This window comes from Mustela nigripes, chromosome 16 (assembly GCF_022355385.1).
Source record: "Mustela nigripes isolate SB6536 chromosome 16, MUSNIG.SB6536, whole genome shotgun sequence".
NCBI lineage: Eukaryota > Metazoa > Chordata > Mammalia > Carnivora > Mustelidae > Mustela > Mustela nigripes.
In genome coordinates this window covers 42,214,878-42,331,112 of record NC_081572.1, presented here as the reverse complement: position 1 = coordinate 42,331,112, position 116,235 = coordinate 42,214,878, and the positions used below count along the sequence as shown (strand labels likewise).

Genomic DNA, 116,235 nt, shown 5'->3' with positions numbered 1-116,235 from the left:
GAATGGGAGAAGATATTTGCAAATGACATATCAGATAAAGGGCTAGCATCCAAAATCTATAAAGAGCTTAGCAAACTCAACACCCAAAGAACAAATAATCCAATCAAGAAATGGACAAAGACATGAACAGACATTTCTGCAAAGAAGACATCCAGATGGCCAACAGACACATGAAAAAATGCTCCACATCACTCGGCACCAGGGGAAATTCAAATCAAAACCACAGTGAGATACCACCTCACACCAGTCAGAATGGCTAAAATTAACAAGCCAAGAAATGACAGATGCTGGCGAGGATGCGGAGAGAGGGGAACCCTCCTACACTGTTGGTGGGAATGCAAGCTGGTGCAACCATTCTGGAAAACAGTGTGGAGGTTCCTCAAAAAACTGAAAATAGAGCTACCCTATGACCCAGCAATTGCACTACTAGGTATTTACCCTAAAGATACAAACGGTGGTGGTGCTCCGAAGGGTCACACGCACCCAAATGTTTATAGCAGCAATGTCCACAATAGCCAAACTATGGAAATAACCTGGATGTCCATCAACAGATGAATGGATAAAGAAGATGTGGTATATATACACAATGGAATACTATGCAGCCATCAAGAGAAATGAAATCTTGCCATTTGCGACAACGTGGATGGAACTAGAGGGTATCATGCTTAGCGAAATAAGTCAATCAGAGAAAGACAACTATCATATGATCTCCCTGATATGAGGAAGTGGATACGCAATGTGGGGGGGTTGGGGGGTAGGAAAAGAAAAAATGAAAGAAGGTGGGATTGAGAGGGAGACAAACCATAAAAGACTCAATCTCAAAAAACAGACTGAGGGTTGCTGGGGGGAGGGGGGACGGGAGAGGGTGGTGAGGATATGAACATTGGGGAGGGTATGTGCTATGATGAGTGCTGTGAAATGTGTAAACCTGGCGATTCACAGACTTGTACCCCTGGGGATAAAAATTCAGTTTATTAAAAAATATAAATAATAAAAAACTGGCTCTCTGGAAAGGTGTACACATATACATAAGTTTATTAAACTTTTTTTATTTACATAAGGAATGCACAAGTAGATAAAAGTATAATAATCTTTGATATAAATTCCATGGGGCCAATTGATTTCTATAAAATGTTTTCATTTTGAGGACCACTCATCATCAGTAACCAACCTTAGGTCACAGTCGATTACCTAGTATAGTTTTGACATGAACATTTGTAGGTTCTTTAAGATTTATTTTATTTTATTTCATTTTTTTGAGAGAGAGAGAGAGAATGATCAGGAGGGGCAGAGAATCTCAAACCCCAATGGGGCTCGATCCTGTGACCCTGAGATCATCATGATCTGAGCCGAAACCAAGAATCAGATGTTCAGCTGACTGTGCCACCCAGGCACCCCTAGTTTCTGTGTGTTTTTTTTTTTTTAAGGATTTAATTTTTAAGTCATCTCTATAACCAAGGTGGAGCTCAAACTCACAACCCCAAGCTCAAGAGTCACACACTCTACAAACTAAGCCAGCCAGGCACCCCTGGATAACCTAAGCGAAGGCACAGGGTGAAAGTGGAACACTGAAGATTCTTGTCTGAACTTCAGGCCTTAGTCAGTGACTGGCTGATTTCTTTGCTGAACTGCATCATAGTTTTTAAACACAGAAGACTATTTCCTCAGATTGTCCTGTGAGTCATAATATAACTGCTACAGACTTGACACATTATTAACATTTTCTCCATAAACATCTTAAGTTCCGACAGCCGCTAAGCAGGGAGCCTGATGTGGGGCTCGTTCCCAGGACCCCGAGATCATGATCTCAGCTGAAGGCAGACACTTAACCAGCTGAGCCACCCAGGCATCACAAGTTTATAGAATTTGACTTTTTGCAGTGGCCATGCTCAACAGCTCACCCTGGAGATTTGATAGTGGGCTCTTGTGAGCAGGAACAAGCGAGCTCCCGCGCCAGAGGCTAGGGGGAGGGCAGCACCCCTACCCTAAATGGGAAGCCGCTCACTGGGTCCCACCAGCTATGGTGCATGGTAGGAAGATCACCCAATTTTTCAAAGAAAGCCAGAAGTGTGGATTTGTATGGGATTCTCTCCACTTAAAAAAATTGGCAACAAATCAAGATATTTTTCAAAACACAGTGCGAGCCAAACGAAACACATTTATGCGCAGAATTCGGCCTGTGGGCTTCCGTTTGTGACCTGTGCATTCATAATGTGCCTCGTGGGCTGTCCTGTTGGGGACCCGTGAGCAGGGCCAGGAAGAGAGAGTCAGGTGAGTGCACAAAATTTAAAAGATGCCAAAAACACTCGATAATCCAGATAAAGAATATTTTACTGCAATATATTTAAAAATTAAAATTAATGCCAAAAAAAAAAAGCCCTACACTGAACAAAATGATAACATTTTCTATAAAAACAGGGTCCATAACAGTATCGTGCCCAGCCACATCGGAGCCTGAGACAAAAGGAAAAGTCTATAATATCGACTTGGGACTAGAGGAACTTAAGGAAACTTCCATCGGGGCCACTGCCCAGCCCTGTGTTCTAGGACATCGGGGAGGGAGCGGATACTCTGAGATTTGGAGCTGAAAATATCTCCAGGCCTTGGCTCTTCTTGCAGGTTTCTATGATTTGTGTGGCTTCGAGGAAGGCCCAGAGGAGTCTGCTCAGCTGCCTACCTCAACCCCAGAAGATCGACCCAGCAGTGGTGCCAGTTTGTAGAAGGCCGGTTGCTGCCCCAAACCTGAGGATTCATTACCCCTGACTCTGACTCTGACCTTGGTGGCTGGCTGGAGCACCTCCATTTCCTATGATACGGGGCCTTGGGTCTTCTCCCTGAAGATGCTGGTCACAGCATCTTGTGTATCCCTTTTGGAGTTTTCCCTTTTGGATCCTAGAATCTAAACATCAACTCCATTCTCAGCCTCCAAGCAAGAAAATGCTTGGTTAAGCTTAGACCAGTGGTTCTCAGTGGGGAGCAGTTTTGTTCCCCAGAGCAGTTTTGTCTCCTTTGGCGATGGAGACATTCTTGATTGTCATGACTCGGGGGTTGGACACCCCTGGTATCCACTGAACAGAGGCCAGAGAGGTTGCTAAACAGTCTACAATGCATAGGACAGTCCCCTACAGTGTAGAATTATCCTGTCCAGAATGTCAGGGCTGGAGCACCTAGGTAGCTCAGTGGGTTAAGCATCTGCCTTTGGCTCAGGTCATGATCCTCGGGTCCTCAGATCAAGCCCCGTGTCAGGCTCCCTGGTCGGTGGGTAGTCTGCTTCTCCCTCTACAATTCCCCCTGCTTGTGCTCTCTCTCTCTCTCTCAAATAAATAAGTAAAAAATTTTTTTAAAATGTCAGTGCCGAGGTTGAAAAACTGGCCTGCGCAGAGATCTCTGCTCCATTTTCAAAGTTCTCCTGGGAGGCTATGTTCTCACCCATTGCCTTAAACCCCTGACAACCAGAAACTTCTACCCTTATTCACTCATATTGTTATTTGAGAACTTTTCTCCCCTCTAGCTTTCAAGGGAGAGAGAAAGTAAGTTTCTCAGTCCCTACTCTCCTCTTGGGCTAGCTGGCATTTCCCCCTAATTATTTCCATGCCTCATCGATTTCTTTCTCCTTCACCCTTTCTCCTACCAGGGTTCAAATCAAAAGGGATGGGGCTCAGTTCTGGTTTCTTGGATTTGAGGGGTAGTTTCCCTCTTGCGGCCAACTCCTGGCTGTCTTGTCGAGAGAAGAAGAAAGTTTCCAGAGGCTTCCGTCTCCCAGGTGATTTGCCAGCTGCACGCCAGTACCTACTTGCTGGGGGATATTTGAATAGCTTCACTGGGAGTTTCCAGTATCTTTTTCCATTTATACTGAGCACCTACTAGGTGACAGGTACTAAATAAGGGTTGTTGTATTTTTTTAAAGAATTTATTTATTTGAGAGGGCACGAGCACATGTGAATGGGGGAGGGCAGAGGGAGAGGGAGAGACAATCTCAAGCAGATTCCCTGCTGAGCACAGAGCCTGATGTGGGGCTTAATTCCAGGACCCCAAGATCATGACCTGAGCCAAATCAAGAGCCCGCTGCTGAACCGACTGAACCACCCACACGCCCCACTAAGTAAGGGTTTTGGTGTTGTTTTTTTTTTTTTAACTCTCTTTGGTGATCTAAATTTTTTTTTAAAGATTTTATTTATTTATTTGACAGACAGACATCACAGGTACGCAGGCAGGCAGAGAGAGAGAGAGAGGAGGAAGCAGGCTCCCTGCCGAGCAGAGAGCCCGATCCGGGGCTTGATTACAGGACCTTGAGATCATGACCCAAGCCGAAGGCAGAGGCTTTAACCCACTGAGCCACCCAGGCGCCCCTGATCTAGATATTTTTGTATTAAAATATACAGTTTACCATTTTAACCATTTTATTTTATTTACACTGTTTAAAAAATTTATTCATTCATTTGAGAGAGAGAGAGAGAGAGAGAACAAGCCGTGGGGAGGGGGAGAGGGAGAGGGAGAAGCAGACTTCTTGCTGAGTAGGCAGGCTGTGGATCCTAGGACCCAGGGATCATGACCTAGGCTTATGGCAGGCACTTAACCTGACTAAGCCACCCAGGCAGCCCCATTTTAACCATTTTAAAGTGATATTGAGTATATATAATGTTGTGCAACAATGACCATTGTTCATTTCCAGGATTTTTTTTTCTGTTTTATAAGTAGGCTTTATGCCCAGGGTAGAGATCAGTGAAGGGCTTAAACTCACAACCCTGAGATGAGCTGAGATCAAGAGTCAGACGCTTAACTGACTGAGCCACTCAGGTACCCTAGTCTAGAACATTTTCCCCTTTTGTCCTTCCCCCAGCCTCTGGACCATTTAGAAATATAGCCATTGAGTGGGTAGACCAGAGGCACAAAACTGGAGTCAGAGAAACTTACTAGGACTCTAGCGATCCTGGGGAGAGAAGATAAATTCTGGACTAAAGCTATGCCAGGGACTGGTGCGAAGGGAGATATTAAGGGGGCAGCATTTTGGGGACTCAGTCAGCAGTTAGAAATGGATTAGAAGCAAAGGGGAGGAATTATGGGTAACAACCAGGAATACTGACTTGGGTTGTGGTGCTATTCACCAAGACAAGAAGAAGAGTAGGTTTGGGGGGCACATGGGTGGCTCAGCGGATTAAAGCCTCTGCCTTCGGCTCGGGTCATGATCCCAGGGTCCTGGGATTGAGCCCCGCATCGGGCATCTGCTCAGCAGGGAGCCTGCTTCCTCCTCTCTCTCTGCCTGCCTCTCTGCCTACTTGTGACCTCTGTCAAATAAATGAATAATAATCTTTATAAAATAAAATAAATAAATAATCTTTAAAAAAAAAAAAAGAAGAAGAGTAGGTTTGGGGGAAAGAATAAAATACCTAACATCCAGGGTGCCCAGCTGACTTATTCAGTAGAGCATGCGACTCTTGATCTCAGGGTTATAAGTTCAAGCCCTACATTGGGTGTAGAGATTTCTTGAAAGTAAAATCTTAAAAACATAACAACACAAACAAAAAAATCCACCTAATATTTGTGAAACAATTAGTATGCACCACTTTTCTTAGCCCTTTGCATATATTAACTCAAATAACCCATACAACTCTATGAGATAAATACCATTATCTCCATTACGCAGATGAGGAAACAGAAGCAGAGAGAGGTTGAGCAACTTGCCCAGTGTCACACAGCTCTGGGCATCTAAATCCAAGCCCATGTTGTGGCCACAATGCCACATCCTGGAGATGCTTGTGGCCATTCTAACGGACCACATCCTCCAGGATCAGCAAGAGGTTGAACTTATCTTGAGGAGCACTGATGTTTATATCTTGAAGAGTTGAGGAAAGGCACATTGACCCGCCAGGGAGATAAGAATCAAGAAAGCCTGGTTTTCTGAAAGTTAAGGACGGGGGTGGGGGGTGGGGGGGTCGGGGGGTGGCGGTATCTTGGGGAGCAGGGGGCAGTTCCAGTGGCAACTCTAGGAATCTGTTTAGGAGGAGATTAGGGAAGGTAATCAAGTCAGTGGTAAAGGCCGGAGTCCCATCTTGACCCTGGGTTTGCACTGTGTACATACCACTGATTTATTTAGATTATATCTGTATTTGGGAGGCGGAAAGAGGGTGCTGGTGGACATAGTGGGTGTGAATGCCCTCCCCCAAACTGTGCCTTGGAAATGTTTAAATTCCTAAGATCAGAAGCAACAAATATGTAAAGATGAGATTTTTGCATCCGTCCACGGGGCAAGACCAGGGGCTGTGAGACCTCTCTTCCAAATTCTGGCATGGTGACCACAAGTCGTATGTTACCCAGGAACCTGGAGGAAAAAAACCATCTAAGAACAGTCTGCTGTGGTATCTTGAGGGAAATGTGCCTGGGGCTGTGGAGGTCTGAAAAAAATGCCCAGGACAGTTGGAAGGTTCAAAAGCCCATTTAGCTGGGAACCTTTCAGCAGAAGCCAGATTGCAACATAAGCGTGCAGACTGTCCTGGTTAATGTGGGGTTGCATGGGGTTCCTTCGGAGCGTCGCTGCTTCCATCTTTGTCTCCTTCCTGTCCTTTTCTCTGCCAGCTCATCCTTCTTGTCCTTGCAGACAGTGAGGGGCAACGCCTGGGCATCAGGCACAAATGGAACCTGAGCTCTCTGCTGTGATCCAGAAATAGTCATGCAAATATCTGGCTGCTGGGGCTTTATATTTTCACCCTCTTCTTTCCGACTCCTACCCCCACCTGCATTCCTTCCTTAAGGCGAGTGATTATTATGTTCACAGGGACCCCGGCTGGGGCTCCTGAGGTGTGCTCACTTCCTAGAGAGACAACTTCCATTGGGAGAGAGGAATCTTCCCAAATGCCTTGCGACTGCAGCCCAGACCCATGACCTGAGATCACACAGGGTTATGCCCATCTACCGTGTGACGTTGTGCTACAGATCTTTATGGGCTGGCCTTCCTGGTGGGTTGTTTGGGTTTGATGTTCCATATTTGTTTCACATACAAATGTTTCATAGACAAACACAGACAAATGTTTCCCCAGCCCACTAGTATAGACTGCTGTCCAGGGCAAGGAGGAGATGGTCTATGTGGACTTCAAGTTCAAGGTAGGGGTGGGCTCCTTCCTCCTGAACCTGGTGGAGCTGCACCCTGTGGGCTCTTTCCCTTCTTTGTGGCCTGCAGCAGTCACTGCCACTTCTGAGGGGGGCCTGCCCACCCTCCCCTGCTCCACTCTGCTGAGGACAGGACTGGGCTTCTGGTTCCCTTCAGCTGGCTGGTGCCTGGATAGTGCAGGCCCTGGTGAGAGACAGCTAGCTCAAGGTAGCAACAGAGACTTGAGACCCTACTGTGCCACCTGGCAAACAATCCCGCCATTGACATCACTCTCCCGCTTGATCCTTGAAGGCAGGGAATGTGGAGGGGAGTGGGGAACTCTGCTTCCTCCCCAAAGCATTACCTCCATAGACACAGTACAATGAAGTGATCAAGAACAAGGCTTCTGGATGCAGACAGCCCGAGTTCAAATCCCAGCTCCGCCACTTACCAGCTGTGTAACTTTGGGTGAATTGCTCATCCTCACTGTGCCTCAGTTCCTTTACCTGCAAAGTGGAAATAATAATAGATCTTCCCTCTTGAGAACATTGTGAGGATGAGGTAAGTTTCTCCATGTATAGTGCTTACCAACAGTAGCTAGCGTATTAAACTTTAGCCATCGTATCGACCTTAGCAGTCTAGGTATTGCTTTGACCTTGGTGCATGGTCCACTCAGAACCGAATCAGTTGGCGGCTCCTCCCTCACCTGCTCCAATGGCTGTGGGTAGCTGTGTCCCCACAGAACCTCCTTTCCTGTCTCCCCTGTACCTGTCCCTACAGCATCCCTCTGGCACAGACTTGAACCCTCACTCCCTCTGGACTACTCCTGCTGAACATGCCAGGCATGCTCCTACCCACACTGCCCCCCACCTGCATTCCCACCCAGATGTGATTACCACTGGAAGCTCCTCAGCCTGGCATCAAGCATTGTCCGTGAGCCAGCCCAGACCTCCCTTTCCAACCTGGTCGTTCACTCCTTCCCATACCAGTCCCACCAGGACCTGCACCCCAGACCTTCACCAGATCCCTCCTACCCTTGGCTCGCGCCCCTCCTGGGGAGCTCTGCCCTGGTAGGCTTCAGAGCTGAACTAGCTAATCTTGCTGGACACTCGCACCACTCGTGGGCTACGTGACCTTGGACAAGCTGCTTAGCATTTCCAGGCTCAATTTCCTGCTGTATAGAAAGGAGCTCATCGTACCACTTCATAAGGTGAGGATTCAACAAGACAATGTAGGTAAAGTGGTGGGCACCCACTGTCCTTCAGCAGGCGGTAGATGATGTCATTATCATGATCACGGAATCAGGGACCCAAACCCTACCCTCTTTCTGCGAAGCCTTCCTTGACCCCACCTCTGGTCTTTTCTGTCTCTGTGCCTCCGTGAGGATTCCGTCTCATACTGAGTCATGCAATGTTTGGTGACTTCTCCTTTACTGCTGTCTTGAGCTGTAATTTATTTTATTTTATTTTATTTTTTTGACAGACAGAGATCCCAAGCAGCAGAGGGGCAGGCAGGGAGTGGGGAGGGGTTGGGTAGCGGAAGCAGGCTCCCTGCTGAGCAGAGAGCCCAATGTGGGGCTCCATTCCAGGACCCTGAGATCATGACCTGAGCCAAAGGCAGAGGCTTTAACCCACTGAGCCACTCAGGCACCCCTCGAGCTGTAATTTGGATCCATCCTCCCGCCATTTTGCGAGTGTTTCCAACTGGTCTTTGTACCTCAGTGACAGATGGGTGGCGAGAGTATGCTTGGAATCGGGGCTCCCTCATGTATACTGATTTAATTTAGTTTTGATATCTTCAGGGCAGAATTAGGAGTGGGTCCAGACAGGGCATGGCAGAAAACTGGACAGAGGGACATTCCTCCACCTCCTTCCACCACTTGGGCCAATCTCGACAATCCTTTATTTTTATTATTTTATTTATATATATATTATTTATTATTATTATTTATTTATAATATATTTATTATCGTTCCACCACTTGGGCCAATTTTGACAATCCTGGGTCTTGAGAAGAGTAGGGGCCAGCTGCCTTTTGTGTTACGCTCAGAAGCGTGGGTTCTGTTCTGTTGGTCAGGGATGGGCAAACTATGGGACTTGGGCCCCATCTGGCTGGCCATCTGTTTTTGGAAATTTTATTAGAACACAGCCACGCCTGTCTGTCTATGTACTGCCTATGGCTGTTTATGTGCTATGGTCTTCATAGCTGAGATGTACATAAAACCTAAAATATTTGCTATCAGGCCCTTTCCAGAAGAAGTTTGCTGACCCCTGTGCTAGGCCATCATTGGGAGCCTTTGAAGAATTCCAAGTCGGGATGTGACATGATTGCATTTGCCTTTGAGAAGGATCCTCTGGCAGCTGTCTGGAGGGCAGTTGGAACGAGGCAGGTGACCACGGAAGCAGGTAACCCTGACAATTGCTGTTGCAATTGTCCTGCCAACCAGTGACGAGGCCTGAACTAAGCCGGTGGGCAGTGGGGATGAACACGTGGTGCAGACTGGAGAGATGCTTGTGGAGTGGAGCCAGTAGGACTCTATGCCTGAGTGGACAGGGCTGAAGGGAGGAGGAGGAGGAGGAAGGAGAGCCGACTGCTGGCTTCACCCACTGAGGGTGAGGGTCATCCGCTCAAGGAAGAAGTCGGTGAGGAAGGATGTACATTGGGCTCTGGACATGAGTCATTTGGGATATTTGCAAGACAAGAGGAAAGCACCAGTTGTTATCCCTCTGGGAGTGTTTGTTGTGGTAAAATATGCATGAGATAGTCTTTATCTTTTTAACCATTTTCAAGTGTGCAATTCGGTGGCATGAAGTTTATTCATGATGTACAAATATCACCACTCTCCATTTCCAGAACTTTCTCATTCCCCACGGAAACCCTGTACCATTAAATAATGACTTCCTCAGCCCTGGGAACCTCTATTCTACTCTCTGTTTCTATGAATTTGCATAGTCATTGAACCTCACATAAGTGGAATCATACAATAGTCGGCCTTCTGTGCCTGACTTCTTCTTTTTTTTTTTTTTTTAAGATTTTTATTTATTTATTTGACAGAAAGATGACCAGTAGGCAGAGAGGCAGGCAGAGAGAGAGAGGAGGAAGCAGGCTCCCTGCTGAGCAGAGAGCCGGATGTGGGGCTCCATCCCAAGACCCTGAGATCAAGACCTGAGCTGAAGGCAGAGGGTTAACCCACTGAGCCACCCAGGCGCTCCCTGACTTCTTTCACTTACCATAATGTCCTCAAGGTTTAATCACAAATGGCTGAATAATATCCCATTGTATGTGAACGCTATATTTTGTTTATCCATTCATCTGGGGATGGATAGGTTTTTTTTTTTTTTATTCTTATGCTTCTAGTAAAGACAATCATATTTCTGATGTCTTAAAGTGGCATTTCAGAGACAATGGGACACTGTGTGTCTCCCGAGGCAAAACTACATACCACCTATGAAGCTACCAATTTATAGGAAATACAGAGACCAAAGCATCATATTAAACTATGCCATGGGGAGGCAATCAGCAAAGTCCAGACTGAGAAATATGTAGGATAAAAGACCTACTTTCTTCAACAAATAAATTGCAGAGGGAAAAAGAAAAAAAAAAAACATAAAGATTAAAAGATACTTAGATACTTAGGGCCCCTGGGTGGCTCAGTGTGTTAAAGCCTCTGCCTTTAGGTCAGGTCATGATCTCAGGGTCCTGGGATCGAGTCCCGCATCGGGCTCTCTGCTCAGCGGGGAGCCTGCTTCCTCCTCTCTCTCTGCCTGCCTCTGTGCCTACTTGTGATCTCTGTCAAATAAATAAATAAAAATCTTAAAAAAAAAAAAAGATACTTAGTACTGAAAAGTTTTATTAGCTAACTGCTCTGTGTAGATCTTGATTCAAGCGAGCAGTTTAAAAAAAATACGGAGACAATCAGGAATTTGAACATTGATTATTTGATGATATTAAGGAATGATTGTTTAAAATTACTAGCTGTGACAATGATGTTGTGGTTTTGTTTTTAAAAAATAATCTTATCTTGGGGGCGTGGGTGGCTCAGTCAGTTAAGAGCTGGCTCTTAATTTCTGTTCAGGTCATGATCTTAGGGTCATGAGATCCAGCCCTGAATCCAGCTTTGTGCCCCTCAGGGCATCTGCTCGAGATTCTCTCTCTCCCTCTGCCTCTTCCCTCCCCACCACACATGTGCACGTGCAGTCTTGCTCTCTCTATCTTAAATAAATAAATCTTAAAAAAATAATAATAAATTTTAAAAATCTTATCTTTTAGCGATAAACACTGAAATCATTTCAGATGAGATGATATGATATCTGGGAATTGTTTCAAAACCCTACTGGGTAGGAGGGGGCATAGTTGAAACAAGCTTTCCTATGCTTTCCAAGCTTTCCTATGATTCTATGCATATGACCCGGTGCTCATAAGAAACTGGGACTCCTGGTTGGCTGAGTTGTTTAAGGATCTGCCCTCTGCTCAGGTCATGATCCCTGGGTTCTGGGATGGAGCCCCGCATCGGGCTCCCAGCTCAGCAGTGAGTCTCCCTCTTCCTCTGCCCTTCTGTCTGATTGCGCTCACACTCTCCCTCTCTGTCTCTCAAATGAATAAAGTAAGTCTAAAAAAAAAAGAAAAAGAAACAAGCTTTCCATGGATTGGTAGCTATTAAAATTGTGTGACGGATACTTGGGGATTTCTTTTATTATTTGTTTATTTTCCCATGTGTTTGAACTTTCCTCAAATAAAACTTTTTAATGTCATATCATAGGCGTGCTCCTTCATTTTGGACTGGTCTTTGGCAAGCGTTCTCTTCTAAGAATTTAGCTTTGAGTTTCCTGGAGAGCATTCTCCACCCACACTCTAAGCTTCTACACAAAGAAATAAAGGATCTTAATAAATGCATTTTGAGGAACAATATTCAAGGGGTGCCTTTGTCATCTGAGCACAATTGTTATCAGGCAGATTTGCAATTCTGTGGGCTTTTAATTTTTTAAAAAAACTTTAAAAGATTTTATTTATTGAGAGTGAGCATGTGGGTGTGCATGAGGGAAGGGAAGGGGAGGGGAGGGGAGGGAGGGGGGGAGGGAGGGGAAAGGGAGAAGAAGCAATGGACTCCCTGCTCAGCGTGTTACAGAGGGCGACCCCAGGATCCTGAGATCCTGACCTGAGCCAAAAGTCAGATGCTTAACTGACTGAGCCAGCCAAGTGCCCCTCCAAAGGCTTTTTTAAAAAGCTGGCTCGTGGGGCTTCTGGGTGCCTCAATTGGTTAAGCCACTGCCTTCATGACTCAGGTCATGATCCCAGAGTCCTGGGATCGAGTCCCATATCAGACTTCCCCTGCTCTGCAGAGAGCCTGCTTCTCCCTCTCCTTCTGCCTGCCACTCCCTGTTTGTGCTCACTCTCTCTCATTCTGTTAAATAAATAAATAAAATCTTAAAAAAAAAAAAAAAAAGCTGGATTGCTTTTCTGCGACTCTTTTTGGAAGGTCATGGTGTGGTAGCTTGCCACGTGGCAAGTCCCCTCTTACTTACCATTTGCCGTGTCTTGTGAGCCTCACGATTACTCTATGACTTACGTATTATTTTCAGCTCCCATTTTACAGATGAGGAAGTGGAGGTTCGGCAAGATTAGTAAGGGCCGACATCGGTTAACCATTTACTATGTGTCAAGCACTGGGCTAATTGTTTCAATGAATTTGCTTGTTTTATCCTTACACACCCTTATGAGGTAGGCACTATTATTATCCCCTTTTTATAGATGAGGAAATTGAGGCTTACAGACACTAAGGAATTTGCTAGCACTGCTAGAGCAAGTGTCCTCTCCCGCTGTGTGGCTCCGAAGCTCTCCACCCTAACCCTGCCCCAGCCCAACAGAGTGGTTCAGAGCAAGCATCTGGGGCTCTGCTGTTTATTGGTCACATGGCCTTGGGCACATTATTTCATCTTCCTAAGCCTGGTTCCTAATCTGTAAAATGGGGCGAACAACAGCACCTCCCTAATAGGGTGACTGTGAGGACCAAATGAGCCTGTCAAGGGCCTGCCCCCATAGTAAGGACTCAGCTGATGGCAGCGACTTTTATTATCACCAGGTTTCTCTTGGTGGGGATCCTTGATTAAAGTCAGATTGCTTTAGAAGCTCAGGAATCTGGGGTGCCTGGGTGGCTCAGTCGTTAAGAGTTTGCCTTCAGCTCAGGTCATGATCCTAGAGTCCTGGGATCGAGTTCAGCATCAGGCTCCCTGTTCAGCAGGAAGCCTGCTTCTCCCTTTCCCTCTGCCTCTCCCACTCCCACTGTTTGTGTTCCCTCTCTCAATGTGTCTCTCTCTATTAAATAAATAAAAATCTTAAAAAATCTTCGGAAATAACTGGCCGTTCCACAGTCGTGGGATATTCTGTGTGGACACTGCTCCGAAATTTTTCTTGGCAGGGGGGCGGGGGGTGGGCGCAGGGGTGTTGGGGCAGCGGAGGGCAGGGGGTGCACGTGGAGAGGTGCTTTACTTAGAGCCAGGAGAGGGGGTCAGTCTGACCTTCGGGAAGTAAAAGACTAAAAGCCGATTGATCAATGCAATAAACAGACACTGTAGGTGTTGCTCTGGTGTTTCAAACTATCCTGGTCTTTGAAAGTGCTTCCTGGTCCGGCTAAAGGAGCTCTTAGGAACCCTCACTGGGTGCGACCCCAGGCGTGCCTGAGATGGGGACACATATAAATAAACATGTTAATATGCTATCCATTCCTTGTCCTGTAGTGGAGGGAAGGACAAGGGCTTTGGAGCACTAGGAAGCTCAGTTTGAATCCTGACTCTGCCACTCAGAGAGTATAGAGAGTCACAAATCCTTCTGCGCTTAAGTTTGCGTAGCTATGAATTAGGAAAGATGTGAGAGTAAAGCTAACAGTTGCAGAATGCTTACTATGTGCGGGGCGCTGTTGTTTTTCTATGTTAACTCATTTAATTCTTTCAAACTTAAGAAACTTTATTTTGGGGGCGGGCACCTGGTGGCTCAGTCATTAAGCATCTGCCTTGGGCTTAGGTCATGATTCCAGGGCCCTGGCATGGAGCCCTGCATCAGACTCCATGCTCAGCAGGAAGCCTGCTTCTCCTTTTCCCACTCCCCCTGCTTGTGTTCCCTCTCTCTCTGCCTCTCCCTCTGTGTGTCAAATAAATAAACAAAATATTTTTTAAAAGAAACTTTATTATTTTATTTTATTTTATTTTTGCATTTTTTAATTTTTTTTTAAATTCAAGTTAGTTAACATAGACTGTATTATTTTCAAGGGTAGAATTTACTGATTCTATGCATATGACCTGGTGCTCATAAGAAACTTTATATTTTTTTAAGACTTTATTTCTTCATTAGACAGAGAGAGCACACAAGCAGGGGGAGACACAGAGGCAGAGGGAGAAGCAGGCTCTCTGCTGAGCTGGGAGCCCAACATGGGGCTCAATCCCAGGACCCTGAGATCATGACCTGAGCTGAAGGCAGACGCTTAACCATCTGAGCCACCCAGGCACCCCAAGAAACTTTATTTTTTTAAAAGATTTTATTTATTTATTTGACAGAGAAAGAGAGAGCACAAGCAGGGAAAGTGGGAGAGGGAGAAGCAGGCTCCAATGCGAGGTTCCATCCATAGTTTCGCCTTTTCCATGACGTCATAGAGTTGGACTCATATGGTATCTAGCCTTTTCAGATTGGCTTCTTTAATTTAGCAATAGGTATTTAAGGTTCCTCCTTGTCTTTTCATGGGTTGATAGCTCATTTCTTTTTAGTGCTAAATGATATTCCCTTGTCTGGATCTACCGCAGTTTATCCATTCAGATATTGAAGGATATCTTGGTTGCTTATCTGTTCTGGCCATTTTGAATAAAGCTTTTACAAACATCTGTGTGCAGGTTTTTGTGTGGATATAAGTTTTCAATTCATTTGGGTAAATAATAAGAAGAGCAATTGCTGGATCATATGGTAAGAGTGTGTTTCATTTTGTAGGAAACTGCCACACTGTCTTCCACAGTGACCTGCACTGCTCTGCATTCCCGACAGCCATGAAGAGGACTTCCTGGTGCAGACCTCCTGAGAGTGCTTGGTTTTGTCAGTATTCTGGGTTTTGGCCATTCTAATGGGCATGTAGTGGAATCTCACTGTTGTTTTAATTTGCATCTTTTTATGACATCTCGCATGCAGCATCTTTTCAAATGCTTATTTGCCATTTGTGGGCCTTCTTTGGTGAGGTGTCTATTCAAGTCTTTGGCCCATTTTTATTTTTTTATTTTATTTTTTAAATCTGGAAAGAGAGAAGGAGCCCAGGTTTTTTTGGTTTTGTTTTTTGTTTTAATTTTATTTATTTATTTGACAGAGAGAAAGATCACAAGTAGGCAGAGAGGCAGTCAGAGAGAGAGGGGAAAGCAGACTCCCTGCTGAGCAGAGAGCCCGATTCGGGGCTTGATCCCAGGACCTGAGATCATGACCTGAGCCGAAGGCAGAGGTCATGAGCCACTGAGCCACCCAGGTGCCCCTTTGGCCCATTTTTAAATAGGATTATTTTATTGTTGAGTTTTAAGAGTTCCTCAGATATTTTGAATAATAGTCTTTTATCAGATGAGTCTTTTTTTTTTTTTTTTTTTTAATTTGACAGACAGAGATCATGAGTAGGCAGAGAGGCAGGCGGGTAGGGTTGGGGAACAGGCTCCCTGCTGAGCAGGGTGCCTGATGCGGGGCTCGATGCCTGGACCCTGAGATCATGACCTGAGCCCAAGGCAGAGGTTTGATCTACTGAGCCACTCAGGTGCCTCCTCAGATGAGTCTTTTACAAATATTCTCTCCCAGTCTGTGGCTCGTGATCTCTTAGTATTATTGTCTTTTTCAGAGCAGAAGGTTTTAATTTTTAAGAAGCTCAGCTTATCAGGGCACCTGGATGGCTCAGTCAGTTGAGCATCTGCCTTCAGCTCAGGTCATGATCTCAGGGTCCAGGAATCAAGCCCTGTATCAGGCTCCCTGCTCGGCAGGGAGCCTGCTTCTCCCTCTCCCACTTCTCCTGCTTGTGTTCCCTCTCTTGCTGTCTCTCTCTCTGTCAAATAAATAAATAAAACCTTAAAAAAAAAAGAAGAAGTTCAGCTTATCAGTTTTTTGTTTCATGAATCATGCCTTTGGTGTTGTATGTAAAACTCATCACCATAATATCAGCTGTAGCAACATTTTTCTAGATGTGTCTCCTGAGGCAAGGGAAACAAAAGCAAAATAGACTACTGGGACTACATCAAAATAAAAAGCTTATGCACAGTGAAGGAAACAATCAACAAAACTAAAAGGCAACCTACAGAATGGGAGAAGATATTTGCAAATGACATATTCAGTAAAGGTTTAGTATCCAAAATGTATAAAGAACTTGATGCAACTCAACACCAAAAAAAAACCATATAATCCAATTCAAAATTTGGAAGAAGACATGAATAGGCATTTCCCCAAAGAACACATAGAGATGGCCGGCAGGCACATGAAAAGTCGCTCGATATCACTCATCATCAGGAAAATGCAGATCAAAACCACAATGAGATGTCACCTCACACCTGCCAGAATGGCTAAAATAAAAAACACAAGAAACAACAAGTGTTGGAGAGGATGTGGAGAAAAAGGAATGCTCGTGTACTGTTGGTGGGAGTGTAAACTGGTGTGGCCACTGTGGAAAACAGTATGGTGGTTCCTCAAAAAATTGAAGACAGAATTAGTATATGAACTACTAATTCCACTACTGGGAATGAGCATGAAATCACTAATTTGAAAAGGTATATGGAACCCTGTGTGTATTGGGGCATTATCTACAATAGCCAAACTATGCAAGCTGCCAAGTGTCCATGGATAGATGAATGGGTGAAAAAGAGGTGGTCTGTATATACAATGGAATATTATTCAGCCATCAAAAAGAATTAAAATTTGCCATTTGCAACATGATTGGAGCTACAGAGTACAATGGTAAGTGAAATAAATCAGCCAGAATAAGACAAATACCGTATGATTTCAATCATATGTGGAATTTAAGAAACAAAGCAAACAAAGAAAAAAGAGACAAACCAAGAAAAAGACACTTAACTGTAGAGAACAAACTGATGGTTGCCAGAGTGCGGGGTTGGGCGGGGATAGGTGAAGGGGATTAAGAGTACCCTTATCATGATAAGCACCGAGTAATGTACAGAATTATTGAATCACTATATTATACACCCAAAACTAAACAGAACATTGTATGTACATACACTGGAATTAAAAGTTAATTAAAAAATAAAGGTCGTCTGGGTTCTCACCCTACGTTACTTTCTAGCAGTTTTAAAGTTTTGTGCTTTACATTTAGGTCTATGATCCATTTTAATTATTGTAAAAGCTGTAAAGTCTGTATCTAGATTCATTTTCTTGCCTGTGGATAGCCAGTTGTTCCAGCAACTGGAACTAGAGACTAAGACTAGAGAACTAGAGAACAAAGACTAAACTCATTTAAATGTCTAAATCAACTTTGAGGCACTACCTTATTTATCCCCATTGCTCAGATGAGCAAACTGAGGCATAGAGTGGTTTTTATCAGTCACCCAGGGCAACACAGGGAGTACTTGACAGGGATCTGAACACATGTAACCTGACACCAGAGTCCATACACTCAATCCCTATCTACAATAATAACCTCTTTGTCATAGTTTTTTTGTGAATAACACAGATGGTTCCTAGCACATAGTAGGTACTCAGGAAGCAGTAATGGTAGCATTGTCCAGCCCAGCCTCCAAGGTTTCACTCAATATCATGTTCTCAGAGAAGCTTTAGTTCATTCCTCCAGGCTAACCAGCCAACCATTGGAGGGCTATTTCATCCTAGGGATGACAGCCTGTACCCTGCTTACTCTCCTGGTGTACCCTACATACAGTCACAGGTCGCTTCCATGTGAATTCCGCCGAGAGGCTCCATGTCTGATTTCTCTGTGTCCCCCAGACCGCCAGGTGCTGCACTGGGCAGCCTCTCAGTGAAAGTTTGTTTAATTGAGTTGGAGTGGCCTGCTCTTCCTTGACCCAAAAGGGTCACCCGTGCGCATCACGGGTGTGGTCTATTCCTCAGGATATCCAGGCTCTGACTCACATCTTTGCTCCTGAGGCCCCCTTGCTCCAACCTTCCCTGATCTGTCAGGTTGAGCCACCCTAGTCTGCAGAAGTTCTCAGTTCCCTCCAAACTCAAGACATAGCACCTATCTTGAAGGCCTGCTCTCTAAACCAGACTGGCCTCTCCCAGGACGTCTGAAATCCCTCTTTGGTGGGTAGAGCAGTTCACTGGATGTTTAGCAGGACATGACAGACCCCGGCGACCTCATTCCAAAAAGATTATGAAAGGCATTAATCTTAACATTGTTGGACTGGTTTGGGGGCTAAGTGAGCGCCTCTAAGGGCTGTCTCCTGGGCCCTGGTATACCCCTCAGGCAGCCCCACTTGAGTCAGGGCTCTCTTGGACCAAGCTAACCACAAGCCCATGTCCGCCTTGGGGAGTATGTTCTAGCTGGGCCACCGTGGACATGCCGGCAGTGCCCGCTTTGGACTGAGCCATGTAGCACCATCCAGCAACGCCCTATGTCCGCCTCTGCAGAGCCACCCTGGGAAGATGCGACCAGCAAGACTCAAATAAATGCTTCCTCCGGACAGCACTGCCCTGGGCAGCACCCTCCTGGACACGGGTCCAGCGGAGGCCATGGGAGAAACCTGTTCTCTCCAGGAGAGCACGGTGCCTGGCCTGGGCGTGCCCAGCGGCCTCCGATGCCCCGTGCACGCAGGGGTTCCAGGCAGGCCTCTCGCACGCGGACAGAGGGCTCCCAGAGCAGCGCCCCGTGCCCACATGGCCCGTCCTGGAGGCGCGCCCAGCCGCTGCCAAGAAGGCCGGGAGTTTATCCCCGGAGCCGCCAGCAGGGAGCTCCCTTTCGGTTCGGCTCGCGCGGCTGCGGGGGGCGGCGCTGCGCTGCGCCGCGCTGCGCTCCAGCCCGGACCCGGCCGGGGCCGCTGGATGCCGCGTCTCCGCTTCTGCAGCCTGCCGGGCGGGCTCCGGCGGCCGGTGAGCACGGTGCGGCGGGGGCGGCCGCTCGGGGACGGCCCGGGCCCGGTGGGGCGGCGGGGCGGGCTTCGGCCGGGAAGGCGGGCGGGCGGCGGGGCCCGCCGGCTCCTCCTCCCCCACTGTCCCCTGGAAGCGGCGGCCCGGACTCCCGGCTCCGGTCCCCGGCTGCGCGGCGGGGCTCGGCGCCCTGGAACGGGGAACCGACCGGGAGGGGCGGGGAGGGGAGCTCTGGCCCCTTTGGTCGGCTCTGGGGCGCGCGGAGGCAGGGCAGAGTGGCCTTCGGGTTGGGGGGGGGGGGCGGAATTGAGGGCTTGGGGGAGCCCAGGTGGCCCAGAGCTGCCGGGTGAAGGCTGCAGCCTCCGGTATAGGGGGCTTCTCGGGGGCAGGCCCAGGTCCCCCAAACCGAGCGAGCGAGGGAGGCTCTGAGCGAAGCAGCGGGGAAGGCGAGTACCTCCACCGAGCCCTTTATCCCTCCCAGCGGCCTTCACCCTTTCACTGCCAGGCCGACTGCGGGCTCCCTCTCAAAGGAGCAGCTGCTAGACAGCTGGCAAAACAATGGAGACCCCGCTTCCCCAGACCCCCTCCCCGGAGATAGAAGATGGGGTGAGCGAATGGTAGGCTTTGGAGACTAGGGAGTGCTGGCTGTCCCCGGTGCCTGGTTGCTCACCTCACCTTTCCCTGCAAAGGGGTGGGGTGTGTGTGGGAAGGTCGGACAGCCTGCCCCAGGCCTCTGGGAGCGACTGCCCGGACGCCCCGCCCTACTAACCTGTCATGCCAGTTATTTCGCCAATGGGAAGAGGGAGGTGGTAAGGTTAGCTGCTCCCCCATCCCCGTGTTTGGGTGGGGAACGGGTGCTGCTTGGTACCAAGCATGGTGAGGAGTGGGTCTTGTTCCTGGCTGAGATAAGGCCTGCAGGGACATACCACACATGGGGCTTTGTTGGGGGAAGGGAGGGGGGAATGGGGATGTCACCCTTTTGCAAGGCACATGTGTCCTGCTGATTAGTTAGAAAGGCTGCCAGCCAGAATGAACGGGGGTGGGGGTGGGGGGGCAGGATGGGGTTGGAGGAAGGCAGACAGTATGTTTTTTAAGTGGTGCTCCTTTTGCCTGGTCACTTGGCCCATGGGGCATGTGTTTGGCAGTGTCCTCTTGGTTTGTGTTTTGTAGAGAGGCCCCAGGACAATGCTTCCTGGGAGGGGCTCTCCTGCCTAGTGCCTTCCTGCCCTCAGATGGACCCCCCAAATTATGGAATCAGATTCCCTCCCGCCCTTCACCTGGCGAGTGATTCAGGCTGGTTTGTGTGGGCTCATTTGTCTTTGGAGTACCTGGCATGTGTAGTGCTGAGGAGGCCTTGTAAATCCCCCCAAAGAGAGTGAACTGTCGGAAGTACGAATGCAGTGTGTCTGTGCTGGAAGGGAGGGAAGGTCAACCAGCAGGTAAAGAGTGAGATTGCTTAGCCAGACGTTGAATCCAAGCAGTCAGGCTGCCTTTCCATGTGCTTATGAGATCTGGAGCCCTTTTCTTGGGCAGGTTGGTTTCCTGTTGTCATGGCAATGGGCCAGGCCTTGTCTAACTTTCCCCACCCTTTTGGTTCAGAAGCTACTTTCTATTTGGGGATATTGAAAGTTGCTCTCCTGAGGTCTCTGGCTTCCTGACAGACCTCACTAGCTCTTTGTCAGTGGCCTGCCACCTCCTCAGCTTCCCCTCTGTCCTTTTGTGATGAGGGTTTTCCAGGAAACATCCTCCTGGTTGCTGGTCATGGCTAATTATATATAGCCTGGGGTGTGCTTGTCCATTTGGGGTTGGGGACATTGGTGTGCTGGGGCAGGGGCCTCGATTTCAGGAAGGTGACAGGGAAGCTATTGTGTTGGAGGGTTAGGACAATGAGAAGGGTCGCAGGTGGGGGTGGGTGGGATAGAGCGCTGGTGGTCACTTCCTTTGAAAGCTTTGAACTTTGAACTATTGATGACCTGGTGCCTGGCAGCTCTGAGAATCTAGTTTGTTTACGCTCTCCAAGCCTGGCTCAGGTGCCAGGGTGTGTGCCTGAAGGCTTCCCCAGGTGCCCCAGGCTCTCCTCAGAAGTCCTCACTGTGGATTGTGCCCTTCCTGACTTTCCTGCCCGGTCCCTCAGCCTCACTCCCTGGCAGCCCAGGGAAGCCAGCCTGGAGCCTGGAGCCCCCTTCACCAGCCCAACTCCAGGCTGCTCATGAAGGGGTGCATGTGTCTTCAGAAATTGGGCCTGAAACATTCAGGGTCCCCCAGAGGCAGGTCCCCGAAGGTGGACTGGGTGGGGCAGAAGTGAGGCTAGCGTGAAAAGGAGAATCCACCCAGCTCGGGTGGAGCAGGGAGTTGCTGGAATTCAGGAAACCATGATCCACACTTGGTGTGTCACAGGTCTCCAGAGCAGCAGGGTGGTTCTGGTTCCTTCAAACCTGAGATCTGTACTCCCCCCACCCCTCCACCCCCCACCACCAGACACCCTCACCTGAAGTGGACACCATGGACTGGACCTCCATCACCCGGGTCCTGTGAGCTGGTCCTGCTGGTGGCTCTGGGCCCCAGGTCTCATCCCAGGCCTCTCCTGAGTGTGGTGGGTAAAGCTGAGGGGCTCTAAGCCTAGCATAGTTTAAAGGTTCAAGGTTATGAGAGTGGTTCCCCCAGAACTGGGGCTGGGAGGCTTGATGGAGCTTTGAAGTTCTACTTTGGGTCAGGCTCGTGGGTGCTTGAGGATCTGCTCACTCTGCCCCCACCTCTATCACCATAGGTTAGGATTAGGAGGGGCGGGGAGCAGAACTGGAAAGCCTCCACTCCTCTCCCCACCTCCCTTTCCTTGAGGTGGGACCTGTGTGGCTTGTAAATTATCCATATTCCCTTGATGGTTCAAAGAGCTTACAGTTAGGCAGGACTTTAAACTGTGGACTGAGGTTTTTACAGGGCCCAGGGCCCTTTCTCTCTGCCAGGCACTTTACCATAACTTACAAGGGATTCTTTATATTATTCTCGGAGATTCAGAGATGTTGGATGATGGGCTCAAGGTCACACAGCAAGCACAGGCAGAGCAGGATTAGAACCTTTGCAATTTAGAGTTGAACAGAGTTAAGTCTCCAGCAAAGGCAACGCTTGCGGCCAAGTGTGAAGTCTCAGGCCCACGGAGATTTTATAGTTGAAATAGCTGAGGCCTACAGAGGGGAAAGGACTTGCTCAAGGTCACACAGAAGGGAGGGGGGAGTGGTGTTCCCTGAGTTCAGCGCCCAGCCGGCTGCGGCAAACCCCGCGGGAAGCCGAGGAGGTGCACCTAGAGGAGCAGCGGAGCACTCGGCCGCGCCGCTGGCACGTCTGCCGCTGTCGTTCCTCCCGGGGCTTGCGGGATCCCTGTGTTCCGGGGGAGACGGTAAGCGGCGGGAGGCACCGCAGGCCTGCGGCTGCCTGGAAATGCTCGGCGCCGCGGTTTCCGAGGGAGCGGGAGCCGGAGCCGGCGGGCGGACTGATGTCATGTGAGAAGCGTGCAGTCGGACCGAGCACACCTGGAGCCCGATAAGCTCCGTGTGACCTGGCAGTGAGTCACGGGGCGCTGCGGAGCTCTTAGCGCGACCGGTCGGGAAGAGGCTCGGTGGCAGCGGCCGGCGTCACCCTGCGCTACTCGGTGGAGGCGGCTCCCCACTCGCCCTGCCCCGCCGCCGGGGCGGGTCAGGTGCCGCGCGAGCCCCGCCGGGTTGTCTTTGCAATCCTCCTTGCGGGACTGGCGCCGAAAAAGGCCTCTGGGCTGTAGGAAACGGCCGCTTAGGGAGGTCAGAGGCCAAGGGAGAGAGGCCGGCTCTCTTGGGAAAGTATTTCCTTTGTATTTATTTATGAGTGTGGTCTGGGAGTGGGGAGTGGGGGACTGACCCTTTTTAGTGTCCACCCACAGCAGCCAAGTCTGGGCGCCTTGTCTTGGGATTCTAACGTTATAGTTTCCATTTCCTGGGGTTTCTACTTTGCCAGCTGCAGGGTGACCCATTTAAATCTGTCCCCTCTTAAAGCCACAAGACACTAGTGAGATCTATTTTAACCAAGTCCCCCAAGTCACTGAAACTTTTCCGAGGCATGAGATGGCAAGCCTTGAACCTGCCCATTGCAAACTTGGTTCACAGTTCTCACGCTAAATGGATTGTCAAGCTTTTCTTTTTTTCTTTGTCTGCCCTTCTTTTTAATCTTTAAAAATAGCAAAATTAACATATTCTGGGAAAAGGTTTAATTCCTAGGAAGTCTATTAGATAAAACGATAAAGAGGTATTCCCCGTTTGCTCCAACTGCACGAAAACCCCAGACAAAATTATGTAATGGATATTATATATATATGGGTACATATGATACATATTTATGATAGATTTATATATAACATTATATTACATGATACAATTTAATATAAATATAAATTTTTTTTCTGTAGGAAATAAAGAGCATACAGAAAAGTAGAAGAAATGTTATATATAATCCCACTATCTAAAGTCCCTAGGCCTAGATACACACACACACACACACACACACACACACTAGCTAAATATTCTCATTGTAAAAAAATAGAACAATACAGATGAAACACCAATCTGCTTTGACTCTTCTAAAATCTGTCTCTTCCCAAAAGCATACATTTTTCTATGCATATGCAAATATTGCATATACATAATACATAATGCACATACATACATAATGCACATACATATATGTGCACACATAAACATAGTTTTTAAAATATATGGTTTTAAAAATTAAATATTATCTGAAAACTTGGGTTTTTTCACTTAACAGTATAGTATTGAGTCTTTCCAGGTGGGTGTATACAGATCTCCTTAATTCTTTTTTTAAAATTTTTTTTAAAAGATTTTACTTATTTGACAGAGACACAAGTGAGAGAGGGAACATAAGCAGGGAGAGTGGGAGAGATAGAAGCAGGCTTCCTGCTTCAGGGCTCAAACTCAGGACCATGGGATCATGACCTGAGCAGAAGGCAGGTGCCTAACGACTGAAGCACCCAGGCACCCCTCCTTCATTCTTTTTAATAACTGCCCAGTTCTATAATTTAGCTCTTCCTCCAGTGACAGACCTTTATATTGACAGAATTTTACAGTTGCAAACAATGATGCAAAGATGAGCCATGTTTCTTGTGTGAACATATCTGTCGAGGTCCTGTATGTGGAATTGCCTAGAATATGTACATTAAAATATTTTCACAGATACCCCCAACTTGCCCTCCCTACACCAATTTATACTCCCAATAAACACATGAACTACCCTGCTTCCTATCTTCTATTTGATTGATGTTACTAATAATGGTGGTTTTTACTAAACTGTTAAGTGAACAGCAGTATACCTCTGTGTTCTTTCATGTGTGTGCAGATAAGACTGAGGCTGAAAATCTGTTCGTGTCTGTTGGCCATTTGTATTTCAACAGCTATGAATTGCCTGTACTTAGTCTTGGCAGTAGTTACCTGGGCCCTCTGAACTTGAACCAGTGTGCTCTGGCTTGGCCATGTGCTCACGGGATTGCCTTCACCTCTTTGGGCCGTACTTTTTTCCATATACAAAGGCTCTGTCCAGCATTAAGGTTTATGTGTGGATTTATTCTAGTCACACTTGGGCTGAGGTGCACACTTTGTGGACCTTATGCTGTTTGTCATTCCATTTAGATGATAAAAATGTGTCCTGCTGTGATTAGGTACTGTTCTTGAGGGCCTACTCTGGGCTGGGGTTATCTGGAGGGCTTATAGACCAATTTCATTCAGTTCCCATGCCGTATGTGGTAGGTGCTGTTATTACCCCATTTTACAAATGGGAAAACAGAGGCACAGAGGTGTGAAGTGGCTTTCCCAAGATTGCATAGCTATTACCCTGGATTTGGTCCTAGGTTTGCTACCTGACATCTGAAGCCTTTCTTGAGTTTCACTTATCTTTATTTATTGAATTTATTTTTTGAGGCGGGGGAGAGGCAAAGGGAGAGAGAAAATCTCAAGCAGGCTCCACACTGGACCAGGGACATGACCTGGACACAGGGCTCCATCCCACAACCCTGAGATCATGACCTGAGCCAAAATCAAGAGTCAGACACTTAACCAATGGAACCGCCCAGACCAGCATATCTTGCCTCAAATACTTTAGTATACATATCATTAAGCAGACTTCAGTGTTTGTTTACAGTTCTTTTTTCTTTTGAGTGAATACTTCACATAATAAGATGCACAAATCTTTTTTTTAAGATTTTTATTTATTTATTTGACAGAGAGATACAGAGCACATGTAGAGCAGCAGGGAGAGGGAGAAGCAGGTTCTCTGCTGAGCAGGGAGCTGGAAGTGGGGCTCCACCCCAGAATCCTGGGATCATGACCTGAGCCAAAGGCAGAAGCTTAACCTATTCAGCCACCCAGGCGTCCCTGAAATGCACAGATCTTATGCATGCTATTTGATAACTGTTGGCAAATGTATACACCTGTCAATCCAAATCCCTATCAAGATAATTAAGGTAATATGAACATCACTCCAGAAAGTTCCCTCATGCTCTTTTCCAGGCAATTCCTACCCCTACCCCCTTCCTCAGCATCCAGAGGTAATCAGTGTTCTGATTTTTTTTCACCATAGCTTATTTTTATCTATCCACATCTGTGGCTTACAGTGGCTTTACCTCCTTCCTGATAAACCCATCGTAACTTGAAAATACCATAAGTTGAGAATGCATTTAATCCACCTAACCTACCAAATTTAGGTTAGCCTACCCTCCCTGAAATGTGTTCAGAACACCTTCATCAGGCTACAGTTGGGCCGAATCATCTAGCACAAAGCCTATGTTATGATCAAGTATTGACTATCTCATGTAATTGCTTGCACACTGTGCTGAAAGTGAAGACAGAATGGTACAGCACGGGTACAGAATGGCTGTCAGCATTTCATTTGTTTACCCCTGTGATCACATGGCTGCCTGGGAGCTGCGTCTTGCTGCCACTCCCCAGCATCCCTAGGGAGCCTCTCACTGCATATCGCTACATCAGGACAAGATCCAAATTCAAAATGTGAAGAATGAGTTTTATTGAGTGCAAATTGCTTTCACACGTGTAGCGTCAAGTCAAAAAATTGGTAAGTCGAACCATTGTAAGTCAGGGACCATCTGTACTAGAACTTCATATTAATAGTACTATACTAGTATGTACTCTGTTGTCAAAGCCTTCTTTTGCTGTCATTTGACTCCCTGTTTTTGAGATTCATCCCTGTTGTGTGGATCAGTGATTGCTTCCTTTTGCTTGCTGTGTAGTATTCCATTGTATGAATATGTAAATTGTTTCTCTGATTGATGAACTGGTCGGTGCGTATTGGAGTCAAGTGGTCCTTGCCCTCAAGATGCTTTCTTTCTTTCTTTCTTTCTTTTTTTTTTTAAGGTTTTATTTATTTATTTGATAGACAGAGATCACAAGTAGGCAGAAAGGCAGGCAGAGAGAGGAAAGGAAGGGAAGCAGGCTCCATGCTGAGCAGAGAGCCCAATGTGGGGCTCGATCCCAGGACCCTGGAACCATGACCCGAGCCGAAGGCAGAGGCTTTAACCCACTGAGCCACCCAGGCACCCCCCTCAAGACACTTTCTGTCTTAACATACTAAGGCCTCTGAGTTGACCAAGTAGATTATACTTTGCAGTGATTTGGGGAGCAGTGAGGTCACAATGATGTAGGTACAGACCCTAACTTATATGCATACCTTTCCTCCACGTAAAATTAGGAAAGGCCCCCTGGAATAGGCTCAGGGGAAAAAGCCAGAGAAGGAGGTCAGAAAACTGTAAGGTTCCCTTCATGGGACAGGGTAAGAGATGAAGGGGAGCCCAGAATGAAGAATGGGAAGGTGCTGATATCATCCCTGCTGGAGTCTTTGGGCCCGGGGACAAGAGATGCTAAAAAGTCCAAGGTCTACAAGAAGGTGACAGAGCCCCAGGGTCCCGCAGAGTCGGCTCCAAGGAACAGAGGAGCAGCAGTTCCTGTACCAGGGGTCTGACCCTGGACAGGGAGGTCGCAGGTGGCTCTAGATAGGTGGCACAGGAGAAAACCCAGGCCACAGCCAGGCAGTTGTAGGGATGACAGTGGGTAAGGGGTACCTTGGGAGCCGTGTGCATGACTTTGGCAGGACAGGGGTGCTGAGGGGAGGCCTGAAATGGACTCAATCTCCAGAGGCTCCAGGGTTGGGATGAGAGGGGTAACTTCGGCAGCAAGTTAATAAACAACCTGTGTCCACAAGAGACTTAGATAGTTGGAATTTTCGAGCTAGAAGAGACCTAGGTCATCCTGTCCAGCCTTGAGCAAAGTGACAGGCTGAAGGTCCCCTAGTGATCTGTTGGCAGATCTGGGCCTAGATAGCAAAACCGCTAACCTTCCTGGCCAGTGGTTACCGCCGCCCCCATACTGCTATTCTAGGGCTGACTGTGTGCGCTTCCTATCCATCACAATGGCAGTGAGGGGCAAGCTTTTGCCAAGACAGGGATTTCCATGAAATTACTTCTCAGGGACCTTTCCAGCCCCAAAATTCTAGAATTCTGGGGCCTGTTGTCCGTTGATACTGCTCAGATGTCTAGTCCCCACCCAGCAGAGAGTCAAGATTGGGTAAGGATTACAGAGTAAGAATTGAAGACCAAAAGAGGTGTCTTGCTGGGATAGCGTGGGTAGGCAGTTGGGTTCTCATGGTTGGGCTGAAGCTGAGGCCAGTGGACACATTTGTCCCCTTCCAGTCCCCAAGGTGGGTTTCTTTCTTCATTTCCCACATGGGTGTCTTTGGAGCCATCTTCTAAATCAGTCTTTTTTTTAGAGAGAGAGAGAGCGTGGGGGTGGGGTAGGTAGAGGGAGGGGAAGAAAGAAAATTTTAAGCACTCTCCATGCTGAGCCTGGAACCTGACACGGGACTCCTCCCACAACCCTGAGATCATGACCTGAGCCGAAATCAAGAGTCGGATGCTTTAGCAACTGAGCCACCCAGGCGCCCCTAAATCAGCCTTTTAAGACAGTGTGGGTAGTGTTGGGTGGAGGCAGTGACCACCAGAAGATCCCACATTCTGTTATATGGTAGGTCTGTGCCCCACCCCATCAGTATTCAGGAGAAAAGAGAGAGAAAGACTCCCCAGGTCAAAATAGAGCCCTGAAGAGGGTAGCCCCCCCCCACCCTAAATCAGCCCAGACTCAGCTGGACAGGGCTGCCCCTGGCTTCGCACTTCCAGGGCCCCAGACTTCCTGTCTTCCTACCTCTTCCAGGTACTATGTGTATGGAGCATTTTGAACCAAAAAGTCCAGAGGGAACTTTGTTCTACTAGGTAGAAATAGGTCAGGGGATCAAGGGGTGCCTGTTAGGCCCACAGGGAGCTAGTAACTGGGCCAGATTCCCCACCTCTTTGGATATGCTCTGCAATTAAAGATTTTTCTAGAATTCACTGCCCAGTTCAATAACCAGTAGCTGTTGAATACTTGAAATGTAGTTATTCTGAATTAAGATGTGCTCTGAGTGTAGAAATTACATGGGACATTGCAGCCTTCTTATGGAAAAGAGAATGTAAAATATCTTGATAATTTTCATGTAGATTACATGACATTGTCTTGGATATATTTATATGAAAGTATATCATTAAAGCTAATGATATACTTCTTACCTTTTCTTCTTAGCTTTTTTCTTCTTACCTTTTTTAGTGTGGCTGCTAGGAAATTTTAAGTCACACCTGGGACTTGAATCATATTTCTGTGATGAGCGCTGCTCTGGGAAGGATACATCGATCGCTCAGGAACCTCATGGGTCAGGGTGCTGGGCAGGGAGGAGGCAATTAGCCAGAGCCACCAGCACCCTTGGGAGTTCCTGGCCTTGATGTTCCCCTAGGCATTGTATCAGGGCTAGGGGTCCCTCTCAGTAGGTTGGGGAGCCTGGAGGGCCTTGCTTGGTCGTGGCGGTGGGGTACACAGACAGGAAAGGCCTCTCCAGGGCCTCACAGAAGGTTATTCCTGGAAGAAGTGAGCTCGTTGGTCATGTGTCTGGAAATCGGAGGGGGAGGCCTTCTTGGAGAAAGAAAAAAATTGTACTTAATTTCTAATTAGATGGTATGGCCTACTTCTACTCCTTGTTCCCGGCTGGTTAGAACGTGTTCCCTACCTTGCAACTCCACCCCCACCAGGTCTTTCTCAGTCCTGTCCCGAGTTGGGTGCCCACCGTGGGTGCAGGTGTCCGGGAGCTGGCTTGTCTCTTGGGCTGCCACAACTTTCTTCCCAAGGCTATATTTAGTTGTTGGTCTGGGGAAAAGGATATGAGTTTTTCAGGATCCTGTTTATCCAGCAGACCCAACCCCCCACCTCTCAGCTGTCTGTCCTCCGTCCAGTCTGGAACTTCCCCTTCCCTCCCTGCTTCACTTGGGGCGCCATGGGCCCAGAGAGAAAACTGTATTTGCCGCCAACTAGCCAGGTGACAGCTAACATATACTTAATTTTCTGCACCCTGTTTTCTCATTTGTAGAGATAATTATACCTGCCTTGCGGGGAGGCTGCGAGGCTCAAATGAGTGTGGGTCACGCGCCCAGCAGCTGGAAATCACAACATAAGGGTTGGTGCTCTGAGCTTCTCTGTCAGGCAGTGGCTAAGGCGGCTTTTGTGTCCCTTTCCTTCTTCCTTTGTGTTGAATCTTGACTCAGGCCCCAGGTCGGCTTGATGGCACCGTCCTGCCAGGAGGTCCAAGCTCTGGGAGCCACCTCGGTGCACACCTATCAGGGATAAAAGGCGATGACAGGCTCTGGAGTTTGCATTTTTACAACCCTTATCAAAACCTCAAGTTTTCTTATTTGTAAAATGGGGGTAATCGCAGACCTTCTCGTAGCAGTGCTGTGAGGATTAACTTAACAGAGACCGTATTGTATCAAGCCAAGCACCTGGCACAGAGTGAGCCTGCTGTCGGTGAGGGGGAGCTGTGCTCATTAGTTCACCTTGTCTGGACTAGAGACACGGGAACAGGCTCTGTGCAAATAACATCTCCCTCTCTCTCTCTCTTTCTCTCTCTCTCTCTCCACTTCTGTTTGCAGCAGCAAGGTGGGGTACAAGCACCCTGTGCTAAGCACCCGTAATCCTCCGGGGGTGCCCCCCCCGAAAGCAACACCCCACCATGTTTAACCTAATGAAGAAAGACAAGGACAAAGATGGTGGGCGGAAGGAGAAGAAGGAGAAGAAGGAGAAGAAGGAGCGGATGTCGGCCGCGGAGCTGAGGAGCCTCGAGGAGATGAGCCTGCGTCGCGGCTTCTTCAACCTGAACCGCTCCTCCAAACGTGAGTCCAAGACACGCTTGGAAATCTCCAACCCCATCCCCATCAAGGTGGCCAGCGGCTCTGACCTGCACCTGACTGACATCGACTCCGACAGCAACAGGGGCAGCGTCATCCTGGACTCGGGCCACCTGAGCACCGCCAGCTCAAGCGATGACCTCAAGGGCGAGGAAGGCAGCTTCCGGGGCTCGGTGCTGCAGCGGGCGGCCAAGTTCGGCTCCCTGGCCAAGCAGAACTCACAGATGATCGTCAAGCGCTTCTCCTTCTCCCAGCGGAGCCGGGATGAGAGTGCCTCAGAGACCTCCACCCCTTCCGAACACTCTGCTGCCCCATCCCCGCAGGTGGAGGTGAGGACCCTCGAGGGACAGCTGGTGCAGCATCCTGGCTCTGGCCTCACTCGGCCAGGGCCCCGGTCACGGGTCCCGGAGCTGGTGACGAAAAGGTTCCCAGCTGACCTGCGCTTGCCCCCCGTGGTGCCCTTGCCACCACCCGCCCTCCGGGAGCTGGAGCTGCAGCGGAGGCCCACTGGAGACTTCGGCTTCTCCCTGCGCCGCACGACCATGCTGGATCGGGGTCCCGAGGGCCAGGTCTACCGGAGGGTGGTTCACTTTGCTGAGCCCGGCGCGGGCACCAAGGACCTGGCCCTGGGGTTGGTGCCAGGTGACCGGTTGGTGGAGATTAACGGGCACAACGTGGAGAGCAAGTCCAGGGACGAGATCGTGGAGATGATCCGGCAGTCTGGGGACAGCGTGCGGCTCAAGGTCCAACCCATCCCGGAGCTCAGTGAGCTGAGCCGGAGCTGGCTGCGGAGCGGCGACGGACCCCGCAGGGAGCCAGCTGATGTGAGTGTTCCCCTGTGCAGCTGGGCCGGAGCCAGGATTGGGAACTGTACTTGGGTGGATGACTGGGGTACTCAGGAGCTGTGAAGTTGTGCCACTTCTTGGCCCCAGTGACAACTTACCTGGCCTGCAGGGTGGAACCACCTTAGCACGGGTTGGTCCATGGGGATATAGGCTTCAGGAGACAAGGGTGAAGGCTTTGGGCACCTTGTTTCCTGAGCCCTAAATCAGGGCACGGAGGCTCACATGGGTCACTTCAGATGAGAGATAGTCTGGACTACTAGTCCAGCCCAGCATCTGGACAAAAAGAGAGGAGTCCCATCTTTGGGCATTAGACTTGAAAGAAAAAGATGACTTATTTCAAATCAGGGCTGTCTTGGAACATCTAGGCTGTGCAGCTGTTCTGCGAGCTCTTGGGTAAGATGACTTCAGGTTTCCTCTTGCCCTTGAATGAGGAGCTGAATAGGAAGTAGGTTACAGAGACAAGTAGAGGCCAGATCATGAAGGACCTTGTAAGTCATGATAAGAATTTAGATTTTTGTCCCAATGAAATGGGACCTTTGTGGAGTTTGAAGCAGGGGAGTGACTGGACCTGATTTATACAGATCACCTGGGTTCTAAGAGTCTTTATTACCTCTCCTGGAGGAAGAAAATACCCCAGAAACATAACAGGTATCAAGCCCACAGAAATAGTATGACCTGAGTGTCCCCGAGACCCCAGCCTTTATCTGGCCCACACAAAACAGCAGTGGAGGGGGTGACACAGGAGCAGAAAAGATTTAGTCTATGTATGAGACGGTCTCCACGGGGACAGTGATCTCTAACCCCAGGGGTCTTTCAATAGAGTAGCTATGTATCAGTTTGGAATGTTCCACTGGAGACAGAACAGGAATGACAGGTTGGCCTCTGGCCATCCCTGTCTCCCAGCTGTGGGCTTTAGGATTGCCCAGATCTGGTCCAGTGCACAGCCTGGCCAGGACCTGTCAGCACTAAGTGACCGACCAGATGGGTCAAAGTCAGAAGTAGGAGGAAATGCTAAGGAAGCAGTCAGAGTCCTGATGCGAGCTTTCTCCCCGGGAGGGGAAGCAGATACTCAGATGGCAGCTCAGCTGAGCAGCATGGAGGGCCTGGAGGGCCTGGGAGCGGCTGGGTCAGAGTCTGGCAGGAAGCACAGGAGGTGGGTTCCAGACCTTCCTTTATCCTGGGCCCAGCAGAGCTCAGGCAGTTTTGCTAGTCAGTAAGGGATAGTGAGTGGGAGGGAGCCTATTGTGGGAACCAGGGAAGGACCTGGACTCATTCATTCCAGAAACTCACACAGAGCATGTACTGTGTGCCAGTCACCGGACTAGACTGAGCTCAGGGAACCACAGTGTGGCGGGAGTGGGCTTTATCCTAGAACCAGAGCCCATACCATGTCTGTCTTCTTTCTCCCAGGCGGACGTTATTTTTAACAGATGGAATTTTCTTCTTCAAGAATGAATCGCCTGGGGGGGTTGTTGCCAGTTCCCTGTTGAACCACAGCACAGGCCTCTGTGGGGCCCTGGGCCTGGCATCCCAGATGCTATTTTGTTTTCTCTTTATAGCCTAGGGATCATCTTGGCATCTCGTATTTCTCAGCCGCTCTCCCTTTCCAATGAGCGGCTACTCCCCCATCCCTGGGGAAGGGGGTGTTTCGGCTTCGGAGGCCCCAGTAGATTCCCCAGTACCGCCGGAGCTGGTATCCCTGAGATGCTGGCTTGCTTCAGCCCCTGTGGGGCAAGCCCAGCGGTGCCTAGAGGACTTCTTCCCCAGGCTGATGCCTAGGGGAATCCGGCAGGGGCCACACAACAAACTCCAACCTCATGAGTCTCTGAGAACCATGTGAGAGGACAGTGAGAAGCACAGGGCTAAGGAAGCCCTGCATCTGTCCCTCCCTGGCAGGTGGCGGGGACTCAGGCCACCGCAGGGAGGAGCAGAGCGGGCCCGGCTTCCTGGCCTCCCGGGACAGACCGGGAGCTGGTGTGGGAGTGCCGCGGCCACCACGGTGGCTCTCCTCCTCCTCCTCCGTCTCCTCTTCTTCCTCCCACTCCCGCTCCGGCTCCTTTCCTTGGCAGCCGTTCTAAGCTCAGCTCCATGCCAAGAAGAGTCTTCCCACTTCCCTGAGGCTCCTGGGTGGGGTACTCTGACAACTCTGGCCCCGCGAGGACGGCTCCCGGCGGCCACCCTGCCCGTCACGCCATCCATCAACGGTGTCCACACATGGCCCGTCCCCAGGGAGCTCCGAGGGAACCGGCTGGCCATCTGTTCTCTCTCTGCACACAGATGGAGACCAGGCGTCATGGCTCCTCTCCATGGCCTGTTCAGAAGGCCCCAGGGAAAGACAGCCCCTCGGGTTTCCTTCTCACAAGAATGGTTGGCTCACACCTCCGTGTGTCCCTGTAGCTGCCAGCAAGGTTCCACTGGGAGTAGGGGTGAGCCACAGCAGGGGGATAGACATGGAGCCCTGATAGAGATCCCTCAGCAGGCCTGGGACACACAGCTCTTCTCCCCCCATCTAGTCTTCCCCTCCACTCGTTAAACAGACATGCGCTGAGCACCCACGGTGAGCTAGATCTGGGGAGCCAGCAGCAAGCCGCATGTAGCCCCAGGCCCCTCAGAACTCACGGTCTAGCGGAAGAGACGGTCAAGTAGCAGCGGATGTCAGTGTTGTTTGAGAAGCTCCCCAACAGGGGCCAGTACGGGGTCCCAGGGAGCACAGAGGAGGGACCGGAAGACCAGTCTTGGGAGTGATCCCAGGGAAAGCTGCCATCTGGGTGGGAGATGAATGCAGGGGAGGCAGGAGGAAGGGGAAGGCTGTGAGAGACACATACCAAGGCCTAGAGGTTGGTGGGGGGGGGGGGGGAAAAAGGGGGGGGACAGTGCATGGGGAATGAGGATTGAGAGAAGCAGCAGAAGCAGCAGGCAGGGGACAGGCCAACAAAGGCCCTTGTGAACTAGCCTAGGGAATGTGAACTTCAACCGAAGGGTGAGAAGCTCTTTAATCAGGAAGTGGTGGGAACAGATCTTAGAAAATCTCTGTGGAGAATGCTTTTGGGTGTAGCGAGAGCAGCCATGGGGAAAATAGTGAGGGCCCTGTCACTGTCATCCTAGTGGGATGGAGGCCCGCACTCGGGTAGGGCAGTGGCGATGGAGAGGGATTTCGGACGTGACTGACTGGTGTGGGGGAGAGAGGTGAGGAGAGCCAAATGGGCTGTCAGCTTTGGAGGAGGATGCTGAGTTCCTCCCTTGGCTCCTCAGGGAAAGTGTTTTAGGGTATTTGGTTTTGGATCAGTTACTCTTAAATTGTCTAAAGGCAAAGCATTCCCCGAGTCTGGCGAGATGAAAGAGAGTGTTGGTACCGACAAGGATCTGAAAACCCCAGCTGGATCAAAATTCTTTTCTCCTGCTCCATGAATCTGAGTGGGAAAGTCAAGGGCCCACTGAGAAGGATGAGGGCCCGGGAGGGTGGAGAGCTGCACCCTTCTGTTTGTATCCTCAGTGGACCCATTGCAGGGAGCAGGGATGTAGGATGTTCCTGCCAAGCTCCGAAAAGCCCACCTGCTTACCCCCAGCTGATGTCACTGTCCCTCTGCCACCAAGAGCCAGGGGAGCTAGCCCCCAAGAGGGCTCCACCCAGAAAGGGCTGCTTCCCTGAGATTCCAAAGTTGTGGTGGGAGGGGTGAGGTGGGGATTTCCAACAAGGCACCTGCCCCCTGCAGTCAGGCCTGCTTCCTCGGGCTCTGTATGGAGCTGTCAGGCATTTCCCAGAGATCTGTGATATGATTTCTTCTCCGCTTGGACTGTGGAGTTTCTACTCAAAGGTTCTAGGGCTACGAGGTTCCTTAAGAGGTTCTCATGTCTGTAAACCAGTCACCTGGTTTGCTTACATAGACATGTGTAAACCACCTTCCATAGATTTTGGGAGGTAGTAAATGCCTAGGATGATGGTTAGTACCTTTCCCCCTGCCTGGTTTCTGAAGCCATCAAGGGAAGGTAATTTTGCTGCTTCCTTAGTTAACCCATCCTGATGTGCTTTCCTGTCTTTGTTCCTGGTAAGGTTTTCTTTCTAAGGGGAACTCATGATGCTTCTGTTCCAACCCTTTCCCAGTAGCCCCATCCTCAGAAACACCCAGCTGAAGGAAGAGCTGGGATGCTGGGTGCTCCCTAGATTTTTCCAGCATCTCAGGCTTACCGATGGAAATCAATGGCCTGAAAGGTGACTGGCAGGTCGGGGTTGCCTGCATCCGGGAGAACGGCAGGTGTCCCTCTGCCAGGAAGCCCTAAACCCTTGGGCAGAAGCTGTATGAGTATCACCAACCTCGTCCCCTGACCGCCAGGGACTTTCAGGAGGAGGGTACCAAGGGAAGACAGAAAATCGTCCTGGCCCAGGTCTGCCAGGCCCATGGGCTGTCCCTGGGGCTTCTGGTCATGGTGTTGCTGCCTGATACTGCCTGGGCTCAGTGTTCTAGAACACCTCTGTTCCTAGAGTCACTCCAGATGATCCTTGGAGGGGTTTGGGGTTTTTTTGTTTGTTTGTTTGCTTGATTGAAACAAAAAATTCTTCATTTTGTGCCAAAGCTTTAGGCACGTCTGCCATCAGTCTTGCCATGTGAGAGCTCTGGCTTGGGGCCTCAGAGTAGAACCCAGACTCAATTCTTTTGGTGATGAGGTGGCTGGAGAGCTGATGGGTGAAAGGTCTTTGGGAGCATTTTGGCAGTTATCTATCCTGGATTAGTGGGATGCATGGGACCAACAGGATAACCTGGTGGACAGGGTCATATCTATTCTGCTAGGTCTTCTTTCTTTCTCAGAGGCACATTCTGCCTTCTTCCTGACGAGCTGCCAGATGAACTACAGCCCCAGAGTGCCCTGGCCACCCAGTCCGTGGGTGGTGGGCATAGTGCCCAGGCCGCATTGAGCTGGGTGTGGGTACACGTCATGGTCATTGGTTGTTTTCGCCAGCACCGCTTGGCGCCCTGGTGTGGGGGCAGGGCCTCGGTTTGAGGTGGCCCACACTGGCCCCATCCAGCCCTGGCCACAGCACCGTCCCCCCCCCCCCGGCCACACCCCTCCCTGGGGCCCATCGTGCTACCCCCTGGCCACCGGGTCTTCTGCTCCCTTCTAATCTCTTATTTACGTTGAAATGGTTCTGGAAAATACCAGATATGCAAACACCCAGACTGGGGGTGGGTGAGGAGTGGGGTGAAGGGGGGCGTGTGGCGGGTGGGAACACAAGTATTTTAAAAATGCTGCAGATCGCTACAGCGTTTCCCAGAAACCACAAGCACGCGGTCTGCCTGCCAGCAGCGCTCCCCGCCACCCCAACACCACTGAGCTGCTGGGCTCTCCTCGTTTGCCTTAGCTGGAGGTGGAGAGTAGTGTCAGTGGGGGTAGGGGGCCAGTGACCCAGCTGGGGAGGGGGCTCCTCCCCCCCGCCCCCCCCGGCCTGCTGGGGCTGCCTGGCGCTTCCATTGTCAGTCCTGAGCAGTGCAGATGGATGTGCCCCAGGCTTCCAGTAGCACTGTGGGCGCCCACCCGTGCCAGATAGGCGCTGGGAAGGAGTGGAGTCTTCATGGCCTCCCACCTCCTGCTGTGCAGTTTGGTTGGGGGAGAAGGGAGGAGCTGGGGGGAGAGCCTAGTTCAAAGCCCTGCGTGGTGTTTGGCAGCCACTTCTGTTCTGTTAAATACAGGGGACAGTGTCAGCAAAGCTCATGTTTTCAGCTGTTGGCTCTAGTTTAGTTGGGAAACTATTTCCTCAGACCTGGGTCCCCACTCTGGCTGCATTGATCTCCCGCTATGAGTTTCTCAGAATCAGGGCGCAACAGTCTTCCCCCAGCATGGCTTAGCCCAGCCGCTTTGCACTGACTTGGGGGGGGGGGGGTGGGCAGGCAGGGAAGCAGGTAGGGTGTTCATCCCAGGGGAAGGCAGCGCATGGCACGGTCGTCTTCCCAGGTGGTGATTAACTGATCTGGTAAAGATTCCCCAGAACAGCAATGCCCTGGGGGTCGGTCATGAGAGGGGACAGCTGGGATGAGGATGGTGGCCAGTGTTCACTCTGTCAGGCACCTCTCTAGCTGTTTTACACATACTAACTCATTTAAAGTGCTCAACAACCCTTTGCAGCAGGTCATGCAATCATCTTTATTTCACAGACGAGGATACCAGATCACCAAGCGGTTAAGGATAAGTCTGTGGCCAAAGGTTTCAAGGCGATTTAAAGTCCCTTGTTGGGAGTTGAATTTAGGATATCAGCTCCTTGCCCTTCATGAGTGCGATGTATGGGGCAGGGGAACACAGTATCTGCGTATCCTTATAAATCCACCAGCCAGCCCAGGCCTATGTCCTCTTGGCCTCTATAGGCCTCGCCTCCAGAAGGGGAGGGAAGCGAGGAGTGACTGGCCATTCTTGCTGTTACTCTGTGGATTGTGAACTACAGGATGGTGAGACTGTCCTTCCAGAAGTTTAGCCAGAGGAAGCGAGCCCACACGGCAGCAGTGGGATTACATCGGGTGGGAGCTGGGAGAGGGACTGGGATGCTGGCCCGTTTGGCCCTTACTGACACATTAATATGGACATCTGCAGTACTTTGGGGTGGCGGGACCCCCCCAGAGCGTCACCTCTGATGGAAGACAGGTCCTCTCCTGTCCCACGGGGGCTGCACACTCTTGCTTCCTAGGGTGCACTGTGGGGGAAAGGTGAGCACGGGCCTCGTGCAAACTTAAATTAGGTATTCATTTCAAGTGGCAGAGGGCCTCGCAGGTGGTGGGTATGTAACAAAGAGTTCTCATTGGCTTCTACCATGGAGTCCCTGCTGTTACTTATGTATGTCATGCTTTTCTTCGCCCATCCTCTTGCCCTCATAGGCGCTGGCCCCGGTTTGAATGTCACTTCCTCAGGGAAGCCTTCCCTGACCCTCTGAGTGGTCACCTCCTTCTCCTTCATTACAGTCATCAAGATTGTTGTTCGTTAGTCACCTCATTTCTCCAGTGCAGAAGGGCTTCGTGAGAGTTGTGGGATGTTTGTTGAAGGAAAGAAGATGGTTCTGTGCTCAGGAACTGGTTTCCCATTCTCTCTGCATGGTTTTCCTCATTTACCTCAGTTTGGGTTCCTAGAACCCTTTCCCCCACTCCGCCCCGCCCACCCTGACTCGCCTTGGTGACTTGTCCATGGTACCTGTCCCACCTTCACCCCCGGACTCCACTTCTTCTGTCCCTGGGCACTCAGCAGCCCCCACAGGAATGGAGGAGACAGGGACTCTAGGCATCCAGGAGCAGGTTGCAGGATGGTCTGCCTCCTGGCCCCACATTGGTGTTTTTGGAAAGGCTCTGGGCTTGGATGAGTAGCAGATTTGGGGTTTTACGGGGGTCATATAGTGTGCAGACCAGGGGACCTGGGAGCAATGTCCTTGGCATCCTAGCTGCAGGTCTCTGAGGGGGAGGATGTGGCCCAGCAGGGCTCATGGCTCCCTCTCTCCTTCGGCTGCTTTTCCCACTCTGCCTGCATGCTGGAATGTCAGCAGGCTGGGAATTTTCACAGCAAGGATTTTTCCCTGTCAGAGCAACAGATTCCAGCTGGAGCCTGGGGACAGCTCCCACATGGGCATTTGGCTGCCAGATAGGGCCAGGGTCCATTCTAGGCCACCCCACCAGCTCTGCTCTTGGAGCCAAGGCCCCACTCCCACCCTCCACGGGAAATGCAAATATCTGTCTCTCCACTGGGTCAGGTGGAACCTGGAGCTCAGGAGAGGCAATGGGAGGCCTTGGGCACCAGAAACTCCCCCTTGGGGAGGAAAGAACATGACTGGCCATATCCCACAAGCCTCACTTCCTCCCTGGGTGAGTGAGTCAGGAAGGGGAGCTACCTTGGATTCCATCCTCAGGTGGGGCTGTGGCTGCCAGACCCAAGTTCTCTGGCCTGTGGGGGCTACCCAGCCTGGGCAGGAGGTGGCCCTGGAGAGTTAGTCACCCTTATCATGTCTCCAGGGCCTGGTTCCCTCTCTGAGTGACCCTTTCCTGCCTCTGTGCCCTTTGCCCCTTGATCTCAGTTCCGCTGGCCCCTCCCTTCCACTCCCATTTCTGCAAGGAGCTGACTCACTTCCTCTCTCCCTCCCCAGCTTCTCTCACTGCCAGGCCCTGTGGGTACAGGGTACCCACAGGGAGGGGGGTCTCTCACAGGGTGCCTCCTAGGCTCCTTTTCCTGGCGGTAAGACGGAGGCTGCCCCTGGTGCTGGGCAGAAGAGGGCTAGGAGATGGAGTGGGCAGTGGGGGGCATGGCTCTGGGCTGTAGGGAGGCCAGATGTAAGTGGCCCCAGAACCTTAGCGCAATCGAGGTTGGATGTCAGAGGCCGTGGGGAGTGCCAGCCCCATGTCACCCTTTGGGTTCCGTGGAGGAGAAAGGCTGAAGATGCCATCCCTGTGACCAGGAGGCCTGTGTTTTCCCCAGAACAGAAGACATCTGCAGAGGGATCAATATCAGCCCAGGGTGGCATGGGCTAGAGGCCAAGCAGTGATGGCACTGTCAGGCAGCATGAGATGGTCATGACTCTGTGACACCCTGTTTCGTGCCCAGCCCCATCTCATCATGGAGAACATGTCTGCAGATCCCAGCAGCGCCTTCCAGGGTCTGATACCGTCTCCCTGTCGGTTCTTCCTGCTGGGAGCCCTCGTCCTGCCTCTCCCGGCCCCCGCCTCTCTCATCCATGGGTTGGTCTAGTTGTGGAGCCCACTACAGAAGCTGGCTTAGAACAGTAGAAGGTTTCCCCCGCGAGTGGCTAGCATCATCTAGCTTGCCATCCTTGAAGCTGTCGAGGCTGGGGAAGCCTGTGGTTTTAGGGCATTGGGGATTCAGCTTGTGCTGGGCCTGGCATGGCCTGGGATCTTCCCCTTCAGGGGGCCTAGGTTAGCTAAAGGGCACAGGTACCCGGTAAGAGCGAGTCCCCATTTTTCTTGGCCATGCAGCAAGTTCAATTGATGCTGAAGGGAAACTGGGCCTACCCCTGGGAAGCCTGGGGGACTGCTGTGAGCTGTCTTCCTAGAATCAAGCGACCAGCAAACATTCCAGCTCCCCTTCGCACAGGCGGCCTGCCGTGATCCTGATCCTGACCTCAGGAATTCTGGACCCTGACGGGTGTTCTCTTATTTAAATAAGGTTGGGGGTGGCAGGCTAGAATGAGGCCTAGGTGTGGCGAAGGTGAGGGGCACCTACCTGACCACCCCACCCAGGGTACTCTAATCCTCTCTGGCAGGAGGTCCACCACCCCCCACAGGCATGCAGGTACCTGTCTGGTACCTGTCTGTGTATCTCTTCTAGAGTTTCTTTATTGCTCCCTGCCACTGGCCATCACTACCTGGCATTTACCTGTAGCTCAGAGCCAGGCTCTGGGACAGGATACCCAGTTTGGAAATGGCTTGGGACACACATGCATGTACATACACACACACACACACACACACACACACACACACCCCTATCCTACAAAATTTAAGCCAGGTGTCTTTTTCTCTCAGACTCTTCCAAAGAATTTCTGCCGCTGGCTTCAAATTCTTCTAACCGGCCTTCCCCTTCTCTCTCCAGACCAGAGGATGTGGTCTCCAGGGCAGGGCATGGCAGAGTTTTCTGGCTCCCAGCAAGGGCCTTGCATCTACCTTATTAACACATCAGTTCTCAGGTCTCTTTCCTGTGCCTTTAAAAGAGGGACCCATGTCATAAAGGGTCCCCTCTTCTCCCTCCCTACTCATTCTCTTCGAAAATCCCCAAGCTGTAGATTTTATTGTTGCTATAGAAACAGATGCTTGGCAAATATGAAGTTGGATGGAAGGGCTGGTTTTGGCTGTAGGAACTGATTTCAGCTCATTCAGGGAGGAGGAGGAGGCGGCAGGCAGCACAGGGGAAAAGGCCTACAATTCGGAAGAATGCAGATGGTGGTGTTATTAGTACATTGGGGTATATTGGGTACAACATGGACGCCGGAGCTGGACTCCTGGGTTCAAATCCTGACTCTGCTGCTTCCTAGCTGTGTGACCTTGGGCAAATAATTTAATTTCTCTGTGTTTACCTTTCCTCATCGTAAAATAATAATAATACTTTCTTATAAGGTGGTTTTAAACATTAAATGAATCAGTACCCGCGAATCACTTAGAATGGCATTACCCTCATCCTTAATCTGTCTGTAAGGTGCTGGGAGGTACTTGGTGCCTGAGAACTTGATGGGCCATCTGCCCAGGAATGCCACAGGCCTGCTAATGACTCAGCTCTGCTGCTGGTGGGGGGCGGGCTTAGGGGGCAGTGCAGCACAGTTTACAATTGTCCCTCGAATGATGCTTTTCCCCAAAGGGCCCTCTGGGTAAAGACAGGGAAATAAGACCCAGGTTGGTCCCCGTGTTTACTCAGGGCCGCATGATGGCCTCAGAGGTTTGTCCATACTAGTCTGTAGTTCGATGCATCCTTAAAATTGTGCTCCTTTTCCGATGACTCCCTCCCTTCGGGTTCTTGACTTCTTTCTCCCTACTTGTTTTCCAGTGGAAAAGACACTACTTTTTCGTGGTCTCTCTACAACGTCTTTTGTTTCTTCATGCCTGTCTTGCTTCTGGATTAGGGCTAAGCAGGAGCTGAGGACAGAACAGAGAGGCAGTCCCGACCATACCCATTCCTGGGCCTGTTCTCTGCTTTACATATGAGCTTGCCCAGACACTCCCACTTGGATTTTCTAAATCCTGTGGCAAAACCTTTCATATGAAGCACCCAGCAGAAACTAGTAGCTGTCAGATCTGTGTACTTTCTGTTCGCTTATTCCTCCATGGATCCTGGGCTGGGGAAGCTTGTTTCTGCCTCTCTAGCATGGCGAGTGTGCCCTGAAGTCCTTGCTCCACCATGCCCTCCTCCCCCTCTTCCTCATTTGGTTCATCTAGCTAGTGACGCAGGGAGGTGGCCAGTTGCAGTCCCCATTTGCCCCATGGGCAGAATTCCTGGCATGCTGCTCAGAATAAGGCTTTATGGGCCTTATTTGCCCTTGACAGTTCAGGGTTCTGCTGGGACGTCTCTCTCTGGGAGCCCTAACATCAGATGAGTCCGGCAGCCCGTGGTGTGGGGAAGCCCTCAGGCCACTACATTCCAGATGTCTTACCCATGCCTGGTCCAGAGATGCTGCAGAAACAAGGAACAATTGTGTGGCACTAAGGGGCTTTCTCCCAGGCCTGGGATGCCTTGGAGTGGGGGCTGGCTTCCATTCAGCTTTGCCTTTTATAGCCCCTCTGCATCTGGCTTCTGCTCCCTGGCTAGTTGTTCAACTGTGGCTCAATGGTGTCCCCCTCCCCCAGGTCTTTCTGAGGCCTTAGGGGTCAAGGCAAGGCACAAGGAGACGGGAGCCTCAGCAGACTCGGGGGCAGGGGGTGGGAGAGAACAGCAGGGGCCAAGGGCAACACCTGAGGGAGTCTTTGGCAAGGCTGACCAGGGCCCACTGAAAGGAGGACTCTCTGGATCAGAGCTGTCCAGTAGGACGTTCTGCCAAGACGGAAATGTTCCATAGTCTCTCCTTTCCAACTTGGTAGCCATTAGCCATATGTGGCTACTGAGCACTTGACATGTGGCTGGCATGACTGAGGAACTAAATCTTATTTTTTTAATTTGTTTTAATTTAATCCGAAGTATGCCCATTGTTTCGATTAAACTTAAGTAGCCAGACATGGCTATTGCCTGCTGCACAGTGCAACTCCAGATAGCTCCCAGAAAAAAAATGGTGGGATGTTCTTGAAGGATTCTGTCCTCTTGGAGTGCCCCTGGTGAGGCTGGCGTTGGTGTCATTTTCCCTTCCTCTCAGGAAGGAAGCCTCCTCCTCTCTGGCAATTTCTACACTTCAACTCTGGAATCCTGATGCCCCAGGGCCAACAGGTCCCTGGCCGTGCGCCACCACATCTGGGGCAGTGTTTCCCCACCTTGCCAAGCATGTTTTCTGCCCAGCCTTGTAACACACAGGTGCTCACATGCCCCAGTGGCTTTGGCCAAGGCTGTTAATGTGGAGGTGGTAGGCTCGTAGGAAAAGGAGAAGCTTTGGCTTCATCCTTCCTACTTCTATGGAGGCTGAGTTTGCGATTTATTTTCACTTGAAAGGGTTCTAGAAATAGGTCCAACCAGAGCCTCCAGAGGCGAACACACAGATCCTCAAACATGTACTGAAGGCCCAGTGTTTGGAGGAACCCGAGGCTTGTCTAAAGCAGCTCCCTGACTCAGAGAATAAGCACCTTGGATTTCCAGCTCTCACACCCGCAAAGACCTTACTGAGGTTTTATTTAAATTTGTATGGCTGACCCTTAAACTGGCTTTCCTTTTTTTCTTCCCTGGAAATAGAAAACAGTTGTCATTTATGTGAAAAAGAGAACAATAGTTCATTATGCTTATTCTCATGTCTGCCAGAGGGGGTTGGGGATGGGAATATTGTGTATGCGGTACATTTGGTAGACTCAGAAGTGAACCAAGTCTGGGTGGGATTTGGGCAGGGGTCTGGAGGATTTTGTCAAGACCAGCCACCCTTGGTTTTGGGCCTTGTGGGAGTTTGGCTAAGCAGAGGCAGTTTGGAAATCCCCAGGGGCCATGAGGAAATCCCCCGCAGCTGAGCGTCTTCGGGGAGCAGCAGGCCTACTGGAGTGGTCTCTGCAGGCAGCCACGATCTCACTCTGAGGGGACAGACTGCTAGTCTTAGCAGAGAGGACGAACCCAGATGTCACCACTTGGGCTCTGTGCCTGTGAGCAAAACCTTGGGTGTGCTAAGGCAGGCGCTGGGGGCGTGCCGAGCACTATGCCTCAGTGGTAGTGAAGGCAGTGATCTGGGGCGACCCTCTCTCCCTGACTTTCCTAGACTGCTACTCCCAGACCTCCTCCCAGCCCACAGGAATAAAGCGTCCCCGGAGTCTTATATTTATTCACATAGTCGTTCATTCATCCCTTTTATTCCATCAATAAGCATTTATTGAGTGCCTACTATATGCAGGGGCGGTTGGGGGGATGGACCGGCGATTAAAACAAAGGCAGCGCCGAGCTCAACGCTGCCCCTTCTCGCTGTACCCTTCCAGGATAAAGCGAGAGGCCATCTTGCCGCGGCAGCCCCCTTGGTCTGGAGCTCCCGGGGGACGCCTCTTGGGGGCGTGGCCTGGACGGAGGTGAAATCCCGCGGCTAAGGCAGCCGGGCTGGCGAGAAGGGGGCGGCCGCCCTCTGCCGGGCTCCGGAGGCGCTGCAGGGCGGGTGCGTCCTGTAGCTCCGAGCGCACTGCGCGTGTGCGGGAGCTGGCCCCGCCCCTGCGTCTGTCGGCTGGTGGGCGGGGCCAGGAAGCGCGGCCCGGGCTCCCACTGGCCTGCCGCAAGGGCCTGAGTGTCTGGGCCCAGGCTGGGCTTGCACTTTTCACCACCTCCTCGAAAGAATGCATGCCCCCTAACGTCCCTAAATAAGGAGTTGTACTGATGACATTTTAACATTGCAAATTAGTAATAATACAAGCACTATACGATAAGTGTTCATATGTGGAGACTGTTTCTAGACCTTTTTAAAGGAATTTTAATTTAAAGAGGAACTAGAAAGACAAATAGGGTCAGAGCAGTATTCTTTTAAGATGTTAGGTAGAATGCCAGGCTCAGTACTTTTTCAAGCTATCTCCTGAAGTCAGCCTCCATCTGACATTCCTGTTTTGGATAGTGGCTTCAGGCTGTCCTCTTGAAGTCTTGACAGCTTGAAACCTTGGAGGCTTTAGATCTTCTTCCCAACTATCACCCCCGTCCGCTTCCCAGCCTCCCCCACAGCCACCAATTCTCTGTCTTGCATCACCTTCTCTTCCCACTACCAGAATAGGGCAGACCCCTGCCCATCTTTCCTCTGGCCATAACGTTGACTTCCAGTGGTCTTTCAGCTTCCAGCCTCCTTTGCTTCCCAGCATCCTTCTGTTAGATCAGCATTCCTAAAGCACAGGTTTAATCATGCCCCTTCACTCTCCAGAAACCTGCTATGACTCCCACTGTTTTCTAGGCAAGAGGCAGAGTGGAAGGAGCCAGGCTTGGAGTCAGAATAACTAGAGTCCTAACCCAGGCCTTGCCAGTCACTATCCATATGGTTGCAGGCAAGTTATTTAACCTCTGTAAGCCTCAGTTTCCCAAACCACCATTCCCCTTTTGCAGCACTCACCTCCCAGGATTTTGTGAGGAAAAAAAGTTGCACTGTCCCAGAGCCACAGCTAGTGCTCAGAATGTGCCTGCTTTGTCTTTAAGCTGCTTACCTCACTTTTGTCCTCAGGCACCACCCTTTCTGTTGTAAGTGATGGAGCCCAGCTGACCAGGTTTAACAAGAAGAACTGCAGAGGCTCAAACATCTGAAACATTCCAGGGGTAGAACTGGTTATAGGCTCAGCCTTATCTAGAACCCAGGCCTTTTCTAGGTCTCTCAGTTCATCTTCCATGTCGCCTTGGTCCTCAAACAAGTGGTGGGCAAATGGCACAGCACAGGTTTCAGGTCTTGTGGGGAAAGAATAATCCCAGAGTTTCATTCTATGGCCTTGATACTGATTGGGTCATGTGCCTTCCATGAACTAATAATCCCTATAGTCTGGAGTCATGACACGCTGTGGGCCCAACTCAAGTCACATGCTGGGGTAGGTTGAAATTGGGGTGCTCTAGGCAGGAAATGGAAGGATGGATCATGGGCAGCTGAAACCAGACCTGTCCACTGTGGCATACAGGCCTTCTTGATCTGGCCCCACTGACCTTTCCAGCTTTGTCTCGCATTGTTTACCTCTCTGTGTCCTACACTTCACCCAGTTTCATGCTTTCCCAGTTTCTTACCTTTTGTCATTCTAGTTCTTTACCCTGGAATTCCCTTCCTCCCTCATCTCCTCCTGACAGACTTCCTTCCATCCTTCATGGCCCAGCCCTGAGCGGCCTCTAAGCTATCTGCCTCATTCCCCAACAGGAAAAGAGATCTGCCTCAGAATCTCCCTAGAACATTATCAGTGCCCCTTTTGGAACACAGAGCAGATTCTAAGTCGAATTCTAATTCTTTGGGTACATTTGTTGTCTCTTCTTCTGGTCTGCATGTTTGCTGAGGTCAGGGTCTACATCGGCTTCACCTTATTTCAACTGCTCGCTCACTCACGTGTCGAGCACTGTCTCTGAGCAGGGCCCAGTGCTAGGTGGGTGCAGGGGGCACAACCGTGAACAACGAACATATCACCCCTGCCTCAAGAAGCTCATAGTTTAGTTGTGAGGAGACAGAAAAAGTAGCAGGCATTGGGCTTCCCCACAGTGTTGACCTTGAAGGTGTGACACCAAACCACTAGTTGAGTACTGGAATGACTTCCTTCACTCCTCAGAGCTTCCCGTGTAGCCGTGTAGTCAGCCCCCCAACCCCCAACCCCACTCTCCTTCACCACCCTGCCGGGCCCAGGGTCACAGAACTAAGGACCTCTCCCTCACCCCATACCACCACCGACATGGGAGAGCAGAGTAGTTGAAGTTGTGACTCTGTCCGGATATCCCTTTTTTCCCTGTTGTGTTCCACCCAGTATATCTCACAGTACCTTTCAGATGAGTTAGTCAAATCCAGTGGCTACTTACTGAGCGCCTACTATGTGCTTAGTGACCTTCGAATCTAATCCTGTGTCGTGTCTATGCCTCTTCTGTTGTGTCTAGCAGAGCACCATATTGAGGATAAAAAAGAAGCACTGTGTGTATGTGGTGATGTCTAGGTATAGACAGTGAGGGCTGTGGTTTTTGATGATAATTTAATCACTACCTACAGTTTGCCAGGCCTAATGCCAAGGTGCTTTACGTGTACTATCTCTTTAAATTCTCGCAAGCCCATAAAGTGGGTAGACCATGATAAGGCAAGCCAGTGGAAACTCCAAGGAGCTGAGTAACTTTCCCTCAGGTCAGACACCAAGAAAGTTGCTGAGCTGGGATTCAGACCCAGGTGGGCCTGACAGCGAGTGGGTGGTCTTTGCACTGTGTCGCCCGGCAGGCCTTGGGGTCCAGGGAAGGCTTCATAAAGGAGGTGAGACTCAACGGAGATGGACCTCCACAGATAGGAAGGGGTGGGCAAGGGAGAGAGGCATTTGCTCTGGTGGTGATGAGGGTAGGGACTGGGAAGATCAGCCTGAGAAAGTGAGAGCAAGGTGTGCTGGGGAAAGGGAGATGGAGGGAGAAAGGGGAAGTGCCAGGAGGCAGGTCCAGGGGGCTGTAGGTGGGCTGGCTTGGTGTGACTGCTGGGCTGCCTGGGGTCATAGGTTGGGCTTCCTGAAGACTCGGGCCTGGCCCTGAGGCTGCACCGACCTTGGGCAGCAGATGACTGTGTGTGTGGCTGTGTGTGAAGCTGAATGAGTGACCAGGGCCTCAGTTTCCCCTCTGAATGAAGAGGCCTGCCCTTGTCACTGAGGGAAGAAGCTGCTTTGAGAAGATCTCCATCAGTAATGCGAGTCAACTCAGAGACAGAACCAACAGAATCTAGTCTGAATAGAAGAGGAGTGGATCCACACATGGTGACTAATAATCCAGGACAAGACTCTGAGGGTAAAGTGACACCCTGGTCACCCAGAAGTCATCTTCCAGAGCACTGCTGAATGGAAGGTGGGCCTAGAAGGCCCTCAAGCAGGCAAAATAGAGGACAGCAAGTCTGCCGGTGAAAACCCAGACCCTTTGCTCACAGGAGAGTGGCTCTCTGGTAATCTGCTGGCTTTGCTCTGGACTCTGTGGTATCAGGCTTGGCTATCTGGTTTCCTAGCCTCTGGCAGAAACTGCTTATTAGAAGGAAGTGAGACTGTCCAGATCACCTGCACTGACAGGCAGAGTGACAGCTGATGGCCTGACCAGGGAGGGGACAAAAGCAGATAGATGGACACAAAGGGCATCTGGCCTTCCCAGAAGGGGTGTGGAGCAAGGCCCCAGGTGGCTACAGTACCTAGGACAGGGCTGGTGACCTTTGGGAGTGGCCAGGGGCATTGGTAGGACAGGAGCCAGACTGGGAAGTCCGGAGTCCTCACAGTGGCGGTGACGTGCCCCTCAGTGCAGGGTAGAAACGAGGTGGGTTCAAGAGACGAAGCTTGGGCGCCTCGGTGGCTCAGTTGGTTAAGCATCTGCCTTTGGCTCAGGTCATGATCCCAGAATCCCAGGATTGAGCCCTGTGTTGGGCTTCCAGCTCCTTGGGGAGTTTGCTTCTCTCTTGACCTTCTCCCCTCTCATGCTCTCTCTCACTCTTTCTCTCTCAAAGAAAAAAAAAAAAAAAAAGAAAAGAAAGAGATGAAGCTCAGGGGCTTCTGGGTGACTCAGTCGTTAAGTGTCTGCCTTCAGCTCAGGTCATGATCCCAGGGTCCTGGGATCAAGTCCCGTATTGGGCTCCCTGCTCAGTGGGGAGCCTGCTTCTTCCTCTCCCACTCCTCCTGCTTGTGTTCCCTGTCTTGGTGTCTCTCTCTCTCTCTCTCTCTGTGTCAAATAAATAAATAAAACCTTTAAAAAAAAGAGAGAGAGAGAGAGTGGAAGCTCCGAATTTGAGATGTTTGAGAGGGGTTTTACTTAGTGTTTTACTTAGAATTATAAAATGTCTATTTTTATGATTTATAAATTAGTAACAGAATTTAGAAAACTACTCAAAATAGAAAATATTTTGTCCCTTCATGGGACTAGTCTTCAGTTACCTGGAAATTTTGCTGTGATGTTTTTCTTTTCTCCCCCGTTAATGATCCCAGATAGATAATAATGGTTAAAAAGTATGGAAAACCTTTTCAGTAAGTTCATTGAAAACTTCTGTGTGAGACACTGTTCCTAGAGCAAGCACTAATTCATTTAATGCCTGCAGGAACCCTCGGTGGTAGTACTATCATTGCCCCCCTCGTAGAAGTGAAGAAATCACACCACAGGCTTCAGCTGTGTAGCTTACCATGGGAACAAGCCACGACTGAGCTAGGCTGGCTGGACCTGGAAGTCTCCCTGTTGACCACGGTGCACCAAGACTAATTCCTTCAAGTGGTTCTCAGACTCACCAGGAGGGCTGGCTAAAGCACAGGAGCTGGGTCCCATATCCAGAGTTTCTGAATCAGTAAGTCTGGAGTGGAGGAGGGGTTGCCCGTCCGGGGACCACACTTTGAGAACCAAATCCTTTCACTCACTGAGATTTTACCGCTCATATACTGACCATGCCAAAGAGTCACTGGCAGGCAGAACCTCATTTTGCAGATGAAGGCCGTGCAAGTCACATGCCCACGATCACACAGTTAAGTCCTTCCTTTCTTTCCTCCGTCATTCACTCAGGCACTCAGTGATTGAACAAAGGAACACTTTTTTTTTTTTTTAAATAAGTTTTTTAAAAATTTATTTGTCAGAGAGAGGGGGTCGCCTGAGTGGCTCAGTGGGTTAAGGCCTCTGCCTTTGGCTCGGGTCATGGTCCCGGGATCCTGGGATGGAGCCCCGAATCAGGCTCTCTGCTCAGCAGGGAGCCTGCTTCCTCCCTTCTCTCTGCCTGGCTCTCTGCCTACTTGTGATCTCTGTCTGTCAAATAAATAAATAAATAATCTAACAACAACAACAACAAATTTGTCAGAGACAGCACGCACAAGCAGAGAAAGAGGCAGAAGCAGGCTCCCCGCTGAGTAGAAAGCCCGATTCGAGACTCGATCCCAGGACCCTGGGATCATGACCTGAGACAAAGGCAGACACTTCACCCACTGAGCCATCCAGGCATCCCAGCAAAGGGATACTTCGCACCAGGTGTTATGCTGCCTTCAAATTGAGCGGTGGTCAGCCTTGCCTACCTCTAAGAATCATTTGGGGGGAGCTCTTACAAATCCTAGTGCCCAGACTTCCCTCCCAGACCAATTAAATCAGAGACCAGGGGGAAGGGGGTGATTCAGGCATCCGTATGTTTGAGTCCCCTGGGGGATTTCAGTCTGCTGCCAAGGTTGGCACCATTGTGTCAGGAAAGCCCTGGGGATGTGATGATCTCCAGCACAGCACATGCCCTGGAAGGCCCGGAAGATCTCCCTGGGGAGACACAGCAGTCCCTGGAAAGCAGAGGCAGGAACCCCATGTCCTCATGGCCACCTGTGGCCAGTGTATGGTGGGGGGTGGGGGGTGGGGGCGGTGCTTCGCTGGGCTTTGGTCCTCTTAGGCCGTGCTTACCAGCCTTTTCTCAGAGAAAGTCATGCTGTTTACAGGACCCAGTGGGCTTACAAGACTGGCCCGGGGTGGCAGGCCTGGGGGTATCCAGCCCCCCTTTGTGGGACACTGGTTAGGTGACAGCTCTGTTCCAGGCCTTTCCTCCCTCCCCACCCCACCCTTTTTTTTTTTTTTTTTTTTTCCTGGAGAGGAAAAGACAGACCAGCTTCCTTTTTTCTCCAGAGCTGACAGCTTCTGAGACAGCCTCAAAACGCCTGTCTTTTGGCTCCTTCCCATCTGCCCCTAGCTCCCATTTCATCCTCTTGCGAGCCTGGGGCAGGGGTGGGGGTGGGTATGGGGTTGGCCCCCCGCCCTGGTCTGGGCATCCAATGGTCCTACCCAGAGAGCAGGGCCAGGCTTTCCCTTGATAAGGAGCGCTGGCTTTTCACCGGCAACCCTTGCTCATTGGCCAGACACCCGCGATTTCCTCCGCAGGGCCAAGACCCACCCAGCACACCCTCCTCTGTGCCTGCGCAGTCTCCGGCCGTGGGGGGTGAGGGGGGATGTGCAGGGAGAAGGCCGTTGATTCCGTGCATGTCCCCAGTGTATTTCCGGTAAAGCAGCCACAGCGGGCCTCACACGGATCGTGCGGGTCTCTGTTCCTGCCGGACTTTTCCAGGATGGCTGCGTGGCTGCCGATGGGGCACAGCGTGCAGCGGGCCCCATGTACTGGATTGGATGTGACGTTAGTGGCTTTCTTGGCCTCTGCCGCAGTAATTAGATGGCTGGGGTGAGCTTATGATTTGTGTGTTCTCAAGAGTACTGTGATTGAGTGTTCATGCATGATGGTGTGCTTGTGTGTGTATGTGTGTGTGTGTGTGCGCGCGTGAATGCGCATGTGCTTGTCTTAATCCTGGCCTGTGGGGCCGGGGGCTGCAGGTCTCAAATTCCTCTGCTATTTTTAGGGGCCATATCAGCCCAGCTGTCCAGGAGCCCGGGTGTGTGTCAGGAGGAAAGTCCCACCCTCCCTGTCCCTTGCCCCTAACCCTCCAACACCGCCTAACCGCCCCCCCCACCACCACCCTGCCGGTGCCCTCACTCTCAGCGCCTCCTCTTCCCCTTCCACACACACTGTGTAACCCTCTCCATCCTGGCCTACCTGGTCCCGGCAGTCCTGGAGGCCACTCGCTCTCTGGGACAGGCTGCAGCCAGGGTTGGGCAGCTCGACTGGGGGGGAGGGGCCTGGGGGGAAGGAGGGGAACAGGGGCGGGGCTGCGGCCAGTGCTATTTTGAGCGGCTAGCGGAGCAGCATCCGTGAGGAGACTCCTTGCTCCTGGTTGCTCCAGGCCAGGCCATGCGGGTGAGTGTCCCTCTGACCCCCCCACCCCGGAAATGTCCCAGGCTCCTCAGGCGGGTTCCTCATTTCCGAAAGGAGGGGCCTTTCTGTTATTTCCCCAGATGTGGCTGAAGGAGGTTGGGGGGGGTGGTTAATGACTTGGGGCCCCTCCCTGAGCTTCTCTGTAGGGAGGGAATCTTCAAGCTCAGGCAGCCTCCCACCACCTCAGAGGCAAGGCCCTCCTGGCCCTGACTCATGACTTTGAGAGTTTGGGCGGGGGGCACCATTTTCTAACCCTCGCTGTCCTGGGACCGCATCAGCTTGCCCGCGGGCTGTGACACGCCTTCCCCACAGACCTTTAGCGCTTGCGGTCTACATTCCTTGGGGCGCTATTTTCTTCTGGGGCCTGAGACCCCAGTACCTTCCGGACCTTGGGAAGTCTTCTTCCTGCTTTGTGTTCCTGCCAGTGTGGCCCTCCACCCTTCATTCTCCTGGTAGACAAGAGAAAGGTGGTAGAGAGGGGTGGTCCCTCAGGTTGTCACGGGGGGGACTCAGCATAGCCTCCTGCATTTCTGCGGCTCTGACACTTGGAAGGGGCACAGATGGCATCTCGGGGATGCCCTGTCTGTAGATCTCCTTTTTGCTGAGATTACTCCAGAGGAGTAAGTTCCTTAAAAAAGCAAGTGAGGAGAGAGACATAGCCGCCTCCCCGTGGTTCTGTTTCCCCCCACGCCACCCCCTCCCAGACACTGAGGGTCAGGTTTTTGGTCATGTCAGCAGTTGGCAGCGTGTGGGCTGGCCCAGAGCAGAGGTCTACGGAAAGCCTGAGACGTGCCTAAGACGAGCATTCGTCTCTCCCCGTGCCCAGTCCCAGCCACAGAACTGGCACCAGTGCTGAGGTGTGTGGGGGTGTAGCTGGGGGTGGGGCCAGGGAGATGCCTCACCCCACAAGTTGGGTGCTTCCTGGTCAGGCCTTCTCCCCTCCCCACCCCACCGCATCGGGGGCCCCGGGGCCACCAGCACTAGGTCAAAGATTGATGGTGAGGCAGATGGCAAAGGGCCTGGCAGACGGGCAGTGAGGGTCCTCAGGGGAGGGAGGGAGGCCTCCAGCAGGTCCAGCCGTTGGAGGAGGAACCTTGGGCCTGACTGCAAGTGTAGTGGCAGCAGGAAGCCATTCCAGTGCACCTGCTTCCTCCCGGGCCAGCCTGGCTCTCGGTGAAGGCGGGCTCTCGGCTGCTTTCTCTTCTGCCCCATGCTGGGGGAGGGCTCTCCCTGGAGGCTGGACCGAAGGGGCCATCAGCCCTGCCAAGCTCTCATCCCCGTCCTCCTCTGGCTGGCAGCATGGCCTTCAGGCCACTCCCTGCAGACAGAGCTCTGTGCAAAGCCTATTCGGGTCATGGTGGAAGAGCAGGTCATCTCTGGAAGCCCTTGCTTTCTTTCTCTCCAAGCTGTTATTCTGGCCGCTGACATCATGGAAGTTCGGCAGTGCAGGTGGACCGAGGGAGGCGGGGGCAGGGCCTGCTTCCACCCCTTCCAGTGAGCCCATGAGGTTCTTGCTGGAGGACAGGCCTGGTGTGAGTTCTGATCCGCCACTTGCTGCTCTGCGACCTCGGCCATTTGTTTGCTGATCCCGTTTGCTCATTTGTAAAGTGGGAATCAGAGTAGTATGTCCTTCAGAGGACTGTTGTGGGGATTGGATGAGATCATGCGTGCAGAGGACACAGCGCGGTGCCTGACAGTTAGGACAGGCTCAGCAAAGGTTAGCTGTTACTGCAGTTCTTTCTTCCCTCTGCCTTCATCCCCCGCTCCCATCCCTAGATAAGAAGGTGCTCGGGTGGGGCTGGCAGGGAAGGGGTCTCCTGGGAGCTACTCTCTGCTGCTCAGAATGGGAAAGGAGAGGGAGGGAGGGTTCCATGTCTCTTTCTCCTCTAAATGTGCTCTAGATTTGGTAGAGGGAAGAGGGGCCAAGTTCTAGGTCACAGACAGCAGGATCTCCTCTTTCTCTTCCCACTTCCCTTGGGATCTCCCGGTGTATGGATATCTGCAGGGACACTGGAACCTCGATGCATTTTTCCCCGGCCTGGGAGTTCCATGCTCGTGGGGAGCCTGGTGGGCGGAAAGCTTCTCCTAGGGGCATTTGTGCCCCATTCCCTCTTGTGAGGGGCACAGAGAATGGGAAGGTAAGGGCGGCGGCTGCTTGCTCATCCCTGCAGAGGCTAAAATGCAGCCTGGTCCAGCCCCCTGAGTGTTGGAAGCCTTCCCAGGCTGAGCATCGATGGGTCCCCGAGCACATTTCTTGGATGTCTCCTCTTGGAGAACAAATGCTCTCAGCTATTATCTCCTCTGCTTTTTCTTTTTTATGGACTATTTAGCCCTCTTTACAATAGAAATAAGCAGTAAGTAACAAATACATAACAAAATAAATACCAAATGTCTCTGTTGTGTCTAATTTACACAATTTACAAGATGACGATGATCACTGTTTGCACGCTATTTCGGTCCTGGTTTCTTTGATCTTAGGTGTTTTCCCTACAGTGACGGTGGTCACACATTCGTTAGTTTAAATGGTGACATAACTATGCATGGGTCCAAGTACCATAGCTCACCTATCCCTTCCCTAATGCTAGGATTAGGATTTGGGTGGTTTCCAGGTTGTGCTCCTACATAGAGTGCATCTTGAAAAGTCTCTCTTTGGGTTTGTGGGTTTGTGGGTTTTTTCTTTCTCTGCCTTGCTTTAAATCAGCTCATTGCTTAGACATTCCTGAAGATGGGATGGCTAGAGCCAAAGGGTGATGCATTTTGTGGCTCCTGTTCCTTCCCAAAGAGCTACTCAGCAATTTCAGAGTGTCCCCGCCCTCCCCTCTCACCCCGTGGCATCGAGTGTACTAGTTATTGTTGCTAAGTTTAGAGAGTGTCCCTCCCTTGTGTTCCCCTCATCCCCGGGAATCAGGATTGGCAAATGTTATTCTCCTCAGTTTACAGTTGAAGGAAGAGACCAGATAGGAATGAGACGTTTGCCAAAGAACCCCTGTTGCCACACTGTCATGCGGCAAAAGTGTATTTATTAAGTGCCCCCAGGATGATGGGTAACATTGTGTCCTGCCCACAAGGAAACCACAGTCCAGGAAACACTGTGGACACACAGACAGCTCACGCCCTGAATCCCAGTGTGGCTGCTGACTAGATCTGGGGCCCTCCGTGAGGCCCTCACCCTCTATAAAGTGGGCTTTTGGGAGGATGAAGTAGGGAGGCGGTGTGAAGGGCCCACCGCTGTGCCTGGCTCATTGCAGGGGTTCAGTGAGCACTGGCTATCTTCCCTTCCCTCAAGAGAAGAGGCCAGACAGGCGCCTGAGTGGCGCAGTTGGTTAAGCGTCTGACTCTTGGTTTCTCAGCTCAGGTCCCAATCTCAGAGTCATGAGTTCGAGCCCCACATTAAGCTCCCCACTCAGCACAGAGTCTGCTCGTTTCTCTCTCCCTCTACCTCTCCCCCAACACTCTCTCTATCTCTCTAAAATAAATAAATCTTTTTTTTAAAAAGGGAGACAAGACCAGAAGTACCTGCGAGGGTGGTTGGGGAGGGGGGTCGGAGCTTCCGAGGGGCAGGATCGTGGTGGGGTCTCCCTTTGCAAGTCTAGAAACTTACCCAGGCACATTGAACACTAGCAAATGTCTCCCTGTCACTCCAAGCCTCAGCTGGACCCAGACCTCTGGAGACCTCCTGAATGCTGACAGCGACACAGTACGTTAACCAGAGTTGGCTCCTAACGTTGACTCAGCCCCTCTGACACGGCCTGGCCCTGCAGAAGAGGTGGGCCTCTAAGGGAGCTCTGCAGTCAGAGTGACTTAGGTTCAAATCCCAGCTCCACCACTTAATAGCTTTAGGGCCTCATCTCATTCTGAGTCTTTTTCCTTATAAGTAAGATGAGAAGACCAATAAATCCTCTGTCCTGAGGCTATTGTAAGACTTCCAGTCCAAAGTATGTGTTAAATACTTCTACAGGGCCCATCACCTTATAGATGTTCCATATTCAGTCATGAAGGAGGTTGTCAGAAACGGCTGAAATCCCTAAAGGGAGTAGGTCAGGAAGGAGAGCCCCGGGCCCCCTCCCTGCACAGAGCCATTCGTGCCCAGCTCAGGAAGTGACCATGGTGACCGCGGTGGAGTCATTGCCACCATCTTTGGGGCTGAGTTCCTCCCCTCTTCTGTGTTGGCATGTGTGATAGGTTATTCTGCGTCCTAAGCAAATCTTTGAAACTTTAAAAGCCAGTGATAACGAAGAGAGGAGAAAGAGCCAGGTGATTCCTCACAAAAGCCAGAGAGAGAATTCCCTCCGGGTAGAACCCCACATTTGCATTCAGAGTAGAATTCCTCAGGAAGAGCTGGGACAGAGGGTCAGACCCGGGTGTGAACGGGCTGGCGTCCTCACCACCTGGGACGCAGGGGCTCCTCCCCGCACGCATAGGAGATCAAAGACCACATGAGCTAAATAATTAAACAAAGTCTCGTGTATGAACAGAGTGTATGATAAGAAAATAGACAAGTCAGGGGCACCTGGGTGGCTCAGTGGGTTAAGCCGCTGCCTTCGGCTCAGGTCATGATCTCAGGGTCCTGGGATCGAGTCCCGCATCAGGCTCTCTGTTCAGCAGGGAGCCTGCTTCCCTATCTCTCTCTCTCTCTGGCTGCCTCTCCATCTACTTGTGATTTCTCTCTGTCAAATTAATAAATAAAATCTTTAAAAAAAAATAAAAAAGAAAAAAAAAGGAAAATAGACAAGTCAATAAAGCACGTTAAAAATAATTCTCTAATTTTTCACCAGTCATTCATCAGTAAGCAGTAATCAGAATGAACCTGTTCTTAAACTCCACTCAACTGAACGGATTCTTTGGACGAAGCCTCTCCCTGGGAGGAGGCAGATTCTGCCTGTTGCTTCCCAAGAGCACCTATTCTAATTTCTCACCCAGCAATGGGGCGGCTTTACCGTTCTCCAGACCTCCTGCCCCTGGAGGGTAGTGATGCATGGCAGGTAAAAGGCAAAGAAGGTGAAGAGTCCTGGAGAAGCTTTGCTAATACTTTCACGGGCATGTACCTCGGGTTCTTGCAATGGAGGGCTAGAGTGCCTCTTCTACCAGACCCCTGGAGTGCAGACCTGGAAAGATCTTTAGCCATTATCTACCCTAATCCATTCCCTAATGCTGCGGACAGGCCCAGAGAGGTGAGCTGGCTTATTCAAGGATGCACAGCTTCCAAGGGCAGGAATTTCCATGGTCTGTACCCCACCTTGCCGTCTCTTTCCTCTGGTGTTTTATTCACTGTTCCTCCTCTGATGTCTGGGCTTTGCCATCTGTCCCCCCTTCCCCACTTCCTCCCTCCTGTTCCCTGTTACCCAAGGTATTTGTCCCGGCAGGTCGTGGCCTTTAGGAAGACTCGGATGCCCTGAGCGACCCTGCCTACCCCTGTGTCTGCTCTGACCCTGGGTGCAGGCTTTCTTCAGCACCATGGCCTTTTCATCAAGGTTCGCCTTCTGGGAGCAAAAGGAAAGTTGGGTCTCAGAATCCTTGTGCTTTTCCTATGTGCTTGGCATGGTGTGTGCAGGCAGGAGTCTGGCTTGTGGGCAATAGAGCTCTGGGAGCTAGATACGGCCTAGCGCATGTGTGTGTACCGGGGGGCTGGGGAGAATGACCAGGGCGGGGCGCAATAACTCACTCTTCTTTCTGGATGGGCTTCCGCGCTGAGTCATGTTCTTCCTCTGAGCTCCACCTCTGGTAGGCTGAGCTGCCTTTTGGCCCACCGGTACCCATCTAAGTTAACCCCTCCACACCCTTCCCTCCCCACTGCTGCTCTGGCTCACCCCTGGGAACATGGTTTGCTGTGTTGGGGCTGCTGGGAATGGCCTCGGCTCAGAGGCCTCTGGAACTGTGTCTCCCGCGTCTGGGGACCTTGGTGGGTAAGAAGGACAGGAGCCAAGAGTCCGGAGCCAGGCCAGCTGGCTGCCTGGGTTCCAGAGGGTGATTCAGGCGGCAGCCCTGGGCATGCCTTTGTGTGGTGCACAGTCCCCAGCTGGGCAATGACCTATGACAGACAGAGCCCTTGGTTGGGGGGAGGGGTGCAGGGGGGAGGCTAGTGAGTCAGCCTGAGGCTAAATCCAGAGCTGAGCTTAGAGCCCTGCCTGGTGTCCCAGACATTTCGGGGGCGGCCAGTGTTGCCCCCGACGCTCCTCCACTTGGGCGGGACGCTTGGGGTCCCCAGCTCGCATCCCCAGAGGAAAGACAGAATTGGAGCGGGTGAGGGACGCAGAGTGCACTTGGAATCTGGGCCATCCCCGAGCCTGAGCTAACAGCACTACGTGTAGTCATGAGCACGTCTGTGTGGTTTGTGAGACTTGACGTTCCTCTGACCTGTGTGCTCAGGAGCTAATGCATGGTGTGATCCCTGGGGGTGCGGGGGGGCATGGGGGGTGTGAGTGATGGACATTGGTGGGGGGCAGCAGGCGCAGACCTGGACTCTGCCACCCCTCCTCATTCCCTCTCCCTCTCCAGCTCCTCCCTTCCCTTTATCTGCTCCAATCTAAGGCAGTAGACCCCACTCCAAGGAATAATTGCCATTTTCCCTGTGGCCATAACAGTATGAACTAACTTTGAAGCTTTGGCCAGTTGAAAATAGCTTTATAGACAAGACACGGCTTTAAAACTTCAGTGGCCATCCTGCTGGTCAGTGCCCTAGGCACTGCTAATCAGAGCTCAAATGTAGCCAAGGACCCTGGTGACAAACGGAGAGTCTCCCCTGCCCCCCCCCCCCCCCCCCCCCCCCGCCACCAGGTGGATCATTAACGTGATTCTGGACGAGCTTCCAAGGATCTTTTCTATTAGGAATCAAGAACTCCTGCCAGGATACCCACCCCCACTCATCCCCACTGTTCCAGGAAAGAAAGGCATGCTGAAGATGGCCAGCACTGCTTCCAGACCTGCCTTTTTCCCATCGTCCCAAGTGACTAGGGAAAGGAGAGAAACGAAATCCACTAGGACCATCTGAGCTTTTGGAGGGAGAGATGCTAGTGCAGTGGGGACAGAGGGCTCATTCAGACTGAGGCCTGGCCCCTCTAGGTCTGTCCCGAGCCAATCTCAGTACTGAAGGGACCATCGGATTACCCACCATGTCTCTTCTTTTTCCAGATACAGCATGGTGGCTGCCATTTTCCCAACTCGGCTCCTCCCCTCTGACGTAGGCCAGCTAGTGCATAGGCTGAGCACAGCCCCCCCATCCCCCCTCCGCCAGAGCAGCCGGAGGGCATCTTTCCTTCCTCTACACTGTGCCCCTAACTTTGGGGTTCCCTCCCTTGGCTGCATAGTTGACAGTTTTGTGGGTCTGGGTTTGGCAAAACATCTGGCCTCCCGAATCTTTGCCTATGCCTCCTGTCCTGCCTCCAGACGGAGCTCTGTCTGTCTGGAGCTGTCTGACTGGGAAGGCATTTGGGCTCTGGGCTGGGGGGTGTCGCAGGGACCTCAAAGCAAGTTGGAGCCAGCCTGGGAGCAGTCTCCTCCCAGCAGGGCCCCCACACTGGGGTCATTCCCTCCTTCTTAGTCACTAGGTCAGGGGACTCTTGGTCAGACCGTCCCTCGTCTGAGCCAGGAATGACTCTTGTCATTTAGTATGAGTTGAGTTATCTGGATCTTTCCGTCCGCCCCGTAACCAAGGCCATGACGGCACTCTCTTTAAACAGCCCAAGTGGGACACGTGACTGGGGACTGAGGCCAGGGTTCCCCCGCCCCCCGCAACCCTGGAGACTACTCACTCTTGAAGTTGTCACTGCACAGTTTGGACTCAGGCACAGGCTCTCAGTCACTCGTGTCCTTCACCCCAGTACTCCTGAACACACGGGACCTCTGCCTCCTAGGGAGGAGTGGCCCCTTGGAGGTTTGCCTCCTGTGCTTTTGATGCTCAGCTTCCCTGCCCTGTCCTCCGAGTGACTTCTTTGTCTGCTCCCCCAGGTTAAAGAGGAGGACAAAACTCTGCCGAAGCCTGGCCCTCCTGGCAAGGAGGAAGGGGCTGTAAGTGCTTCTCTGAGCCTCCCCCCCAGCCCCGCCTCCCGTGTGCGTGTCCCCGGGTGGGTATGCCCGCCTGCCCTGGCCTCCTCCACGAGGCAGCTCCTGGGAGGCAGCTCCCGGGAGCAGGCATGCCCGGCGGGGTGCCCCTTCCTGTCTGGGGTGGCCAGAGGGAATGCCACTGACAAGGCAGAAAGTGCAGCATGTGTGATGCCAACTTGGGGTGCATGGAGGACATGGGAACCCCGAGGGGCTTTGGAGATCTCCTCCGACCCCCTTTCTTTCATTTTTACCTTTAGTTCTTGCTTCCTGAACCCTTTGGGGGTGCCGGAGAGGCCTAGGTGTGTGAACTCTGAGATCGGGGAGCACCAAATGAGAGCTCAGCTGTTGGGACTCTTCGTCCCACTCTGGGCGGCACAAGACCCGCCCGGGGAGGGGTTTCGCTGCAGCTGTTCTCTCTCTTCCCGAGACCCCATCAGCTGCTTGGCACAGGTGACCCAGAGGCAGGCTTCAGCTGCCCAGGGCCCCCCAGTTCTCCCCCAGGTCATTTGGCCTTGAGATAGAGACCCTGGACTCATTTCATGCAAGAGAGGGGAGAGATAGTTCCAGAATAGCCAGGTCTGAAAATATGGAATTAGGAGAGGACTGCAGCTGGCTCAGGGGGTGGGAGTGCGGGGGGCTCTGGGCCAGAGCCAGGTCACCAAGCAGCTCCGTGCTTCGTCACCCTGGATGGTGCCTGTCCCAGCTGCCCCGCTTCCTTGGATGGAGGTTGGATCAGCCAAACCTTGTGGCTTCCAACTGATCTGTAGTTAACCCTGCAGGGCGAGCTTGTGATTTCAAAGGAGAAGTGTTTGAGATACGTGTGTGGGAGGGGCCTTGGAGTATCCAGGTCGTTTATGAAAAATCATACATGAAGTGCCCTCAGGACTTCCCGGCATGTGGTAAACCCTGCACGAGTGCCAGCGGTTACCGCCATTGTCACCGCCATCTTCAGCTGGGGGGGATGGGAGGAAAGCCAGAAGAGGGAGGAGGAGGGGGCAGGAGCCAGCTCCACAGGGCCCTGGCATGCCGCAGTGCACTCCTGGTCCAAGAGGTTGAGGGAGAGGCACCTTCCAACCCTCCTCTCCCCACCCCTGCAACAGGGCCACCAGCGGCTGAGGTGACTTGGCTCAGCTCTGCTCAGGATGTGGGACAGCCTCTCCCTGTGGCAGCCAGAGGGCTGCCCGCCCTGAGCGTCTTCCCGCGTCCCAGCAGAGGTGATAGCCAGACTTGCAGGGCCTAGAGCCCAGGGGCACCCTAGAACCAAGGTCGTTGTTTTGGGGAACAGGGACTCAAGCATGGCCCCTGAGTGGCAGGGCTCTGCCTGACCAGCAAGGAGCCCCCCAGGGGTTGACCTTGCTCACTCAGGCAATGGGGCTGGCTTTGCAGGAAACCCTGACCTGCTATTAGCCAGCCTGGCTTTCCCCATTGGCTTTCCCTTGGGACTGCAGACGCTTGCCGACAGTGTTGGGGGAAGGGTGGGTGCATCGGGCAGTGTGTGCCAGCGTAAGCCTGTCGGGTGCCCAGAGGCTGGGAGGCTGGCTAAGCCAGGGCCCCAGCTCTAGGGCACGGTGATCTATGGCCACTTCAGTGTGACCCTCCATGGGCCCAAGCTGCCTCCTCTTCGTCCTGTCATTCTGTACACGTACTCCGGGAGCTGGGAGGCCTCCAGGCCTGGGGAGGTTTGCAGGAGGAAAACTGCAGAAAGCAGGCTGGGGTGGAAGCTTCTCGGGCCCGCACTGGTCTCCGCAGCCCCTGCAAGTACAGGTGAGCTGTAGACAATGGCCACAAACCAGAGGAGCAGGAGGAGCTTAGCCAATCCTGGGGCCAGGAATTGCCCCCTGAGCGCTATTTTTGCTGGGATGGGTAGGTTTGGGGTCTAACTGCCCAGAAAGCACAGTGATAGACCGGGGACCAGAGGCAGGAAGCCCCAGAACGAGACCTAGGATTGATGGTGGGAATTGGTGGTCTGGCCTCTCTGTGCTCTCTCTGCTGTGTTTGGGCTCACCTGGGCTGGGGCTTGGTTGCTGCCCTGACGTAGACCAGTGAGTCTGGGACAGAGCAGGGGTCTCTGGGCACTCTGCTGGCATCTCATGGCCCTGTGCTAAGGCTCGGGGGTAGACAGCAGGTGACAGCAGTACCTGCTTGTGCTTTGTGTGAGAGAGAAGCCAAACTCATAGGGGCAGTTGTACCATCTGGAAGATGGACTGAGGGCTTCCTGGTAAGAGCTTCTTAGAGCTCTGGATGGACGGAAGGTCTATTCCAGGACAAGGCCTGAGGTCGCACCTCTCCCTTCCTCTGCACGGGGTGGGCAGGGACGCAAAGGCTGATGCTAATGTCTACCTGTATTTGTGTGACCAGCCAGAGGGCAGCTCCAAGGACAGCAGTGGCCCATCTAAGAGTCCTCAGCCTTCCACCAGCCCTGTACCCTCAGAGACCTCCCAGAGAGCCAAGAGCCCTGCACCCACACTCACCATGAATGGCCCAGGGGCTGCCTCCACAGAAGGCCCAAGCGAGGAGGCCCAGGGCCTGTCCCGGAAGAGAGTGGCAAATGCGGTGAGGAAGGTGGTGAGCAAGGTGCTGCCTGGCGAGGAGCCTGGGAGTGCCAAGGAGCCTTCAAGTAGGGGGGTCCGATCCCCGGAGCACCCAGCTCGAGGCAAGAGGGGAGAAAAGGCAGCACCCGGTCCCAAGCCACCACCTCCCCCACCTCCTCTGCCTCCCCCTGCCCCACCTAAGCCTGACACAAAGAAGGAGGCAGCCAAGGACGAGCTCTCCGTGGGCCTACGGAGCCTGATGTCTCGGGGCAAGGGCAAGGACCACAAGCCCCGTGGCAGGCAGTCTCCAGGGAAAGTGGACAAGCCCTCCAGCCAGGAGCCAGGCTCCCCAGCCAAAACCGAAATCCCAGAGAAGCAGAGTTCCCCAGCCCCACCAGGAGAGCTGGTGGTCCCAGTCTCCACCGGCCCGAAGTCGAACCTCCCTGGATTGCCGCCCTCCAAGTCACCGGCCCCTGACGTGCAACAGGAGGTACCCCAGTGTGTCACTAACCTCCCATGCGCCCGACCACCCTTGTGGGAGGGCCAGGCACCCTCACAGCCAGCTTTCCCACGCCTCATCAACACGGCCGCGCGGCTGAGACGCTGGGCCTGGCCAGGTGCCCGTGGAGGGCCTGCATGGCTTTCCTCAGCCACGGGCCAGAGCCCACGGCAGCCTCTGCTCTGGGATGGGCCCCGCTAACCAGCATGCCGCTATTCCTCGACCCTCTGGCGTGGGATCAGGGCCTGTTCCCAGGCTGCATGGTGTTGGCTAGGGGCTCTGGATCCCAAGCAGAGGTTCAAAGTTTTAGCAGATCAGCACTAGGGTAGGAAGAGAATTTCTGGAGTCGGGCAACCTGTGTTCACCTCCCCAGCTGCTCACCCTGTGCGGGAGCTCAGCAGGGTCCCGTCACTCAACCTTCCTCTGCCAAGGAGGGACGGGACAGGTCTCCAGTCCCTTCTCTGAAGCCCCTGGAGCCAGAAGTGTTTGGGAAGTTAGTGATTTTTGTATTTTAGAAAGTCCTACATAATGAGTAGCAACGTGTAACCCGCACAAATATTTTCACAGGGAAAATCTATGACTGTTCACACAGCAGGGGGCTAGACTACAAACAGGTTTTGCCACCAAAATAGTGAAGAAGGAAAAAAATATTTTGTTGGGGTGAGAGGGAGCTTTTGGCTTTTGGAATTGCAAGCAAGGAATAACCCCAGCTCGGAAGGGTTGCTGTGACGATGAGGAATGGCACATTGCTCTGAGCCCAGTCCCTGGCATGGTGGGTGCCCACAGATGGTGGCATAGATAGCGATGCTCTTAGTGGTGGTTTTAATGCCATCATTGCCATCACTACCTTCTTCAAGCCTGGCCCGCAGTTCCCTCTGGCAGCAGGACTCCTGAGCCCTATGCCTGGGTGGCAAATGGGCACAGTGAACCCCCTTTGGATCCGAGGCCCCATTTGTCCACAAAGTACCCTCTCAGTGGGACAGGAGGCTGAGAGGCAGAAGGGAAGACCTTGGAAGGTGATGCCTGCATGGCTGGTCCTTTGGTCAGGGACAGTTCTCTCCAAACTTCCCTATTTTGTAGAGCCTTCTGAGGCCTCATGAGGTTTGCCAGGGGAGGAGTCAGGTTTCACCACAGTTTCTCCCAGGCTGTTTCATGCTCTTCTGGCAGGAAGGGCAGGGTGGGGGGCGCGGGGGGTAGGGCACAGCCTAGAGGCCCTCCCTGACTGCTTCCTCCTGGGATTCCTCCTAGAACCTACCTTATTCCCTACTCCATTCTTCCTGGGTTTCACAGAACTTAGAGAAGAGCAGGCGACAGCCTTCCCAGCCTTGCTGGCCTCCTTGGAATCAGGGAAGTCACCTCCTGCCACCCCAGAGTTGGCCTGATGGGCAGGCCATGAGGGAAATTGTCAGCCCCTGAGTAGAACTTATAAGTAGCCAGAGAGTGTCATGTGCCTGTTCCCGGGCCTGGCCGCCCTCCCTCTGGCTCCCTGTCCCTCTCACTAGGATGGAATTAGGGGCCGAGGTGGGCCCTGACCTGGAGTTCACCCACCTGCCACCTGGGCCAGGGGAAGGAGCCAGAGGGTATATGGGGGAATAGGGCCATCCTGGTGCTGAAGTTGTGAGGACGGTGAGAAGGAAGAACCCCAGACTTTCCAGGCACCTGTTCTTTTTTTTCTCATCTGACAGTCTAAAAACTCAAGTTGTTGCCTGGCTTGCCCCCCTGACCCTGCCCCACTTGCCTACTGGGCCCCAGCAGCTTCCTAGACTACAAGCTTGGCATGCTGTGCCCCACTGCCCCCAACCCCAGGCCAGGACTAACGGTGGTTTAACCCCTAGGCCGGAGCTGCCCCTGAGGTCCAGCTGACCCCTGCAGAGGAGGCCCAGCAGCGCCTTGAGAGGATCTTCACAGCTTCTGTAATAGCACCTCTCGTGTATGGTTCCCCAGGCCCTGGTGCTCCTCTGTGCCGAGGCTCGCAGCCAGACTGTGGGTGTCGGGGGTGGGGAGAGCCTGACTATGGAAGGATGGCTCCGTGGCAGCCTGGGGGCCTTCACGTGGTCTTCTCACCTGAAGAAATAAGGGAAGGGCTCTCTAGAGAGTCTGAGTGGTGAGGCCTGTTCCTCGAGGGGACCCAGAGCCCTGTGCCCGTGGAAGGGGACAGCCAAGGGGATCCCTCTTAGCTGAGGATCCAGCCTCTTCCTCTGGCCCCATCCTCTTGCCCTGGAGGCCATGGCTTGGTGCCAGGGCCCGGTGGCTGGTGAGGCAGGGAGCTCACGCTCCCCTCTTTCAATGCACTGGCTCTCCAGGCCCTGTTGTGGCCTGTTAACTCCTTGCTTATTCCTTATAGGCAAGGCCCAAGGCCTGGCCGACTTCACTTCCTCTTCAGAAAGGTCTTTAAGTAAACAGACAGAGACAGGTGAAGTCCGGCCCCAGGGTCTGCCCACAGTCCCTTGGTTCATGGGCAGGTGGCCCCGGTGGCATGGTGCCTGTTTGCCATGGGACGGTGTGCCTGCCTGTGAGTGGGACAGGGGTACAATGGGGGATTGAGGAAGGGGGTCCCAGACTTGGGCCTGCTAGTGGTCTTGTTCTGAGACTTGTTCTATGGCGTTCTGCGCAGGGGTGGCAGCCCGGAAGGACAGCCTTGGTACTGGGTGTGGCACCTTTGTGTGTGTTTGGAAGACAGGGACAGCCCTGTTCTGGGGTCTGCTGGCTCCAGGGGACCACTTATCTCCAGGGCACTGGCTGATCTGGAGATGAGGCCAGAGCCACCCAAGGGGCCCAGGCCCTGGGTGTGGGGAGGTAGCCTGGCCTGACAAGCTTGTAAAAGAGCCTAGTTCAGGGTACACTGGACATCCCACCCAGGGGAGACTGTGGCCTGAGGCAGAGTGACATACTCCTGCCCAGGCCACAGTGAGTAACTTAACAGAACGTCTTCTCCGGGACTTCTGATGATAACAGGTGTCTTCGCCAGGCTGGGCCTCTCCTTCCGGGTCTGGCCCCCCTGGACTGGGCACAGTTCACCTGCCCAGGCCAGCTTCCCATCCTGGCCCCTGAGCTCTTCCAACCTCCACCCTGCATCCTGGGCAGCCAGAGAGAGCCCACCCACGTGATCCAGAGTGCTTGCTGAAGGGGACATGCCAATGGTCTGCTTGTCTTCACCCCTCTTTCTCTCTCTCTCTCCTCTTTTCTTGCTGCTGTCAGCTGGACCCTGAGGCCGCCTCTCCTGCCCACAGCCAGGTAGGGTGCTCCTGCCCCCCTCAGGAGCCCTCCGCTTCCTCCAGTGGCCACCCGCCACCCCTGGCCCGTACCTGGGCTGGCGTCTGTGCTCGGGCCTCGTGCTGGAGTGTAAGGCCTCTTTCCCCTTCTGGCTCCCACCTGGTATGGGGGGCGGGTATCCTTGGAGGAGGCGATCGATGCCCGAAGTTTGAGATGGAGCAGTTCTATGTCAGGCCCCTTGGGAGCATCTAGACGGAGTGTCACCACTCGAGTCTGGCCTTGTGGCACATGGTTTTTAACCACTGGAGCCCAAGAGCCTGGCAAGAGTGTTAGTTTCTAGGAGTTTCAATTCTGCTTACTTCTGGCTAGAGAAAGCGAAGAGGCTGAGCCCCTCCCACCTCCTACCCACAGTCCCAGTGAGGATATGGCGTGCTCTGGCTCCACCTGCTGGCCAGTCTGGGAAACGTAGTTTTGAATTCATTCTAAAGGATTAATTCTAGGCCCCGCCTGACCCTTTGACCTCCCCCTAGTTTGTGGGGTTCCAAACACCTGACCCATAAAACGTGTCCATTCGAGACAAAGGTTTTCCCCTATATCGTGTGATTTGAAAAAAATTTAAAAAAGAATAAAACATTGTGATTTTTTTTTTTTACAAAGTCACATTTCTTCAAATAATGAAGAATTAGCTTTTCCTTTCTTTTTTAAAAATGTCTTCATTTAACAATTTAAAATGTTGCTGGCCCCATAGCGGTCCTCCTGTTTGAAGGGTGGTTTCACTGGCCATGATTCCCAGAGCCAGGGGCCACGTGTAATCTAGGCTGCTCTCTCTGGAACACAGAAGGGCCATCAGCAAGGGCGAGGGGGTTACGTGAAGCCAGGACCCAACCTGGGAGTAGAACCCCACCTCTTTTTCTTTCAGCTCCAAGAAATGTGACAAAGAAAAGGCTTGCCCTTCCTGATTCCTCACCCAGGAGCTCAGTGACACAAAGCAGTGTCTGCGCCTCAGTCTCACGTCTCCTCTCAGAGACTGACTGTGGCTCACAGCTGCTCCACTGCCCATCCGGGTAGCACGCGAGCCTTTCCCGTGTCCTTCCCAGCCTCCTCCCCCCACGTATGGGGCCGTGCTATTTCATGCCCTTGCATGGACTTCGCCTGTCCTTCTGAGGAGGCATGAGGCAGGAGTGGAAAGGCTGTCATGTGCCTCCAGGGGCGCATCCTCTGGAGGGAAGGCCAGGCCGAGGCTAGGATTCAGGACCCGCAGCTCGTCTTGTAATATAGTAGACACTTCTCTCCTTGGGGCTTGAGGAAGCAAGCACCCTTTCCCAGCTTGGTGAAGGAGGGCCTGTTGGTGGGCTGAAGGCAGAAGCTGGACATGAGAGGTCAAAGTAGCAGTGGGCGGTGGCCCAGGGGGCAGTGTGCTGGTTCAGGACACCAACCCTACAGGCTCCACAGGGAAGTGGGGAAGAAGGTAGCTGAAGGTGGCACCTGGTTTGCATTTTTGTGGTCCGTTGTCTTCCAGGCTCGAGTTCAGAGTGTCCCCTTCCTTCCAGACTCTCAAGGCTGGCATGGTCCCTGACTCTGTGTCCTCGTCCTCAGGGCTCCTAAGGACCACCCCCATCCCATGACTTCCCCACCTTCTTCCTCTGACACCTCCGATGTCCCCTGTTCTGTTTCTGCCCCTCAACTGTTCTCCTTACCCAGAGGCTCCTCCAGAAGCACTTCCCTTCACATGTCTGCTCTCTCCTGCTCTCCTGACTCTGTTTTCCAGAACAAGGACTGACTTTTTAATCCCCCCTACCCCCATAGGTGAAGACAGAAGAGCAGATTGCCGCTGAGGAGGCCTGGTATGAGACAGAGAAGGTGTGGCTGGTCCATAAGGATGGCTTCTCTCTGGGTGAGTCTGGAGCTGCCCAGGAAACAGAATGCCTGGGTGGGCCTCTCAGTTTTCAGGGCCGGGTGTGCCTTCTGGGTCTGGTGAGGCCTGGGTGATGAGTGAGGAGAACCCCATGATAGGGCGGGGAGGAGGCAAGACTACAGAGGGCCCAGAGAGGGTGGCAGAGGTCCCCAGGCTTGTGTCTGACTGTCTGTCCCCGCTCTGCAGGCAGTCAGCTCAAATCTGAGGAGCTAAGCTTGCCGGAAGGGAAGGTGCGCGTAAAGCTGGACCATGACGGCGCCATCTTGGATGTCGATGAGGATGATGTGGAGAAGGTTTGCGGGGAGGGCACAGGAAGGGGTCTGGGCAGGATGGGCCTGTCCACTGGCGGTGCAGGCAGGTTCTGCATCTTCAGTGCCTGCCTGCCTGTCCCGTCACACAGGCTAATGCTCCCTCCTGTGACCGTCTGGAAGACCTGGCTTCGCTGGTCTACCTCAATGAGTCCAGCGTCCTCCACACACTGCGCCAGCGCTATGGTGCGAGCCTGCTGCACACGTACGCTGGCCCCAGCCTGCTCGTCCTCAGCCCCCGGGGGGCCCCCGCCGTGTACTCTGAGAAGGTATGGCAACCCCGAGACTACCATTGCTGCCTCACCAACCCATCCATGTCTTACCTACCCCACCTTCCCTGGCTCCTTGCCTTCCCCTTGGCATCCCACTGGGCTCCTGTCCGCTCTCACAGTTGACCTGGCAAAGAGGAGTCATTTCGGGGGTGGAGACATGAGGCCCTCTCCCTAACCTCCAACAGGGGCCAGAATTGGGTTAGAATCTGCATTTCCACACATGGCCGTAGCCTCAGAGGCCCTCAACCCCCTGGCAGTAAAAGGCCCAGAAAGGCAGACCTTGACAGTGAGGACCTTGGGAATGGGACCTGCTAAGAGCCTTACCCCTTCCCTCCACCCCCCTCCCACCCAAGGTAATGCACATGTTCAAGGGGTGTCGGCGAGAGGACATGGCACCCCACGTCTACGCCGTGGCCCAGACCGCGTACAGGGCCATGCTGATGAGCCGCCAGGACCAGTCTGTCATCCTCCTGGGCGCCAGTGGCAGCGGCAAGACCACCAGCTGCCAGCATCTGGTGCAGTACCTGGCCACCATCGCGGGCACCAGTGGGAACAAGGTGTTTTCCGGTGAGACAGGACACCTGGAAAACCTGAGAGGGGCTGGGATTGGAAGGGCCTCGTAGGTGCCATCTTTTTTCCTCCCTGGCTTCTCTGTGTCCCCCAAACCCCCTCTGTCCCCGGGCAGCCTGGCCAGTGTAACACCGAGCCTCTGCATGCTGGGGGAATAGGCCTGGGCTGGGCCTCTGGAGGCTTTCCTGATGGCCCCGGGCCTGTCTTCTACAGTGGAGAAGTGGCAGGCTCTGTACAGCCTTCTGGAAGCCTTTGGGAACAGCCCCACCATCATGAATGGCAACGCCACCCGCTTCTCCCAGATCCTCTCCCTGGACTTCGACCAAGCCGGCCAGGTGGCCTCAGCCTCCATCCAGGTGAGGGACCTTCAGGGTGGTAAGAGATCGGCCTGGACTCAGGGCATAGAAACCAGTCTCTCTCCTGCGCCTGGTTTTCCAGGGATTTTTACCCCACGAAAATGGACCCTGGCTCTCAGGGCTGGTTTGCTCCACTCTGGGCATTCACCCTTCTGCCCCCAGTGTCTTCTGTCCCCGCAGCTTTCTGCCCCCCCCCCCCCCCCCCGGCCCTGAGTGGGGCATGCCTCAGGGTCCTGCCCACCCTTGGGGTTGGCTTCACCCTACTCCTGGGTCCTGGCCCTGTGCTAAGGGGCTTCTCTCTGGCTAATTTCACCCAGGTTAAGACTGGCTTGTCAGTCAAGTAAGGTCCAGCCAAGGCTGACCCCCTACCAGGCTAAATGAAACATCTCACCATGCTCAGTTCCTTAAGAAGACTGTTCCCCAGGGGCCTGGGCAGGGCAGCAGGGCCCTTCCGGGAGCTGGGCCTCTTTTCTTCCAGGCCTGGGGGGAGCTAGCCTCTGGTGGAGGGTCAGCTGCCGCTGCTTCTTCCCAGGGGCCCCATTCTTTCTGGTGTGAGATGGGAGGGACTTGACCGGGCTCCACGCCCTTCGCCCATACCCTCCCATGCTGTGCTATAGACGATGCTTCTGGAGAAGCTGCGCGTGGCTCGACGCCCAGCTGGTGAGGCCACGTTCAATGTCTTCTACTACCTGCTGGCCTGTGGGGATGGCACCCTCAGGTGAGATGGGGCCAAGGAAACGGGGCCGGGGGTGGGGTGGTGCCCTGGACTCCAGCTCACTCGTGGCTCCTGGATCTTGTCACCCGCTTGCCTCCTGTCCCATCTGTTTACTGTATGCTTGCCACACATGATGTCCGAGCTAAGGGGAGCTACCCCACAGGAGTTCCTGAGCCCGGGGCACAGAATTCAGTGTTCCGGAGCCTTGCTAGCACCTCTGTGGCCCCCAAAACCAGGTCTGCAGAGGAAAGCACAGACGGCACGGGTGGTCAGGGACTCGCCTGTAGTCATCTGGCTAGTGTGGGGCTGAGTGGTGGTTTGGTCCATACCAGTGCTGAAAGCCCGGCGTTTTTCAGTGCCCTCCAGCCTGGCCCTTCCTGCCGTCTAGGCTGGTTGTCTGCTGGGCTCTTTCCTTTCGACACTCAGACTTGTTGTCTTTATTCTGCGGGAGAAGGGTAAAAGGATAAAAGCAGCTCCAGAACATTATCCTCCTTAGGTCTTCTTGTCGCTGAGAGCCCGGTCTCTGTCCTGTTTGGACTCACGCTGTAGGCAGATTCCTTGCTCTCTTTCAGGGGTCTGGCTGGACACTCTTACCAGAGCATCTCTGGTGACCTGGCCTAGGGAGCCCAGTGCTCTGACCAGGTGTCCAGGCCAGTTAGGGAAGGTGGCGGCCTCTGGCCTGACAGTAGAGCCTGATGGGCAGACAGAACTCAAGAGTCTGGAAGCTGGATCCGTCCATCTCCACCCTGGTAGAGAGATGGCCCTTGGCATGGGGACCACACACCGTGCTGATGCCTCATTTGTACCTGTAGGACAGAGCTTCACTTGAACCACTTGGCAGAGAACAATGTGTTTGGGATTGTGCCACTGGCCAAGGTGAGGGGGCTAAGGGGATAGGGTTGGCAGCCCTGGGCCTTGGGAGTGGGGCTGCCTCTAGCAACCTGGAGCACCCCGTGGGAGGATCAGGAGCTGGGCTGCAGCCGGGCAGCTCTCCCCAGCCTCACCCTCCCAGGGCCCAGCAACAGGGGGTGCGCAGGGAGGGACAGCACCTCTGAGATGTGGTGTCTACGTGCCTGTCCCTGCAGCCTGAAGAGAAGCAGAAGGCATCTCAGCAGTTCAGTAAGCTGCAGACCGCCATGAAGGTGTTGGGCATCTCCCCAGAAGAACAGAAAGTCTGCTGGCTCATCCTGGCTGCCATCTACCACCTGGGGGCGGCAGGCGCCACCAAAGGTAACCTGCCAGGGGTCTCGACCACGCAGCTTGTCGCTGGGAGAGCTTGTGGAGGCCCTGCCCCTGTGTTTGTTTGTCCTCACCCGGCACAGGCATCTCTGTTAGCAGACTCCCCGCGTTGTCTTCCTGGTCCCCCAGCTTGGAGCAGAAGGCTTCAAACACCCAGAGAAGCATTTCTGCCCCTGGACTTGGGCAGCAGTGACACAGAACACTGTGGAGAGCTGGGGGGTGGCAGTTCGGAGCTGAGGGAGGAGGAGAAGGGCCCTAACTCAGAGCAATCCCCCTGAAATAACTCTGCTTTTTATTCCCTCCCTGACAGAGGCCCCTGAGGAGCAAGCGGGTAACTGACTTTAGCCCCTCCCTGGGGGGTAGAGGCCACCTTGTCCCCTCTTGGTGGTGGCCCTGGGCTCTCTCTGGTGACTGGCTTGTTCTGTCCAAATGGAGGGGACTGGCCTGGGAGAAGCCCCTGATGGAGCGGGGAGAGTGCCTGCTGGCCCTGAGGCTTTTCAGCATCCGAGGCCTAGCTGCTCCAACTCGTTTTGCCTCCTGATCTCGGGACGTCTCAGGATGTCCTCCATGGGGCTCAGATGGGGTAGGGTGGTCTTGGGGCTTTCCGAGGCCAGTTGTCCCTGAGTCTTCTTCCCTTCTTTTCACCGGTTTGGTAGCAGGGGTCTCCTCCTCTTGCATGGCAGGGTGGAGACCACTAGGGGGCAGCAGGCACCGCGGTAACCAGTGGGCTGCCGCTTCTGCACTTGGGCTTGGGAGCTTGTGAATGGCTCGAGCTTGGCCTGGCTTGGAGGAGCTCTGCTGCCTTCCTCTGAGATTATGGCGATGGGCTGGCACTCGGAGCACCTCTTCACCCCTTCCTCCCCTTTCTTAGAGGGACGCTGCCTCTGAACAGCACCTTGGGCTTAGGCTCCATCTTCCTCAGGGATGTGAAGGGCCCCAGGCTGTTGGGGCAGGGACAAGAAAGAGAAAGCACTGGTGGGTGGGTACTGGTGGGCGAGCGGGCAGGCGGGAGCTCAGAGGAGCAGGTGGTGAGGAGTCTGGGTCCTCGCGATCCCAGCGGAGGCATCCCTGCCAAAGAGAAGCAGACTCTGGGTTAAAGAAGTTGTCTCCAGACTGTGTAGGTGGGCAGAGGGGTAGGCGTGTGGCTGTGTCTTGAGGAAGTTCTTCCACTCTGGGGAGGCACCGAGACCAGGTTCCTTATGAACCTGTAGTCCTTAAGCACTGCCGGCCTGCAGACAGATCACACGTGCCTTGTTGCGCAGGGTCTGTTACCTCCTTAGAGCTTCCATTTATTTTCCAGAGGATGCGTGTACGTGTATGTGTGTGTGTCCGCGCGTGGTGTCCTTGTAGGTGTGTGTGTGTGTGTGTGTGTGTGTGAGCGTAATTACATCCGTAAACATTCTCCTTTGAGATTGTGTGTGTGCGCTTGTGTGTATTTTTGTGTCTCTGAGTCTGAATGTGCTTCCGTTTTCTCGCCTGCTCATCCTCACGAACCCCCTCCAAACCCCCACCACCACCACCACCACAGTCCCTTCCCGTGAGCCTGGCGGGCTCTGTTGATGACTGTTTGCTAACGCGCTGTTTTTCTTTGCATGCTGCATGCTGGTCCTTTGCCTTACAGAAGCTGCTGAAGGTAAAACCTTGTTTCTTGTTAGCTTTCCCTAATTGCTGTGATTAGACACATGTTGGCCGAGGCACGTCTGTCTGCGTGGGCTGTTCCCTTTCCCCTGCGGCTTCTTCCACTTCCCCACTGTTGGGCCGTGGGTGGGTGGCAGTGGTCTCCCCTGGCAGCTGCCTAGAGGTAAGGGAGAGGGTCCCGATGCGTTCATGGAAGGGGGAGGTGCTAGAACACTCTCATGAGGTGTCCCCCACAGGCACAAGTGTCCCTTGTGCTCATCACAGGGGGCCTGGTTCACCCTCTGACTGTCCTTCCCCATGCTGGCATCCCTGAGGCCAGGCCCTCTAGAAGAGATGTTTGGAGCTGCCTGGGTGCCCTCTAGTGGCAGCGGTGTGGAGTTCCCTCCTCTTTTAGGACCTCAAGGGGCACCGGAAGTGCTGGTAGCCAGACTCCCTCTCTTGCTCACCAGAAGTCCCTGTTTTGCCTAAAGCCCTTCTGATGTCATCAGGGCTGGTTTTAACTCCCAAGAGATGCTCACTCCCCATTTCTTGGCCATGGGAGCCAAAGAGCATATCGGTCATCAAAAGGACTAAGGAGGAAGACCCGAGATGCCAGATCCTTCCCTTTTTCTCTACCCCGTAGCTGGGCGCAGGCAGTTTGCCCGCCACGAGTGGGCCCAGAAGGCCGCATACCTGTTGGGCTGCAGCCTGGAGGAGCTGTCCTCAGCCATCTTCAAGCACCAGCACAAGGGCGGCACCCTGCAGCGCTCCACCTCCTTCCGCCAGGGCCCTGAGGAGAGCAGCCTGGGAGACGGCACAGGTGCCCAAGCCCCTTGGCAGGTGGATGTGGTTGGGGGGCCCCAGCCAGGCCTCACTGTGGTCTGCTCTGGCCAGGGAAGACCACTGGGGCGAATAGATGCTTCCTTCAGAGGGAGAGGCCCAGCCCCAGGGCCCTACACTGACTTGATTCTGGGTGACTAGAGAGTATACCCCCCCATGGGGACCCCCAGGCGCAGGACGGAGAGCTGATGTTCTTGCCTCGCAGGCCCCAAACTGAGCGCACTGGAGTGCTTAGAGGGCATGGCGTCTGGCCTCTACAGTGAGCTCTTCACCCTTCTCGTCTCTCTGGTGAACAGGTGAGTGAGAGGCAGGTGAGTGGGGGTTGGCCAGGAGCTGCCCAGCCTCCTGCTGAGACAAAGGGCCGAGTTGATGCCTCGGGGCTGGTGGGATCACAGAGGCAGCGCCATTCTCCACCAGCAGGGGGCTCCCTGTCCTCACAGGCGAGGACAGGTGCGTTTCCCGCCTTCCACCACCCGGCACCACCAGGGTCCTGGGCGCCAGGGCAGGGATGGAGATTTGTCTGGGACAGAAGAGGGCTGCCTGGGTGCCACGGGCAGACCGGTGAGGACTGTTTGGCGGCACTGCCCCAGCCAGGCCTGACCCAGTCTCTCCCTGTGAAGGGCTCTCAAGTCCAGCCAGCACTCGCTCTGCTCTATGATGATTGTGGACACTCCAGGCTTCCAGAACCCGGAGCAGGGTGGGTCAGCCCGCGGAGCGTCCTTTGAGGAGCTGTGCCACAACTACGCCCAGGACCGGCTGCAGAGACTCTTCCACGAGTGCACCTTTGTGCAGGAGTTAGAAAGATACAAGGAGGTAACCCTTGACCTTGCCTCAGCCGGACATCCTCCTCCTGGCCCCGCCCCCCCCCGGCCTCCTGGCATCCACAGAGAGGACAAGGTGAAGAGGGCAGGTCCCACTTTCCCCACTTTTGCTCTCTGTCATTTCCGTCTCCCTGTGCACCCCGGAGCGGTAGTCATGTCCTGCCCCAGACTGCATCCTTCCTTTGTAAAGAGTTTGCTCTCCAAGAAGTTGCAGATGTACTCGGGGCCCTGAGAACCCCTCCTTGCCCACCCTCGAGGCACCCATCTAGGCCCTGTGAATTGCCACCCCATAGTTCCTATGTCCATGTGGGTCCGGCTGGGCCTTCCCTGGCTCCCGATCTCTTAAGATGGTGATTGGTTATGTAGGGCCCCTTCATAGAAGGGTGTTCCAGATGGGACAAGATCTAGAAATCCTACTTCATGGGCAGGTGAGATGAATGAACTGGGGAGGATATTTATCTTGGATGAGAGAAGATTCGGGAAGCAAATGACAGCTGCCTTCAGGTGTTTCAAGGATGACGGTGTGAAGTTGAGAGTAGGCTTATTCTGTGTGGTCTCATCAATAGTATTCCTGCAAGTAGCAGGAGTAGGGGAGTTTTGTTTAGTGTTAAAGAAGCTTCAACAAATTTTAGCTGTCCAGAAAGGCCATGCGGTGTCTTGGGAGGTGGTGAACGTTTGTCAGAGGGGCTGATGGAGGGGAGGAGCTCCAGAGAGGGATGGAAGGGTGGACTAGCCAGCCCAGCGCCCCCTCCTGGCCTTCAATGTAGGGCTGCACCCTACAAGTGGCCTGCGCTCACAACTTCTCTCCCTTTGCTCCTAGGAGAACATCGAGCTGTCATTTGACGACTTGGAGCCCACTGTGAATGATTCCGTGGCAGCTGTGGACCAAGCCTCCCATCAGTCCCTGGTAGGAATTGTAGCGAGGGCCTGGGCTGACCCTTCCTCCCCTCGTCTGTCCCTGTCCCTCAGTAGAGCCCTTACCGCTCTGTTAGCTGCTGCTGCTTGGCCGGTCTGGCCGGGACGATGGCACTTTTTTCTCCCCTGGTGCAATGAGAGCCTCAGCCCCTGGGTGTCCCCAGGCCCTGTCCTGTGCCTGGCTGAGCCTCACGTGTGTCTGCCAGGAGCCTGGTGTCTCCCCCTTGGTGGTGAGAGCTGGGCTGGACCCAGAGGTTAGAGTCATCCCTCCTGCTGTCCCCAAAAGATGGGTGCAGAGTGGGTGAGGAGTCTGTGCAAATAGGGAATCTGTGCCTAGCTCTAAATGGGAGCCCTCGCCCCTCACCCCTTACCCCTCCACCTTAGGGACAGGCTTTGTCACACTTTGGACAGGGATCTTGGGCACTCTGCTGCCTGGGGGCTTGGTTGGCCTGATGAGCACTTGGCATCTGCTGACTGTCTTCAGTTAGGGAGGTTTCAGAAGGCACTTTATTAGAGAACTGGTGTTCCTGCTAGGCTGCTGCTCCCATCCTCGGCTTTGACCCCTGCCTCCTCCTCCCTCTTCCCGGTGGGCAGGCCCTGCTGTGCTAACAAGGGGGTAGGGCCCAAGGGACAGTGAGTGTCCCCTGGGACTAGTACTTAAAGTGCTCAAGTTCCATGTCCCCGCTAAGGGAAGCTGACTTTTCTTTTCCTGGCATCTGGGTTCCCATGCTGGCCTCCACTGAGAGCCTTTGCCACTCCCAAGAGATGTGGGGAGTCAGTCCATGTGGCTTAGAAGGGACAGTGTATCAGAGAGTGTGTTTGGATGGGACTTGGCCATCTCTTCCCTTCTTTGCTCTCCCTATCTGAGGGACCTTGGCACCTTTGGGGACAGGAGCCCTTGGATGTGGCGTCTGCCACTCACTGTCCCATGGCTTCATTGCCTGGTCCTGCCATGCAACACCAGACCCTCTGGACCTTAGCTCCCCATCCGTCCTTGGCCACATTCTGCTTCCTCCTGCTAGTCACACTGACTCCCTCAGGCAGCCATGGGGTAGGGGGAAGATGCAGGCAACTGGGTGCAAAGAAAGGAGGAAATGGCACTTTTCTTACTTCTCTTGTTTCCCTGGTCCCCAAAGGCAGGAATGGGGTGTAAGGAAGGTTCCATCCTTGCTCAAGGAAGTCTTGGAAATGTCATGGCAAAGGCAGCTCAGACCAGATGCAGCCAAAGGCCTGGTTTGTGTGGCCCGCATGGGGTTTTTGAAATCAGAATCCTCTTAAAAGCTGGAGGGTTTACAAGGCCAGTGTTATTCTGGGACAGCAGCTGGCTGCCGCTGACAGGAGCCCTTCCCTGTGGCCGGGGACAGGTGCTCTGCCATCACCCCGACTCCGCCCATTCCTGCACTTGAGTTTCTGACCCTGCAGGAGCCCCACCTGTGCTCAAAGCCCTCCTCTCTGGGATCCTCCCTGTTTGGGGGACTAGGGCACCCCACAGCCGATGCTGGCTGACAGCTTCCTTTGGCCCATGCCCCCTGCCCGGGGCCTTCCAGACTTCATCTCCTCTCCTCCGCCTGGGAGGCGATGCCTTGGGCTCACCCATGGCCCTTGTGACTCCTGAGAGGATGAGGATGGTTCACGAGAAACCTTCAGCCTTTGGTGACTTTGGACACAATTCCTAGGCAGGAGATTGTGCTGTGGGCTTCTCTCTCTAACACAGTCCAGCTCCCTTTTCCCTCTCACTGCCCAGTGGCCCCACAGGGTGTGACCTGGGAGCAGGGTGTGTACTTATACGCATGTGTTGCAAGTTTATAGCCTGTGGTTGGGCCGGGGGCTCCTTGGGACACGGTGGCTTCTCTTCACTTCTCTGCAGGTCCGCTCGCTGGCACGCACAGACGAAGCAAGGGGCCTGCTCTGGCTGTTGGAGGAGGAGGCACTGGTACCAGGGGCCACCGAGGATGCCCTCCTGGAGCGCCTTTTCTCCTACTATGGCCCCCAGGAAGGTGACAAAAAAGGTAGGTAGCACCCCTGGAGGGTTCTTTGGCTTCCTCTTGAGGACCCACTTGTATGAATTGAGATGGTACTGCCCAGAAGGTTTCACTGAGTCCCTGGGCTTTTTCGGGGCCTGTGCCCTGATGATCTGACCCTTCCTTTTCCCACCCCCAGGCCAAAGCCCCCTCCTGCGCAGCAGCAAACCACACCATTTCCTCCTGGGCCACAGCCATGGCACCAACTGGGTTGAGTACAATGTGGCCGGCTGGCTGAGCTATACCAAACAGAACCCAGCCACCCAGAACGCCCCCCGGCTCCTGCAGGACTCCCAGAAGTAAGAACGCCACTCACCCTGCCCACGTCCCATCCCCGGAGCTGGTTCTGGGCTTCCTGGTCTCAGAGACTCACCAGCAGGGTTGATGGCCTTGGCTTCCAGAGAGGGAACAGCCAGGGCCAAGTGGTCTTGGGAGCCTGGGGGTGGCCTCCTGGAGTAGAAGTGGGATGCACCTGGTTGGACGGACCTATAGTTTGAAGTTTGAATAGCAACCCCCCCATTCTTCATAGAAGGCAGGAGTAACACACAAAACAAAATGAAACAAAACAAAAACACTTTAAAAAAAATTGTATTTATTTATTTGACAGAGAGAGACACAGCAAGAGAGGGAACACAAGCAGAGGGAGTGGGAGAGGGAGAAGCAGGCTCCCCGCTGAGCAGAGAGCCCAATGTGGGGCTCCATCCCAGGACTGTGGGATCAGGACCTGAGCCGAAGGCAGATGCTTAACTGACTGAGCCACCCAGATGCCCCACAAAAACACTTTAAAAAATGGGGCACCTGACTTAGTCAGAAGAGCATGCCACTATTGATCCCAGGGTTATGAGTCCGAGCCCCACACTGGGTGTAGAAATTACTAAAAAAAAATAAAACAAGATACAAATAAAAACTTTAAAAGAAGGTAGGAGTAGCCTTAGAAACCCCTCAGTCCCATAAGGCCCGTCATCTATCTGTTTATCTAGCAAATAATTATTGGGCGCCTGCTCTTTTTCTTAGGTACCTGGCAGATGGCAGTAAATAAAACAAAACTCGCTGCCCAATTGGGGGCAGGGGCAGGAGGGGCAGGCAGATAACAGCCAGTAGATGTCATACACAGATTATACAGTATGGTAGAGTGTTGGGCTCTAATCTCTCCTGGCACCCTGGACCTCTGGCCTCCCTGGTGATGGAGAAGAGAAGATCACACTTCTGTCCCCCTGCCCACCATGGTTTTGTCTTCTTCCTGTTTGTAGATTCCCCTCCAGTTTCTCTCTAGGGTACAGCAGCCCCAGGCCAGATAATCCATACCCCTAGCCAGGGCGATATGGGGGACTTGGGAGTGTCCTAGGAGCAGGGAAGCCGCCCTCTCCTAGTCTCTCAAAGTGACTTCTTTCCCTCCTTTGCCCTTCCACCTCTGGTAGGAAAATCATCAGCAATCTGTTTCTGGGCCGGGCGGGCAGCGCCACCGTGCTGTCGGGCTCCATTGCTGGCTTGGAGGGTGGCTCGCAGCTGGCCCTACGCCGGGCCACCAGCATGCGGAAGACCTTCACAACAGGCATGGCGGCTGTCAAGAAGAAATCACTATGCATCCAGATTAAGCTGCAGGTGGTGAGTGTGCCAGTCTAGGCCCCAGGGCCCTCTCGGGGCTCCTCTGGCCAGTCTGGGGGAGCCCTGGCTTACCCGGTACCCACTCAGCATCCCTCCCCCCAGACTTAATCGCTGCTGGTGGGTCCTCTGCTCAGTGCCACTGCCTGAGCGGCCCTCAGGCCTCGGGAGGGTGGAGTTGTCCGGGCTTGGCCTATCTCAGCCAGCGGCGGGACGCCTGCCATCCTACAAGGAGCAGAGACGCTCTCCTGGGCACCAGCCGGACCACCAGGAGCTACTGAGGCCTGTCTCTTTCCCTTTGGCAGGACGCCCTCATTGACACCATCAAGAAATCAAAGCTGCACTTTGTGCATTGCTTCCTGCCTGTAGCAGAGGGCTGGGCCGGGGAGCCCCGGTCTGCAGCCTCCCGCCGAGTCAGTAGCAGCAGTGAGCTGGACCTGCCCTCGGGAGAGCACTGTGAGGCCGGACTTCTGCAGCTGGACGTACCCCTGCTTCGTGCACAGCTCCGGGGCTCCCGCCTGCTGGACGCCATGCGCATGTACCGCCAAGGTGGGGAGGGTCCCTCTCTGCTCCTACTTCAGTCTTCCAGAGCTGCTCCCCCCCTCCCCACCTCCCACATGTGACCTGCCAGGCTAGAGGGGTACTGCACCCTCCCGTCTCTGGGCTGTTCCTAGATCTCTTCTCTGGGCGGGTGGGCGGGAGCTGGCAGGGGTTCTTTCCACCCAGTCTGTTCCTTTCTCTTTTTCTTCCCACCCTGGCTGACTCCCTTCTTCCTCCTCTCCCTTCCCTTCTGTATTCCAGTCCTCTTCATCCCCTCCCCACAGGTGACTTCCACACAACCCGTTCTTCCCCTTTCTCTGCTCTGCCCACAGCAGCAGACCTGTGCCCACATAGAGCCATCCGCTTGGAGGTGCTAACCACCTCCGAGAGTGGGCTGGGCCATACTCCCCCACCCCACCCCCACAGTGAGAAATGAGGTGCTAGATCTTTCTGAGGCACTTAAAATTCCCAAGAAAGGTCAGCCTGACCCTTTTCAGAAGGGATTGGAAAGGGTGAGAGTGACAGCTATAGCCAAGCCTTGACCAATGCGGGTTTGAGCTGTGTGGGTCCACTTAGATGCTGGCTTTGTGTAGTGCTGTGCGAGAAGTGTATTTTCTCTTCCTTCTGCCTTTCTTAATAACATTTGCTACTTTGCTGTAACAATACGGTATGTCCCACACATTGCACACAGCAATGTGTCTGACTGTTTATGTTATCAGTAAGGCTTCTGGTCAACAGGAGGTTATCAGTCGTTATATTCGGATTTTTGACTGCACAGGGGCTGGAACTTACATTGTTCAAGGGGCCACTCCTCAACATCGTTAAAATATTTATAGCAACCAGGCACCCATTCAGAACTCACCCTACACGTTCCTCAGTTAATCCTCATAATACTCATGAGATGTGGGTACCATTGCCATCTCCAGAGAAGGAGACTGAGGCTCAGAGAGGTTAACCAGCTTGTCCAAGGTCACACAGCTCACGAGTGGCAGAGCGAGATCTGACCCACACGGACCAGCTTCTGAGTTCATGCCTCTTGAGTAGGGTTTCATTTGCCTGGGAGGTTGTGGGCTGCCGGATTTCTGTCCTTGTTTCCTTTGCTAGGAGAACTGGCAGGGTCCCACCCGCCTGTAGCCAGGTCCTCTTGAGGCATCCCTATGGACACCATCACTTTTCCTTAGCATCCAAAGCCACAGATTGGGCTCCCTGCCCTGCTCAAAATAAATCATCGATCTGTCCCCACGTCTTGATATGGAGTTGGTGTTTATTATTTCAAAACCAGATTGTTACCGCTCTGAACCAAAATCAATGTGCTTTACTCAAACAAGCAGATCGATGAGGCCGGCAGCAACAGCAGGCCCCCCTCCCCTCGCCCAGCCCCCAGCCGCCATCGATAGCGCTGATGATTAATTAAGATGCCAGGCGTCCAGACCTGCTATCCTGGCCCATCAATTTAATTGCAATTCAGATACAATCAATAGCTCACTTTGTCTTGGCCCCTCAGCGGCCCCCGCCTCCTGTTTCAATTATCGGGCACATGCATCAGCCTCATCTCCCAGTTGGAGGCTTTCCCGGAGCTAGCGAGGCCGGTGGAGCGGAGCGAGCCCCCGACGGGCTCTCAAGAGCCTGGGTTTGGAGTCCCGCTCTGCCTCCAGCTGCAGCCTCTGTGACCTTGAGCAAGCCCGGTCGTCCTCCTCTTCGGCCTTAGTTCCCAGGCCTGAAAGATGAGTTGGATCTGGTCTAAGACCTCTTTTCGGTTTGAAATTCTGTGAGTGTGCATGAGTGGATCTCTAGGTTCTCTCCTGTTGGTTTCGGTGCCGTCAGGTGGCTCAGGGTGACCTCCTACTGGCCACCATCCTGACCTTGTTCCAAGCCAGAAGCCATCTGATCCTTGTCCCAGCCTCAAACCTATGCAGTAGGTAGGTCTTTGCTGGAGGTAATGCTCTTCAGGAAAAGAGAATCTAGAAGTCTTCGGGTCACCTGGCATAGGGCTCAAGGTCAGGATGGGAGCAGGAAGGGCACCCTTTCTGTATCCTGCTTCAGAGGAAAAGAAGGGAGCATTTTACTGAGCACCCACATGATCCAAGCCATGCTTTCCACACATTCTCTCATTCAAACCCCGTGACTACCGTGCAGAGTAAGCAGCAGGTCCCCCTTTGAAAGATGGGGAAAGCAAGAGTCAGAGATGTTGAGTGACTTGTCCAAGGTCACACAGTGCCAAGAGCCAGGGCCAGGATTCCAACCCCAAGCCCATGTACTTTTCCTCTCAGCTACTCTCTGTGGCCTGATTTTCTTTGTGCTTGTTAAGTCCTAAAGACAGTGTTCTCTCTGGGTGTAGCAGAGTCATAGACTTGGAGGCTAGAAAGCATTTTTCTTTCCCGTGACATTCCTTCCAAGGGGGCAGCCATGTCCTCTGTTCACACACCTCACTGACAAGGTGCTTGCTTCCCTCCAAAGGAACCTGTTCCCCTTGTAGCCCTGCAGTCCCCTAGGAGGGCAGCCCGAACTGTCCTAAAGGCCCCTGTCCCTGGTCCTGCCTCTTCTCTCCCCACCCTCCTTTCCCAGGCCTGCCCCAGCCCCAGGCTCTCCACCCCAGCAGCTTCAGCCCCTTCCCATGACTGTCCTGTCCTGCGACCTGGGTGCCAGCAGCCACCTGGCATGTCAGGAGCAGGCAGGACATGGACAAGCCTGCCCTCTTTCTAGGTTACCCGGACCACATGGTGTTCTCTGAGTTCCGCCGCCGCTTCGATGTCCTGGCCCCACACCTGACCAAGAAACACGGGCGCAACTACATTGTGGTGGATGAGAGGCGGGTAGGTCTGAGAAGCCTCACCGGACCCCCTTCTTTCTGCCCAGACCCCTCCGAGCAGCTGCCTCTCATCCCCTCGAGAGCCCAGCTGCCCCTTGCTCAGGCTCCTGGTTTTGGCCACCTGGGGTCAGAACAGGGGCCCGTGGCCACCAAGCTGTGCCGGTCGGGAGAAGGTAGGCTGGGGCGTGAACTGTAGGGATCGGAGAAGAGCCACCGTCATTGGAGGCCAGAGTTGGGGCTCTCCGCTCTCTAGTGAGCTCGTCATTATCTACGCAAGTCTCCCAGGGGGCAGATGTTTTGGGTGTTTGGGTGTTACCCTGGGTAGCCTCTGGGCCTTGCCTCCTGAGTCACAGACCCACATTCACAGACGCCTTGGAAACTTCTCTCCATCCAGGACCTGCCAGCGTCCTGGGCGACCTTGGTGTACATGTAGATGACCCACCCCGTAACACCCTTCTCTCTGACCCCTGACCTTTATTCCAGCCTCCCACTCACGGCTACACCCAGGACCTTGTCACCCCTGGAAATGCTTCACCTCAGAAATCTTAAATCCCAACATGGCCTCCCCTGCCCACAGCCTCCTGCCTGAGCACCTCACTTCTCTCCTCCTCTCAGGGCACCTGCTCTTTGGCCCTGTTGAGACCTCTCATTTCTGGACCCCGCCGCATTTTCTCTGCTCTGTCCATTTCCTTCTGACTTTTCCACTCAGTCTCGATGCCCTGCTCCAGCCCTCCGGTCACTTGGCCCTCATCACCCTCAGCTCTCCCATGCCTCCCACAGCACCTCCCCTGCCCAACCCCCACGCTGAAGGGCCAGCCTCCGGGCATCTGCACTCCTCCGTCTGGGGTTCCCAAGGGCTAGGGGAGAAAATTATACAACAGCTGGACTCGAACTCCTACCGGTTCATGGTCTCCAGCCTCAACTGGGCCCTTGACGTGGCCCAGCAAGTTTTTCATAATGGCCCATCCTTCCCCGGCCCCTGTTCCAAGCTCCTTCCCTGCAGTTCCTACCCTGCCTTCCCAGGTCGTCTGCTCAGCAGTTGACCTTGCCTCTAAATGATAATAAAATCAAGGCTCCTCTTCCTTCTGTACACTTCTCCTCGGTGCCCTCCTGTCTCGGTGGGAGAGGTGTCCCTCCCCTCATCCAATCCCTTCCTCCTGTGCTTTGGAATCCATTCCCCGGGGCTCCACAAAAGCCCGCTCTCTCCGTGCTGTTTTCTCTCTCCTGTTACTTCGGCCTCTCCTCCGCTGGGTCTTTCCTTCCAGTGGGAAGCATCCTGCAGATTAGTGGAACCTGGCCCTGACACCCTGGACCTGGTCTTCTCTTGCCCACCACCTTCCATGTTGCCAGAGCTAATGGCCACCTTACTGTGCTTCTTGGCAACATCTGACTCTCTTAACAACTCTGTTCTCTGCTGAGCTTCTTTGCTGCCACAGTTGGCTTTGCCTTTGTCCCTCTGAGCGTCCCTTCTTCTTCCTGCCCCTGAAGTAAAGGTCTCTCTCTTCCTTGAGCCGCTGTCCTTGGCCGTCTGTGCTGTCTAGTCTACAACCTCTTCCCAGCCAACCTCATTCACACCCATCGCTTCAATTACCACATATGTATTGACGACTCCCAAATCAATACCTGTAGCCCAGGCCTCTCCCCTGAACCTCAGCTGTGCATTTCTATCTGTTGCTTTCTGGACTTTTCTACCTATGTACATGTAGCATCTTAAACTCACGTGTTCGGACCACACTGATTCCATCCCCTCCCCAACCTACTCTAGCTCTTCCATTTTCTACGTTGGAGAGTGGCACCATTTTCTCTTCGGCTCCATAAGTCAGAAACCTCCGTGCAGTGTCCCTAGATTCCTCCCCCTCATCTGCCCCACCCCCTCGCACTTGCAGGTGCCAGGCACTCTCTCCTTCACGTGCCCGGCACTTCCGTCTCTCTCTTCCCTCTGGGTCACGCTCTAGCCTCCTCTCCTGTGAATCCCTCCAGTAGCTGCCTGAGGGGTCTCCATCTATTCTCCCCCCATGTGCCAGTGGGGATCCCTGGAAAATGCCAATCCGATCGTGTCCCTGCTTGACCGAACCCTCCAGGGCCTCTCAGTGCACGTGGGCTATTTTCCACCTTTCTAGTTGTGCCTTAACCGCCCTACTCCCTTCCCTCCTGAACTGCCTGGTTTCCTCAGTACGTTGTCTGCCTTGTGTGTCCATGTCTTTGCTCTTGCTTGTTCCTCTGCCCGAAATGCCCTCTTGGCGACTTTGGCTAATTCTTCCTTGTAACTGAAGACAGCACGAACTACATCTTGCCTCCTCCATGATGCCTTCCATGATCCCTTGCCTGACTTCGGTGCCTCCTCCTCTGTGTACTTCACTAATTCACTTGTCTCCCTCCCCAACAAGACAGCTTATTGCTCTCGTAGTCATCCTTACGTCCCTAAGGAACGTAGGAATCGCTACAGCCTGATTCTGTGGAAGCCCACCAAAAGCATTTGTTGAATGACTAACAGATTGTCTCAGCAGAAGCCCGGGAAGGACTCGTCCCTGGGCCAAGGAAGCCCAATGCGGAGATGGGGGAGGCCCTTGGCCTCCCTGACAGAGACCTCTCTCTGCAGGCGGTGGAGGAGCTTCTGGAGTCCTTGGACCTGGAGAAGAGCAGCTGCTGCATGGGCTTGAGCCGGGTGAGTGGTCGCTGCAGGAGGCCAAGAGGGCCCGGCCCTCACTCTCTGGTTGCCCTTATCCCAACAGCTGGCCCTCCCCTTCTGCAGCAAACTTGACTTCCCTCCCTCTGAATAACCACTCATTTGGTGCCTTGAACACCCCAGTGACGTGGGGAGGCGGAGTGTGTTGGAAGGTGGCCCTGAACTTGGCCTGAGTCCCAGTGTGGGGAGTGGGGAAGACAGAAGGGAGGAAAGCTGGACAAAGCAGGAAGGCAGCAGGCAGAGAGTTCCAGAGCCCCCGCCCCTTCCCCCCCACCCCCCCTGGGCTGCCAGGGTCCCAGAAGAGCAAGCAGGACGCCGTGAGGCTGTGCTGCCACCACCTGCCCACAAGCCCAGTTCCTCACCTGAATGGAACGTGGTGTCTAAGAGGCAGGCACGCCCGCACCCGGGTGCCAGTCTGCCACATCACTCCACGCCAAAGGCCAGGCAAGCGTCCCTCCCACAGGCAGGAGCCCCGCTCACCTCTCACTCCTCAGGCTGCGAGGCCTGACGGGTGGCATCCACGTATGTGCTCCCAGGGCCCGGGGTGGGAGGGAGGGCGTTTGGGAGCCCGGGAGGGGGTTCCGAACCTCTCTACCTGTCAGCAGGGAGTGGTGAGCCCAGGTTGCCGGGGCTTCATGGGGAGTGTGACGGGGACACAGATGCTCGGAAAAAATGCCTGGTGTCGCTTGTCCGCTCTGTTCTCCCGGTTCTGTCTTCTGAGTCACAGTCCCCCCCCTTTGCTTTCCCATCTCCTGTCTGCATCTGTCTGCGCTGGTTTTCCCTTTTCCTTTTGGCCCTGGCAGCTCCCGGCTCTGTCATTTTCCCTTTCTTTCCTTGTTCTCTGGGTCTTCTGTGGGCTCGCTCTTTCTGTGTCATTTTTCTGGTTTTGGTCTCTTGCTGTGCCTGACTCCACGTCTCCTCATCCCGGACTTTCTGTCAGTGCAGGGGCTGCTGGCTGAGCTTCCTCCCCGGGAAGCCTGCAGTCCGAGGCTGAAGCAAAGCCTCTCGGTGTCTTGGGCGGGCTCCTGCCCCCCTTCCCCCCGCCCACAGGCTGGGCTGCTGCTGGCTAGCATGGGGGTGTCATCTCCTCCAGGGCATGTCTTGGGCAGGAGAGGGCCTGCATAGGCTGGTCCTCTTCCCAGCTACCCTCGCAGCCCCGCTGCTTCGTCCCAGGTGCCAGACCAAGGCGGGCGAGCCCCAGGGCCCACTCACGCTCGCAGAGACATTAGGGGCAAAGTGGGATGTTTGCTTACATCTGACTTGGGAGAACAATTTCAGGGCCTCTGGGCTGTGGTCGGACCAGCTGAGGAGCAGGGATTCTGTGAGCTCGTCAGATTGCTTTGGAGGACGGGGTCACAGTCTGAGCCCATGGGACCCTGAGGGTTCAGGCAGGGTGAGAGAGGATCCTGAGGGCCTCCTGGTATCGTTTGTAAAATATGTATGGATGTGTCTGTTGGGGAAGGACAGGGCCCTAAGCTTTCACCCAGTACTCAAAAGGATTCCTAACCCCACTAATGTAGAGCTGTAGGACCCAGGCCCCAGGCTCCCCACCCCAGCCCTGAGGCCATCTTTTCTCATCTCACCCTGAGGCAGTGAGAATGGGGGTCCACTCTCCAGCCCCTAACCCTCCGCCTCCCTTATTCTGCCTCAGTCAGACCAGCTATGTGCCCTGACCATGAGCCCCTATGTCCGCCTCCAGGCGGGACTTGGCTATTTCCCACCCCCGGTGGAATCTCAAGGCTCAAGTAGGGCTTGAGGCCCGTGGGAGATCCTGGGCACCCAGCTCGCGAGGGCGGGGATTTGGGGAAGCAAGCGTTTGCTGACGCTGGCTTTCTCCTAGGCCAGCCCCAGGGGACTAGGTTTCTGTGGAGTCGCCAGAGGCAAACCTTTCTCAGCAAAAAGTGTAGGCCTTCTCTCCACTTCTCCCCTGAAGGGAGGCCTGGGGGTACTGTACAGACTGGTTCTGAGTATTTCCCGTGCTCTTTGACCCACAGAAGGGAATTTTCTGTGTTCTGGGCAAGGCGGAGGTGGGCACATGCCTAGGTGTCCCTTTGCCCTCTGTGAGGATCCCGGAGTCTTTGCTCACCAGTGTATTTTCTCACCTTTTTTTCTCTTAGTAGAGAACACTTTACCCAGCCCCAGTTCTGAGCACCAGAGGGAGAGGAAATGCTGGCTCTGGGGGCGCCCAGCTGGTTCCTCTCCTGTCTGTCCTCCAGCCCCCAAACCTGTAGGACAGGTCTCTTGATTGGGCTGGCCCCCACCCACCCCCCCTGGCATTTTCATGAGCTGAAACCTGGGTGTGTGTGTGGGGGTGGGATGCTGGCACATGAAAGAGGAGGCTGTTTGAGAGGAGACCGAGTGGGGGGGCCCACCCTTTCTCTGCACACGGCTTCTGGACCTTTCTCTCCTTACACGCTTTCACCACCATCTACTTGGCCTGATCCCAGGCAGCTGGCACCTGCGGTTGGGCCCTTCAGTGGGCCCTGGGCACGGGGGCACGGACATTGTTGCTGGCAGTCCTGGGGGAAGGAAACCTGGGGGAAGAGGATGTTGCTGAGGGCTGTCCTGTCCCCATTTGACTGTGGCTGCTTTATTTCCTTCTTGCCCCAGATACAGATACCTTCCCTTTGCCCTCCCTCTCCTTTTATCTCTCTTTGAAGTTAGATTTCCCACCTTCCTCCTCCTCTTCCGGAAAAACCTCCCCAGGCCCGGCCTGGCCCTCTTCCCTTAGCCTTCCTGGGGCCTCTCCTTGCTCCTTCCCTCCTCTCTTGTTCCCTTGGATCTTCAGGTTCTTCCCTGGGGGCAGAGGGCCACCTCCCAGGCCTGCTGGTGTCCTGCGCCCCCAGCCCATCTCCCGCCTCCATCTGGCCTGCTTCCCCACAGGTGTTCTTCCGGGCAGGCACGTTGGCTCGGCTGGAGGAGCAGCGGGACGAACAAACCAGCAGAAACCTAACCCTGTTCCAGGCGGCCTGCAGGGGCTACCTGGCCCGCCAGCACTTCAAGAAGAAAAAGGTGCTGTTTCTGGGGTATCTCCATCCCACTCCCCGGCCTAGACAGCGAAGTGGAGTTCCTGGGGTGGGGGTGGGGGTTCAAGGGAAGGTGCTGGAGCAGAGGCTGGTCTTGGGTCCACAAGTTATTGTCACCTGGGGGAGATGAAGCAGGGCCCTCTAGGGCCACCATGCCCGGGGCCAGGGTGGGGGATGGGCAGCTCCTTGGTGCCAGCGAGCCTGCTGGTTCTACACAGCACGGTCATGGGGCGGGGGTGGGGGGCAGCGGCTAGGCGAAGGTGGGCTCTGGCTCCTAGGCTGCTCCATGAAGATTAAGGAGCTGTGTCAGCGACTCCTTTTCTTATTAGCAAGTCCATAAAACAGCCAGCACCACCGCCTCTTGTGTTTCAGCAAGATTAGGTTTTATAGCACATCGAGGCCAGGGTGCTGGAAATAATCAGGCAGCAAATAAAGCAGATGAAATTATTCCTAATGACGCCAGAGCGGTTAGTGCCCAGTGCCATGCTCCCAGGGCCGAGCTCTCGGCTGCCCACTCTCTGAGGGCTGGGGAGAGGCTGGGAGTGGGTCTTGGGGGGTGCAGGGAGTGTTCAAACCGGGGTTAAGGGGGCCAGAGGAGCGGCCCTGTGGCTGCGCTGGTGATGGGCAGGGGGAGGGGCCATCCTGGCTGGGCTTGGGACTGAGAGCTGTGCTGTGCGCCACTGTCACCCCAACTTAGATCCAGGACCTGGCCATTCGCTGTGTGCAGAAGAACATTAAGAAGAACAAAGGGGTGAAGGACTGGGCCTGGTGGAAACTCTTTACCACCGTGCGGCCCCTCATCGAGGTACAGCTGTCCGAGGAACAGATCCGGAACAAAGACGTACGTAACGGCTTGGGAAGGGCCAAGTCGATGGAAAAGGACTAGTTCATCCATGTGGGCAGAAAGTCTTGCCAGCTCGACCTGGGCTCCCAAGTACTCTTTATTTAGTCCAGAGAGCCGATGTCCTTGAACGATGCCCGTCAAACAGAAGGCATCCCTCTGGAGCGCTGGCTAAGCCGCTGGGTAGCCTCTTGGTATAAAATCTCAGGCATCCTCAGCATCTGGGGAGGGGTCTAGGATCAGAGCCCCTGGGAGGCAGGGGCTCCCTCCCTATTCCCCATGTCCTGGCTGGAACTTCACCAGCCTCATTTACCCCCACGGTGCAGATTCCAGGCCCCAACCTCTTACAGAGCCTCTGGCTCAGTCTGCCCTCTTCCCTACACCCTAGGAGGAGATCCAGCAGCTGCGGAACAAGCTTGAGAAGGTGGAGAAGGAGCGGAACGAGCTTCGGCTCAACAATGACCGGCTGGAGACCCGGGTCAGTGACTCCCAGGGCCAGGCCGACTGGCCCACCCATGCAGGGTGCCAGGTCCAGGAGCCCCCCCACCCCCAGGGTTCTAGCTGAGTGAGGCAGGCATTTCAACTGGTGGCGACTCCCTCCCCCCGACTCCAGATCTCAGAGCTGACATCGGAGCTGACTGATGAACGTAACACAGGAGAGTCCGCCTCCCAGCTGCTGGACGCCGAGGCCGCGGAGAGGCTCCGAGCCGAGAAGGAGATGAAGGAGCTGCAGGTGAGGACAGGGCCGGGGGGGAGAGCGCCGTGCTAGCTGCCACCGCGCTCTGGCGTCCATCTGCTCCCCCCTGGGAACGGGTGGCCCGGCAGTCCTATCTGCCCGGGGTAAGCACGTGCCCATGGTCTGCATGGCTTGGGGCCTTGGCTGGGCCTGGGTGAGGGGCTGGGCTGGCAGCCTCACAGGCTTCCCTTCCGCAGACCCAGTACGATGCGCTGAAGAAGCAGATGGAGGTGATGGAGATGGAGGTGATGGAGGCCCGCCTCATCCGGGCAGCAGAGATCAACGGGGAGGTGGACGATGATGACACGGGTGGGTCTGAGGCCCGAGGAGCTCACGGGGGCCTGAACAGCAGCCCCCAGACAGCCCCGGCCCTGGCCTGTCTCCCTCCTGGAGCTGGGCCAAGGCTACAGAAATAGACAAGAGTTGAGGTGCCAGCAAACGCAAGGGAATATCGTGGAGGCCTGCGAGAGCCATGATAAGGACAGGGTCCGAGGGCCATGGTCTGCGGGTCCCTGGGAGGGGACAGCACACAGCCACACACCCTCTCTAGTCTTTCCCTGGCTTGGGGGGAAGCCATCATTCCAGAGACCTTCCTGAGTCCCTCTGGCTAATGCCACCTGCTGCCCCTCCCCGTCCTGTCCTTCTCCCCCTCCACCCCTTGTCCAGGACTCTCAGCAGCCCAGTCCTCTCTTGTCGGCCCCACCCTCACAGGCGGTGAGTGGCGCCTGAAGTACGAGCGAGCTGTGCGGGAGGTGGACTTCACCAAGAAGCGGCTCCAGCAGGAGTTCGAGGACAAGCTGGAGGTGGAGCAGCAGAACAAGAGGCAGCTGGAGAGGCGGGTGAGGCTGGTGGAAGGATTGGAGGCCACGGGCCCTGGAGGGGCATGGTGCCCTGGGAGCACCCAGAAGGGGTTGGCGGGTTAGCCTCTGGGCTGCAGACGCCCAAGGGCAAATCGACTCCGTCCCTCATCCCTGGATCTCTCCCTCCCTCGCCCCCCTCCTTCTCCTCCCCTTCTCCACTTCCGGGCCTCTTCCCGGTTGCCGACCCCGCACCCCGTCCGCACCCTAGCTCGGGGACCTGCAGGCAGACAGCGACGAGAGCCAGCGGGCCCTGCAGCAACTGAAGAAGAAGTGCCAACGGCTGACAGCCGAGCTGCAGGACACCAAGCTGCACCTGGAGGGCCAGCAGGTCCGCAACCACGAGCTGGAGAAGAAGCAGAGGAGGTGGGTGGGTCCCCTGCCCCGGACACACGAGACTTCCTGGGGGCCTCCCCCTCCAGGGAAGGGAGAAGGAAGGAGGGCCTGGATTTGGCCGCATGGTCCTGTGGCCTAGAATGGGAACAGGCCTCTCTCCTGACCTCCGAGGAGCCCTCAGGCCCTGTCCCCACTGAAGGCCTGCTCAGGCCTCGGCTCTCGGACGCGTTCCCTGCAGCGTGTGCCCGTCACCCTGCCTGGGCCCAGCAAGGACAGAGCTCCCACCAGGCCCCGTGCAGGAAGCATCCTCACCCCTCCTTGCCCCTTGCCCCCACCCAGCTCCCCACATCTCACTCGCCTCAGCCACACAGACACACTCTCCTGACTAATGTTGTTGAACTACCGTGCCACTTCCATCTCATTATGGTAATGACACAAAGGAGGGGGGCAGCCCTCACAGGATCAGATCCAATCTAAATTAATTTCCCCGGCTGGGGATGGGAATGGGACGCCTTTATTAGCTACACTGGGGAACCCACACACCCTGGGAACAGCAGGGGGCCCCAGGGAGTGGGAAGAGCGCCTGGTTGCCCTCTGCAGGGGAGGGCTTCTTGGCAGAGGCCCCGGGTGCCTTCGTGAAGGGACAGCCCCACACCCACAACCCTGGGGGTGAGCGGGGCAGAGCTGAGTCCTTCCTGTGACCCCGAGTTACCCTCAGCTTCCTGGGCGCTCTGCTGTCCTCCCAACTGGGTCCCGCCAACGGTGAGGGGAGCTGGGAGATCTTATTCCTCCCTCCCAGCACTGTGCCTCTCTGCCTTTACCCCCTCTCCCGTTCACTAGAGGCGGTTCACCCTTAGTGGGACCCCTTCTCCCAAGCACCCCTGCCATGGCAGTGCCAGCCTGGCCTAGTTACCAACTCGCCGCACTCCCTGCTGGGCAACTTATTAGGTTTCATTTCAGCTGCCCGGAGTTTGCTTACCCTTTTTTTTTTTTTTTGATGTGGGGTTGGGTTGGGAGGGAGTCTTTCAGTATTTTCGAAGGGAACCTTATTAGCTATTCGGGGAAGGTGTTAAGAGGAATTTCAGCAATTTGCTCCTTATTTAGAGTCACTGGGCGGGGAAATAGGAGGCTGGGAGGTAGAGGAGCCAAGAAAGGGGCCAGCACCTGCAGGCTGGGCCTGGTGGGACAGCTGGCTTCTGTTGGCAGGGGATGGGGTCCTGGGGGTGACATGGGTACTGCTGGGCCACATGGCCCTGGCCAGGGGCTGGCACTGAGAGGTGGGGGCTGGAGCTGGCTGCCACTCTGGAGTGGCCAAGTGGAACCATGGAAAGTGAGTTAGATGAGGCAACGGTGTCCCTTTCTATGTATCTCTGAGCCCACTCTGCCCTCACCCTGGTCCCTCATTCTTTGATCTGTGGAAACAGAAAAAGGTTAAGACAACAATGGAGAGCCTGTCTACCTCTTCCCTGGAGCAGCCTGTCCACTGCTTCCCCAGAAGCAGTCTGTGGTCCCCTCCTCAGCTCACCTAGTGTTAGGGCTCTTTAGACCACCTCAGTGAAATGCTCCCCATCCCAGAGCAGACGGCCAGCTGGGCCTCAATGGCCTGTGAGCCTGGGTGTCACCTCACCGCTGCCTCCCACTTCTGGGCTGTATAAGGAGGTCCCCTCTGCTTGCATCCTGTCTGCATCCGTGGCCCTGCTTCCTGGCAGCCTCTGGGTGCTGGAGACCCAGACTCTTCCCTGCCCTGGCAGGGTCACCTTGGCCGTCCCTGCTTCCTCACAGGTTCGACAGCGAGCTCTCGCAGGCTCATGAAGAGGCCCAGCGGGAGAAACTGCAGCGGGAGAAGTTGCAGCGGGAGAAGGACACGCTCCTCGCCGAGGCTTTCAGCCTGAAGCAGCAACTGGAGGTGCGTGGGCCACCCACCATCCCCCCGTCCCCACTCCCACCCCCAGACCAGAGCTGGTCCCAGGCCAGCCTCATCTTCTCTTTCGCTCCAGGAAAAAGACATGGACATTGCCGGATTCACCCAGAAGGTTGTCTCCCTGGAGGCCGAACTCCAGGACATTTCTTCCCAAGAGTCTAAAGATGAAGCCTCTCTGGCCAAGGTCAAGAAACAGCTCCGGGACCTGGAGGCCAAGGTCAAGGATCAGGAAGAGGAGCTGGATGAGCAGGCCGGGACCATCCAGATGCTGGAGCAGGTGCTGCAGAGTCTGCCCGAGGGGGGCCCCACCATTCCCACAGCTAACCCAGGGGGTAGCTGGAGTGGAGGGGGCGGCGGGGGAGGGCGAGTTCCCACGTGCAGTCAGTCCTTCGTTCCCTTACTCACAAAATGCTGAGGGAGCACCTGATCTTTGCCAGACACAGTGTGAAAATAATTAAGCTTTCGTCCTGCTTTGAATAAATCTTGATTGAGCTTTAGTATTGAGGGGTTCGGGATGCCCAGCAGCCAGAAGGCCACGTGCCCACCCGGCCTGCCGCTGAGCCACCATGTCAGTTCAGAGAGCTAGAGCCTGAAGGCCAGATGGAAAAGCTGCCCAACTGTCCTCATGTCTGGCAGCCTGCTCTGGGCCAGCATCAGACATCTAGTGAGGGGATTTGGCTTCTCTGGGGAAGCCGGCTGCCCCAGGAACAAGGTGGGAGCTTGGGGAAGTGCGGGCAGAGAAACTCCCTGCCCCTGAGCTCAGGGAGACCCATCCTGCAGGGGGAAGGGGGCTGCTCAGGAACCCGGTTCCTCCCCCCACCCCCATCACCTCCAGGCCAAGCTACGTCTAGAGATGGAGATGGAGCGGATGAGACAGACCCATTCCAAGGAGGTGGAAAGTCGGGATGAGGAAGTAGAGGAGGCCCGGCAGTCATGTCAGAAGAAGGTAAGGGAGTGGGTACTCAGCGTGTCCAGGATGAACCCTGCCTCCCCCATCCCTGCTTTAAAGTAAGGGGCTTTCTGATTCCCTTCCTGAGCCACTCTATCATCCATTTCCATTCTGGACCCGAGATCCTGGCCTTGGCTGGGATGTGTGCCCTCAGGGACTATGGAGAAAGCTTGGTCCTTTGAGGGACGTACGCTCCCTGCTTTCTGGGCACTCAGCGAGGCTGGCCTGGCCTGCCCACTCTGGAATGAAGCCTTCCACTCTGGCGTGGGGCTGCGGTGCATGGCCTGCCATCCCTCCTCCCCCTCCCAGGCTGCTTTGAAACCCTGGGAACTTCGAATTCGGGGTCTGACCCCTCTGGGATCTGCTCAGCCTGCCCCACAGTTTTCCCAGGGTCCGGGTGTGGTGGGGGGAGGTGGGGGAGGGATCCAGAAGGGAAGGGGCCCGGCTGGCACTGAACACTGAAGGGACTGCCGGGCCTCTGTCCCCACGGCCCTCCAGTTGAAGCAAATGGAAGTGCAGCTTGAGGAGGAGTACGAGGATAAGCAGAAGGTGCTGCGAGAGAAGCGGGAACTGGAGAGCAAGCTCGCCACACTGAGTGACCAGGTGAGCAGAGCCTGCTGGCCGGCGCAGCCTCAGCGAGGTGACTTTCAGGGATACATAGCTGGGCGGGGGGTGGGGGGGGCAGGCTCTGTGGAGCTCATTGTGGGCACATGGAGGATGGGGTGGTTACCGCACAGAGCACACCCTGGCTTCTCTCACCGGCTGGCCTGAGCCCGGCACGTCCTCCACTGCTGCGTGTCCGGGGGGCTCTAGAATAAGGTCAGGGGTGAAGAGTGGGCATGGGGAAGACAGGAAGCGGCTCTGTGGGGGAGGCCAGAGCCCCAGCTCCTGCCATGTGCCCAGGTGAGCCAGAGGGACCTGGAGTCCGAGAAGCGGCTCCGGAAGGACCTGAAGCGCACCAAGGCCCTGCTGGCGGATGCCCAGATCATGCTGGACCACCTGAAGAACAACGCCCCCAGCAAGAGGGAGATCGCCCAGCTGAAGAACCAGGTGCCTGGACAGAGTGGGGCTGGTCAGCTCCAAGGGGCAATCGCACGCCTGTAATTTTAGTTCTTTCTCTCCCGCCCTTCCCCTGCCAGGGATTCTTGAGTCCTTGAGAAGGAAGGTAATGGGAGGGGGAGAAGCCACTCATAGCTGTAGACTCCTAGGATCTGTGAGTTCTAGATAGCATGACCGCCAGGCCCCCGGATGGCGTGGATGGTCCCACACCTGCCATCCCTGCCCTGGGAGACACCCGTGCATGCTGACCCAACAGGCCAGGGCTGGGCTCCTTCTCCCCTGCAAGCCCCCCCCCCCCAACCTTGTCCAGCCCCCCCTGCCCCTGGGGTCTGGCTGACATCTCTCCCTGGGGTGGGGACGGCTCTGTGTCCAGCTGGAGGAGTCCGAGTTCACCTGCGCCGCAGCCGTGAAAGCGAGGAAGGCCATGGAGGTGGAGATCGAAGACCTGCACCTACAGATTGATGACATCGCCAAAGCCAAGACGGCGGTGAGGAGCAGGGGGTGTAGGCCGGGCTGGGGGCGGGGGTGGCTGAGGGAAAGTAGAGTGGGGACAGACGGGGCCCTTCCCCAGCCCAATTCCTTGACGCCAGGGCCTTCTGCAGGGAAAGCGGGCCTCCCCTCCTTTGCCTCTCCCCACTCAAAGCAGAGGCCCAGGAAGGGGGGGTGAGGTGGAAGAGGGAGCCAGCCAGGGCCCGTCTCCCTGTTTAACCACCTGCCTGTGGGAGCTTGGCCACAGGCCCCGACACCATAAATAAAGGCAGCTAATGTGGCTGAGGGATGTAAACAGGTGCCTGGAGATTAGCCGAAGCACCGATAAGAGGATGGGATGGCTCCGGTTCCCTCCCCTTCCCCTGGCCAGCCCACTGACAAGCCCAAGCGGCAGCTAATTAGAGCTCTTATTTAATGCTTCCCTTTTAATTCCCTACCTCTCCCGCGGCCCATCCATCGGCCGGGAATGCATTACCGGGATACGGGCACCAGTACCTCCTTGGGCAGGGAATGGGGCAGCAGGGAGGCTGGGCTTGGCTCTGGGCTCCACGGACCCCCCCATCTGGTCACCCGTCTGTTGAGGGATGCCAGTCTCCCGGGCTTGATTTATCTCTGTGACATTTGTGCTCCTCAGCAGTTTTCAGGTGAGTAATTCAAATTCTTTAATTGTGTTAAAAAAGGCTGTTATAAAATTACCATTTTATTTAAATCCGAGTTAATAAATTTCTTGGCGGAGGCTTCCCCAGCTCCCCACAGCCCGGTAACAAGATGGATGGGGCCGGGAAGGAGCCAACGCAGTCATTTTGGTTTGGAATTACAGGCTAATAGATTCATTCATTTCCTGAAGCTGCTGTTGGCTGTCTGCTCCCCTCCCCCCAGGAGTGGACTGACTGTGGGGCTAGAGGGCCTGGGAGCAAGCCGTCCCAGGGGAGATGCGAATCCAAGCCAAGGGACCCTCACACATTCGAGGGGTCCTTCCCCGAGACCTGAAGGGGGCAGAGTGCGTGCAGGTTAAGGCACAGACTGCTAGGGCCAGGAGGATGGGTCATTTGTTCTGGGCAGACCTTTTCTGCCTTCTCATTAGCCTTCGAAGAGCTGCCAGGAAGCAGCTGTCATTTAGCTCAGGGTCCGCCTGTGCCGTGAAGACAGCCTTTCCTGTACTCCCTGAACGCCCCTGGGTCTGGACCCTGCTCCCCTGGCTGGTCTGGCCGCATCGTCACCCCCCCTCCCGTTGGAGGCAGCGTGGGGAAGTTCAGACTTGCCACCAGGTGCCATTAGGCACTCAAGGCCTCGTGCCCTCTGATCGGTCTTGCCTCCGTCCAGCTGGAGGAGCAGCTGAGCCGCCTTCAGCGTGAGAAGAATGAGATCCAGAGCCGGCTGGAGGAGGATCAGGAGGACATGAACGAGCTGATGAAGAAGCACAAGGCGGCTGTGGCTCAGGTGCCCCACCACGCCCCTCCCCACGGCGCCGTCCCCGTGGTCCTCTTCCAAGAGCCCGCACGCCCCTTGTCTTGGGAGCGGGCCCCAGCCCCGTACCTGGTGTGTGGCAAGCGGGGATTTGTGTTCCCGGGGCAGCCCACGTCAATGCTCACTCCTTTTTCCCAGGCCTCGCGGGACTTAGCACAGATGAACGATCTCCAGGCCCAGCTAGAAGAAGCCAACAAGGAGAAGCAGGAGCTGCAGGAGAAGGTGGGGACCAGGGTCTCCCTTGGTAGAAAGAGGGTGCAGGATGGCTGTATGTGTGGACAAGCCCCCAAGCTCACAGTATAATAGGCGCTCCTCTCGCTCATCAGTAATCCACGGAGCAGCGTCTATGCGTGTGGAGGCCTAGGCTCCGAGCCAAAGGACCGTAGTAGACATTTTGGCTTTAGCTGCCTTATTTCACATTTCTATTCCCTCTCTGGTCCTTGGCTTTTCCCTTTCTCTCCAAAGAGCAAAATCTGTCAGCATTGGGCTAGGTGGGGCATGCCTCTGGCTCGGGCCCCATCCTTCCCCCTCCCCTGGGCACCCATCCCTCCCTGCCTCAGCCTTCTGGTCACCATGGTGATGGTGCGGGGCCCAGACTCTGCGCCTTCCCTTCAGGGCTCAGTTCCTGCTTCTCTTCCTGCCCCTGCCCCCAGCTCCAAGCCCTCCAGAGCCAAGTGGAGTTCCTAGAACAATCCATGGTGGACAAGTCCCTGGTGAGCAGGCAGGAGGCTAAGATCCGAGAGCTGGAGACCCGCCTGGAGTTCGAGAGGACCCAAGTGAAGAGGCTGGAGGTGGGTGCACCCCCGTCCTGGCCCGCAGCCCAGAGCAGGGCCGGGCCGTCTCGGCGGCTGGAGCCACGCATGCTCCGCAGCCCTGGGCAGGCCACGGCTGCTCCTCGGAGGCCCCTGCCAGGCTGCCAGGCTGCCAGGCCAGCTGACGGGGCGGGTGCCTTCCCCCCAATCCACCCGCCTGCCCCTCCTGCTCTCTGGGCACCGCGGAGCCAGCCTGCTTTACATTCTGTTTCCGTGCTTGCTTTCTGCCAAGGGACCAGAGCAGCTTAGCTTTTTGTCTTCATATTTTCCTCTACCATGAGCTCCCCCCACCGGTCCCCTCACTTGCTCTCCGGCAGGGTCATAAATATGCAGTGGATGGCGCCACTTCTGTGAGGGCTGAAGTCTGTTCCCTCATCTCACCGCTCGCGTGCTCTCTCTCCTTTCCCGTTCTTATTGCCTTTTTCCCTCAGTTCTTCCCACCCTTCCTGTCTCTGCTTTTTCTCCTCTCTCCTTGCTTGTCTCCACGTCTGCCCCCTTCTTTCCTGTCCCTTTGCGTGTCTTCGCACCCACTCCACACTCCTTCCTTTCTCCCCCTCCCCTCCCTCCTCCCCTCCTTCCTCTCCCTCTGCTCCTCATTCTTGCCTTTGACCCTTCTCCCGTTCTGCTCGCCCCTCTTCTGCTCCGTCTCGCTCTTCCTTTCACCAGCAATCTCTGTGCTCCACATGCAGTCCGCTCGTTTCCAGGCCCCTGAAACCAGCACGCCCAGCCCCGCCCTCTCCGGTAGAGCAGGTAGGAAGCACAAGGCAGGCAGAATTGTCTCCAGTGAACGCTTCTCTCGCCCTGTTTTTAAGTTCTCCTCCCACTCGAGCTTGTACGCGTGTCTAAGCACAGACAGTTCTCCGTGAGAACTCTGTTCATGGGTGTGCGCACTGAGGAGCGTCTCTGCCTCCTCCCCAGCAGCCCCTGGGGCCGCCGAGCAGACACGAGGGTAGGGATGGGAACAGGCGACTATGGGGCTGGCAGCAGGCATTGAGAGGGCATTCGTCCCCTTGACGTGGGAAGAGAATACGGCAGAACCTCCCAAGGCAAAGTCCCAGTCCTCAGGAGAGCCAGGGAGAGTTGGGAGGCTTAGTCATGTTCCTGTTCCACCCACCACAACCCAGAATGATCGGTAATATATATTGCCATCCCCATTTTGCATGCAGGAAGGGGTAAGGAGATTGCCTTTGGTCACAGAGCTGTCGAGGGGCTGAAGAAGCTATTGGTCTGGTGGCTCTGGGGCAGATCTGTGCACTTGTCTCCTTTTCTTTTGGGCCTCAGACCCTTTCCTCAGCCCTGTCTCTGTATCCTTCTGCCTGGAAAGGCAGTATTGTCCCTGAGACACACAGGATCTTAAATACAAATGGCCCTTAGAGATGGCATAGTCTAGTGCCATTATCTTAGCCACACAGAGGCTGGGGGTCCCCGAGGTGGAGATCCCACAGCCAGTCGGTGGTCAAACCCAAAACAGGTCCTTCCCTCACACCCTACCCCAGCCTCTAGGTCAATTTTTTGCCTACGGCCTGGTAAGGAAAAATGTATTCCATGTTTCCGGAAGAAGAGAGATGCATCAGGCTTAAAGGGATGGCTGTGTGCTTAGAATCTGATGACTCTTTCGTCTCCTAATCCAGGAACTCTCGACGAACCATTTACCTCCAAGCAAGAGATCTAGCTTCCAGAGCTGCTGGGCTCAGGGTCTCTGAGGGAAGTGGGGCTGACAGTGGAGGCCCCACACTTGGCGTCAGGATGGGTAGGCCCAGGCTCTAGCCAGGGCACTGCTCCAGCCATGGGAGTAAAAATGATGATGGTGACGGTGATGGCACCTTTCATCGTCCCAGTCGCCTTCACGTACCTGACCTTATTCAGTCTTTAAAAGACCCTGAGGGATGGGCGCCTGAGTGGCTCAGTCGGTTAAGCATCTGCCTTTGGCTCAGGTCATGATCCTGGGGTCCTGGGATCGGGCCCTGTGTGGGGCTCCCTGCTCAGCAGAGAGTATGCTTCCCTCTCTCTCTCCCCGCCCCCCCACTCTGCCCCTCCCCCCACTGCTTGTTTTCTCTCTCTCAAATGAATTAATAAAACCTTAAAAAAAAAGATCCCGAGGGAATAGGTGTTATTCTCCCATTTATCAGAAAGGCAAAGGAAGCCTCTTCGGAGGGCTTTAGTTCCTGCCCACCTACCAGTGAGTGGTGTGGTGCCAGAGCCGGATCCCAGTCCTCCGGACTCTGGAGCTCAGAGCCAGAGCCACACCCGTGTCCGAGCCTAGCTGATGGGCCTGTCTTCCCCGCCTCCCTGTCCAGAGCCTGGCCAGCCGGCTCAAGGAGAACATGGAGAAGCTGACAGAGGAGCGCGACCAGCGCACTGCCGCCGAGAACCGGGAGAAGGAGCAGAACAAGAGGCTCCAGCGGCAGCTCCGGGACACCAAGGAGGAGATGGGCGAGCTCGCCAGGAAGGAGGCCGAGGCAAGCCGCAAGAAGCACGAACTGGTAATGCCCCCCACCCACAGGGCCCTGAGCACAAGGCCAGCTGAGTGGCTGTATGCACACACATCCCCCGGGCGGGTGGGGGGGGTGGGCCATAAAGAAACCAGAGTTGAGATCATTGGAAGGAGGAGGAACATGTCCAGGAAGTCCCAAAGGCAGGCTAGGGGGCCAAGGGGTACCCCAGTGTCCATCAGGCGAACCCAGTCCACGGAGCTCATGCCTGGCTGGGAGAGACTTAAAGTGGGCTTTTTCTGGAGCACCTGGACGAGAGACTAGCCCTCCTGGTGAACTGGACTACCCACTCTGCTTCTTAGGAGATGGATCTGGAGAGCCTAGAGGCGGCTAACCAAAGCCTGCAGGCCGATCTAAAACTGGCATTCAAGCGCATTGGGGACCTACAGGCCGCCATCGAAGATGAGATGGAGAGTGACGAGAATGAGGACCTCATCACCAGGTGAGGGGGACTCTGTGGCAGCAGCGGCCCGCCCCAAGGCCCTCTGACCACCTCTGGGTCAGGCCACAAGGTGGAACAGCTGCCACCTCTGTCTCCCTACCACTGAGTCATCAGCCCACCTTCCCCACATCGCCAGACCCCAGCACGGACCCCATCCCGTAGCGACCAAAGGCAGGACGGGTGCCACCTGGGTGAGACATCCGCCGTGCCCCCCCCCCACCCGTCTGTGCTCCCTCCCCAGGCCTCACGGGAACCTGGCTCTCCTGCTCTGCCTGTCCACCATGAGTTATTCCCCCGTTTAGCTGCATTTCCGATGGTGCCTGCCCCACTCTGGGGAAAGCAGAGATTTAAGGCCTGTGGTGCCTTGTTACCGTGCCAGAGATTTTCTCTCATAAAACCCACCCAGGGAATGGTTCAGGAGAGAGAGAGAGAGAGATTTGTAGTCTGAGGCTGATGAAGAAGCACAAGGCAGGTAGATCTGCAGCTCTGCAGGGTGGGGGTCGGGCCCTGGAGAAGCTCCCAAGGCTGCCTTGGGCAGAACCCTGGCCCCCAGACCTGCCCCCTTCCTGGGTGAGCACCAGTGCCCCATCCTGCAGGCAGAGGGAACCTGCTGGTTTCCAGGACAGGAGAACAGTGCCCCAGGGCAACCCAGCAAGTGAGCAGCGTCACTCACCCTGCCCCCCAACTGGTCTCCACCAGTCAGAGGCATCTCTTGCTGAAGAAAAAGGGGTCCTCAGTGGAAAGGTCCACCTTGGTTTGCTCCCTTGTGATCTCCCTTGCCCACCATTTTCTTTCTGTTTCCAGTTTGCAGGACATGGTGACAAAGTATCAGAAAAGAAAGAATAAACCGTGAGGACTGGAGCGCATGCGCTCTCTGCCTCTCCGTGGTGTCTAACCGCCCCTAACACTGGCTCCCCACCCAGGGCCCCTGCTGCATGCCGCACGTGGACACAGCCTCTCACACCTCCTCCAAGCTGGCCTCACGCTAACACTGCTGACTCTGTCCTGAGGCGGGGCGAGGCGAGGGGACGGGCCCTGCACTGGGGGTAGAGGACAGGCCGCAAGGTGCACTCCCGCAGGAAGATTTACAGCCTGGGTGGGCAGGATGGGGGGCTCCCACAGAGAAGAGCGTTCGGCCTCAGTCTGCCTTCCTGAGCTCCAGCCTTCTTCTCCCTCAGAAAGCAGGTGTAGCTGCCTCCCCGGCCTATTTTGCTGGGGGAAAGTCTGATTGGGCTGGACTGGTCCACACCCTGGGGCTCCTTTGGAGCCTGTGCCACCCCCGAAAAAAGTGGATAGGTTTCATTTTGGAAGGGCCCACCACCTCCCTGTAGCAGACAAGGGTACGAGGTGTGGGGCGACGTCTAGCAGTTTCTTGTTTGCAGAAGGCATCCAGCCAGCTCCTCACGGGCTGCTTCCCCATAGCAGGAGAAAGGAACCTAGCCAGATGTGTTCACCTTGCTCCCTGCAGGCACACTGGCAGAGGAGCCCCCCCTTCCCCGCACTGGGCGTTTGCGCTGGTGCTTCCTGTCAGGTGACGGGGAGCCCAGGAGATCTGCCCTCACCCTCCGATTCCTGCTTTCTGAGTGGGAGCGGGATAGCGGGAGCAGACGCGCGGGCCTTGAGGCCGATCAGAGTGATCCTCTGTCAAGTTCGTCAGGGCTGTTTGTTTGGAGGTGTGCTTTTTGTTGTTGTTGTTTTTTACCGTGGCATTGGCTTTCCTCCCCCGACTCTCTCTTGCCTGGCAGGCCTCCTCCCCTGGCCGGGATGTGCTGGCGGCGGTGCCCAGGAGTCCGTGAGCGCTAATGATAAATGTAATAGTGTGTAACAGTGATAGAGGGCCGCTGGAGCCCGGTTGTCACACACAATTAATATCCCCCGCCATCCTGTCTCCGTTTGTTTGTTCCCCCGCGATTTGGCTCCCAGTTAACTAATAGCACATGAGCCTGGACATAAATTGTATTTGACTCGGGGTTTAATTCCGACCATTTAAAATTTCAACTGCCCCCTGAGCCCGCCTGCCCCTGGAGTTTGTTCACGGGCCTGATTATTTAAGGAAAAGAGCCTAAGCATCATCTATAGGCTTGACACTAAAGGGAAGGCGAGGGCAGGCCGGGCGGTGTCTCCACCCATTCATGCTCTGAAGGGAAGGAGGAGAATTTGTATTCTGGGTCCACAGCTGCCTGTCCCCTGTGTGTTCCAGCCTTGCCATCCTTGGGCTGGAGGAGCTTCGAGGGCTGATAAAATGCGCATTTAAGATCATCTTCTAAACCATTGCTAGGCAGGGGCACACGCGTGCGCGCGCACTCACGTACACACCCAGTGTGCACTCACGCAGGCGCACTGGGGCGTGCAGTCCTCGCCACAGTCCCACTGCTGGCCGAGGTGGTGTGGCTCCGTGCTCGGCCGCTCTGGGCCCCAGTGCCAAGTTATCGAGCGAGCGAGTAAAGCGGGCAGAAAAATAATGTTTCGATTTACTTAGAGATACAGTTGTTATTGCCATAACCTTAATGAAAGCAGTAAACAGTGCAGTATTAAGGGAGATTTATACAGAAACACTTTTAACATGTAGACATAGATTTTGCGATGCACACAGAACCTCCTTTCTAAAGGCAATCAATATGGTTATGAACGGTGGTGATAAATTACAGGTTCTGAAGCTGGAGAAGGAGGTTTTTTGCGTGGGTGTATAAATCAGGTGGTGCTGGCGTTCTGTGGGGCCTGTGTACCATAGTAAATCTGCCGGGCTCGGACAGGCACAGGGCTTACATTAGTGGTTTCGGGGCTGTCTGCTAAACTCCTGTTTACCCGGGGTATCAGCCAGCCTCATCTTTGTTATAATTCTGTTTTTGATGGAAGCCCATAAAATATGCCTCTTTGTTCCCCTTCCAATGGGTCATGCTCTCTCACGGTCTCCAGAATGGAGTCTGGCAGTTTCCTGTGTGTGTGTGTGTGTGTGTGTGTGTGTGTGAGAGAGAGAGAGAGAGAGACAGACAGAACACACTTGCGTGCACAAACACGCACGCGTGCCTGTGTGGCTGTTTATTCAAGAACATAATTCAGGAATGGGGCTGCTCCTGTTGACACAGATGAAAGGAATATATATCAAGGAGAAATCCTTAGCATCTCCTTAGCAGGGGAATGTGGGAGCAGACGTTTTGCAGAATTCTAGAACATTCTCACTCAGAAGCTGTCCCTAAGCCCCTGCTGCTTTGTAAAGGAGTCACCGTGACTCCAGCCTCCGATTCTCACTCCTTTGGGCTTTTCTGCCAGTAGAGAGGGCTCAGGCCAGCTTGGCGAGATGCACAACTAGGAAGCGAGAGCAGGAGGCTGCCTGAGGGAGGGAAGAGGAGACTTATCCATTGTCTGGGACTTTGTGAGGGCTCAGGTGGATCTCCAGGACACAGTTTGAATCCCAGAGCTATTGCCAGCACCTCGGGAAATGGCGGATGCCCCCTCCTCATCCTTCTCTGTTTCCTAAGGGTCGGGGACGTCACAGGATGGGATGGGTCTGAGATCTGGCCAGCCCCGCTCAGGTGTGCCACTGTCAGCTGAGCCAGTTCAACCTAATCTGAAGGCATAATGATGCCTTTCTCTTCCCCGCCCCATGGCCTGCAGTCTGGCTCTGACGGTGAAGGCGTGGGAAATGGCAGCAGCTGTGGCCACGTTTCTGGGAGTGGGCAGACAAGAAACGGAATAGGCCTCAGCAAGTAACTATAGGGCCTCGGACTCCTCTCTTTAACCAGTGGCCGTTTAGCTGGAACTCATAAATGGACAGTTTCCCTGTCATCCTCACTGGAAGCGTTTGGCTCCATAGCAGTCTGTCTCCACAAGTAGAATGGGAGGTCCTCCATGCTCCTCAGGGTCCTCTTGGTGGCTGTCCTGTGTGTGGCCTGCTGAGCGGGGCAGGGTCCTTGTGAATGGGGCGCCCCATCTAACCTCCCCGTTCTGCTCCCTGACTCACTGATGTGCACGCCATCCTGCCCCCCCCACTCCGGGCCAAACCGTGGCCCCTTCAGCGCACCCCACTGGGCCGCGGCTTAGCCCTTCCTCCCTCGTCTCTCCTACCTTTCTGCTCCTCATCCCACAGCGAGGGGGACTCAGATGTGGACTCGGAGCTGGAGGACCGCGTTGACGGAGTCAAGTCATGGTTGTCGAAAAACAAGGGGCCTTCCAAGGCAGCTTCTGATGACGGCAGCTTGAAGAGTTCCAGGTGAGTACATGGCCTTGAGCTGGGAGGGAAAAGCTACCTCATAAGCCAAGAATAAAGGAGCAGTGCCTCGGTCCAGGAGGGGCCAGGCCTCTGGTACCAGCCTCTCGGCCTGGCACGCGTACACGGAGCCTGGGCATGTCCCCAGTATGTGGAATGAGCACAGGAGGCTTGGGGTCTGTGCGCCCTTATTTTTCCTAGGTAACGGTTTCCTACCAGGCTCAGGCCTTTGGTTTGCTGTAGGTTTGACTTCGTCCCCATTTATTCATTCAACAAATAGTGGTTGAACCACCAGAAAGTTTGGGCCCCAGAATCAAGATGGGAATGGGGCATAAGGAGTGTCTGGACCCCATGACCCTCAACAGGACTGTCTCAGGCCAGCTCTGGATCTCTGAAATCTTAACAGGACTAGCAGCAGAAAAGGCACCGGTTCCCCTGACTTGCTTATCACAGCCACATTTCTCTTCCTGTCCCCATTCTTTCCTTCCTCTGATCTTTTCACCATGTCCCCTCCCCACCCCACCCCCCGTGCTTCCTGCTCACACCTGTCCACTGGAGGAACTCCTTCTTCCCCTCCTGTCCAGCCAAGTCAGTCCAGCTCCCCCTGGAATCTAGCTCCCCAGTCCCCATCCCTCACTTCCCGGCCAGTGCCTCTGTTCCCTGTGCCAGTGCCTCCTGCTGGCTCCCCTGCCTAGCAGTTTCTTCCCAACTCAGAGCCATCCTGATCCACACCCCCCCTCCCAGAGTCAGCAGGTAGGCTGGGTTGACAAGTAATCCCACCCCCCTCCTCCCACTCCCCTGAGGCCCCTTCCCAAGTCCAGCCCCTCACCACCAGCACCCCAGCGGCCCCCTCTAATTGGTTTAATTTATTCAGCCAAGCAGCATTTCGTTGTGGCAGATAATGCCGCCTTCCCCGCCCCGCTGCCATTCACCACTGCGCGGCACAAGGCTCCAGGTAGTTGACAATGAAATAAATTGAACTAAACGTTTTAGAGGGGGAAAAGTGATGAAATAGAACAATGGTCTAATTTACATGACATTCTCCATGAAGCTATTTTCACTGACGCAAATTATTTTGCTTCATTTCCTCCAATGCGCTCACTGCCACTTCGCTGGGGTGCTGCTGGTGGCTCCCTTTGCCTCCTGTCTCCTCCCTCCCCCTGTGTCTTTATTCTCTGGGTTTCATGCAGGCTCTTCTCCCTCTCTCTCTTTCTCTCTCTCCCTCTCTTATTCCGTCTGTGCTGCTTCTAATCCGCTGCTGGTTCTCTCTTCCCGGCCTCACCTACCTCCCCTAGAACGGCCCTCAACACCTCTGGCAAAGAGGGCAAGGGGGTGGAGGAGAGGCCGGCCTCGGCACTGAGCTCCCTGAGCTACCGGAAGCGGCTCACCCTGAAGGACTCCATCGGGGGCACCGGGGATGAGGACTCGCTCTTCACCACCCTGAGCGAGCGGGCGGCCTCCCCGGAGAGGCCACCCCGGAAGACCCGCATGGCCCCCAGGGAGGAGCCAGACGAGTGCGGCTCCATCGTCTCTGAGGCCCTGAGCCGCCCGGGCCGGGGGCTGGAGAAGCGGTGGGGCTCAGACTTTGACCGGGCCTCCACAGTCTCTGCTCCCACCAGCCGGGCCTCCTCGGCCACACGGCGTGGCTCCGGTGAGGATGGGGCCCGCTCGTCCATGAGCTTCTCACTCTCGGGCTCCCCCATCTCCCGGCGCAGCACCTCCCGGCTGGACACCCTGTCCAGGACCCTCAGTCCTTCCCTGAGTCGCGCCTCGGGCCGGGGCCGGGACAGCCCGGATTCCCGCCTGTCTCTGGGCCAGAGCTGCCTGGACGCGTGGGACGACGGAGCTAGTGTGGCCTTGAGCGAGGCCAACTCCCAGTATAGCCATCCGTCACTGGCCCGCAGTCTTTCGGTGCCACCACGGCCTCGTGTCTCAGCCTCGGCCACAGATGAGCCCCTTGGCGCTGGCATCCGCCCTGTCAGCCGGCACTCCTACTTGGACCCTGACCTGGAGGCTGCCATCAACGAGGTCTTAAGCTTCAAACCCGGCCCGTTCCAGAGGAGCGGCCTGGAGCCCGACTCGGAGGAAGATGACCGGAAGAGCATCCAAAGCATCCGCAGCGCCCAGCTGGACCTCCCAGCGCGGGCAGCCAGCATCCGCCGCTCGGCCTCCGCTGCCGACGTCTCCCGCTCCCGCAGCAGCCACAAGGGCCGGAGCCGGAGACGCAGCAGCTCCCACTCCGGCTCCAGCTCCGAGGACTCCTCGGAGCCCAGACGGCGGAAGAAGGGGCGCTCCCGCAAGGGCAAGAAGAAATCCAGATCAAGGAGAAAGAGAACGGAGACCGAGTCCGAGTCCTCGTCCAGCTCCAGCGGCTCTACGGTGTCAGGCCACAGCCGCTCGAGCGTGAAGAAGGGCCCCAATGCTGAAGACGAGGAGGCTGCGGGACGGCAGTCCCGGCAGTCTCGGAAGGAGGAGAAGAAGCGCAAGAAGGAGGTGGACAGCCTGATGATGCGGTACCTGTACCGGCCCGAGAGCGACTAGCGTGGCAGTAGGTGGCAGCTGGCGTGGGGCATGGAGTGTGCCACTCGGTGTGAACTAACATGCCCCCATCTCGCCCGTCCGCACGAGGCCTCTGCTTCGCTCCTGTCGGGCACGCCTGGCCTCAGGGAGCCTTCTGGCTCCCACCTTGGAGAGTAGGGCCCGTTAGTCATCCTGAGCCCTGTGCCCCCCCAGACTAATCCTGCGGTGGACAGTCGCTCACACTTAAGTCCCTGCTGAGGGCCAGGGCCCCCCCTAGATACTCACCACACTGTGTGCACCTAATCCTCGGGCTAACTCCATAACCAAGGCCGGATGAGCCCCACTTTACAGGAAAGAAAACTGAGGCTCGAGGAAGTGAAGTCACTTGCCACAGTCACAGGTCACACAGCTGGGAAGTGATGTTGCTGAGATCTGAATGGAGGCTATTCAATTTGCCCTTGAGCGCTCCTCCACACGGCCCAGGGCAGAGCACGGGGATAACAGGTTTGGTGCGCGTGCCTGGCAGCACTGATGCCCCAACAGGCTGGTCTCGGGAAAGGGCTCTCGCTTCCCTCCCGGGTGTGAGTTGGTGCACTAGTGGCCGTCATCTATTTTGAGGCCTTCTGGCTCGGCTTTCCCCTGCCCTGCAAAGCCACCTTCCTCCCTGGCACACATCTCAAGCCTCAGAGTGCAAGGTTCCCCAGGGCCACAGCCCCCACAGTACCACCCCCTACATCACACCCCGAGGTGCCTGACTCCCTCCCCAGCCCTCCCACCTGAAGCCCACACATGGGCGGCACCTCAGCTCAGAGCATCTTAAAAAGTAATAATGAATAGAAATTAGCAGCTGCTGACTGACAGACCCCTCCTGGCTCTCCTGCCTCCCCCAGCCTTCTCTCTGTGGGAAGGGAGATCTAGCAGTTAGGCCCTTTATGCCCACACCCCCGTCTCAGAAGAAAGGCGCAAAGACTGACTCACTGGAATCCCATTGTTGCCAGTTTCCCTGGTGGGTGGTGACATTTGGATCACCCTGGTTATGTGAAGCTGTTTTCAGCATGGTACCTCCCAGGGCAAGCTTGCTGCTTCCCAGGAGATGTGACCCCAGAGTGCCGCCCCCTGGAGCATGGCCACTGCATGAACTAACACACCTGTCGCATGCCTGTGGGCCTCGCGTGCCATGGGCACCCGGGCAGGTACACTGATTGGGCAGAATCCTCTCCAAAGGGATCAATTACGTTTTAAGAAATGGACAGGTAGGAGTGAATGTTACCTGCAGCGATTTGGAGATGGGTGATGGGATGGTGCAGAGAGGGTAGAATTTAAACCCAGACCAGGCTCATGGCCGTCTCAGAATCCCCAGACCCTGAGCTGCTCTGACACCAAGCCCCTGGGCTCAGCATGGGCTCTGTCGCTTCCCCCATGTGGCTGATGATTGCAGGGTGCTCTGGGAAGAGCAGGGAGCATCTGGGTTGCACTAGGAAGCTGTTGTCAGAAAAGACAAGTCTACTGCCTCATCCTTCCCCTTGGCAGCCCTGCCGAGTGCCCTCCTCCCCCAGCACAGGAAGTCAGTTGGTAGGCCAGGCCCTTCTGGGTACTGCACCCCTGCCTGGAAAGGGAGAGAGGTGCAGGCCTAGCTGGGCATCGTACACCACCCAGCCTCAGACCCAATGCTCTCAGCCTCAGTCCAATTTTTGATCCTATGACCAGCAAGAACAACAACAAAAAAGCCTGTTTCTTGCCCCAGCCACCTGCACAGTTCCTCTTGTCCACCAGGAAAGCAGGAGTAGTTCCGAAACCCTACACACCACCACCCAAGAGGATCAGATTCACAGCAGGGAGAGTGGGCCCCAAGCCAGAATCTAGCGGGCCAATACTGAGCCCGCCAGAGAAGGGCCGGGGAAGGGAGGGCCTGGCTGGGCTCAGTGTGAATTGGCTTTGGGTAGTTAAACTGCCAAGCATGGGGGCCAGGAGCAGAGCAGTGGCTTAGCTTCCCATCTGGCAAAGGGGCCCAGTGAGAACTCCGAAGCCGAGCTCATCCACAGCAAAGGCAAGGGGAGGGGGCTGCCACCCTGGGCTCACCCAGCAGAAATTAGCTCATACACCAAATTGTTTGTGACAGCGTTGTGCAGGAGTAGCTGGCTTGTGGGGAGGAAAGCTTTTTGAACAATTTGGTTAAAATTTTCACATTGCCAGCCCTGACTCTTGCCCTGGGGAGGGGGCAAGGTGCTGGCTGTTGACTCTACAGCTGTGGTTCCAGAGGCCACAAAGGAGCCTGGCTTGTAGCACACCTGGCTACCTAGGTTCGGAGCAGGGCAGAGGAGCATGGCATTGGCTCACCTCTCTGGCTACCTCTGCCGCTTGCCCAGCACTCAGATGGAGCCGTATCAGAACCTGGCTGTCATTTATCCAGGCGTCTGTCTGCTTGGCAATCACAGGAATGTGGGAGTGGGGGCCTCAGCCCAACTCAGGAGAGGTGCGAGAATGGAAAAGAGCTCAGATTGGCCCTACCCGGCAATGCCCCGTCGGCATCTGGGTCGCAGTCCTGGCATCTGCCTAGCCCCCTCTCCCCGCCCCCCGCCCCCCGCAAAATAACCCTACTGTTTTTCCACAAAGTCCTTTGCCCAACAGCAGACCTTCGCACTTGGGTGCCCAGAAATTCTGTCCAAAAATTGAAAATAAAACCAGGCTCCCACTAATTTAGAATTCAACCCAAAAGCTAAAATAACCCCAATTTTTTCTATGTTGCACAGTCATCATTGAGCTTTATAATTTTGTCCCTGAGACACCCTAGAGTCCTTAAGTGCCTTTGGCCCATCAAAGTAAGACTCATTTACGTTCAGTCTAGTTTGTATTAAATGTGTTTTGTGCTATTCTGATTCCTTTAAAAATGGTAATACATTCATGAGAAATAGGATAACTATTAACCAGACTGCCCCATTCCTGAACCATTCTGCATAATTGAACATGTATTCTATCAGGCTCTTCCTTCTCCCCGGGGAGACACAGAGAGCGAGAGAGAGAGAGAGAGAGAGGCCTATCTTTACATACTCCCTGGGCTCTCACCCAGGAGGGCAGGGAACATTCAGGTTTGGTTGTGTTTTCTCTTCAGGTCACCCCATCTAGCAGCAGGCTGGAGTCAGCAAAAGGCTTTGAGGTCTAAGAGTCCACGTTCAAATTTCCATACTGGCTATGTGACCTTGAGCCAGAACCTTTCTGTCTTTGAACCAGCTTCCTGGTGACATTTCATAGGGTTATCATGAAGAGTAAGATGGGTGTCCAGAGTGCCCGGGACAGTGTCACACACAGGAAGTACTCCGTAGCCAAACCCTATCCTCCGAACACAGTTGGAAAAGCTAAGAATGTGGGTCTTGCAGAACACTGTTTCCTCCCCTTTCGGTTTGGGGATGGAAGTTCTTCCAAGGGGCCAGTAAACAAGGTCCCCCATCGGATTCTTAAAGCAGAGTTGGGGGCAGAGGGATCACGGAATTCCTGTTTATTCTAGGGAAAGCTCTCTAGGATGGGGAGGCAGAGCTCTGTCCCTGGGAGCATACTGAGCAGGGACTCTGGGTGCAGGGCCCTGAGCGGGGGGGGGGGGGGCACAGTCTGGGCTGCATTTTGTTCAGTGTTGAAACTCCAGTGCACTTGAACCAGTGAAGGCAGCGGAGGTGGGAGGGGCGAGGGCAGGCGTCTCTAAGGCTTTGGGAGAGAAGGAAAAAAGATAACTGCAGCAAGAGGTTTCTGTCCTTGCTCAATGCCATGAGCCTGCCCCATCCAGGGGATAATTATCCTTCCCATCCTGGTGAGAGGAAGCTGGAGGCCTGATGAAAACTCTGTAGGATTGGGTTATGGTACCAAGAAAGGGATGACTATGCCACCACGAAGCAGAATTCTAGCCAGTCCCTACATCCTGAGCCTCCCTCCTTCTCTTGCGGTGAGTAGATGATGCCATGGTCAAGGGCAGAAATGCTCACAGTCCTTAGGAAAACAATGAAGAGAAAGGATTAAGGTCTGGGAGTATCCAGTGGGGAAAGACCCTCCCTCTCAGAAGGAATCATGGTTGGGGGTGAGGTTACCGACCCGCAGTCTCCAAGCCAGTGTGGCCCATGGACCACCAGCATCGGAGTTTTCTGGGGAAGAACTGAAAATGCAGAATTCCTCGGTTCCACCCAAAAGCTAACAAATCAAAATTTCTCAAGGGGAAGGACACAGGAGTCTGTTGCCGATTCTTAGGTTGAGACCTACAGCTCTACGGCATTACTTTCCAGGGACTTTCAGAGGTTTTTGGAATCCAGACAATGCTCTCCTTTCTCTCACTACTCTGCGTATCTTCCGGGGAAGTGAGGGATTGGAGTCACCTCTCAATTTGTGGCTTTTGAGGAATGCTGTGGCGGGGTTGTGGGAGCCTCCTCAGACCCAAGGGCTTTGGTGCTGAAGGTTTAAGAGCATCGTTCCATCATGACCTTGCTCCTCTCTCCTCGCAGCCCTACCAGCTACTGGAAGTCCCTTGCCCCTGACCGGTCAGATGATGAGCACGACCCTTTGGACAGCACCTCCAGGCCACGATACTCCCATAACTATCTGAGTGACAGCGACACAGAGGCCAGACCGACAGAGACCAACGCATAGCCCAGGGGAGTGGTCTGTACCTCTTGTACCCTCCGGGCCTCTGCTGCCACGGCGCCTCTCCCAGGGAGTGGCAGGGCACAGGTCTCCCCCACCAGACTGCTGATCCGCATGGGAAACACCCTCCCCCCCCCAGGTCTGGGGGGCTTTCCACGCTGCGGGTGTCTGACATCTCCACATGGACGAGGTGGGGGGGTGGGCAGAGCAGAGAGGAGTTCCTGAAAAGAGAACTTTTTGCTCCTTCTGCCTCCAAAATGCCACACTCTGTGGGCAGTGGCAGGTGGCTTTGGCACGGCATGGAGCCAGCAAGCTGACCTCCATCTCAGCCCCCTGCTCAGGGACGGTGGACACATTGCCTGCTGGGACACTCTAGGTTGCTGGGTCCACGGGGACGAGTCGGGGGCAGGAACAGCCATTCCTCCCTACTGCCTCCCCTCCCCACAGCCCCCGGCTTGGGGTGAGGGCTTTCTCTTCTCAGTGCCTGCTGTCTTTTTACTTTTAATTTAAATACCCAACCTCTCCATCACAGCTGCATCCCTGAGAGTGGGAGGGGGCCGTGATGGCAGCTGGAGTTTGCGGGAATGACTAGGGGAATCTCATCTCCACTTCTCCGAGAGCGGTCCTTTCTCTGTGCAGCTGGAGAGACCGGTGAACGGAGCAGGAGCCGGATTCTTCGGTCAGCCTGGGGAGGGGCTCTCAGGTGCTTCTGGGTATGGGTTGAGCCAGCCTGCACGGACAGGGGTGCCTTGGTACCATCCGGCACATTCATGCCCCACCCCCTCTGTCTCATCAGTGTGTTAAGTGCAATGACCTATTTAAGACTAAACCCATTCCACCCACACCAGGTCAGGGCCTATCCGAGCGCTGCTTCCCTGCCGCTCTGTCATAGTTGCCTGGACCATAAGCCCAGCTGGAGAGGGAAGGCCGCAGGTGGAGGGCTTGTGATGAGAAAAACTGAAGATGGGGGTTTGGGTCAGTAGTGATGTGTATTAGACACAAGCCTCCACCTGTGTCCTGAGCCGGAGCCATTTTTTTTCTTCCAGTTGTCTTGTCCCCACACACTCACCCTAGACAGGACCACATGTGGCCCGACAGTCCCATCCCCCACTCTAAAGGTCATCCCGCCAATGCCACCAGACTTGGGGGCCCGAGGGCAGTGCCTGGTGCCGCTCCCATCCGCTGTCCCCCCCACCCCCCTCCTGCAATTGGTTTGTACTCATTGGGCTGTGCTCTCTCTTCCCCGTTTACCTGATGTATGGAAATAAATGTCCTTTTCCTCCTGGCTCTGCCAATTTTCCTGCCTGTTCCTTCAGGCTCAGGTAAAGTCCTGGGTGGTCCCTGGGGAACAGAGGATTCTTGTGGGGACCGGGGGGGAAGCGCCTGGGTCACTGTTCTACTCCCACACCAGACCAGTACCACTCAGAGCTTTTTGGAAGGTCATTTGGGGCAGGCAAAGCTAGTAGGATGAGAAGGTTGGTCCAGAAAGACAAACACCACCTTTTAAGAGCCTGCAAACTGTAATCAGGTGAGCCATCCTTGCCGCATCCTCTCCTGGTCTCCGCTCAGAAATGTTGAGATCTCTCTGATTATTTTTTTTTAAAGATTTTATGTATTATTTATTTGACAGAGAGAGATCACAAGTAGGCAGAGAGGCAGGCAGAGAGAGAGGAGGAAGCAGGCTCCCTGCTGAGCAGAGAGCCCGATGCGGGACTCGATCCCAAGACCCTGAGATCATGACCTGAGCCGAAGGCAGCGGCTTAACCCACTGAGCCGCCCAGGCGCCCGAGCTCTCTATGATTATTAAATCTCACCAATTACAGACAACTTTTTGTTTGTTTGAGGGAAGCAAGTCTTTCTTACTAGAAAAAAAGTTTTAGGTTTAATTTTAGTCATTCCAAATAAGACTTTCTTTTTTTTTTTTTTAAGATTGTATTTATTTATTTGCGAGAGAGACAGTGAGAGAGAGCATGAGCGAGGAGAAGGTCAGAGGGAGAAGCAGACTCCACATGGAGCTGGGAGCCTGATGTGGGACTCAATCCCAGGACTCCAGGATCATGACCTGAGCCAAAGGCAGTCGTCCAACCAACTGAGCCACCCAGGCGCCCCCCCAAAGAAGACTTTCTGACCAAACATGGCAGAACTCCCTCTGGCCCCCAGCCCCATTGGCCACAGGGCAACTTGAGTAGGCTGAGAGTTCTGGCTTCTCTACCTTGTTCAGTCTCTGCCTTCATGCCTCCATTTACGCTTGGTCTCCTCACTGACAGCTAAGAGACAGCTCTTGCAAAAGGGCAAAAAACAAATGACTCCTCCTACTCCTCTACCTTCTGTAATGTGACCAGTTATAATCCCTGTACCCATAAAGTTTCTTTTATAACTGGTCAATTAGGCTCCCCTGGTTTGTACAGGAAGGCAGAAAAGGGTATGAGACAGTCCTAACACCAAAGCTCTGGTGATGTCAGCCATCCAGAAAGGGTCAAGAAAGAGAAGGAGGGAGGAGAGTCCTCCAGAATGACTGGGAGAGGAGTATAAAATGGGTCCATCTTGAATGAAAGAGTCTTCCTCTCTCCACTGCTTCCCCTTCCCTGGTTGAGTAGAGAAGGTAGTAAAAGTAAAGTTACTTTTTTTTTTTTTTAACTGTTGTCTCCTCATATTCATCTTTTACTCATGCTTTCAAATAGGTGGGTGCATTTTCTGTTTCTCCCAGGAGCTACTGTGACCCCAACCCTCCCATCTGCAGATAAGATTCCAACTCTGTTGATCCACACTGTCTTGGGCCTTTGGTTAACCAGAAAGACCATCATCAGTATATACTGATGCCAACAGTAGTCTGGGGCAGGGGGCTTTGCTCAAGTCTGAAAGCTTATATTATTCATTGATTCATTTACTCAACAGATATTTCATAACTGCCTGCTGTGACCTAGGCCCTATTCTAAGTACTGGGGATCGATGAGTTTCCTTCCTTCGTAAAGTAGATTTTCTAGTGGAGAAGACAGACATACAAAATAGGTACCTACTAATATGTATGTGCAAGTTTTGCGTGAATAGAAAGATGTAATTCATAGTGTTTGTCGTCTAGGGGCTCATGGATTGGGGCAGACCCACATGGAAATAATTACATGAGACCTAACAGAAGGAGAAAAAAGTTGCTTTGGGAGAGGAGTTTCAGGTGGAGGAGGATGGGAAGGCTTCTAAAAGCTGGTATTTTGAGCTGGGGCTTAAAGAAAGGCTTGTACTTCCACAGGTGTACTGGAAAAAAAGAAGAGCTTAAGCAAAGGCCCTGAGGCAGGGAAAGATAGGTGGTGGTAGGGATCTCCACAGGTTGCCTAAGGAAGCCTGACACAGCCTCTCATGACCAACACTTCAAGTTGCAGCAAAGTCCCTTATCCCAGGGTGCTAGGCTCCAGGTTGGGACCAAGGCCATGCCCTCAGCACCAACTCCCCAGAGAAGTCCGGGAGCAGGGGGCCATCAAAGCCCAACTTCCTTTTGGGTGTGCCTTCAGAGCTCTATAAGCTCCCACCCTCCCCTGTACACTCATGCCAACTCTGGTCCCTAAGATATAAAGGATTCTCGCAAAACAGGCAGCAGATCTATGCCTGTACCAGGCTCAAAGGTGCCTCGACATTCTCTCCTCTCCAATTTTCAGACCCTCAGGACTGCTGACTCCTGGATGAGAGGTGAGGACCAAAGCCCAGCGAGGCTCCCCGTGGTACCCGGTCAATACCCAGAGATGATAGCAGCCCACAGTTACTCCTGAACTACCTCCTTTTGTTCTGTGTCCCCTTGGCAGATTATCCTAGTTGTGGCCCCCCCCTTGCCCCGCCCCCATGCCTGGTGGTACAGACACTTAGCGATTTGCTCCTTAATTGTCCCCCAGCTAGGCTGCGCAGATGCCGCTCTTTAATCTCTCCTGATAAATGAATCACGCCGCTCCTTTAATCATATGTTCATATCCAAGCCAATTTGAATCAATTTGGCGGTGAGCGTGTTGCAAGAGATGCCATGACTGCTGCTCTCCCCTCCGGGCCCCAGAGCCAGCCCTCTGCTGTCCTCATCCTCCACGAAGAGCCCAGGAGGCCCACGGCGGGGAAAGGATCTCCTACCTGAATGGTGGGGACTTTTCAAAGTCAATCATGCATTCCTGTCCTCCACGCTGGGCCCTGTGGGACTAGAGGGAG

General features: G+C 54.3%; 1 protein-coding gene and 1 long non-coding RNA gene across 10 annotated transcripts; one reads left to right on the top strand and one right to left on the bottom strand.

The window, feature by feature from the left end:
* Positions 1-19,036: 19,036 nt before the first annotated feature.
* MYO18A (myosin XVIIIA) lies at positions 19,037-112,632 on the top strand. 9 transcript variants are annotated; one of them, XM_059378830.1, is made up of 43 exons: positions 19,037-19,135; positions 30,189-31,264; positions 66,042-66,077; positions 67,863-67,950; positions 68,158-68,264; positions 68,372-68,548; positions 68,905-69,118; positions 69,335-69,477; positions 70,095-70,195; positions 71,005-71,068; positions 71,278-71,422; positions 71,742-71,762; positions 73,692-73,868; positions 74,094-74,184; positions 74,509-74,701; positions 75,530-75,616; positions 77,492-77,633; positions 77,785-77,944; positions 79,064-79,250; positions 79,553-79,796; positions 82,491-82,600; positions 85,196-85,261; positions 88,166-88,294; positions 89,006-89,149; positions 89,538-89,627; positions 89,763-89,882; positions 90,083-90,194; positions 90,597-90,724; positions 90,954-91,108; positions 92,861-92,984; positions 93,076-93,276; positions 93,835-93,945; positions 94,447-94,551; positions 94,852-94,998; positions 95,381-95,494; positions 96,820-96,936; positions 97,102-97,185; positions 97,617-97,754; positions 100,073-100,258; positions 100,570-100,709; positions 101,514-101,558; positions 104,797-104,919; positions 111,918-112,632. In XM_059378830.1, exons 2-43 carry the CDS (start codon positions 30,266-30,268, stop codon positions 112,060-112,062), a joined length of 6,210 nt encoding a protein of 2,069 aa, XP_059234813.1. In that variant the 5' UTR covers positions 19,037-19,135; positions 30,189-30,265; the 3' UTR covers positions 112,063-112,632. The 9 variants fall into 9 exon arrangements, with proteins under 9 accessions (XP_059234813.1, XP_059234812.1, XP_059234817.1 ...); XM_059378829.1 differs by having other exon boundaries at positions 30,186-31,264; XM_059378834.1 differs by lacking the exon at positions 101,514-101,558 and adding an exon at positions 73,053-73,064 and having other exon boundaries at positions 30,186-31,264.
* Positions 44,241-51,621, bottom strand: LOC132003403 (uncharacterized). The gene is made up of 3 exons (XR_009400184.1): positions 51,555-51,621; positions 45,535-45,627; positions 44,241-45,219 (listed from the first exon to the last, which is right to left on the bottom strand). It is a non-coding gene; the product is annotated as an uncharacterized LOC132003403 (long non-coding RNA).
* Positions 112,633-116,235: the final 3,603 nt, after the last annotated feature.

Coding starts and splice junctions, on each gene's coding strand:
- MYO18A (XM_059378830.1), top strand. CDS start 30,266: ATGTTTAACCTAATGAAGAAAGACAAGGACAAAGATGGTGGGCGGAAG. Junction 68,265..68,371: donor ATGAGGATGATGTGGAGAAG/GTTTGCGGGGAG, acceptor CCCGTCACACAG/GCTAATGCTCCCTCCTGTGA. Junction 74,702..75,529: donor AGTTAGAAAGATACAAGGAG/GTAACCCTTGAC, acceptor CTTTGCTCCTAG/GAGAACATCGAGCTGTCATT.